The sequence below is a fragment of the Quercus lobata genome, chromosome 12, assembly GCF_001633185.2.
Source record: "Quercus lobata isolate SW786 chromosome 12, ValleyOak3.0 Primary Assembly, whole genome shotgun sequence".
Taxonomy (NCBI): domain Eukaryota; kingdom Viridiplantae; phylum Streptophyta; class Magnoliopsida; order Fagales; family Fagaceae; genus Quercus; species Quercus lobata.
The window spans coordinates 8,707,398-8,851,576 of NC_044915.1; the positions used below are offsets into that span (position 1 = coordinate 8,707,398).

Here is a 144,179-nt window from a genome sequence, read left to right on the forward strand (position 1 = left end):
CTCACTAAAAGCAAATCTTATTAAAAAACAAAAGGGGACACCCATGAACAATTTGCAAACTAATTTGTCACTTTGTCACTAGTTACAAGTTAGGCATTAACTTGATGGCAAGTGCCTTCCATACAAAAGATATGTTACATGTTCGAATTTAGATTCAATCTCTCCAAAATTAGGGGATAAAAACGCCTACCAACCACATCTTTTAGACATTTCAGAAATGAGAAACTTGTGTAGCCGCGCAAACTTTTCATAAGTAGCCAACCCTGCAAAAGGGGATAGTAAAAATCATGTTTATGATTTAATTGGACAATGCTCCATATCGTGCATGTGATCTCATATTGGCTTCAACAACCTAATCTCTAGACCATGACATTAATATTTAATATTGAAAAAAGAAAGAAATAGATTTGTATGATCTTTGGCCTAATAATATATATCCTTAACAGAAACCTATCAAACACAAAATTAGTACCGGATGACTTCACAAACAATTGTCTCTTCAACTTGCTTTAATTTTTGTCAATTAATTGCATCTTTTGCCGATAACAGTGCCCCCCATTATCTGCTCCATACACATCTTTAATCTTTCAAAAAGTCAGAATTATAGTTAACTATTTAGTTTTGAATTAAAATTTTGCATTATTGTGAGTTTCAATTGGTTCAATTAATAGTCGTTCGAATCTCGCCTACACCTAAAATCAATTGATATCTCTTAACTTGATAATAAGAACAATCATTATTGAATGACACTGCATTCTAAAAAAAAAAAAAATTATCAAATGACACTGTAAATTAAAATTCAATCATATATTATAAATAAAAATATAAATATAAAAAGACATTTTGCATCATTTATGGTATAAGGGACAGGTTAGAATGATAAAGAATGGGGTATTGTTGGTGCCATCAATAGGATTATTTAAACAATCACAAACAGTAGATAGCATATTCATGCTAATAAGAAAAGCATTTGTAGAGTGGAATTTTTGTTATGCCTCTCAATGTGATTGGTGAAATTGCACTCAAGAGGGTGTCTGGAAGCAGTGGAAGACTTTTGCTTTTGATTTTCTGAAGTGGGTCATCCAATTTTCCCTTGACCTCCATTCTCACCTCTCAGTGAGTGTTGCAAAGGAACCTTCATAGGTCATGTCATACAAGAAAAGTTCTTTTTTATTATTATTATCGGCGGCTTAATGTATTTCGGGGTGAAAATAAAAATTAATTATCTTATTTTAGATGCAAAATTAATACTAATTAACAAAAACTACGTAGAATTTTTTCTTTTTTTAGAAATTTTATAAATAGGAAAAATTTGACAAATTTTTTCATACTTGTTGATATGGTAGATTGATAATAGTAAGTAAAAAAATGGTATTAGATGAGAACTAGTAAAAGTTTGCTAATTAAACTCTTATTATTTTTATTTTTATTTTTAGAAGTACAACGTTCACAATATTTTTTTTACAACAAATCCTAGGTTTTAAGTTTTTTTTTTTTTTTTCTCTTTTTGAAAATATCACTATAATTATTTTTCTGCCATCAATAACAGGTTGTAACAACCTACTACTTAGCATAATTGTAAAAATGTTGTAAAAAATATTGTGGACGTTGCATTTTTCTCTATTTTTTATTTGTTTTTCATCTGGTAAAAAAATATTATTTTATTTATTGATTATAAATAACCTTATTGGTTAAAATTTGGAGACTTTTTTTACTTGGGTCTTAGGTGATCGCATTTCTTACTCACTGTTCAGCCGGCACAGATTATTATATAAAAATATACTAAAAGAAAAGTGAGGTAAAGAGAGTCACCTCCAGGCTCCAGCTCCAGGAGAAGAAAACGCCCTTTTGGGGAGGGGGAATCGAGGATGGATAATCCTAAATCACAAAGTGCCTAGTGGACTTTTCCTAGACTGATTAGTTTCTGGCTTTTAGTGGTTTATATCCCATGAATAGTGGTATATTACGCGAATCCTAGGATACGTTTATTAGGTAAAATACTAGTACACATCTTATTATACAATAAAATTACTTGCAACGTACATTTCCTGATAATTGTCTTGCATCATCAGACTAAGTAACTAATTTATTTTAAAATAAAAAATATTTAAACCTAAATGTCTTATCTATATCTATATATATTTAAAAGCTAAGACGTAAAATTTAATGTTGTTTTACTTCTATTGAGCCATCTTATCAGCCACGTCATATTTTTATTTTTAAATTTCCTTTATGATTTTTCTATTTTATTTTATATAAAATAATTAAATATATTTAATGGACAAACTTGTTAATGCACTCCATTACAATTCAACATGTTACTATTCATTTGTTTTAAATGCAAATATTTGACTATTCGGCTATCCAAATTGATTTCAACTTTTCATTTTCTTCTTTCTTATTTCAAGTAATTGTTAAAATTGAATAATTCATTATCATTTAAAGGATATATGCACATATTTACTATTCATTACAAATGTTACTATTCATTAGATGCAAATGTTTTACTATTTTCAACTATCCAAATTGATTTCAACTTTTCATTTTTTTTCTTTCTAATTTCAAGTAATTGTTAAAATTGAATATTTAAACTTTTTATCTTCCTATTCTTTAAATAAATAAATAAATTCTTCTTCTCTTCCTCCAACCTTTCCCCTCCCTCTTTGCCTCTTTATCTCCCTACTACTCTTTACTTTACCTCAAACTTCTTTCATCATTTCCTCTTTCTTATATTTTAACTCTTTTTCACTCCATCTTATTTTGTATAAATTTGATATCATTTATTCCATTCAATATTTTTTTTTTCCTCACAAAAACTGAGTACTCTCTCTCTTTCTCTCTTGCTTGATTTTTGTTCTTTCTTATAACTCTAATTTAGGTTAATGGTTTTTTTATTTAATTTTTTTGTAATGTATTTTTTAAATTTCCCATCACAAATCACTTTTATAGCTTTGGTTGAATTTTGGTTTGGGTTAATACGTGGTTTTTTTTTTAAATAGAAATTTGAATTTATATCAAAACAAAATATACATGGCTACGAATTTGAATTTTCCTATCAATGGACTTCCATTGAACAGAGATGTATTCACAATGTTTTTAACTTCATATACTTCTTTGGTAATGTGAATTTGAGAAAGAGAAAAGGGTATGCAAATGATGTATGGTCTTTCATAATCCTCTATGTCTTAAAGAAAGTGGAGGGCCTATTAGTCTCCCTTCTACAGAAATTTTGTATAGAAAGCCTTTTACTATAAGTTCCTTAACTTTTTGTTATTTTGTAATCGCTCTATAGTCTATATTGTGACAAAAAGTCAATAAAGTTTTTTTATTTGTAGAGTATCAAAAAAAGTCAAAAAATATTCAGCATAGTAATTTTGAATTGTTGCATCTCATGTGTTTCGTAAAATTTCTTTTAGAAATCTTATGTGTTGTTCTCAAATCTATATGTTATTTTTATTTTGGTCATTTTATTACAAATAATTAGCATCTCCACCACCAAATTTTTAGTTAATCTAAACTTTCTTGGTAAGCTTTTACTTTGCTTAGTTGATCATATTTACTGAAAATGCCAAAAAGAGAATAAGATAAAATATAATTTATTTTATAGCATCATTATGCTATTAACGTTTTTTATGTATAGATACTTAAGGAACCTTTTCTTTTTGCATTTTATTTTATTTTATATTTCCACTTTATAATATATGATTTATTGATAATGATATATTGCATAGTTATCGTTATTTATTACTTTTTCACTTAGTTTCAATTGTGAGGAAGAAAGAGACGTGGATCTATGTTTTGGAGTAAATCGCATACATCTGTATAGTAATAAACAAAGTATACATAGTTACAACTTGATCTAATAGTTCTCACACTATCAATTTTAAAAAATAAAATAAAATAAAATTATTGCATTATGTTTTCATACATATCTCACTATATATAATACCTAACTACAAAATATATTTTATTACACTACAAAAAACTTCTAATTTAAAACATAATTTCAAATAACACATATTGAATTTTTAAAAATATACAATCTAATATCTAATATATTAATACAATAATTATCTAATAAAAAATAATTATATCATATTTTCTCGCGTATTGCGCGGGTTTGCAACTAGTATAATGATAAAAACTTTATACACACACACACACACACACACACACACACACACACACACAAAATAGGTGATTGTGATGTATCATCAGATCAAGATATTGATTGGTTTTGGTGTAGACGAGATTCAAATCCAGATCTCTTATGTGAAGATAAAAATCTTTACCAATTAAGTTAACTAGATCCCAGTTAATAATAAGGTATCTTTTATATCTCAAATTGTGGTCATTATCCAGTTGAATATTATTATACCGATAAGCACACCTTTAAGTACTCATTTACTACAATTTTGGCTTAATACCCTACATTTTCTCATCTCATGTTTACTTACAAAACCTATACATGCATGACAAATAAATGCCCACATAAACACGTACATATATAAACGTAACGAAAAGAGGGGGAAGTATTCCACTTGTGTCCATGCCTCGTGTCATAATTTTTTGTTTATAGCTGGTTTTAAGCCCAAACAAAGGAGGAGGGGTTGCAGTAGATTAATGGCTACTGTAAAATTTAGTCACGTTTCTTGAATGAACCCTTATGAGATATAAGTTACAGCGTCCCTTGCTAATGATGCATTGCACTGGACCTTAGATGCAATGAAAAGTAGACAATGTTTAGCTAGAAAATATCCCATATAATAAGCTACTCACTACATCAGTGCCAAGTGTAGTAGGAAATGATTAAGGGATCCGGCACTTTGATCAACAAATGGGGGTAAAGAAGTTAGTCTAGGAAAATATCATTCTTATAGGCACTTGAAATATAGGATCTTTAACCAAAAAAAAGTAATCAAATGGTAGATATAATGATTAGGATGAGAAAGCATGCCTTCGATAAACTAAATTGGTAGGTGAGAAGTTTAGGGATATTAAACATATATAATATAAATTATGTTATACAGTAAAAGAAAAGAGAGAAACAAAAATGATATAGGGGTAATTAGGGGTGTGCATCAAACCCACCAACTCGACCAAATCAACCTAAGCCAGCACCTTAGGTTGGTTTTTGTGGATTTGATTGAAATTTTATTATGAGTCTTGGGTTAGTTCGTATTTGGGTTAATAATTTATTTAACCCATCTAACCCAACCCGATCCACCACGTATATAAGTTTATTTTATTATCCTTAGGGCATCCATCACTAGACCTCAGATGCAATGAAAAATAGACAATGTTTAGCTACGGCATCCATATAAGCAACTCACTATTGGAATACCTAAGTGTAGTTGGAAATGGTCAAGGATTCCTGCACTTTGATGGACAAATGTGGGAAAAGAAGTTAGTCTAGAAAAATAACATTCTTATAGGCACTTGAAATATAGGATCTTTAATAAGGAAAGTAATCAAATAGTAGATATAATAATTAAAATGGAAATAAATATAGTAGGTCTACAATAAACGATCTTGATAGGTGAGAAGTTTAGGAAAATTGAACATATGAGATATAAATTATGTTATACAAGAAAAGATGAAAAAGAAAAATAGAAGTGATATAGGGATAATTAGGATTGTGCATCAAACCTATTAACCTGAGAAACCCAATCCAACCTAATGTCTCAAGTTAGTTTTTGTGGGTTCGTGGGTTCAGTTGGAATTTTATTTTGAGCCTTGGATTAGTTTAGGTTCGATTGATAGTCTTTTCAACCCATTTAACCCAACCAATCTATAATATATATATATATATATATATAAGTTTATTTTATTATCCTTATTTCAGTTTTTTTTAGTTTGATTGACTTTGGTATTTTGAGAATTAGTTTTGATCAATTTGAAAAATAATTTAAGCATATTATATGAATTTTCATAATTTTATTGAAAAGTGTTTAAATAATTGATGAAAACTCAATTTTTTTCCGAGGTATAAAACATGTATACACAACTTACCAATCCAACCTGACTCATGTGAGTTGAGTTGGGTTGGTTTCTACACATGTAATGGATTGGGTTGAGTTAGGAATTTCTCGTCCCAACAAGGTCAAGTTACATTGAAAAAAAAAAAAAAAAAAAAACCTTTCAACCTAACCCATCAAACCCTAGTTTTGTTTGATAGAAAAATTATAAATTTTCCATGTCATTTTATTGGTTCCTTTTAAAACATCATAGAGTGAATAGTATGTTTGAATGTTAGAGATGACTCAAACTTTCACCATCGACAAATGCACTTTGCTTTGCATGATTGTACAACATGATTAACAATTTCTACTTTAAGTATATATCATAGCAACCACCCCTTTCTCACGTCCAAGCCACTCTTTAAAATCATGAACTAAGGGCAAAGCTTCATAGACTAGGTCTTCGCTTCAAGGATATATATCCTCCTTTCCTGACGCTACCAAAGATCTTGTTAGGCACCCATATGCATTCAAGCCAAACCCATTATGGCTTCCAGGCCCTCAGTCTTGTTGGGGGTATTAATACACCCCTCACATGACTCATGTTAGAATAGTATATTGAATCATTGATGAAATGAAAGCATTTGCCAGAAAATTATTATAGCTTTACCGACTCTCATTGGCGGCTTCAGATTTTTTTTCTAGGGGTCAGTAGTGTTGTAACTTTTGTGTGCTAAAAGTTGTGTAATTTTTTGCTAATAAAGAAGAAAAGTACTGAACAAATAATTTCATTTCGTGGCCAATGGCAAAATAAGACAGAGTCCAGAAAGAAGATTTATTTATTTATTTATTTTTAAAAATGAAACAGCAATTTTAAGAGGAGAGCTACTGACACAACACTTTCATAACAAAATTTAGATGGCAAGTTGTTAAAGATTTGTAAAAAAGTGATGTCATTTGTGGCTCTAGATTAAACCAATTAAAACTTGTCACTTAACCTTTATTGTGAAAATAGCACTAAAATGAAAAAATAAAAATAAAAATTATATATATATATATATATAATTTTTGCTTTTTAACCAGATCAGGGGTTCATTTGAACCCCTGGACTAGCTGTAGAGCCGCCTCTGACTCTTTATAATTTATAAGCAAAAGCCATAATTCTAGGTTGGATTGGATAAAGCTAAAAACCAAAGGCCTCACAACCAATTTTCAAATGACTTCTTTTGTTTATTAAATCAATATAATGATTCCAAATGAGTATGAAGGTCATGAGCTTTATTAGTGTTTTGTGACTAAAAGAAATATATAAGATGGACTGTGCGTTAGAATGTACAGATGATTCTTGTTCTTGTGGTCCATACTCTATTACACACTTACACTATTTGATTGGAATATAAGAAGGTAAAGTGGCTAATATTTCCTCAATCACTAACCCTATTGTTTGCAAAGTTACCTCAACTAAAGCTTTTGGGAAAATGCTAAATCTACAACCAATTTTATTATAAAAGACTTACAAACTATATAATAGTTTAACAATATAATAAATATATAAATTTTAATTATTTAATTACGACGGGTGATACATCATTTTATTAAGTTTATGTAGTAAAATCAATGACAGAGTCACATGTAAACTAGGGAAGCATGGCCCCCCAAACTTTTTAAAATTCCTGTAGCTCCCCATACTATATAATATATTTACTAGTATAAGAAAATATACTACTTGGCCCCCTCAAAAAAAAAAAAATATATATATATATAGTGTTTTTTTGTGTGTATAAAATGTAAGAATAACTCCCCAATTATTTCCTTCTTAATTTACCACTTAGTTTTTAATTATTTTAATCTTGTGTGTACAATTTTTAATTGATTTATTCACAATCTTGGTGCAATGTACTGTAAGCAAATTGTTAAAAAGAAAAGTACATGATCATGTGAGTTGAGAATATATACCCCAAACACACTTATATAATATTCTTTTACATCTAAAAAAAATTCTAATAAATACTTAAAATGTAAAAAGAAGTCCTTAAACCATTCTACACATAAATGATAGTGTTAATTTTTTTTAAGCTTTGTTTATGTGCTTTTTAGAGTTAGAGTAATTACCTACAATTTATTATTGACACACACATCTATAAGTATGGCCTGCAAAGAAGATCTTCTAGCTCTACCACTGAATAAAACGTTTCATATCCAATCTAATTCACATAATCCAAAATATGAATATCACTCTTGAGAACCTTATTTGCATGTACGACATTAATTTATTATTATATCTATCATACATTGAACTTATAAAGTTATGATTTACAACTATATTTTATGTTGGCTTTATTCCATGATAAAAAGTATTTTAATTGCTTTAATTTTGTTCCTTGTATTTTGTGGGAATTTATTGTATTGGGTTTAGTATTAAGTTGGTGAAGACTCAAGCTTAACTGAAGATCAAGTGAATTTCGCGAGAAACTCACGAGAAGCTAACTCGCAAAGTAGCCACATGAGAAGCACATGACTAGAAGCTGAAGAGTCATGCCAAATTGTCGTTTTCACGAGTGTCTCGCGGGTAAGGCCTTCTCGCGAGATACCCGCGAAACATTCTAGTTGGAGGATTTTTGAGTGTGACTTTCTTACCCTTCACTCATACTATATATACCCTCATTACCCACAAATGTAAAAGAGGTCATTCAGAGAGAAAAACCCTAGATAGGTTTTCTACAACACACACACCTATCTTTTAGAGAGAGAGCTACTCATCCTTAACGAAGAAATCAGTCTAGCCTCTTCTCCTTCCCTCTCCCATTGTTATACCTTGAGAAGAGATTTGTATCCAAACACAACTCACACCTTTTCAGAGTGTAAAAAGTGTTTTGGAACTTGGGAAGCTTTGGAGATTTGCCAAAAGAAGCTGATGAGGCTTGGTGGATGCAATCGGGCATATTGCGGGATGAAGAAAATTAGACAAGACACAGTTTCGAGAAACCTTGTTGGAGTAGAAACTTGGAGGGCTTAGGTACATTGGATAGATTAGGCTTGGAGGGTCTCTTGCTATTCGTGTAGCCCAACTTATTGTCTAGTGAATCGATTTACCACTTGGAGGGCGACGGAGAGGTTTTTCGCTGAATTCTTCGGTTTCCTCTTCGATAACACATCGGCGTGTTATCTTGTGTTTATATTCTCTCTTCCTTAACTCTTGTGCTTTACTTTTATTGTTTGTTGTTCATGTTTATGCACTAGAGTAGTATCGGTTGATTACGTTTCATTTACTCTTGTTTCACTTAGATAAGTTAGAGTAAAAGCAATCTAGCCGTAATCTTTTAATTGGGGGTCTAAACAGTTCTTGTGTTTTAACACAATTTCGAGCTTTCAACAAAGTTATCCAGAGCCTATTTGGTAAGATAGTTCAAAGTTCAAATAACAGTTTTTAGTGTTTAAAAACTGAAAAATTGTAGACCAAAAAAAAAAAAAAAAAACACGTTTGGTAAGGGATTTCATTTAGGAGTGTTTGAATTACGTTTCTCATTTTAAGGTGTTTAAACACTGAATTTTATTAGAGAACTCCTCCTACCAATTTTCAGTTTTTAAATAACATTACTCAATGGCACTTTTGTAAAAATTTAGAAAAATGTGGGACCCGCTTGATAAGAATTAACAAAATTACAACTCTCTCTCTCTCTCTCTCATGCACACCTCATCTTTTTCTTTTTTTATTCTCTCTCTTTTCCTCCCTTCTCTCTCACGTGTTCTCCTCTAATAAATATTAATAAAATAATAGTACTTGTTAGAAATTTACCACTTAAAAAAGAATACATACACGTACCAAACACATAATTATATTTTTTTTTTTTTCACATTTTAAAATATGTTGTTTGAAACATGGTACCAAACATATTTTTTGCTTTATGAGTACTTTAAACACGTATTTTCACAATACTTTTTAAATCACAGTTTTCACATCATTTGAACAACAATACTTGATTAAACACTGAAAATTGTGGTTCTAAAAAAAACAACGCGTTTGGTAAAGGTATTTTTTAAAGGAGTATTTGAGTTACGTTACTCATTTTAAGGTGTTTAAACATTGAATTTGAAAAACTCCTCTTACCAGTTTTCAGATTTCAAACAATATTACTCAATGGCACTTTTGTAAATATTTTGAAAAATATGGGACCTACTTGATTAGACAACACACATACCAAACCATGGGACCCACTTGTCAACTTTTTAAAAATAAAACACGCATATACCAAACACACAATTATATTTTTTCACATATTGAAACATGTTATTTAAAATACGATACCAAATACTTTTTTTGTTTTATGAATACTATAAACACGTGTTTCAACCAGACTTTTAAAATTATAGTTTTCACATCATTTTAAACAATGATATTAGAAATCTCAAACCAAAGGGTCCAATTTCTTAAAACCTACAAAGTCATGATCACCCACATCAACCACAGTGACAAAAGTCAGGCAGCACCACAGACGGTATAAGAGAGTTTAGGATAAAAATGGCATTAAAAAAATTAGAGAAATGTTAAATCTACAATATTAATATTTTACAATATTTTCATAACAAATTTTTAAGTAGCAAGTTGTTATTAGTTATTACGGACGGATAAAAAAATAATTTAAATTGTAAATTCAAATTATAACCAATAATAATTTATTACATATAATTTATTATAAAAGTGTTATAAAAATGTAAAAAAAATGTTATAAACGTTTCTCAAAAAAATTATGGTCTATTTATATTCTAACATATACCTTTTTAATGAATAGTGGTAAATGGTTGCTACTGATCTGTGAAGAGATAGAACCCTTTAGGAGAGTCGCACTTCAATAATTGCATGGAAAAATTTCACCGTTTCTATACAAAACAAAATAAGAAATTTGGTGTGAAATTTGTATTTGGGGGACAAATAACAAGTCGCATGATGTGCTTTCATCTCCCATCGTGTCTCAATGCTTCATAAGTCAATCGTGTCTTTTTATTTTACCCATTACTCAAAAGAAAACGTCAATCGTGTCACATCAATGAGTTAGTACTAGTTTGAAAATTTTAGTGTATTTGGATTTTACTTTTTTTTTCTTTTCTTTTTTTTGCTTTTTTTTGTCTTTTTATATGTTATAAATATTATGCATTTGAGTAGAGTTTAAAAATTAAAATTATTTTATTATTCAGTTTATTTTTATTATTATTTATGAGTCTTACTATATTTTTTGGTATTATTTATAGGTTTTACTGTACTATTTCAACTAACTTTTACATTTATCTACCATACTTTCAACAATAATTTTTCAATTTCAGCAAAATAAGCGATATCCAAATACATCCATAATTTTACTTTTAGTTTTTTAAAAATAAATTATAAATTCTTAATTTTTTAATTACATATTTAATATAAAAGTTATTAAAAATTATATATTTTGAAAAACACGAAGGATGTGCTTTGCTTATGTACGTCCAGTAAATGCAAATGCATGTTACTCTAAAGCATAGTATAACGCAGCCAACATTGAAGTTACCCTAGCACAGTGTTGATAGGTTGTCAATATGTAAGTGTGTGTACACACACACACACATATATATATATATATATGAAATCTAAAAGCCTAAAACAGACACCTTTTCGATGATCCAAACCTTAACCAAATCACTGTTTCGGAATCACTCGAGTGAAATGCAGCTGTCATAAATGTCTATCAGAGTAACGATAATTTGCATATAAATATGAACAATCCACTTCAAACACAACAAAAGTTTAACGGTGTTGATCTATGACTATATTGGATGGGACTCGAAAAGGTAACTGATAGATGTGTTATTCTATTCATTCTCATAATGCAAAAGTGGTTTTTTTTTTTTTTTTTTAAATCTAAATAATGATATATAATAAATTAAGGCTTAAAAAAAAAGGATATATAATAAAGATGCGAAGCAAAAATGATACAAAGGCACTGATAATAATTAATTATAAGTTTAATATTCAAATTAATTTCTGTAACACAGGAGATGGAGCTTCAAATTTCTGGAGGGCTCACAAACAGTAACAAAAGAACAGTTCTCCAAGCAACGAAAAAATTACGGATTTTTTTTCACACCCTCTTGCAAACATTCACTTCACCCATGTTTCACCACAACACAAAAGTAATGGAGTAGTGATTATCATAAGTTCAATGGTGTACACAACGCCCGTACACATTAACCCCATTCATATTTTATTGTGAAAATCATTTCATACGCACCCAATTCTAGATATAATGAATACGAAATGTATATTATTAAGTATGTAACAAAATTCTTTCAAGAGCATGATAAAATTAAGGGTAAATTTTTGGTGCCTATATATAACAATTTCCATAATGAAATGATCACAAAGTGGCACCATTATATTTAAATTTTAGTCAACCCTAAACTTAACTTAAACAACGGCTAAGACTTCACAATAATGTCAATTAATAAGGCTGAGTGCAGTTTGTTTCAAAATTAATGTTTGTACGTTGTCGTTGGGTGTCTTTTGAATTTTGATTCTCTAATTTTTTATGTCAAGGTCTAGTTGACAATTAAGGGTAATAAAATATATAGCCATTGGTTTCCATATATGTTGGGCATCCTTTGATTCCATTGGTTTACTTTCCATAAATATGTTATCCATTCTCCATATTCCATACCCTACTACCCTTTTACGCCAACACCAAAGGATGGAAAAATAGCAATTGCTCTCTCTCTCTCACACACAGTCTTTTTCTTATGACAGTTGCTTTCTCTTATGGTCCATTTGAATTGAAGGAGAGAGAGGGAGAGTAGAGTAAAATAGAGTAGAATTGGCCAAAAATTAACCTAATTTTAGCTAACTTTACTCTACTTCCCTCCACTCCCTCTCCCTCCCTCCTCAATCCAAACGTACCCTTAACTTCAAAACTTCCTTATACTTGTATAATTAATGAATGCATTATAGTTTTTTACGGCAGCTTTTTTTTTCTTTTTCTTTTTGGTGTAGGACAAAAACAATGAAAAGATTTTCAAAATTTTAATAACTTTCTACGTAGCTCTCACCAATGTCATCATTTCTCAACAAGTGAAGCATTGGGGTGAGTTTGTTCCGGCCAGGACTTCTACAAAAGAACTTAAACAATTTACTAATGCCCCAAGTGAAAGAAAAGAATGCATATATATTATCATCTTGATTGGCGGTGGACCTTTTTTTTCTTTTTAGAAAGCGGTCTACAACTAGCTAAAATAATAGTAACTCACATATCTTTTGCTTTTGTTGTTATATATCTCTCTAACTTAAAAATGTGTGTGTGTCTCTCTCTCTCTCTCAAAGATTCTCTTGACAACCTAGTACCATCAAATTAATCTCTCTCTTATACTCTAACTTATTTTCACGGATCACATTTAAAGTAAATAGATTTATTTTATATTACATTATTATGCTTAAAGTGTATATGTCTCTGTTTGTAAAGTTTGAAGCTATTGGATGATTTTATTGTCAAGTGAAGTTGCATTAGTGCCTTAATAAATCATGTTCATCCCGATTGGCGATTAACCTTTTTTTTTAGAAAGTGGTCTACAACTAGCTAAAAAAATTGAAACTCACATATCTTTTGTTGTTCTCTCTCTCTCTCTCTCTCTCTCTCTCTCTAAGATTCTCTTCCCAACCAAGCACCATCAAATTAATCTCTCTTTCTCTTACTCTAACTTATTCTCACAGGTCACGTTTAGTGAGTGTTTGGACTTATTTGCGAGTCTGCATTTTACATCACATTTCGTTCTTTTTTTTTTTCAAGCCGCAACTTTTGACTATTTTCCTGTGAACAGTGCACCCATGCACTGTTCACGAGTCCCACAAACTTCACTTTTCAGCTACTTTTTCATTAAAAATTGGTCTCACAGTACTATTCAGACATTTAAATTATTTTGTTTTAGTATTTTCAGTTTTCAGTTTTCAGCAAAAATAAATTGTATCCAAATAGACCCTTAAAGTAAATAGATTATATATATTATGCTTTAAAGAATATCCATCTTTGTTTGTAAATTTTGAAGCTACTAGATGATTTTATTGTTAAGTGAAGTTACACTAGTGTCTTAATAAATCATGTTTTGTATCAAAAAAAAAAAAATCATGTTTTATTATCCTATATTTTAAAATTAATTTTGTTCTAGTTATATATTATAATTATATATCAAATACGCATGGTGTTTCTTTGGTTTGTAAATATTTTTTAATTGTAAATGTCCTAGTTAAATTATAGATTTTGTTCTGAAACAAGTTTGAAGAAAAAAGAGAGAGAGGAAAATATAAAAAATAATTAAATCTCAAAAAGAATCTCTTAATAAAGTTTTTACTAGCAATAAACAAAATATATCAAAAACTTAATTAGTAATGTGGTTTAAAGAAACGCATTGTTTGAATTATTTGATTATTAAATTGTTTGAATTAAAATTGATTATATTAGGCTTTTATTATTTTGTTTTTAAATAATGAGTTTCTTAATTTAATAGATGTTTTGGATAGCATTAACCATGATGCAATTATGAAATACTTTCAAAATATGAAAATCTTGGGTCCGGCAATATATATGTGATATATATTTTGGGACTAGTTATATTACAATTGTGACACCTTATAATTACTTATATATCCAAGATCCTGAGACTTAACACACACCCACACAACACATATAAAATACTTAATCCAATCAAATCCACACAATTTGGGATATTTCAGTCTTCTCTACTTAAATTTCTGACATCCTCATCAAGACCTATGTTGTGTTAGAGTGCCCCTTGGAGCTACATAGAGTTACTTCTAATATCATTTGTCATGATATGAGAAAAGCACTAGCGACATTTACACTTATATCCCCAAGAAGACTAGTCAAATTATAATTGGAGCTCCTTAAAATCATTTATATACTTAGCATTCACCTAATAAATATTTAATAGTGCCCCTTCGAGCTACATAGAGTTACTTCTAATATCATTTGTCATGATCTGAGAAAAGCACTAGCGACATTTATACTTATGCCCCCAAGAAGATTAGTCAAATTATAATTGGAGTTCCTTAAAATCATTTATATACTTAGCATTCACCTAATAAACATTTAATAGTGAATTTCAGTTAGTTCAACTGGTAAAGTGTCTGATGGTTATATAAGAGATCTAGGGTTCAATCCCTACCTACACCAAAAACTGATTGGTATCTTGGTCTGATAATAAAGAGCTATTATCGGGTCCCGCACAACACACACTAATCATACAATCCAATCTAACCAAATCCACACAAGTTAACCAAAAGCCCATAAAATAAAGGATGTTAAGTGTTACCGACAACATAATGATATTAACCAAAACTCTCTTTTGTTAATATATGAATATAGAAAATCAAAATTTTTTTTTTTTTTAACATTATTTCTTTGGCATTTGAGTGGTACCACTTTAGTCAGAGTGCTAATCAAAAGGAATTCATTGGAAAGCCTTTAGAAAGGGAAAATTTGTGACATCTTATTGCCTAGTAAGTATGTCACTAATGATGCGATCAAAAAAAAAAAAAGTATGTCACTAATGATAACTTCAGAGAAAGTAGTTTATGAAAAAGGAAGACACTAACGGGATGCCCTAAAGACACTAATTTATGAAAAATTTAGAAATTTTTTATGAAAAAAAAAACAATTAACTAACTTTCTTTTCAATTTTTTATATTTTCCCTTAATCAGACCCAAAAAATGAAAAGATAAAAAATAATAAAATAATAAATAAAAACTATTTTTTTATTGTACAAAAGCAGAGTAATGTTTATCATAATATTCCGAATTGGGAAAGGCTGCCTTGGAGTGCTAGTGCAGAAAAATGGAGGAAAGGAGTGGTGAAGAAGAAAATGGGTCGGTAGTGGTGGTGTTGCTACTAGCTAGTGCTCTCTCTCATCACATTTTATTTGTGGGTCCAAATTTTATTTATTTATTCCAAGGTGATGCATCAAGTTCCAAGTGGAAATATACGGACCATAGGCTCTACAATCTATTCCCCCATGATATTGTCAGGGGCTACAAGGAAATTGGGGTGGAAAGTTTTTTTTTTAGAGGATAATCGTACATTTGATGATAATGTTGATAATTAAACTCAGATTGCGTCAAAGTGAGTCTAAACTTCTAATCTAGAATACAAGTGCAACATAAAATTGAGATAGTTTAGAGCTTATAGCATTCACGTGGGGAATGGGATATGCTATATTTTAGAAAAATTTAGCATAAAAGTCCAAAACCCCCCACACATCCGAACTTGTAAAAACCAACTATTGCAAAAAAAAAATTGCAATAATGCTACAGTGCAATTTTAAAGGTAAAATTGCATTGTAGCACAATTCTAAAAAAAAAAACTAATATTTAATTCACTTACTTTATCAATTCCTCTCTCTCTCTCACCTGGTTTTTGGATTTTGGGTTTTTGTTTTTATTTGGGTTTTGGGATATATTATTTTACTGTGTATAAATATTATTTTAATATATTGTATTGTAAAATAAAAGTTAGGATGCTGAGAGTATTGTAAAATAGTATGGTATGATTAATAAAGTAACTTTTTGAGATGGTAAAATAGAATGGGATAGAATTTTGGGATGTGAATGCTCTAAGGTATTTTAAACTTTATTTATTGATTGATAAACGGATGGTTTCATTTACAACAAAAATCAATAACTTAAATAAATGATAAAATAGTTTTAACAAATTCTTATTTAGATGATGATGTGCCAAATCTGAACGAATTTTTTGATAAATAATCAAGAATTTAAGTACTCTAAGTAAAGCTATAATCTTAGCTTTAAACAATCCTGATCCTTCAAAGTAAATTTGCAAAATTAATCTTCTTTTCCTCATATTTTTAATATGGGGACAACTATTATGAACAATTTGATCTCTGATTTTCTTTTATGATAATTTGATCATAGATTATAGAAACAAAACTGTTTGGATATTTGTTTTCTTGGTATCTTGAACTCAGAATTTCAACTTCCACCTTATATTTTTATTGAGAGAGGAATTATTATTTAAGCTAAAGCTCATTTGCAAACTGTTTTTAATTTTTTCCAAAATAACGTCTACATTCAAACTCAATCCCAAACTAGAATATTAATTCTTTCATATTTTTCTTCTCATCAGTTCTTGATTCTTTGAGTTATGTTAGATTGGATATAAATCGAATACATTCTCAACCTCCTAATTTATGTCCAATGCTAGACTGACTGACAGGCACACAAAATTAATGGTGAACCAAGATGGCTCCTTTTATGAGTTTCCCTCTAGTTCAGTCTCATACAAGTAGGTTTCTAGTTCTATATTATTTGTCACATGGAAGATTGAATGATGCACAGAGCCAATATTCGAAAAGAAACCCATTTTATAGGACCACATTGACATTGCATATATAGCTTCTCTTCTTTCTTTCTTTTTTTTAATTAGTTTTGCCATGTTTGCCGTCAAGAGAGCTCTTCTCTTACTAGAAGGGCAATTACATTGCCCAATTTAATTGTAGGATGAAAGATGTGTCACCGGACATTCTTCATGTTGTTTAGGCCAGTTTGGCCTCTTTCATTTAATGAAATTGATCTCTTTCTTCTTAAAAAAAATTGCAGCATTTTGACATAACAATGCATGGGCACAAAGAGATTATAGGCATAACAACAATGCCATCCATTGATGTCCTTTTTTCTCAAGCTTTACCTGATCAGAAGCTTGAAGTCATTGGAAACATTTTTTTTTTTTATTCCCTTTATGCTTCTCACTGTTTTTTGGAATATTAAAGTATACATAGGCTCGTAAAGTTGATCTGAAATCCTTGGTGACCTCTTTTAAGGATCAAAGTCCTTAAATGAAGGTTGCTTTTTTCATTTGGACTGCTACCATGCTAAAATTCTCAATAAATAGCCTTTGGAAGAACAAGTTACCGTTGTCAGTTCGTATTGTAGTGTACAAAGCAGATGGAGAGACTATTGATCATATTTTCCTTCATTGTTGGAGGGAATGTAATTGCAAATTGTTTGATAGGATTAAAGAAACCTTACTTCAAATTGAAATTCATGTTTCTTATATTTCTTTTCTATTTAGTTAGTTAAGAAACAATAGAGTAATAGGTTCAAGAGTTACCGAATACGTGCGTTAAGATACAAATATCAAATTAAAAAAATCATATAGAGTTGGTATCTTATATTCAAGTAAAATCAGTTATTTCCCATAATTTTATGCCATATTTATGGCAATTTCATTTTCCAGCGAACTTAAAAACTGGAGAAAATGGCATTCCTGCAGCAAATTACTAGAATTTCTGATAAATGGATGCATACATCACATTATGACGACAATTCAAAGTGATGTGCATAGCATGTGACAGCTACAGTTCACACATTATATAATAGGAGTTGTCAGATTCATACAGTTACATCTATGTGCTTATTTCTTGTTAAATATTATTACAATGGATCCCTATTTACATCTTTGTACAGAAGATATCGTGTCCGAGTTTTACCAAGTGCAGCGTACCTGAAAAGGTTGCGAAAGATGTCATTGTTGATTGATTTAGACCATATTGAAGGAAGATGCAAATCATTTCTACATATCATCATCACTTAATTCATCCAGGAATCACAGAATATATTTCTCACTTACCATTGAGGCACAAATGGAGCCATCCAAATGACATCACCAGCTTCAACTGGATACCTATTTACGAAAATAGAGGACGCAATTAGAAATGATTTAGCATGTGGCAGTAACTAGTAAAAACTGAAAAATAAAATAAAATAAAAATTTCAGAGAGAACGCAGACATAACTCATAACTGTAAACAAAACTTAAAACATTGCAATAAGCAAATTCATCAACTGTCACACAGACTGGCAAAGCCAAGCAACTTTTCTTATACATTTCAGAACTTGTTAAAAATAGGACAAACCAAAAGTACTTTAATTTTAATTGCTATGATTGATTCCACTTATAAAGTGTCATTGACTGTGTTGCTGATCTTACGGCCAGTTATTGTGGATCCAAATAGAATAGAAATGTGTTGAAATAGTGATCTCATAGAAAAGTGAGTAAGAACATAAAGGATGCCGGAAGGAGTTCATTCCGCTGCATAATTCATATAGTTACTACCAAATAAGAGCAATTATCACAATAAACTCACGGCAATTTTGGCATTAGAGTAAGCAAAAAAATAAAAATATAAACAAAAACAAAAAAAATGACAACAACAACCATGATTCCCAAGGAAGTTCAAAGCCAAATAAAACATAGCTGTAATTCTTTGGCATAATGCTCAAAGATCAAAATCCCTCTGAGGCCAAGAAGATAGTAATTTATGACATCTTAGCATCAATTCATGGACAAGTGTTTCATGGATAAAACTTATCAAAAAAAAAAAGTGTTTCATGAATAAGATATTCTATGAAGATTCTCTATGCCATCACCAGCACTGTGTAATTAATAAATACAATCAACAACCAAATTTAATCTCACCTCATAATAAAATCCCATTTGTAAGATAATTATCTAAAAAACCATACAATAGTTCACTCTAAGAAAAAAATAATTAAGTAGGGGCACATCAAACATAAGAGTTATAGTCTGCCAAAATTAAGAAGAATCAATATTAAGCCAGCGAGCATAATACTCCTTGCATGCACTGGCACCATTCAGTTTAATGCAACCATGGTCCAAGATAAGATGTAAAGCACAGGTAGGCATCTAGGCTTCCTACTGAATGCCAAAATCTTAGGTCATTGAGAGGTACAAGATAAATCAGGTAATCCTAAGTACACTCCATTTCCTACTAACTATTTTCACATTAGTCTACAATATCATCAAATAATTGTTCTCCATGTCAGATGACATCAGCAGGAAAAATATTCACATCATAACACACTCTCAGCTGTTAAAAACTCTTACCAGCTATCACCCAAGCGATAAACGCCCTGTCCCTCTAAAAGCAACAAACCATGCTGATTGTAATGCACCTCCTGTAAAAGCAAATAGACAAAAGATATAATTTACTGAGTCCCTCATAACATTGGGAGGAAAGCATCCTAGAGAAGCTGGAGACTAAAATAACTATCAAAACAATTAGGTACTTTAATAATTATTTAACATAACCTACACTAGGAAATCAATCAAATTTATTTTTTGAAAAAGAAATCATATTGTTCAGGATGTGAATTATACAAGGCTCTAAAAATTCATTAAATTAATTACTTTTTTAGGATCACCAATCTTTAGCTTAAATGTAAGTTAAGGGACTCAGATTAGAAATTACTTAGACTTTTTTTTTTTTGATGGGAGAAATTACTTAGTCTGATATTATGATTTAATATGTCACATATCCAAACCTACATCAAGGTTCAAGGAGCAGTTTCCAGAAACTCAATGAAAAGGGTTTAATCATCAAGAAAGAGAAGAATACCTTCACATTAAGAAACTCTCCAGGTTGAAAATCCATGATCTGCAGGCATGGTATATGGTAAATTACTGAAAAGAATGACATGGCCAAGAAAACGGGGAATGGCCTCAAACAAGTTGATTAAAGCTTACATGGATATTGAAGTCATATGGCAAAGATGTGGGGAGAAGCTTCCTAAGTTCAAAGATCTGATAACATGTAAAGAAAAAGTTAGAACACACAAAGCTAATAACAACTATTAAGCTTATCACCAAAATACAAACCCAATGGAAATAAAAAGAAATAGTTCCCAGAAATCACATATACAATGGCTATATACAATTGAGTATTTGTTGTGTGGATTCCAAGAGCCAGGAAAAATTAAAAATATATAAAGGAGGCTTGTTTCTCGTCAATACAAATCAAGGAATGTCTCCAATGCAACCAATGATGAATTTCCAACCAGTAATTTGGGTGGGTGTTTTTTTATTTTTATTTTGAATTAACAAAAAATATTAGTATACAAGAAAACAGGACTTTCAAGTTCCAACCTTTCTGAAATGTTAAGAACATAATAGCAAACAATCCACAACTTACTTCTCCTGGAGTTTCAAGGAGTGGCTGTTTTTCTGTTGAACTGACAATCTGCTCAGTGACATACTTTTCCAGAGAGGCATACCTAAAAGTAAACATGACAGTTTAATATAATATGTATTAAGGATTAGCTCATAGACCTAAATATCTTTGGTGTCAATAATGTTTCAATGTCAGAGTAATCCATAACTCATAAAACAAATTTTTCAGTAGCTTTAATGGCATGTCAGGGTAGCCTGAGTGAATTCTCATTCTAAGCATGCAATGAAAATGAAAGGTACGGAAGAGTTCACAACACATCCAATCAATTACAACACAATGGGACTCATACCTTCGCTCAAATACCACAAGAGTAGCAGATGCATCACACTTTAGTGAATGTTGAAAATTAGGAGGTAGATAAGCATATGAATCAACCTGCATTTTAAAGAGAAATGGCAATAGACTTACTTTTTTTTAGAAGTAGGTATTAGACTTTCTTTGTTTGATAAGTAAAAATGGCAATATACTTTCTCCCAACCTTTATCAATGATCCTTAATAGTCTCACTGTACACCTCATGCAAAACATCAACCAAATCACAAAAACATTTGCTGCTATTATACAAACAAAGCCAAATAATTCAAACAACTACTTTTACGTACATACATACTGATGCAAGACAAAACCAAAACTGATGCAACGCCAAAATTGAAGAACAGAAAAATAAAAATAACATAAGAATCAGCACCAAGCAAGAGAAACAAAACCAAGCAATCCACAACTACGATTAATAGGAATCAACACCAAGCTATTGAAGGAAAAACTCCAATAAATTTTATCATTCAAGCAAACTGTAAACTGCCTTCATTGGAGTATAATAGCAAACTATTTTTTATAGGTAATGCTAAATTCATTGAAAAAAGACTAATGTCTATTAGGGAACAGCTTATTTAACTTTTTACTGAAAGCGTGCTAAAGTATACTCGTACTTTGAAAATGTGAGAAAAAGTTAAGAAAAAGTGAGGGTTTTACATAGAACCTAAAAAGTAAAAAGCTAGCTTATAAGCTAGTCCCAAACACACACTAACAATGGACACAAAGAAGCCTAAAGAATTACCATGGGAAATTACATACAAAAATCGACAAATCTATAAACACGACGATAGAAGTACTATTAGTGAACCCCTATGTAATGTGCGAAACGCCGAAACCAATCACGTAAAGAACTAGTTAACATCGTTAATAATTGGGTCCCTATAGTTCACATCAAGCATAACGGATCTAAAGATTGATGACCTTTTCTAGTAACACCCACCGAATCCCAAAGGATCAAAAAGACAGCTTCACAACTCAAATGCAGTAGTACAATGTAACAATAGATGATCCAGCATCTTCTCACTATACTAGCACATGCAACACCAGCTTGCTAGTGTATAACCTGCTAAATGAGGTTCTCACAAGTAAGAATCTTCCCCCAAAACGCCATCCAGACAAAGAAGGAAATCTGTCATGGGGCCTTAACTCCACAGATGCCTTTCCAAGGAAGAGTACAACAAAAGAGCCACTAAAAGCAGTATAGAAATAACAAACATTGAATTCCCCACTCCTTTGTAACCTCCACCTCATTTTACCACAACCCTCTCTAAGAGGTATATTAGAGTCAATAATAAGATGAAATGAGGCTACCAACTCTAACTCCCGATCATTAAAGCCCCAAAGAAATGTGACAACCTAGCTCCTCCTCCTTGACCGTCTCACCAACAAAGACTCCAAAGACATGTCTCTGTCTGTTGCAGAGTCATACAAGACAAGAAAAACCACCCTCAAAGGTTGATCTCCACGCCAACATTTATGCTAAAATCAAATCAAACTACCAATTCCTGCATCAAAATGAGTGTAATGTAAAAACCTATCCCAACCCACCCTGATTCTCTTCCACAAACCACATCCGTGGGGTCCTCAAATAGGTTTCATAGTCCAACCGCCCCATTCGACACCATACTTCACCGCTACTACACACCTTCAAAAGCATGTTTCCCCTACCCCAAAGTGCCAAAGACACTTACCTAGCAGATTTTGATTACAAAAAGGCAAGCTTCCTAATACCCAAACCTCCATGAGCAACAAGAGAACAAACTGTATCCCATCCCTCTACATGATGTTTGGATTCATCTCACAAGCCATCCCACAAGAAATTCCACTGTAATCTCACAATCCAGTTTGCCACACTAGTTGGGATGGTAATTAATGATAAATAATAAGTGGTAAGCTCAACTAAGTACTCTTAAAAAGCATCATCCTCCCCCTTTTGACATGTAAAGTCTCTTCCAACCAAATAACCAACACTCCAACTTCTCTAGAATAGGGTTCCATATCTATTTCAATTTAAAATAAGCCCTAATGGCATACCAACCAAGGTAGGATTTATCCCCAAAAAAAAGGGCATACCAAGGTAGGGCAAACACCATATTTTATTGTATAGGATATTGGCAAGTTCAACTATGTTCTCAACCACACAAACCAGTACCATCTCACTCTTAATCGATTTCCTAAGTCATTGCTTCTGCACTCTTTCTGTTTGTCTTCCGTTCTGTTTCACAATTTCTCTTTTCGATCAACCCAACTTCCTAGGATTATGGTTTTCAAGAGCCTTGTAGCTCAACTAGTTGGCACCTTCTGGTGTTTCTAAGGGAGACATCTAGGATTTTGAACCCCCCATCCCCACCCCCCACCCCCATTTGTAACTTTTGAACTGTTATAAAAAATAAAAAAATAAAAAAAACCTTCATAGGATCATGTTTAAACTTTTGTTTTAAAAGGTAGGTTTCATTAGCCAAGAAGTAAAGCTTTTTTGCAAAAATAACATAGTTTAAATGTTTGAGAATGTTTGGAAACATAAAAGAATGATTAATCAAATGGATAAGCATAACCAAAACCATACAAGATTCTGAATGGCATATGAATTACATTACACGCCAATACAACAACAAAATTCTTTTTTATAAAATTTAAAATAAGAAATTAAGTTGTGAATGTTCATGAACATAAGTAAGGAAGTGAAGCAAGACATATTACACATATGCCATGTGGATAAAAGTTGAGGCATTTAATTTTCACAATAGAATTAGAATTAGATAGCAATAATATGTGTGATAATTTAATAATGAATAAAGCAAAAATAATAATTATCATAATAGGAATAGTTGAAAAAGTATATGATATATTTCATAATGAGTTACTTAACCTTGATGCTATCAAAACTAGTAATCTCATGCTGAGAAATATAATTAAAATTAAATATCAATAAACTTTCTTACTATCAGTTCATGGCTAACGCCAGAAACATTGGCGAGAGTCACAGCACCTTGAACCACAAATATGAACCTAGCGGGATAAACAATAAATGTTACAAAGTACATTAAATTTATAATTATAACCGGCTTGAATAATAGTCCATATGATATAGAAGGGGGAAGAAAAAGTAAATATGCATACCTCTCAACATCAGATGGCGGGAGCCCTGATTTTGAATTCCCTGCTCAGGATTGAGCAAATATCAGCAACCAAAAAAATACTCAGCAGACAATAAATTCAAACAACATATCTTTAAATGGGCATCACACAAATCTTGGATGATAGACATGGCATATAATGCACATCAGGAAATAATTTTCCATACACTTTTTGCTCAGTATATTGACTAATTAAAGGTACATATATAGCAGTGCCCTGGTCGCATCTCTGCAATAAGAGACCTCTGAGGTGAAAACAAAAATTTCAACCACTTTTTTTTTGCAATAAGAGAAATTTGAGGTAAAAACAACAATTTTAACTGAATCACATGATCATTTAACGGATGTAGTAAATAGGATATCTCTGATTTTAAGGCAAATGTAAAGACTGTAAGAAGCTGACTTGATCACACCATGCCATGCAAGAAAGTTGGTGTGGTCAGAGAACATCCCTAAGCTTGTCCTAGACTTCATGCACGTTAGTGCTAGACTTTGACCATTATGAGGCATTTCTTTTTAATCAAAACACACCTCCTATAATCAGGAAACATGAGCTCCTAATTCAAATGACCTTGGGATATTGGGAATCTTACTTGTACTCTTATATTAATTTTTAGATCTTTGTAGTTTTAGATGTTAATTATTTGGTGGGGCTCTTCTACACACCCCATGTACTAAGGTTTCACCTTTTTATTTTGATAAAATTTTATTCTTGCAAAAAAAAAAAAAAGGAAAGATGAGTAGACTAGAAGACATGACTTGAGTTGTAATTAAGAATTAATGAATATAATTGAAAATGGCCATCAGAGCAGAGCAGCACAACAGAATTCACAAAGCTAATCCCAACTACCTAGTTAAATCATCACAGGGCATTGTATCATCTTTCAGACACAAACTATAATAAAGGACTTTATGGGATACGTCACTCTTGTTAAAGACCACAGGGAAATTCATTTCTAGTTGAGAGAGAGAGAGAGAGAGAGAGAGAGAAAACCTCAATGTGCCAAATCATGTATGTCAAGTATTGATTTCTGTAATTTCACATCACATTTTTCTTGTCTGTGCATGATAAAAAAATTCACAAAATAACATGAAGAAATGCAGGCAAAGAATGTAGAGCATATGGGAAGTTAGTGAAATAGAACAAATTGGGGAAATCTGTCTACATGTTTTTGTGGTGTATTTAGATTTAGGGGAATTTGTGGATCTAGTGTTTAGAACTTTAGAAAGAAGAGCTTGGGTTCAAGAATGACTTAGACTTTAAATAGAGAGCGGAATAAGTTTGATTTAGGATTGCAGAGAGGTAGAGAAAAACTGAAATCAAATCTACCCACAATCTGTGAATAGTTCACATGAACAGTAAGAGAAAAAGAACAATAAGGCCAACATGTCTCTATACTCAAAACAGTTAATATTCGTATTAATCAACTCCCTTTTTTTCTTATAAGTAAAGGAAATTTTATTCAAGAACTTAATAATGAGTCACCTGAGTATACAGGAAGTATACAGCCGGGGATCAACATAATCAAATACATAAATTACAAGCATCCATCAAATCATAGACTAAAGAAATAGAATGACTTCCTATGATAGACATCCAATCCGATAGAATTTTAAAGAAGAAGTTTTAACTGGCTATAGTCCTTTCAAAATCTTCAAAATACCGATTGTTTCTCTCCCGCCAAATGCACCACATCAAACAATGAGGGACAGCCATCCAAATAACACTATTACAATGATGACCAAAATGTCCTTGCCAACAAGCAAGGAGCTCAACTACAGTCTTTGGCATCGCCCAGTGGATACCAAACAACGTGAACACCATAGACCACAACTCATAAACGATAGGACAATGTAGAAAAAGATGGTCTACCGATTCTCCATTACTTTTGCACATATAACACCAATCTAGAATCAACACCTTCTTCTTACATAAATTATCAATAGTCAAGAACGTTCCTAAAGCTACAGTCCAAACAAAAAATGCAACTCTGGAAGGAACCTTTTGCTTCCAAATACTTCTCCAAGGGAAGGATTGAGTACATACACCCAACAAAGCCTTAATAGTAACTGCTTACCTCAAAACCCTTGCTCATCTTATCCTCACCAATACCTCTCAATGAGGCTCCATATATAACATTCCAAAAAACAGACAAAGAATCTAATTCCCTATCATGAATTTCTCGCAGGAATTCTAAGTCCCAAAAAAGAACCCCGTTAGGAAACTGCATGAGATCGGCCACATAAGCCTTCTTATCATTACTGATTCTGAATAAATCAAGAAAACACATACTCAAAGGATTATCCCCACACCAAACATCATGCCAAAATTTCACTCTAGTCCCATCTCCAATCTGAAACTGAATGTAGCAAGAAAAAGTAAACTAACCACTACTGATAGTTTTCCATAAACTCACCCCATAGGAGCCTAGAACAGAATTAGAGCACCAATCTCCCTCCTTAGCTCCATATTTAGCCCTTATAACCCTTCTCCATAGCGCTTCTCTCTCATACCCAAATCTCCACAACCATTTTCCCAACAGTGCTTCGTTAAAGTATCTCAAGTTTCAAATTGCTAGACCCCCAAACTGGATAGGAGAGCATACCTTGGACCAATTCACCAAGTGACGTTTAGAATCATCTCCCAAACCACCCCAAAGAAAATTTCATTGAAGTTGTTTATATGATATGCTATATCTGCTGGAATTGTAAAAAGGGAAAGGAGATAAGTAGATAAATTGGATAAAGTACTTTTTATGAGAGTAAGTTCCCCCCATTTGGATAGATACAATCTTTTCCATCCTACTAACCTCCTTTCCACCTTCTCAATGATGGGATTCCAAATTGCTCTATCTTTCCATTTTGCACCCATTGGAAGGCCTAAATATTTCATATAGGAAGTGAGCCCTGCTTACAACCCAACGCATTTACTAGCATCTCAAAATTTGGAACCACTCCCACAGGAACTAGTTCAAACTTATCCAAATTAATTTTCAATCCCAATACAATCTCAAACCATGACAAAATCAAGCGTAAAAACAGCATCTGGTCGATATCAACTTTGCACATAACCAACGTATCATCTGCAAAGAGAAGTTGAGATATCTGTAAGTGATCACCTATGGAGGTACCCACACTAAATCCGGACAATCGACCTTCCGTCACCGCCTTATCCATCATTTTGCTAACTACCTCCATAACAACAACAAATAATAATGAAGACAAAGGATCCCCTTGTCGTAAGCCTCTATAATTCTCAAAGAAACAACATGGAGCTCCATTAATTAGAACTAAGAACTTGACCAAGGATATACAGTAAAAAATCCATTTTCTCCATTTTTCTGGGAACCCAAGCCACTCAAGCATATACATTAGGAAACCCCAGTTCACATGATCAAAAGCCTTCTCCACATCCAACTTGCATAACACCCCCGAAATTCCTGATCTCAACCTACTATCCAAACATTCATTTGCAATGAGACATGAGTCTAGAATTTACCTATTCTTAATGAAAGCATTTTGAGACTCCGAAATAACATCCCCGATCACCTCTTTCAACCTATTAACTAATACTTTAGCAATAATTTTGTAAACCCCTACTATTAGACTAATAGGCTGAAAATCTTTCACCTCTATTGCATCTAACTTTTTGGGAATCAAGGATATAAAGGTTGCATTTAAACTTTTCTCGAACTGACCTCTCTCAAAAAAACTTGAAAAATCTCCATGAGATTTGATTTGATAACATCCTTGGAAAAAAGCCATAGGAAAACCATCTAGGCCAGGAGCTTTATCCCCCTCAAAGTCTTTAACTACCCCAAAAACTTCTACATCATCAAAAGGCCTCACCAACCAGCCAGCCTTATCATCAGAGATTTTAGGAAAATTCAGCACATCCGGATGTGGGCAATAGACTTGTATTAATCAACTCCCTGTTTGAGTACAATGACACACTTTATATAGTCTCTAGATCTTGCTTTTTCTAATAGAACTAGGACTCCTATTTTGACTAGTAAACAAATTCCTCATTAGACTACCAAACTAAAAATCTAATATGGTAATAAAACTAACTTGGACTCAAAGGAAATATAAGATAATTCTAGACTCAACTAAACTACCAAACCCTTAATTTGCAAGAGTTGCAGAAATTATATTTCTAACCCTGAACACAAAAGTGGCCATAATTTGTAAAATAAAAACCCATATTAAATACTGTTTTAACCCTATAATTCTTATAATTGGACCTTTAAAACTATAAGACTCTTAATTAAATTGGAATTTAAATATTGAACCAATAAAATAAATCTTGAATAGAAGAATAACAAGTAATATATATTAACACTAACATTTTCCATCTGACACTAAAAGGTAAGGATTTAACAAGACTAGACACAAAACATGACAGTTCATTGCATTTCAACAATTGGTCATGTGTACTAAAATCTCTATAGTGTCATTAAAAATCATAAGCTGGATAATTTTCCTCTCAAAACAAACAAATTGATGCAGAGTTCAACTACATGCTTGTTATCTATAGTTTACAAGATGTATAATGAGTCAGTTATCTCTAAGGAACCAAGTTGAATCACACAAACTCCAGCCATTTTTCTTCAATAGCAAATTCTCCCAATTTATGGTGTAACAACTGCAATGTCTATACACCAATCTTAGATTGATCCTTTTTTTGCATGCAGATGTTTGGCAAAAAGCTCAAGTCTTTATAAAACATGCAAATTTGCCAACTTGTGCATGATGAATGATGATTTGCAATTAGTGTGACACATTAAAGTATGAACCAATCTAAAATTTTGAAGCGTTTATCTCTTAAGCTGAAGAGCCATCAAATACCACAAAATGCATGAAAACTATATGACCCATGCCAAAACTTGAAATCAAAGAAATTGACTGCCAATACAATTCTACAATCAAACCTTGCATTTTTGCTAGATACATTACAAAGTTTGAGCCAATTGCCGGTGTAATTAAGTACGCTCCCAATGTATTAGTCCTGTCAAAGAAATTCAAATTACTGCACCAGCAAAAAATAAATAACCATTTTAATAATAAATTGTAATGCAAAATCAAAAGTACCACTCAGGTAAAGGACTGAATACTTGGCTTTCTGGTGTTATTAAAGCATGATCTCTTTTATAAACACTGCGTGTGAAACCCGGCAAGTCTAGCAATAAGAACCCAAAAAGAATTCAAATGACTATAGGATCTCTCCAACACCTTTTAGATTTGTTTCAATTCAAAAATATAATAAAAAGGAAAAAAAAAATAAAGTTTAAAAAATTCTGATTGTAGCTTCAAAAGAAAATGTCAACAGCAAATAATTGCACAAGATGCAAGCACTGGTTGATAGCTAAGTATCAACTTTCCCAGAGTTATTCACTAGTTTCTTGGCATCCAAAAACTGCCATTGAGAAAGTCGCACAGTGATTCACTGTCACATGATGTATTCCAAAACATTATCCTCGAAATAACGCATGCATAAACAGAAAAAAATAAATTAAAAAAATTGTTTGAGCTTTGGTCAGCTATTAGATAAGTTTTCAGTTTTCTTCTTTTTTTGCTGAATTATAAGTTTTTAATTTTCATTCCCTGAAAATTTTCCTTTAATTTATCACCTTTATATCACTTTTCATCGTTTTTAAAGAAGACCTTTAAAGTTTCAACTAATCAAGTATGTTATTTGAATTGTTGAACTAACCAAATATGTTTTCTTATGATTTTTCCACTCTCACTAAAACTGGAGAAAATAAGGACACTTTCACTAACTAAACACAACCCAAAAAGTTATGTTTGATTAACCTTTTACTACTCAAGTAACTCAACCTTATTAAATAAAAATCTCACCCAACCAAACTGCTACTACTACATGGTTGCGTTGTGTTGTCCATCTTATTAATCTCGCATCACTAAAGCACAGAATTCTAAAGTTAAAGGCTTGCTTGGTTTAGAAAATTATAATTAAATTCTAAATAAAACAGTAAAAAAAATATTTCATAAATCATCATTTTCAATTTCCGTTGTCACAGAAATCAACTGTTTAACATTTTGATATGTTCTTTTAAGAAGAAGGAAAAAAAAAAAAAAAACCCTTCTTCAACAGCACCCTGTGAAACATATTTTTGCATTGTTTTCTACTTTTTCTTCTTCAATACAAAGGTAGAAACAAATCCCAAAATTTATACCTTTGGACCCTCCCATTTTTTGCTTTGTATCCTCAGCAACCAAACACAGTCAAAAAAGTTTAAAGTAATCAAACTCTATGCTTTGGATTTCTCTACAGACTAACACAAACCATTTCTACGAATGCCCAGATCAAGTTATGATAAGAAGACAAAATTATAATCACTTACCTTGAAGATGAGAAGGAGAAAGTGTAGGATTGGTGACCTTCCAGTACAGAGGCTTCGAGTCCGAATCAGAGTTAATAATAGAAGGGGGCATAGAGCAAATCCCTTCTTCACTCACTGCAACTTTGATCAAACCTGAGAAGGAAAAACAACAATAAAAATGATTAAGCAATCCCCCATGTGAGTTTTGGCTTCTGAGAAAACTGAGTAAGCAAATATAAAGATTTTCTGAGCAACCAAAATGGGTCATAGAATGTTGCTTACTGAAAATGGTGAGGAGGAAATGTGAAGGAGTGTGCATTGTGACTGTGTGTGGAGGACAGTGCTGGCTTGTTTGTTCCACTGATTTTGCTGTGTGTTTTTTATGTGTGTGTGTGTGTGAACTTTGAAGAAAAGGAAGAAGACAAATCCTGACTAAAGTGGCGTATGTGTTGTCGAGGAGCCAAAAGTTTTGAGCGTGAGGGATGTCTGTGTCTCGACTGCTTTGCACGTGCGCAGAAAGGTCGCTACTGACTAGCAATATTTGGAGTTTTTTTCTTTTTTAAGTACCTAAAATAAGAATGAATTGCCCTTAGGTTCCTCAAATTTTAATTTTGTAGATCGTCAATTAGGTATGATTGATCCCCTCAAAAAAATAATTTAGGTAATCTTGATTGAAAATTTGCGGTAAAAAATACCCTTTTTAGAGTTGAAAATGTTTTATGTCTTATTACCCATTTGAGTACCGATGAATTTCCCAGCGTCCAACATTTCCCTTTTTTTTCTTTTTTTGGGAGAAGCGTTTTGTGGCTGAGGTTTTTTTTTTCAGTGGGTCCCGTGAACCGTGCATAGAACCCACAAATCTCTTTTTTTAACAAAACTTTCATTAAAAATGGGTCCCACATAACTATTCACACATTTAAAAATTATTTTGCTATAGTGTTTTCAGTTTTCAACAAAATAAGCGATATCCAAATAGACCCTTAAAATAAGTATAAAACAAATTTCATCTCAAAAGATGTGACTAGTGTGAGCAAAGACAGTGGCTTAGTGCAATAAACAAACTTCTCTAGTAGACATAGGGTGGATGAAAAAATTTGGAGAGAAAATAGAAAATAAAAATTATTTTTAGTGTGTTTGGTTAGATAAGAAGGAAGGAAAATAAATGGTAAGAGCAAGATATTTTATTCCCGGGATCACCAAAATGTTTTCTCTCCAAAATGGAGAGAAAACTAAGTGGAAATAAATTTTTTCTTGATTAACAAAAATGCTCATGTGCACATATACATGGGCTTCTTCAAGTTGCCTTTATTTTTTATTTTTCTTTTCCTTTTTTTCTTTTGATTTTCTAGGCCTGGGCATGCCCTTTTTTTTTCTCTCTTCTGGTCAGTAACTTGCATCTTTTTTTTTTTTCTTTTGATTTTCTAAGACTTGAGCATGATAGTTTTTTTTTTTTTTTTAGGCATAATTTGTATTTTTTTTTTAATAAATTTGGGTGATTGTTCTTTTTTAGTTGTTGTTATTTGTCACTTTTTTTTGTTTTAATTGGTCATCATTCTTTAACAAGAGTATATAAGTAAATTTATTCAAACTCATTTTTTCCATCCTTTTACTTTTCCAATTCCAATTCCTCCACTTTTCCACTCCCAACCAAACAAAAAGGAGAGAAAATAAAATTTTTTATATCCTCCGACTTTTTCATCCTCCAACTTTTCTACCCTTTCAACCAAATGGACCTTAGAAAAAGGTTATAAAAAAAAAAAGGGAGAATTTTCGAAGTTTGGTTATGGACATATAATGTGTGTGTTGAGGTGGCTTAAATTATTTGGTGGGTAATTATATGGTACACACTATACATATGAAGTCTGAATGGTGAACGTAAAATATAGTTTGAGAGAACAATTTATCTTGTGACTATATGTCATTCTAGTGGAATCACAACATTGAGAAGGATTAAAGTAGATGTCACATCTTATCCCAAAAAAAAAAAAAAAGTGGATGTCACATGGTAGCTTAGGATTGGTGGGAGACATCCATCGATAGTTGGGTTTGTATTATTTAAGAAAAATACTATGTTCACAATATTTTCACAATAAATTTTATGTGACATATTGTTATGAGTTGTTATTGGTGTGGTAGAAAAATAATTTCAATGGTAGGCTCAAGAAACCTAAAAAATGTTTGTTACAAATTGTTATGTTGTAGAAATGTTGTGGACGTAACACCTCTTTTTAAACAAGTGACACGACTCAAGAAATTTGTAATTTCAAGATCTATATTAAATTCAAAACATTCAACTTTTGGTTAACTTCATAATATTGTGTCACATAAGCATTTAACATGTTAGCATTATAATATATTTTTAATCAATTCAAAATTTATTCTATATTTAGATCCTCAATTAGAACATTAGCACGTTATATTTTATTATTTTATTTAAATAGTAGATAATATAGTTTTATAACAAATACTATCACAATAAATGTCTAGTTTTTTTTATTTATTTTATTTATTTTTTTATAGAAATAAATGGCTAGTACTTTGAATGTATAATTTCATATATAAACACACTCATGATAAATACCTACTATATGATGCAATAAAATATATATATATATATATATTATTGAGAGTATTTTAGGAAGTAGAAAAAGTGATAACTAACTTTTCCTATCTATTAATAGTATATAATATAGTATATTATGTAGTATATTATTAATAACTATTATAATTATTGAATTTATTGTATCTAAAAAAATATATATTAAATTTCATATATTAAAAAATATTTGAATATATATATATATATTATATAATATTATGTTTTGTGCATAGTACGGTTATTGACTAGTGATTACTAAGGTTCTGTTTGGATATCGTTTATTTTGCTGAAAACTGAAAATACTGTAACAAAAATTTTTAAACGTATGAATAATGCCGTGAGACTCACTTTTAATAAAAGTTTTGGTGGTGAAAAAAAAGGTTTGTGGGTTCCGTGAACAGTTCACAGGACCCACAAACTTGACAGAAATGCACTTCTTTAAAAAATAAAAGATAAAAAGAAAAAAAGCAAATGCTAGACACACATCAACGTTATCCAAACGCTGCTTAAGTTATACGCTAAAAAATACACATAAAATAGTTTCATTCATGTAAGGGGAAATGTCTATTATACATTAAGTCATAAGATTAAAATTTTAAAATTACACATGAATACTTTTATTCACGTAAAGGAAAATGTCCATTGTGCACACAATCACACACACTTAACTATATACTAACCTCTGAGCACGCGCGTGATACTAGCCTCTGAGCACGCACGTGAGTGCGTGCTCAGAGGCTCTTCTATTTTTTGAGTAAAGATTAATAATTTGTATTTATTATAATTTGATATTTCTACTTTTTCTAATCACACAAAAAAAATAAATAAATAAATACGTGAGGTGAGTTTTGTAGATTGGAGGAGTTTTAAAACTAATAAAAGAGTAATTATATTTTGTAGAGAGTTAGAGAGTAGAAGTAATAATTTAAATTAACGTAAAAGTAGGAGTTTATTAGAAGCAGGAAGGTGTTTTAAAGTAGAAGTTGAAATTTATTATTTTTGTCAATTTACTATTATAACCCCATTTAAAAATTTTAGGTAGGGGTATTTTTGACAGTAAAAAAGGCAATAACTAACTTTTTTTTGCCAATTTACTATTTTAACCCAATTTTTAAGTTGTTGGTTAATTAATTTAGGGGTATTTTTGACAGGAAAAAAAACAATAACTAACTTTTTGAATCCTCTTAATATGTACAGATATATATATATATATATATATAACTCACACACACTCAATGTTTTGAACTAAAAATTGTACTTAGGTGATTTCCAAGACATTGTTAATCATGTAAGAAGCTCCAAACCGTTTTCTTTTTACAACAAAAATATGGGTTAAAATAGTCCAAAAATTTTCAGCAAAATACCACATTCTTGGAACTCGATTTTCTATATAGAACCTGGTTTCAAATATATTTTGAGTTCCAAAAATTTCAAGTTCCCCGTAACATTTTTTATTAAAAAAAAGACACATCAAGTAGCATTTTTTTCGCATGAAACTCGATATCAATGAAAATGTGGAACTCAATTTTTACAAAATCAAGTTCTAAAATGGTGGTATTCTACTATATAGTTGGCAAATAATGATATTTTGCTAAAAATTTTGAATTCGAAAATGTGGTATTTGGTGGCCCAAAAAAAATGTCATAAACTTAGCACAAATAATATTTTACTTTTACCACCACCGCAGACCCTTGGTGCGATGGTCACTCCACAGGTATAAGTGCTTGTGGGGTGTGGGGGGTAAGGGCCGGGGTTCAAATCTTCAGGAGGGAGTTTCACACACATATACACTTAGATTAGGCTATAGTAGAATTCTATCTTGTATAAAAAAAAAAAAAAAAAAAAAATTTACTTCTACCGTGTGTATATATATATATATATATATATTACTGAAAATTTCGAAATTCGAAAATATGTGGTATTTGACCGCCCAAAAATATGTCATAAACTTAGCCGGTGCAAATGCAAAACCCACTGTAGGGAACCAAAAGAAAAGAAAAGAAAAGAAAAACCCTACACTAGGGTTTTAGGGTTTTTCTCTTTCAACACCGTTTGAATTGAATTACACCGTTTCTTGTCAGAGACTCTGTACACGGACATGTCTACAACAGAGAGCGACTCCGTGGACCCTGTAATCGCTTCACTGTCCACGAGCTTCGGCCAAGTGCCTCCGGCGGCTATTCCGGCGATGTTGGATTGCATATTGGCTTCCACGGGCTTATCTCCGCCGTCTCTCTATGCGTCGCTTCTCGACGCTTTCCCTAATCTCATTAAGGTATCACCAATTTCATCAAACACCCAGTTCGTAAAACTTTCCAGTTCTGTGTTTGGTTGCTGAGAAAATGCAATCACAGTAAGATAAGTATTTGCATTTCGAAGGGTACTGGGTTAAGAATAGAGTAATAATGATATATTCTGCAAAGTAAATGGAAGAAAAGGGTTTAAAGCTTAATGGGGGTGATGGGTTTTCTTTGAATCACTAAGTAAACGTGTTTGCCACCTGGGTTTTATGTAGGCATTTTGAGTTGTTTATATGTTCTTTTTCTAATGGTGTTTGGTATAATTGTATATTTGAATCTTTTTGTTATTAGAAAATGTGGAAATGACATTGAAGTGTGAAAAGCAAAAGTGGAAATTTCTTTTATTTTCTGCACTTTTTTTTCTTCTAAAGAATTAAAAACAGGGTGATTGAATTTCAGTTGATGTTTAGTTGGGTTTGACTGTTGTGGATAGGACGTAATAAAGGAGGATGAGAAGTTGGGTTCTGATCGGTGTAACCATCTTACATCATTGGTGGGAGCACTTTGTCACCTTCTAAAGAAATTTGGTGAGTTATCATGTGAAGTACAAGCTTGGAAATCTTTTATTTGAAAACATTAGCGCATTTCCTCGTACTTTCATACTCTGTTAGGTTGCAGTTACTACCCTTTACATGGAGTTGTTTATGTTCTGTTTGGTCGCCACGACATCACAGGGAAAATTTTATTAAATTTTCACTTATAACTTCTGTAAATCTACTTTCTTCCCATGTCTTTTCTTTGATCAGGTTAGCATGTCTTGTCATGTAATCTTGAGCTATACTAATTTATCTTCTTTTGAGGAGAATCTCATGTACATCCGGTGTACATGAGGTGTCTCCATTCTAATAAAATCTCATTACTTAATTTCTCAGTAAATCTTAAAATTTGATTGAAATTAAAAAGGGTGAATCCCAAATAGGTGGGAAGTATACAAGAGCTACATAATATAAAGCCTTAAGTTATGGGAATCAAGGAACTCCAAAAAGGAAGAATAATTAACCTTTTCAATGTTCTTTGACTAAACAGAAAGAGATCTAAGTAAAATGAACTTCAATTGAATCATTGCTTATAACACACACACAGATATATATATAATTGGTAAGTTACATACTCACCATTGGATTTAACCCATGACCTCATCTTCCCATTTGAGCTGAAGCTCATTGGCGCTTTTGACTTTTGAGCTATTTGTGCTCTTACAATTTTGGTTTTCAACTATCTTAGTAATGTGTGGGGTTATACATACTATGCATTTAAGCCAGTGGTCTTCGAACCAAGTGACATATCCTTCCCCAATATGTAGGAGCCTAGGAGGTGGAGGGCTTAAACTTGTATGGGTGGGTGAGTTACATTTACCTATGTAAATAAAATAAACATTTAAAAGTTGAGTAAATTTCTATTGCAGGGGCCAATAATAATAATGCTTTGCAATCATTTATATGGAGAAGTTTTATTCCTTTGTTGAGGATGGTACATGCATCTGATCGTGAAATGCGAAACCAGGTAGAATGTCTATGCAGGGTGCTGTCATGTTTACTGGACTCTTAGATGTTTTACCCACCCCTAACTTTTCTTTAATGTGATCATTCTTGGCTTCATGTGATTTTTATATTCAGATTGCTGAATTATTCGTTGATGTTGTGGTTGAGACTAATTCCTGGGCTGTTGTGGAAGCTACCTTGGTGCCATTTTCTTTAAGATCTGTTGGTCTTTCTGTGGGTGTGCTTCAAAGAAAAGATTCAGATGTCTTGGAATGCTCAGTTTTCCAGGGTTTAACTGACCAGGTAAATGATTTGGGAATGGTAAAAGAACAAATGCTATCGCCAGGTGGATCCTTTCCATTATCAATATCATGTCATATACTAAACTTTATGCTGGATGCGGCCCTTCAAAGCCTGCAAGCAACTCCAACCTCAGAATTGATGGTGGCAAATGGGTGTTATGCTGAAAAGTTTGTGGGTAATTTGATATGGGATCTTTGTAATGTGACTGAAAAACTGCTTCTACAAAGTTTGGAACATCGTTCCTGCATGATTGGATTTTTTCTCCCAGTTATTTTCAAAGCATTAGTTTTCCATCGCTCTTTTGACATCTCAATTCATGGGCAAACATGTACACTTTCCAGGTGAAAACCTACAACTTTTTCTAACTATGCGAGTCTTACATCTTGATGTCCTGATTTCATATGCATTCTATCTTATTGATTTAGCTTTCTATAATGGATGTATTTGATTTTCATACAGGAAGTCTTTCCTTATGAAAATTTGGAATTGCTGCAGAGCACTGTTTTCTCTTGGACCTCTAGAGAGAAGAGATGCATATAATGTACTCTCTCTGTATTTGTCTTTTTTCCCTTGTACAGAAGAAAGTGAAGATGCTGAAGAATTTGACATAAGAGCTGAAAAGGAATTTTGGGATGAAATTAAAAGAGGATTGGTATTTGAGCTTTATTTTCTACATTTGTTAGACCACACTGATTTTCAACTGAACATCAAACTTCTAAATCATTTTAATTCTTATTTTCTATGTTTGGTACTTTTTTTTTTGGTGGGGCTTGTCAGGTTGATAAGGAGGGCTTAGTGAGGAAGCAATCTTTACAAATATTAAAAAATGCACTACACATAAATGTAGGAAGCCCATCCTCTTCTGGTGTTTCAGAGATAAAATTGTGTGAGAGAGAGTCAATCCCTCGAGGTATGACAAAGAGGGAACAGTGGGCTGACAAAGAAGCGAAGTCAATGGGTGTAGGGAAAATCTGCAACTCAGATGATCTCTATTTGAACAGCCACCAGCAATGGGAGGCATTCATACTTCTATATGAGATGCTTGAAGAGTATGGTACTCACTTAGTTGAAGCAGCTTGGAATCACCAGGTTTGGCATCGTGTTTATTTTATTCTTGATTTCAGTACTGAATCCTAAATTTGGTGTTGGAATGAGCCATTACTTCTTAATGGCTGTGTGAAGTGGCTATATGAGAATTCATTTGCTTCTGAAGCTACATAGGGTTTTTTTTTTTTTTAAATAATTTTTAACAAAAAAATTATATTTACAATCTTGCTATAGGAATTCTGAATTCTTTTTTGAAATCACTTTATATTTCTTTTTTAGTACAATGTGAAGAATATATTTAAAGAAAGAAGCAGATAACAAAAGGAGATCTCCAAGGGACAAAAAAGGGGTAGAAAGTCTGAGATCCAATCATACACATCATAGGACCCATGCATCTACAGGAATAGCTATCTACCACTCATCCCTTTTCACCATGCTGGTAAGTGTGCTAATAGATTGGAGAAAATACAATGTGCATAATTATAGGGTGAATGGGGGAGGATAAAAGGATTGACATGGTAGATTGGAGGATAATATATTTACCTATGAGCATAGGAGGATTGGGTATTAGAAAAATGAGCACTTTTAATTAAGCATTATAATTGAAATATGGGAGGTTGGTGGTAGTTAAGTATGGGGAGTACGAGGGGGGTTGGACTTTGAATTTAGTGAGATCAACAAATGGGATGGGAGTTTGGAAGGCAATCAGAATAGGATGGGATTCTTTCTTAAGTTATATCAAATTATGTGTTGATGATTGGAGAAGAGTGAGCTTTTGTATGATGTATGATGTGTTTACACAGGAAGCATGGACATGCCTAAAAGCCTAATGTGTTTGTGGCAGACATGTGTTAGACTTAGACATTGACATGGATGGGACATGGCCGCTTGTGTGTTTGCAGGGAGTTGGGAGAATTTTTTTTTTTTTTAAATTTATTTCTGGCATGGTTGCGACATGGTTGCAACACGGCAACATCAAAGTTGAAAAATAAAAATAAAGGGAACAGTGCTGCTTCTGCCTTTGATTGTACCTCTGGATCTTAGATCTCCCTCTCTCAATCTCTCATTTGTTGCTTGCTCTCTTCTTATTTCATTTGTTTTTTTTTTCTTTTTTGCCTTTGCTTTTCACTCTCGTTAATCTTCCATGATGCTTCTTGTCGTTCTCAATCTAACCCACATGCTGGCAGGGTGGGATGGGTTTTGTGTATTAATATTTGGTTAATGGCTAGTGGTGTGAGTTCTCTTTACAGTGGGTTAGTGGGTTAAAATGAAGCAGACATTAGCTTTTTTTAATTTATTTTCTTGGTTTTTTAGTATATTATTGCTTTTAAACATTTTATTATTATTGCATTTACATTAATTTTTGGTATTTTTTCAAACATTTTGATGGATTGTTAGTTATTTATAAAACCTAAAATAAATATAAATTATGTCTAAAAAATATATGGAACTTTCCTTCATCCCGCTATGTAGCGGGTAAGAGGATCATCCACTAGAACTTTTAGTCACGATTTTTATAATGAGTCACGTGACTTGTTAATACATGTGGATAGTCTTATGAATTGCCACATAATGAGTTGAAAGAGATTATTCCAAATTAGTTTGGAGGAAAACTTTTTCCAAAATATATATTAATTAATTAACTAACTGTTGTGTCCTAGTTTTTAAAGATTTGCTGTGTCGTTGTGTCATGTATCATGTCATGTTCATGCCGTGCTTCTTAGGAGCTAATGAAGCATTGTTGTCTTTATAACTTGTAATATTCTGGTTAGAGGTGGATAAACATGTTAAAGTTCATGGTTACATCAAGATTAGAGATGGAGCGGTGTATTGAAATCTAATTTTTTTCAAGACTTGCCCAATGCTAGGAGTTGGAGTCAATTAATGTCTTTTTTGAGCTGTTGTAATTATCTAAGATACATGGTACAATAGATAGATCTGTTTTCTTCTCTGGTCGTTCATCACTTCATCTAATAAGGCTTTTAGATGGAATATTAGAGTAGATTTTATTTAGAAAGCCATTTGGATAGTGAAAGCTCTTAAGGTCCTTTTGCTTTTGTTTCAATTGCAATGTTTGGGAGAAAACTAATGGTAAGATAATCATCTAAAAATGAAGAGGGTGATTATAGACTAGCATTGCATGTGCAAAAATAATAGGGGCAATGTGGATCACCTACTATTCATAGCTATGGAGTGGTGGACTTATGTTTTTATGGTTTTTGGAGTAGATGGTGATGCCAAAAACGGTGTATGACATACTTCGATGTTGGAGGAGAAACCAATCTCATTTAATAACAGGGTGTCAAATGTAGTTCCTTCATGCGTCATGTGGAACATTTGGAGGGAAAGAAATTGAAGAATGTTTAAGGGGCATGAATTCTCTGTGGAGAGAACAGAGTCTGGGTTTGCTAGTTCTTTATCTTGGATATCCTTAGATGACTGTAGATTCTCTAAGGTTTGTGATTTAGTGGATTCATTATATTGCTGGATTTTTTTCATAAAGGGTAGTTAATATATAGACTGTATATTTAAACTACTGTCCTGAATCATTGTACAATTATTTTTGATTAATACAGTTGTTCCTAGTTATAAAAAAAAGAAGAAGAAGAAATATGCAAAAAAATCCTAGTGCTTTGGATCAAAATCAAATTGACCCCCCTATTCCTTAAATTTGAAATTTGAAGCCCCTAACGTCATGGTAATGATCAAATTGGTCCTGTCGCACTTCCATTGGTTAAGCAATGAAAAATGCTATCACTTGATGGCATTTTAACAAATTAATTCTTTTTAAATAAAAATTGACTTTTCTCTTGTCTCTTCCTTTTCTTCTTTTTTATTTTTCCTTTCTTTTTTCTCTCCCCCCTCATATTTGGAATTTAGTTTAAAGTTGGTCACTACAAAGCTTGCCTTGGCGATGAGAACGACAATAATGAAGACTTCCACTGGTGTTGGTTGCCAAGAGTGTCGCTATAGAACTCGACCCATCTTGGCAATCTTGCATTGGCCCCACCACAAGTCAAAACGCACAAATAAAACCCCCACATGCTGGCAACTACCCTTTAACCAAAATGCTAATCAAACCCTAATAACCACATCATGTGAAACCGACACACCCAATCAACTACAAAGCACAAAGCCATCAATTGGTGGCTTGAGGGCCACCCTTGATGTAATCATGCATTGTGGAAGATAAAAGAACCCACTTTTAAAGTGAAAAATACATTGAACTACTCTCTCTCACAAAATTTCCTGTAAAATTTCAGGGAAGTTTGGGGTTTAGAGTGGTTAGAGATGCTTTCTCAAATCTATGTTTCTATCAGCTCCCTGGAGAGAACCTCTAATGACTCATGCTCTTATTGACTTGCCCTTAAATTGAACCAAACAGTTCGCATGAATTTTACCAACCAATTTGTTATGTTTTCTAATTGAAATTCAGTCATTTCTTGTAGAGCGTTATGACTAGCCAAATTTAAAAGTTATGTCATCTAGAGGGCGTCTTAGGAACAAATATGTCAGAAGGGTTTGATGGAGCAAGGGCAGTTGGCATTGTTGGACATTTGAGAGATTTGTTTGGAGCAAAATAGGAAAGGAAAATAAGGGAGAGAGAATTGGGTCAACCTAATGTTCCTTACTCACCTTGAGCACTGGTATTATGTGTGTGTAATATATTTATTTAAAATTTTTTGGAATGAGATATGGGTTTGGTTTTGGGGTTGGTGTGTTTCTTTATCTTGTTGAGAGAGAAGGTGGTTGAGGCTGGTGGTCATCTGCGATTTTGTGTACCAAAGAGGGGAAGAAAAATATTATTAAAAAAAAAAAGAAGAATTTTAAATTTTTTTATAAGAGATTTAAAAACAGAATTTTTTATTAAATTTAAATTTAAATATTTTTTAAATAAATTAAAAGCTATCATGTGTATCACATTGATAGCATTTTCTGTTACTAATCATTGGAAGTGTGACAGAAGGACTAATTTGGTCATTTTCTTAACATTACGGGCTTTTAGTTTCAAATAAGAAGAACATGGGGTCAATTTATTTAACTCAAAATTTAGGAGTATTTTTGCATTACCCCCACCCCCCACTTCCCCCCTTCCCACTCTCCAAAAAAAAAAAAAGAAAAAAAGAAAAACAGCACACCAAGTCAATAATAAAAACATTTGAATTTTCTATTAATCAACTCTCTTCTAATTTGAGTACCATGACACACTTATTTTTTTGATCAGTAAGTTGCACTGCACCCAAATATGCTCCTTCCATGCTTGGAACTAAATATGCTCTTTGATGAGCTCCTGGAAGGAATGATTCTTAATAGGATGTCTTACTTTGTCTCAATGGTGTAATGGTGCAGTTCATTTTAAAGCTAGCTGTTTACTACTTGTCACTGTCCAGCAAGTACAATCATTAGTTTCTTATGTTGTATGATAAGTTGTTTTTTTTACTTGTAATAGCTTTTATCACTTGTAACATAAAGTTAGTTAGCTGATAGGTGGTTGTTAGTGATTAGTGCAATAGCCTATCAGTTAATTAGAGAAGCTTGTTAGGCTTTGGCCAATCACATGGCAGCCACATGGTAGGTTCTTGGAACTAACTTCCTAGCCAATCAGTAGCTTGCTTATGTACTATAAATAAGCAAGGTTGCCTTCATTGTAACTAGTTGAATTTGAATCCAAAATCTATACTTGTGAGGTATTATTCCAAGAGTGTGTCTCTTGAAGAGCTAGTTCATTCTATATTTCCTATAAGCAACTCAGCTTTCTAAAACAGCCCTCATTTCCACCAATTTTCTCCATCATGTAAGGATCTCCTTGGATGGTTATTATTGCGGTATACAAATTTTGATATGTCCTCAATTTTATTCTGCCTATTTTGCTTGAAACTGTTGGTTCCTTGCAGGTATCATTGTTGCTACAATTCTCTATATCACATGTTAATTTTGCTAGCCTTGTCAATGGAGGAGTTCATCAAAACCAGATTCAAACTTCGAGTGAAATCTTTAATTGGCTGTCAATTCTTTGGGAACGGGGCTTTTGTCACGATAATCCTCAAGGTACCTGTGACTTCTTATTTAATTATTTATTAATTAGTTTACATTGCTGTAATTAGTTTACTGTAACCTTGTATTATAGTTTTTCACTGGATATTGCTGACATAATGCATTTTCCCCCTTTTATGTTATATGTAATGCAGTGAGGTGCTTGATTATGCAGTCATTTTTGGGAATTGAGTGGAAAAGTTATGGAAACTATGCAAAATCAGTGCCTGAAACTTTTGTCCTTGGTCCATTTATACAAGGGTTGAATGACCCTGTGCACCACAAAGATTTCGGTTTGTTCTCAATTTGATTGCTTACTGCACTAACTTCACTCTTCTACAATATTTGATACTATTGTATTCTATTATAGGCAATTACTTGTGATAATTTTAGGAAGTTATTGATAAAAAGAATGGGCTTGTAGTAGAAGATTGGAGTAATTTATTAAATTTGTTATTATGTACACTGTACTTGATGCTATGAGCATGGCACAGCACCGGCCTTGGCAACATGGCGGTGAAGGTCTAAGATTTCCATAGATGATGACTGATAACCATTTTCATGCTAAGTCTTATGGTGCCTTGATATTCTATCTTTTCTTTGGTATCTTATGGGGTATTCCAGCATGAGCTGGTGCATCAGAAGTGTAGATAATACAAAGTTGTCTTTTAACTTAAGTCTTCACCTGCAAGACCATTAGAAAATATGGTAATGTCCAAATGGTATTAATTTTTAACGTGGCAGTGATTAGAACCATCAGCTTTTAAACAATTCCCTATACAAGTTTTATTTGTCTAGTTCAGAAATTTCCCTTTTTTATTTAATTTATTTTAATAATTCATTATTTTTAAAGAATATTGACCTCATTTAATTGACATACTCTTCTGTACTCTCTTCCCTGTACAATGATCTGGCCTAGACAACAATGTTGAATACATATATCATTTCATGGTTTTTCTTTTCTCCCTTAGTCCATGCCCTAATTAAATAATTTACATCAACCTTTTTCTTTACTGTCATCGTTGGTCCTTGAAAACCATCTTTATTATCTTACGTGCCCAACTATATTTGTATATTGGAAACTTACAATTGCATCCAGTGGGTTTTGAACTAACTACCTCACCCATTTGTCAATTGGAGGAAGTGTCATTGGTGGGTTTTGAACTAACTACCTCGCCCTTTTGTCGATTGGAAGAAGTGCCATTTGAGCAAGAGCTCATTTGGCATATTTCATCCACAAATAGTTCTACCTCTAGTCTCTTATAGATTCATCAAGTTTAAATTCTTATATATTTATGTATGTATGTATGTATTCGAGTGATTGGCTGGTTTTTTAGTTGTCTGCTTTTATATTGAACTACTAGGTGCCCGTTTGGTTTGGACGATTTCCTGCGTTCAGCATTTGCGTTTTGGGCATGGGACCCACGCTACAGTAACCGCGTCCTTCTTCCTTTTTTTTTTTGTTTTGTTTTCACGCGTTTCAGAGTGATGCAGTTACTGTTCATGCACTGTTGCATGAACAGTAACCGCAAATGTTGACTTTCTACTGTGAACAGTGATCCGTGCACTGTTCACGGACCCACAAATTCCACTTTTCAGCAACTTTTTCATTAAAAATGGGTCTCACGGCACTATTCACACATTTAAAAAATATTTTGCTACAGTGTTTTCAGTTTCAGTTTTCAGTTTTAGCAAAAATAAGCTCAATTCAAACAGACCCTAGATATCTGGTTAAGATTGGAGACTTTTGTGATGTCTTTTTCATCCCATTTGTTTTGATGTTGTTACCAAACATGCTCTGCTTTCCCTTACACTCTGTTTGTTTTAACGATGATATTTTCTAGAAAATGAGTCATTTTCCAAAAAGTATTTTCTATAAAACTATTTTATTTTTCAATGTTTGGTAGCAATCTTAAATGAGTTGAAAAACAATTTTCTAACTTCCTTTATTTAGCTTGCTGTGAGATAAAGTTGTTTTCTAAAAAAATTTAGTGGAAAATAATCTCTAAAAATAAGCCATACTTTTTATGTTGACCAAAGATAGTTTTCCTTTGTCTCATTTTTTTATGCTACCAAACACCGGAAAATATGGAAAACCATCTTTACACAAGGTTTTCTATTGAAACAAACAGAGCATTAGTGAAACTTAGACAAAAAAAAAAAAAAAGATTTCTATTTGCCATCTTTCTGAAAAATAACTTGTTTTAGAATAATTTTAATAATGCTTACTTTCTTCATATTCAGTTAGTGTCCTGTTTCTTGCAAAATCTTATGGTATTTTGAAGCAACTTTCAGTCATTTGGTATTAATGATGCAAATTTAATTTATAATTAGTAGGGAATAGATTGAAACATAGTTTCTCAAGGAATATCAGTTTGAGTCTTCTACATCTTTTATCTCTTTTTCAATTCCGAGTTCCTTATTTTCCTCACCTTTCCTATACCTTTCACAAAGTTGTTGCCACTAAAGGCCCCAGGCCCGTAACAAGTATACACTAGATATCTACAACCAACAACTCTAGCGCCCCTGCCCCCCTCCATCATCCTCTCAATCTGCTAATCCTCCATCATCTACTGACTCCAATTTACTTTGTGTTGCTCTTCAAAAAAGGTACACATTCCTGTTAAGAATCTATAGTTGATCCCAAAGATTTTGAGACTAAGGCTTGGTTGTTGTTGTATGCTCCAACTTGAGGGTGTGTTAGAAAGAGAGAGAATTGTATCCTTCTAGAAATATACTGTTGGTGAGGTATCCCTACCAGCTGCCACTATCAGAATTTTCTTTATCATATTTTGTAAATGCTTCTCTAGAAAAGAATACATGTGGTTGACCTTGACTAGTCTATTAAGACTCTATAGCTGATCCCACTAAGGTTTGGTTGTTGTTGTTGAATATGCTCCAGCTTGAGGGGGAGTGTTAGAAAGAGAGAGATAGGTATCCTTCCATAAATGTACCATCGGTGAAGTGTCCCTATTCTAGTCTCTTCTATAAGATACTATTGGTGAGGTTCTCTAGTGAGTTGTCCCTACCAGCTGCCACTAGAATGGATTGGGTGAGGGCAATACGGAGAAAACAACTGCTCCCTTTCACAATTTCTTCATATTTACATCACCTTATGTGCAAAGAATCACTTTGATTATCATGTTACACTAAGTTGGCTTATTTTTTCCCTTTAACAGGTGTAAAAGGAATCTATTCATCGAGGACGATTGAAGGTGCATCACTGTTTTTTCAACAATATACAAGTTGTCTGAATGAGAGGTACATTATCATGTGCTTGATAAAATATAATTTGGATAAAAAGTACTAGCCTAGTGCCGCTAGAATGATTTCTTACAAGAAATCTGCAAATAAAACCTTACTAGGCTGATATGAATGCATCATTTAAAAATTATTTTTATAGATAAGAGAGGTTTACCTTCTCATATTTTCTCTCACAGTTCTCATATTTTCATTCACAGTCGATATAGACTACAAGCCACACCTAAGTTCTCTTATGCATTCTAGACAGAATTTAACTTCTTCAATAAGTTCTTAAATAAGTTAAGAGTCTACTAAGGCTAGATAGCCACATTATTGCATTTTCAGTTTCCAGGAATGATGAGACTGTCACTATTATAAGGCTGTGCCTTTAATCTCGAGACTGCCAATAGGAAATTAAACCACTTAGTCTTTTCCAAAAGCTCCTGGAAACTAGAATGACAGAAACACCATCATGAAATGAGTGTTACTAGATTTGCTCCCCTCCCCATAGCCATAATTTTGATCTAGTAGCAACCCAATTTGTGGTATGCTTGCAATCTGGGTCTTCAGTTTCGGCAATACCAATTTCTATTAAACTAATTTGATCATAATATAAAAAAGAATAAATCATTTAACTTGATTTAAAATTTTTTTTTTTCCATTCTAACATAATATAAATATTTGATTTGATCTCATGGGAAAATATTATTTTTCCTTTTTGAGGTAATAGATTTTTAGAATTATCAACTATTTAATATGGTCTGGAAATTCCAGGAAAAATGGAAGGGTTTATTTGAACTTGTCATTTGACTTTTTCTTTTTTGAATTTCAAGTATTAAAATAAGTATCTGAAATAAGGTAGTTGGATATCACAAATATCACCCCTTTCAAGAAAGAATTTTATTTCCTATTTTAAGAGCAGAATTGCAAAACTGTCTGTGTGTGGTACTTGTACATTACATCTAAATGACCCAAGAATGCATGGCACTATGAACCATGAACTAGGTAGCAAACCATGCCTACTTCTATCCTGTCACATACCAGGCATAGGAGTGTATTTACCATGATCCCTAAGGTACCACTTCTCTTGGAAGTGACTTCAAAAATGACTTTGCATTGTACAAAAGCTACTTTGATTAGTCTTAAATAAGAGGGCCACCAAATGAATTCAGACAGCTCAAACACCACTCCTGCCCAAAAAAAAAGTGAGAAAAGGAAAAAGAAAAATTAGAGGAATTTGTTAGAACTCTGTTTATCGAAAAGTTATTGTAGGAGCTAAGTGGTTGATATATCCTATTCATTCCTTATGGTTACAGGAAACGAATTGCATTTTTGAGTAATTTAGCGTCAGTTGCCAAGCAGCAATCTTTCTGTAGAGCTGGGTTGATGGGTCTTGCCGAATGCATTGCTTCAGCTGCCCGTAGACTTGACAGTGAAGCAGAATGGGGTGAAGATGCTTTTCTGGTCAAATTGGAAATTGCTTCGGAAAGTTTTCCTCAACATGATAAAACGACTTTACTGGATGTTTTGAGATTTGTTATTGAGAGCAGCAAACAACATTTCAATCCTAATTATCGTTTTCGAGGTCTCTAATCACTAATCTGGTTAGATTATGTTATTTTCTCTTCTACAGTTAATCTTCTTAGTGATATTATTAACAGGCCAGATCATAACTAACATGATTCCTTTTCTATGTCTACTAGTTTGTGAAAAAGTCCTTGAGGCTGCTGCTTCAGTGGTGTGTACATTTGAAGTGCCCTTGCAGATTCTTTTGCACTTCATTTCAACTCTGCCACGAGAATTTACTGATTATGGCGGTAAGTGAAATTACTGTGGCATACTGTATCTACTGCTAGCTTCCACCTTGCCTTTTTGATATCATCAGAAAGAATCAGAGAGGAGTTGTCTTCTGGGCTAGTAGTATGCCTACATTTTTCTAAGTTATTGCTTTCTGATTGGTGGTTGATGTGCTTGCGAACTCTTGCTTTTGCCATTTTGATTTCAAAATTGGAATTTTTTCCTAATTATGGGCACAGAAAGCTAAAATAAGCCTCAGAGTCAAGATTGATTTTTTTAAAAAAAAAATTTTCTGCCTTTTGCAGTAGATGAACGTTTCATTGGAAGAAAAAAGCCTCAGACTTCAGGCATTTGTTTTGGTGACCTAATGAATTGTCCATTTGCTATTCAGTTCTGTTTAGAACCATGATTAACTGCTTTAATGAGTTTTCCCTGGAATCAATATGCAATTGATGCTTAAGTCAGTTTCTTAGCCAAAAAGTGAGATAACAGGGTAAAACGCTTTGCTCAATCAAACTTAAAATGTATATCTAAGCAGCCTGTGTTTGGTTACATGAATAATGTTTAGAGCCAGGATTTTTTGCATACTTAAATATGTACAAATGTTGTATATATTTCTGCTATCTTTTTATAAGCCTAAAGTTGTGCTTTAGAAGGGGATGTAGAGCATGAGGTGGTATCTAGTGTTTCGGATGCATGCAACATTGCACTTACAACATATGGGGCCCACAGATAGTGACTGTGATGCTGTATGCATCTGAAACATTAGATACTTTTTTGTAGAACAGGGGCCACGTGCTTTGGATGAATACACAATCATTGCTGTAGTGAACGTGATAAAATGCTTGGCCAAATGCCAATGAGCTCTAGCTCAAATAGCGCTCTCTCCCATTGTAAAAGCAAGGTGGAGGGTTAGGTTATGGGTTCAAGACCCTCGGGTGCGTGTATAACTTACAATTAAAAAAAAAGGCTGAGCCAAACTGCTTGAAGTTGGGTTCATTATAACTTTTTATCTATTAACACCTATTTAGAGCCACTTCCCTTTTTGGATTCCTATTGACCAGATTTGACTATATGTTCACTGACCATCTAACTTCAAGAGTCCTTTTGCTGCTCTGGAACATTATCAAAACACAATATTGGTGGACTTAGAGATGTAAATAGCTACTAAGACTGGGAAATATATTGTTGTTTGTAATGGGAAGTTTGACTTCCTTAATATTTGTTTTATATTTTGTATAAGTTGAAAGTCTTACCTTTTTTTTGCGCTTGTGAAATTCTTCCTCTCTATATTTTTATTTAACTATTGGTTGTTGCATGGTTTAACCACTCACTAAATTAACCATCTTTAATTCTCTTTCACCCCGTCTCCTATCCTAGGTTTTTTAAGAGTAAAAGTACAAGAATGGCTTTCAGGGTGTGGTAAAAAGCATTGTTGTGCTAATTGCTGCAATACTGAGGAGAAGCTTTTAAAGAGTCTTCATGACTTCCCCAAAAGGTTTACAAGTTGTCATTATCAGGTTGATGCTGTTCTTACTTATGATGATGAAGATTTGGAAGCATGGGAATTTCAAGCAAAAAGATGGGCAAGAGTGCTTTTCCTTGCAAGCAAGGAGAAGCATCATTTTATATCTCTATTTACGGTTTGCCTTTACCATCTTATGCTCTAAACTAATTCTCATTTCCTTATTTTTATTTCTTGTTGTCCAGTATCTTATAATTAGGATAAATGGTATTAGCTGCTACAATTGTCAAGTTGAGAATGAACTTACTTTTGGATAAAATAATAATTAGAATATAACCTTTCTGATGCATGGGAAGAGAACTGAAACAAGTAGAAAAGATCTCAATGCGTCTATTCTACATAGCTTTCTATTTTTTCAAAAAATATCTTATAAGTTTTATTGATTAAGAAGAAATTCCTCAATTACACTTATCAAAAAGAAAAAAAAAGAACTTCCTCAATTGCACAAATGTATACATGAGGTAGTTCTAAAGAATTACAAAAGAATGACTACAATTGAAAAGAGATAATCAGTGACATTTACAACATAATGAATCCTGCTAGGACTCAAAACAGAGGACCACTCTATATAGCTTATAAATATGCTCAGCAAAAGTATGAACTGATGCATATGATGACGTAATGGTATGTAAAGGCATGGAGTTGCCTTAGTCTGCAGCTTTGGGAGAGTGATTAAACATAAGTTAAGACACAAAACAACAATATGGGAGAATCAATTTGGTTTTATGCTAGGATGATCTACCATGAAAGCTATTTCTTTACTTAGAAGTCTAATGGAAAAATATAGAGAGGCTTGTAAAGATCTTCATATGGTTTTTATTGACCTGGAGAAAACATATTATAGGGTGGCTAAAGAGTTGTGTGGTGGGTTTTGGAAACGAAAGGAGCTCCTCTAAAGTATATTAATTTGATTAAGGAATTGTAAACCCAGTAGTCTCTACTTTGACTCCTTGTTGAGGAATTTCGCGATTTACCCAATGTCTACTCAGTGGGATGTGTAGGCATCCAGGGTTTTACCCCTCAAGTGTGGACCCACTGGCCCATACCTTGAGGAGGTTCCTCGTCATAAAAAAAATAAATTAAGTCGATTATGGATATGTATGATGGAGGTGTAACTAGTGTGAGAACAAGTGGAGGCATCATAGGCAAGTTTCCTATCACTATAGGTTTGCATCATCAAAATTAAGTCCATATATATTTGCATTAGACATTAGTGATGGATGAATTCACTAAGTCGATTCAAGATGAAGTCCATTGGTGTAGGCTTTTTGCAGATGATATAGTTTTAGTGGATGCAACTAGAGGTGGAGTTCATGCGAGTTAGAAATTTGGTGAGACATTGTAGAATATAAAGGATTTTGATTAAGTATGACTAAAGCGGAGTATATGGAACATAAATTTAGACAAGGATGAAGCGGCAGTAAGGCTTGATGGTCAAGAGTTGTTAGAGAGCAAGAGCTTTTGATTACAGCCTTGATGGTCAAGAGTTATTAAAGAGAGAGAACCTTTGATATCTTGGATCAATAATTCTAAAGAGGGAAAACTTTAAGAGGACGTGAATTGTAGGATAAGAGCAGGTTGGATGAAATGGAGAAGCGTATTGTGAGTATTGTGTGATTGTGGAACACCTATTAAGTTAAAGGGAAAATTATATAAGATTACTATAAGATCGGCTATGCTTCTTATAGTCCTTCATGCTTCAAGCTTTTGGTGTGCATTGGGTTATGCCAAGAACGACGGTGGGTTTGTTATCTTGTTGGTATCAATGGCTTGGGAAGCACAACTCGAATATTTGGAATTTGATTCCAGGGTGCTTAATGTGGATTGTTTGGTTGGAACGTAACCGTCGCTCCTTTGAGAACATGGAGAAGACGTTGGATGAGTTAAAGATTTTATGCAAGCGTAGTCTTTTTGAGTGGGCTCGTTGTTGGGGCTTTACTGATTCTTCGTCTCTGTCAGAGTTTATGTTTTCCCTTAGTTTGTCTTTCTGATATCCTTAGCTTTGGTTTTTGTTGTTTGTTTTTTCTGTTTCTTGTTGTTCATCATCTTGAACTTCTTGTTCTTGTATTCTTCCTCATTTATATCATTTCTCTGATTACTTATCAAAAAAAAAATAAGTGGAAATACATGAAAATATTGGATTCAAAGTGATGAAATTCACTTAAAGATAATGGTGACTTCTATTGATGAAAAGATGAGGGAGAGTTGCTTGAGATTGTTTTGTCATGTTCAAAAGAGAGCGAATAATGCACACTTGTGAAAAAGAGTAAGTTGATTCAACTTGAGGGAACAAAAAATAGGTTGAGGAAGACCAAAAAATAACATTAGTAGAAATAGTAAAAAGGATATGTCAATTAAGGAAATAACAGAGAGTATGACTTTGGATGTAATAGAATGAAGGAAAAGAATAAATGTGGAAAACCTGACTAATTTGTTGAGGATCCATATCCATAGCTGACCCCAAAAAAAAAAAAGTGAGACCAGGACTTGATTGATATTGTATATTTTTCTTGTTTGCTAGATAAATTTATAGTCATGCTCTTTAATTTTTTTTTTTTTTCATAATTCTTATTCCATTGGATATTAGTTTTACTATTGTTCAAATTTTTTTTTTTTTTTTTTTTTTGTTCATAGGTTGCTAGTGGAATATTATAAACTTTATAAATAATAGTCATGTTGAATATGAAAATGAACAGCAGAAATGCAATATGAAGCTAATGGAGAAAAACCTTTAGATTCATTTTGTGTCTTATTGATATATCTTTTCGACATTCTTGATTTCTTATTTATTTATTTATTTGAGAAGTAATGATTTCTTATTTATTGATAAGTATAAATATATTGAAGCCACCAAAGGGGGTGACTTAGTTAATTGGGCGTATACAAAAGGGTAGCCCCTGGAAAGAACAGAAGGAAATGGAAGAGTACATATCAAATTTCAAAGTTTACAACATCAAATTGATCTTCTAATCCATTTTGAATTAATTTTCTTACTAAACTCCCCTCAAGACAAGTTTATTGGTGCTCTAAAATTAATAATATAACTCTTACGACACATATATCCATCATAATATAGAAGCATAAACATTAGATTGACTTAAAACACCGAGCCACACAAATCCCCCAAATTTTTAATCTCTGAGCTATGAATTTCTAAATATTTAAAAAGTTTGGATGTGCTCTATGTCAATGGCTCAATAAGTTGAATACTAAATTTGAAAATTTGATCTTCAATCGTAGTCCCTTTGTGAATGTACATCATATTGGCAACTGTATTATCTGATGGAAGAAAGTTATTAGCCTGCTTTTTCTAAAAATCCCCTCCAAACTAAGAGAAATATACTAACAACCCCATAGTAAAATAACAAAGTTACCCAATCAAAGCATTTTTTCTTCTTCTTGTGAGTGGATATTATAGTGTATGAACAATTATCACTTTATAGGGGCATCAAGTCTATCAACATATCAATGGTTATTTTCTTGAATCATGAATATTTAATGATTTAAAATTTTTTAAGTCTCACTCTCTATCCTTGTGCAGTTCATTTTGGCGTCTATATACTCTGCATGATGTCTACTGGATTTTGTCCAGCTTAAGTGCATTGTTGTCCTAATTTGCTGTAGTTAGGTTTTGTTGTCAAGCTTCTGATGGTTTACCTATTTGTGCAGTTTATTCAAAATTATGGAACTAATATTTGCAAACAAAAGAAAGATATGGAGTGGATACCTGTGAAGTTTCTCATCATAACTTTGAGCTTGGTTCTGGAGCTTCAAATAATGCAGGAAAGAGCAGCTGAATGTGGTACCAAAGTTCGAAGCAAATCAGAATTTAGCATGCTTGAGACAGTGGTTCGATTGAATAATGGAGAAGTGGCTATTTTATTTGAGAAGTTTGCCAAGACTTTTCTTCATATATTGGTATTTAGAACTAACTGCATCAAGCCTGTAAACGTTTCTGCAGTATGTTATGTGCTTGTCATTGATGTTACTGTAATACTGAAATTATATCTGTCTTGCAGGAGGAACTGATTTCATTTGCAAACATGTCTTGTTCCATATTTTCATCTAGCATTATGATGGAGGACGTGACTCTGCCTAGTTCTGTGAGAGGAAAACTTGGAGGCCCAAGTCAACGGCGGTTGTCATCTTCAACCACCACTGCTGTTCTGCAAGCTGTATTAATCTTTCTGCACTTTACTTATCTTGGGTTTATATAATTGATCTAGTATGGAAAAGAATGTACAGTTACATTTAGACATGCCACATGCATGGTAACTTGATATTTCTTTTTTAGCCATTTTATATATTATTTATGTAGTAATTAATCTTGTCAAGTTTCTATATTTAGGTGTCATATGTTGGTAGCTCTAGTGTTTTTTTTTTTTTAAATATAGATTTTCAACTTATACGTATTATGAGTCCTATCTTTTTTAATAATGATCTCAGCAACATTGGTCATTGTATTATGGGAAAAAAAAAATCCTTAAATGAATATATTTGTTCAATTTTATCTGACATATCTGCTAATACTTCTTTTCTATTTTGCTCTATGAAGGGTAAGTTAAGAAGCTATATAGAAATTGGTTTGTTTTCAGTTTTGTATGTGCCTGTGTCATTATGTAAATTTTTTTTTATTTTTTTTAATTTAAATTAACTGTCGAATCCATTGCCTCTTACATTAATGTAACTTGCTTTTATTGAGTGCTCCTTGTTGGTCATTTATTTTTTGTTTTTGTCTTCCTTCTGTATGCATAAACAGGTAACAGCCATGAAGTCCGTTGCAGCTATCTCATCATGGTGTGCAAAGTTTAAGAGTGATGTTGTACTAAATTTTGCTTTCAGCTTTTTGTGGGAGTTCTTCTTAAAGACTATTTCATCTCCATCTTGTGATTTGGAGGTATTGTGCAATTTTTATAGATTTTCTAATCTAAAGCATATTTTATGTCATAAAGATTTAGTACATTTATTATGGGTGATAATTTGTAAGCTCCAAAGCAGACTGGAGCAGAAATCTGTCTTGCAGCATATGAAGGATTAGCTCCAGTTCTCAAAGCACTAGTGTCCATGTTTTCTCCTCAACTTTTGGATACCATCAGGGAAAACGATAAATTCCTGCTACCTAAAGTAGAAGGCACACCTCTATTAGATTCCTTGGTTCTTTCTTTTCTTCAAAACATCAATAATTTTCTTACCATTGGAGTTTTGGCAAGGACGCGTCGGGCAGTTCTAATGAATTGGAAGGTATGGATCTGTCTTCTGTTAAACTTTTGTTGCTGATTATTGCCTTTGTTTTTTATTTCTCTTTGCATTCCCTAAACTGTTTGTCATAGGATCTCAAAAATTTGAATTGTAATAAAGGGGGTTATATGGCCATATTGTTCTAGTTTGTTTTAGACTTGCATTATTGGTTCATTATTATTATTTTTTGCTGTAATTGTGATCAACTTGTGCACTCCCTTTCATTGTTAATGTTCTTTTCCACTTTTCAGTGTCATGCATATATTATGAATTTCTACGGGTATTGTTAATTTGTTTTAGGTTAATTAGTTTGCACACAAGGAGACTACATTTTTCCATGTGGATATGGTGTGATAGAATGATAAAAAGTTGTTAACTTATCCATTGTGACTTATTCAGTGGCTTTGCCTAGAATCTCTTTTGAAAATTCCAAGCTATGCTTATGAGGACGGGTTTAATGTGGAGGACAGTATCAGCTTTTTCTCAGATGCTACTCTCAGATTGATTTTCACTGACCTTGTTGAGAGGTGAGAAATGAGACAAAGGTTACTTGCACAAATTTTTATTTTTATTTTTTATCTTCCTTTAAATATTTGTGCTTGTTGTTTTGTCGTAAGGGGGTTGGGGGTGGTGGGTGTAGTTATTTGGGCAATCATCATTTCTAGTTTCATTATTTATGCAAATTCTTTGTTTATTATATATTTTTTCAAAGAAAAAAAAATTAGCTCATTAGATTATCCTTGCTTTATTCTTACAAAATATCTACATGGCTTGCAGAGAATTGGTCTGCATCTGCTGTTAATTAATTTCCAAATTTGGCTTCTAGATGAAATTTTTTGTTACAATCATGGCGCTATTCTGTGAGGTTTTGTTTTGTTATGTTTTCCCCTTTGTTTTTAACTCTTCACCCCCAAATAAATTTGCAGCCTTGAGAATGCTGGAGAAGTGTCTGTTTTACCCATGCTGAGATCAGTCAGACTGGCTTTGGGGCTTTTTTCTAGAGGAAAGTTTGGTTCAGTTGTTTCCTCATGCAATGGTGTGGATGTCCAGGTTCACTCACAACTTCCATGCTGAATATGGGATTATGTGCATGTTCTTCTATTATTGATGCTTTGATGTGCATGGACATGGTTTGTGCTTTGATTGTCGATCATGCAAGTTGTCTTATGTTTGTGATTGCCCTGATGCAGCAAGGGTGATTTCCGGTAACAAATTGTAGAGTCTGGATGTCATTTATGAGTAGATTGATTAACCTGTATGAACCAATCTTGACGTCCATTAACCACAAGCATCTCCCTCTTTTGATGATTCAATGGTTGGGGGAAGGGGTTTTCGAACCTTGGACGTCTCTATTAGAAATGCCAGAAAATGTCAATTGAGCTAGAAAGCTCTTGGTTCATTTCTCAATTTTACACCAATACCATGTCTCCAAAAGTGACCCCTTCTCAACATAACATTACTATTTTCCTGACAATGCATGGTTGAAAGCACTTAGATTTCTCTTATATTATGAGGAATTTCATAAATTTAGATGGGGTCTTTTGATGAGAAAATAACTGAAAAACATAGAGAGGCCTGTTAAGATTTTTATATGGTTTTTATTGGCCTAGAGAAAGTACATCCCTAGAGAGGTTATGAGGTGGGTTTTGAAAAAGAAAGGAGTACCTCGTAAAGTATATGAAGTTGATGGTACTATAACTAGTGTAAGAACAAGTGGAGGCATCACAAGTGAGTTTCCTATCACTATAGGTTTGCATCAAGGATCAACACTAAGTCCTATGCCTTTGCACTAGTGATGGATGAGCTCATTAAATCGATTCGAGAAGAAGTCCCTCAATGAATGCCTTTTGTAGAATATATAATTTTAGTGGATGAAACTAGAAGTGGAGTTATGCCAAGCTAGCAATTTGGCGAGACACCCTAGAGTCTAAAAGCTTTTGATTAAGTAGGACTAAAACAGAGTACATGGAATCTAACTTTAGTAAAAGTAGAGACAGATATGAAGGGGTAGTAAGGCTCAATGGTCAAGAGATACTAAAGAGCAAGAGCTTTTGATATCTTAGATTAATAATTCATAAAGATGGAGAGATTGAAGATGATTTGAATCATAGGATAAGAGCAAGGTAAATGAAGTGGAGATTTGCACTTGGGGTATTGTGTGATTGTAGAATACCTATTAAGTTGAAGGGAAAATTTTATAAGACTGTTATAAGACCAGTTTTGCTCTATGGAATCAAATGTTGGGCTGTTAAGAGGAAAAATATTCAGAAAATGAGTGTAGTTGAAATGATAATGTTAAGATGTATAAGTAGAAATAGACGGAAAGTGAATATTTGAAATGAGGAAAGATCCTCGTAAAGTATACTTGGAGGGAAGATCCCTGGCAGTGTCTCATCTCCTTTTTGCGGATAACACTCTAATTTTTTGTAATGCTGACCTAGAACAGATTTTGATTCTCCGTATGATTCTTATTTGGTTTGAGGCGATGTCGGGTCTAAAGTTAAATCTGAGCAAGTTAGAATTGGTTCCGGTTGGAGTAGTGCATAATATTGACTTATTGCTGAATGTCCTTGGCTGCAAGCAAGGTACTCTTCCAATGAAATATTTGGGTCTTCCTTTGGGTGCTAAATTCAAGGATAAGACCATATGAGACCCAATTCTGGAAAAAATGGAGAGGAGATTAGCGAGTTGGAAACGCTTGTACTTATCCAAGGGAGGTAGAGTCACTTTTATCAAAAGCACCCTATCTAATTTACCCACTTATTTTCTATCTTTATTTCCTATACTTGCTAGTGTGGCTAACCGAATTGAGAAACTTCGCCGGAATTTCTTATGAGGCAGCTTTGGTGATGAACCTAACTTTCATTTGGTTAAATGGGCTACTGTTTGTGCTTCCATATCTTCGGGTGGCTTAGGGATAAGGAAGATAAGACTTTTCAATGAAGCTTTGCTTGGGAAGTGGCTATGGAGATTTGGGATTGAGAAGGTTGCCCTTTGGAGACAAGTGATAGAGATGAAATATGGATGTGTATGTGGGGGGGGGGGGGTGGTGTACCGGATCTGGTAATGGTCCATATGGTGTAGGTTTATGGAAAAGTATTAGTCAAGGAAGGCCTTCTTTTTCACGCCATATTCTGTATGATATTGGTGATGGGTCTAGGGTGAAATTTTGGCAAGACCGTTGGTGTGGAGAGACATCTCTTGCTGTCAACTATCCTAACTTGTTCGGATTTTGCAGGAATAAGGATGCTAGCGTGGTTGAGCTTATGAAGTTCTCCAATGGAGTCCTCTTTTGGGATGTGAGCTTCTTTAGGGGGGTGCATGCTCGGGAATTAGAGGCTTTGTTAGGCTTCATGGAAACCATATATGATTCTTCAATAAGGGGTTTGGTGAGGATAAGATGTGTTGAATACCTGGTAAAGATAAGGGGTTCATGGTTAATGATTACTATAGAATTTTAGTGGGCCTTACTATCTACGGTTTTCTTTGGAGAAGTTTTTGGAAGCAGAAGATTCCTTCTCAAGTGACTTTCTTTCTTTGGACTGTTGCTTTAGGGAAATGCTTGATGACTGATAATTTACAAAAAAGGAAGGTGTGGATTTTGAATTTGTGCTACATGTGCAAGAGTAATGGTGAATCAGTTGACCATCTCTTCCTTCATTGTCCCATTGCTATGGATTTGTGGTCTATGGTTTTGGGTTTATTTGGAGTAACTTGGGTTATGCTGCATATTGTTTTGGGGCTGCTAGGGTGTTGGCAAGGCAGGTTTGGTCATCATCGAAATGGTATATATGGTCAATTGTTCCCCATTGCTTAATGTGGTGTGTTTGGAGGGAGAGAAATAATAGATGTTTTGAAGATATTGAGAGATCCATTCCAAACCTCAAGCTATTTTTTTTAGAACTTTATTGGATTGGTTGTTTGCTTTGCAAAAACAATCATTCCCTTCTTTCATTGATTTCCCAGATTCTTGCCATTTTTGTATTTGATTTGTTGACCCCTTGTACACTCCCTGCGTACTAGGGTGTTTTTTTTTTATATCAATAAAACTTATTACTTATCAAAAAAAAAAAAAAAAATCTGCTTATATATTAATGAAAAGATGAGGGAGAGTCAAGAAGGGTGGTAGATCTTCTATTTGGATGGAGGAATTGGTTGGGGAAGCACTTGTCTTATATTTGAAATTTGACATCGTTGTGTTTAATGTGGTGCATTTGGAGGGAGCTTAATAACTGCACATTTAAGGATGCGGAGAGCTTGGGAATCAGCTTCTTGCCTCGTTTATGGGCTCTTTGTTTGATTGGTCTTGGGCTTGGGGCCTCACATCTATTGATTCCCTTCCGATGTTTATAGACTCGGTTCTTTCTTTTATATAGTTTTTGTTATTTCCTTTGTACTTTTTGGCTGCTTTGTGATCTTTCAAATGAAGTAGTTTTTTTTTTTTTTTTTTAAATAAAATTTTTGTTCTTTAAAAAGGAAAAAAAAGGGTAGTGGAAGACCAAAAATAATGTCAGCAGAAGTAGCAAAAAATGACATGTCAATTAAGGAAGAAAAAAGGTATGAATTCAAATAAAATAGAATGGAGAAAAAGAATACATGTGGCTGACCTTGACTAATTTGATGAGGATCTATAGTGGACCCCAAAAATTTGGGGCTAAGGCTTTGTTGTTGTTGTTGCATAGAATTTATACTACATGCTATATTTATTAATATGGTAGAACAATGCGGATGCCCCCGCTCAACTTAAAATTTTAAACTTTATTTAGGTTGAACTGAGTCCAGCTATCATGGTGGGGACTTAATTTTGCTGTGAGGGTTGTTGGTGGTGGTAGATGAAGCTTCTTGGGTTAAGATTTCAACCTTTATTTGTTTGGGTATTTTCAGTTTGAGTGATTTGATGGACAAAAGTAGGTTCTCAAGCCCATGGCATATGCTTCTCTTTGATTGTAAAAGTTTTGCTTCTAATGGTGTCAAAGGTGGATTAACGTCTATGGACTTTAGAGGATGCTCCCATTGATGGTGTGTATTGTTATTTCGTTGACAGCTTTTCCCCTGTTCATGGCTTAGATCACTTGTGTCTGGAGACTTGGTCCATTGGCGTCTTTCTCTCTTCCAATAAAGTTGTAGCATCTCATCAACAAAAGAAAATTAATAGAATATCACCTTGTGTCCAGTGTCCATCTATAATTATCACTTCAATCTTTGTTGCAAATTATTTTTCTTCATTTATATGCAGACCTTGTTCATAAATCATTTTACAATTCTCAATAAAATATGATTCAGATGATGTGGCATTTGGTTCGTGCCTCCTGGATATTGCATGTCAGCTGCAACAAGCGGAGGGTTGCACCTATTGCTGCACTTCTGTCTTCTATTTTGCATTCTTCTGTGTTTAGTGATGAGAACATGCATGTAGCCGAAAATGCACCTGGTCCTCTGAAGTGGGTGTGTGGTCTCTCTCTCTCTCTCATTTGTGGGTGTGCTAATTACCTACAGGATTTTTACGACTGTTATCTTTTCTTTGTTGCAGTTTGTTGAAAAAGTTCTTGAGGAAGGTAAAAAAAGTCCTCGTACAATTCGCCTTGCAGCATTACACTTGACAGGGCTTTGGTTCTTGAATCCCAAGACTATTAAGTACTACATGAAAGAGCTGAAATTGCTGTCACTGTATGGTTCTGGTGTGTTCAATGCTTATCTTTTCCATGTCTTATGTCCATAGTTTTATAGTTATCCTTGCTTTGTAACATAAAATGTGAAATTTCTTTTACAGTTGCATTTGATGAGGATTTTGAAGCTGAATTAGCAGACAATTTTGATGCGAGGACTGAAGTATCATTATTGGCAAAAAACCCTGACTCTGAGCTGACTGAAGTAAGCTATCCAATATGTAAAGTTATCTGATACATTTTATTACATGTTATGCATCATTCTACATTTGAAGTGAACTACAATTGATCATGACATTACTCTGTAGGTGCTTTTGGGACAACTTGGAAATGTTTTCAGTAAATTAGGTTTTCACCTAAGAGAGACTTCTGGATAGGGATAACAAAAAGAAAAAAAGAAAACAGAGACTTACCCTTAAAAATAAAAAATTACTGGGCCACTTATGTGGAGTTATTGGAGACCTTAGTGTTTTATCTAGAAAGAAAATGATAAATTTTCTGCCATTGTTGTCTTAACTAATGGATCACATTGAAACAGTCATAAGACTATAAGCTGTGGGTTATTCAAATTCAAAACTGAAAGGTGTGTTGTATGGTTGGGTTGGTTGGGTGGAGGTAATTAACTTCTTGTAACACAAATATTTAAGTAAGGCAAGTTGAATGGTTTATGGATGCTGGTGGTTACTTACAAATACATAATGATCCAACTTAGATTTCTTTGAAGAACTTCTCAAATTTGCAATATGACTTGGTAGCGTCTCTTGTCAGGCATTTATCAACACAGAGTTGTATGGACGTGTGTCTGTTGCTGTTCTGTTTCACAAGCTAGCTGACTTGGCTGATATGATGGGATCTGCAAATGAAACTGAAGATTGCCTTTCTGCTTTGGAGTCTGGAAAATTATTTCTGTTGGAGCTTCTTGATTCTGCGGTAGCTTCTAATTTTGCATTTTCTAATTGCTAATGATATTTTGTTTTGTCTAACGTTCTTTAATTCTATAATTCATGCACTCTTCCCAGTCTCTTATAAATATTATTTACAAAGCTAAATTGTATTTTTAAAATTTGTTTGATTAGACTCTAGCTTTGCAATGTTTTTCTTGTTCTTCTCTTTTAGATATGTTTGATTGTCGTTACCTGAGAGGTTGATTATCTTGTACCCATATTATACCCCTTGTGTGCTTGGGTTTATTTTTACTTTAATAAAATTCGTTACTTATCAAAGAAAAACTATTTTTGAAATTTGTGTCTATGCTTATGGTGGTCAATGTTTGACACTTTGATGGATCCTTGTAATCAAAGGAGTGGATGATCTTTCTAGCATTGCCACTTCAGTGTCTTTGTGTTTCTTCCCTTCTTTTATGCGAATTCATGTAGCTTAGGAGGTGCATCATTTGACATAAGGCTTAGCTGGTTTTGTTCATTTTAATTAGTCAACAACTCTGAATTTTGATTTGCATTATTGGCGGTCTTTAATTTCTTCTTTAGGTTATCGTCACATTCCTTGATGTAGTAAATCCAAATTACATTTCAAATATGCACCCTGGAGATAATATACTTATTGTTTGTCATATCTGAGTTTAGGGACAGTGTTGTTGCCTCTTATTGAGGTTGTTGAGTGGATTGAGTTTGACACTAGTATACCAGTTTGATGCAGTCATTTCCAGAGTGGGAGTTAGGCATGTTTGATTTTTGATACTAGTAACTCAAGTCGAGGTAGGGATGAATTGTGTTGGAGGCTAACAAAGGAATAAAAGGTTTGTGGATCATTCCTTCTACAAAGCATGATAATAGGGACTATAGGTGTGAGGAATCCTAATAGAGTATATTGAGTTAAAAGGTCCCAAAAGCTTTTTATTGTTTATTTATTTATTTTTGTGTGGACATTTGCTTGGTAAAATTTTGATGGTTGAGAATCTGAGGGAAGAGAAATTATTGTAGTCTGGTGTTGACGTGCTGCCTATGCAAGGGTGGTGATGCGACAGTAACTCATCTCCTACAATATTGTGGGAGACTTTTGGTCACTATCGTTATCCTTGTTTGGCATGCATTGGTGATGCCTAGAATGGTGGTGTTCATACTTGTGTTGGAAGTTTGGCTATCATGAGAGTTGTAAGGTCTAGAAAATTGTTCTCCTGTTTTATGTTAGAGAGAAATGCTCAAACTTTTGATGATGAACTAAATCTGAACTCTAGCTCTAATAGTTCTTCTTGCTCTCATAAAAAGGGGGTAGAGAGTGAGCAAGTTTAACACCCACTGAGTGTCTGCGTAGTGTACCAATAAAATGAAAAAAATTCTACTCTACTACACTGGTTTAAGTTGAAGGTCTAAGTATGACAAAGACATATACCTACATACATTAATGTAAAGAGGTATTTAAAATAGATATTTCATCTTTTGCAATATAGATTCAGAATATATAAACTGCTGCATTAATAATGATTTGTTAAGCATCCAAAATAGTTTGAAGAATGCATTGTTGAGCAGTAAGGTTCTATTTCTGTGCATTCTAAGTATATCTTCAATGATTATGGATTTATGTAAACTTAAAAGGCTTATTTCCTAATGTAGTTACTCAAATCCTTGTTTGCCATTGCCTTCATTATATCATCTGCACTACACCATTTCTCACTGCCTCACTTAGCTTCCTCCACCCCCCCCCCCCCATGGTTTTTTTTTTGTCTTTGTAGCTCCTCTGTCTTTAATCTTGAACTTCTTAATGTTGCAATTGTTTGTGCCCGCAGTTGATGATCTTCTAGCTTATTGTGAATGCATTCATTTCTTCTTCCATCTTTCGTTATGTTGCTACTTATCTACTCAGTGTCACCATTGATCAATTTTATTTAATGTTGCTTCTTAACCATGTGTATACTACCCTTCTATCCTTTGAAAATGAATTTAATTGCTTGTACCAGTTAGAATTTTATACTTGATCTCACTTAGGCCTCGTCAATGGGCCGGGCCGGGCCGGCCCGATCTGTTTTTACTTGGCCCATGGGTCTAATGGGCTGGGCTTAACGGGCTGTTGACTAGTCAATGGGCTGGGTCGGGCCGGGTTAGATGGAAAAACCTTAGCCCATGGCCCTACCCATGGGCAATGCCCATTTGGGCTTTAGCAGGCTGGGCTAGTGAGGTGGGTTTAATGGACTACCCATGAGCATTTTTAACAGGTCTTCAATGGGGTTATAAAAATTTAACCAAAAAAATTATAATTATATATTATTACAAACTATCAAATTGAACAATTAAATCTACTAAAAAGATTCTATTAAAAAAAATACTAAGACATACCTCTTAAAAAGGTAATAAAATAAGATTAATTAACTTTTATTGATAAGAATAAATAAGTACATTGAATTAAATATCAACTCTTAAAGGAAATATTTGAAGAATAAAATATCAATTCTTAAAGGAAATATATAAAGAATCAAATATCAACTCATTAAGGAAAGAATTTCTTCCAACCAACGGTAAGCTTTTTTTTTTTTTTTTTTTTTTTTTTTTTTTTTTTTTTTTTTAAGGAATTTCTTCTATAATTGTAACTTGTAAGGAAAGAATTGGAATTTATCAAAGGAAAGAATGACTTTCTTTCCAGAGGCACAGAGGTAGGGCAACAGTCATTTTAGTAACTTTGTTTTAAAAATCAAAGCTACTAGACTAATACCAAAATATATATTTATTATGCATATTATATTACAATCATTCCAAGTATTTAGTGGTTAGGTGTGTGGTCTTAAAGTTTTTATAATGTCTAAAGTTCAATCCCTCACCCACCTAACCTCCAAATTATTTTGTTATAAATTTTGGGCAATGAGTCAGGCTAACGGGTCGGGCTACTGGGCTGGGCTAACGGGCCGGCCCACCGGGCACCCATGGGTAAAGAAACCAACCCATAGCCTGTCCCATTGGGCTACTGGGCTGCCCACGGGCTTCAATATTACCGGGCTGGGCTGCCCATTAGCCTGGTGGGCTAGCGGCCTACTGGGCCAGCCCATGGGTCATGGGCTATTTGATGACCCTTAATCTCACTTGGAGTTAGAATCCTTGGTATATATGTTGTTGGTGATCATAAGTTGAATTAGGCAGCTTCAAGGAGTTTTGAGTTGAAGTTAAAACTTGCTACATGGTTTTGAGAGATATTGGGAGTGGATCTTTCCTTTGAGGAGCATTTAGTAGTTTAGAACTCCATGAAGAGTGGCTTTTTTCAATTGGACAGCTGCATTGTGAAGATTTTAACAATGGAAAACCTTAGAAAAAGGAGAATTGTTATGATTAGTGTTGCATGTGCAAAAATGGTGGGGAGACAATGGATCATATTTGTCTTCACTGCAATATAGCTAGAGCTCTTTGTTTTCTGTTTTGTTTGTTCAGGGTTAGGCAGGCTATGCCTAGATCAGTGGCTAGGCTTGCTGACTGGGACAGTGTGATAGGAACCCTAGTGGTATGATTTTAAAGGTTGTTCTCCAGTGTATCATGGGATACATTTGGATAAGGGAGAAATGCTCGGACTTTTGAGGGTTGTGAGATATCAATGTTGAAGTTGAAGCATCTTCTCTTTCATGCTCTTCATGGTTGGGTGACTACTTACAATTTTTTTCTTTAATTTGCTACAGTTCCTTGAACTTTTTCTTCAGGAGCTAGGAATTTTCTCTTTGGTTGTTCCCCTTTGCATACTGCCTATTTGGTAGGTTCACTCTCCACCCCACCCCCCCCCCCCCCCCCCCCACCCCCGGCGGCGGGCCACTTTATCTAATATTAGTCAATCTTGTTGGCTATGCAAGCGAGAGATTCCTGGGGAAGTCTTTCAAAAAGGAATGAGCGTTTTGCCCTAGCAAAGATGCACAGGAGAAATTTGGCTAACTAGGGACATATTCCAGATGACAGCTCAACCGTTTAAAGAAATGGTCCATTTCCATGTAGAATATTCAGCCATGTCATCATCCCATGTGGAAAAGTTGGCCAACTCATCAGGCCCATGTACATTATCCGGCCATGTCAGCATGCATGTGTTTTGTGGAGTAGTCATGTTGAAATTCCCTACATCAGAGAATTTCATTGGTGTTGGTCACTGCTTTTATGAAATACTTTTTTTAATTTTCTCTAATAGCATATCTGTTTTAGACTGAATTACAATTGTATGCTCAATGTTCAGCATACAATAAAGTAAGCGTAGAGTGATAAACTTGCTATGGATTATTATTGTTACTTTTAGTTCATTTTTCATGTCAAGTTGCCTGCATGCCAGTATCCTTTTGCAGAATAGCACATTTCTTTCAATGGTATTATAGTGTTGATTTATTGATTGATGTAGGTAAATGACAAGGACCTTTCAAAGGAGTTGTATAAAAAGTACAGTGCGGTGAGCAATCCTTTTCCTTTTAATCCTTTAAAGTGGGGAGTTGAGATTATTCAGAGCTTGAATAATAAAACTTGCTTAATCCTTCAAGATCATATGCAAAATAAAGGGAGGCTTACTTTAACACAAAATCAAAATATTTTAGGAGAATATGAAAATATAAGTGCAATTTTGCTTTAGATAGAAGATGCTTCAATTAATAAATTGAAAATTACTAAAATTGAGTTGTATTCAGATAAAAGTTTGGAAAAGTGACCTAATTGTAATGAAATGAGTTCCCCATACCATTAATTATAAGTTCTCCTTATGTACATTTTTCCTTATACTGATCTTTGCTATATTTTGAGATAATCATTTGTACTTCTACTATTAACAGATTCACAGGCGCAAAATACGTGCTTGGCAGATGATATGTGTCTTATCACGATTTGCTCGTCAAGATTCACTTGGGCAAGTTGCACAAAGCTTGCACACATCCCTTTATGTGCGTAAATTTTGCTTCAGAACAATTCTAGTTCTCTCCATTAAATATTTTGTACAAATTTAATTTGTTTCAGGAATTTGGTCTTGCTCTTGGAATAACTGTTTCAATTATTTTTATTATATTTTCTGTATTGTTTTTATGATTTGTTAAATAAGTTTCATTTTTGCTAAAAACTTTCATGGGAGCCCTATTCAGACGTATTTTCCATATATCTGCTAAGAGTTAATATCTTGTGGCCATATGTATATGTCATGAGCTCCACTTTTGTGTAATTCATTTTCTGTCTTTTCTAGGTTGGAGTCTATTAGCTTGCTATAGAGGCAAAATGCTTGAAGATTTAATTTGTATTTGCCATTCCCTATAATTATGCTAGTTTTTTACCAAGTGTTAAATTACTAATTGTCCCAAAAGCTCAAGCTGTTAGAAAATGTTGAATTTAATCATTTGACCATAATTCTAACACTTTCCTTCACATGTGGACCTGAACTCCCCCTTAATAAGTGGGGTCCAACACGTGGGATTTTTAACATTTTAAATGGGAGTTAGCATGGAGACAAAAGTTTAAGTTGTTAGGAAATGGTGAATTTAATTATTTAACCATAATTCTAACAGCAATCATGCTTTCAATTTGGCTTTCCTCCCCCCCCCCCCATATGCACATTTGCCGATTTAAACAGCTTTATCATATCCTTTCTAAGGCTTCTCATATCCATGATTTTCTCCTCAAGGAATGGGAAAATGGGTTATAAACTTTCATAGGTGGTGTTTGACTATTTATGTGATGCTTCTCATACACTGCTCATCTTTTATATATATATATATATATTTGAAAAAAAGATTTAAAAAAAAAAAAAGCAAGCAATGTAAATAATATTTTTTCATTGTTTTCCAATGGCAGCTGGTCATTATCAATCCTAGAATGATGTACAGCTTGCACTACATGCAGTGACTAATCTTTGTCAATTCCAAAATTTATTTTTTGGTTTAGACACAGTTTAACCTTTGTGAGCAAGGATGTGATTTTAAGAGTTGGGGAATTAAGGGTTGTTTGACTGCAAAATATTCATCTCTCTCTCTCTCTCTCTCTCTCTCTCTCTCTCCCCCTCCTTTTTTATCAATAATGTGGTTGCCTAGAATATCATTACCTTGGATTAAAGAAGAGCCAACCTGATTGATAATGTTAAGCTTGATGTGTGTTATATATCTGCCTTTGATGGGAGTTAAAATGCTCATGCATGATTGAAGCTGCTGAATCTGTACTCTATTATGCTGCAACTATCGTCAGTATTGTTGTTGAAGAATTTTAACAATTTTCCTTTGTTATTTGGCTTCTTCTTGCAGAGAAACAATTTACCTGCTGTCCGGCAATACTTAGAGACATTTGCAATAAATATTTACTTGAAGTTTCCTCCATTGGTAAGGAATTTTCTATTGCATTGATAAGGCAAATACACCCAGCCGTTTTCATGGGTATTGTGAAAGACGGGAAGGGAAATCAGCTACCTTTTTTTTATGAAGGCCTGTCAACTTTTGAAGCTTTAGTTTAGCAAAGTTTTTTTTGTGCATGTATCAAAAAACTAAAAACCAAATTTATATTAACTATTTGCTTATTTTGTCTGCACTTAACTTGTTCTTCAGTTTTGTCTTAAAATATTTTTGCTTGGTAAATTGACTCACACCCTGCAGGATAGAACCCATGACCTCTCACCCACCCCGTTGGTCAGTTTTGACAAAAAATATTAAGAAAGAGTACTTTCTTTAATGTTTTTTGTTGACTTATAGGGTTGGCTATTTCTTTTGCACCATACTATCCATCCAAAATCAAGCCTTAGTCTCAAAACTTAGGGGTCGGTTATGGATCCTCTACAACTAATTAGGGTCGGCTATTTCATTTACACCATTCTATCCTACCCAAAATCATACTCACAATCACCTTCTTAATTGACATTTCCTTTATTATTACTCTACTAACAGTATTTAGGTCTTTCTCTATAATTCCTTCAACTTGAATCAACTCACTCTTCCTCATTGGTGCATTAATCACTCTACTCTACACATGACCAAACCATCTAAAACGACTCTCTCTCATCTTTTAATCAATAGGGGCCACCTCTATCTTTAAGAAAAAAAATTTCATTCCAAATCCAACCTTTCCGTATATTTCTACTTATCCATCTTAACATTTTCATTTCATTTTATGAATATGTTGCTTCTTAATAGCCCATCATTGGCTTAAAAAGAAAATAAAGAACATTATTTATTTTATGTTAAGCAGGTTGTGGCTTGTGTTAAAGCTAGCTTCACTGATAGAAAACTGTGAAGCTATTGAAGTGGCTTGTGTTAAAGCAGGTTTTTAATCCATCCCACATCTTATGTGATAGAAAGAAAAAAAAGAAAGATTTTTAATTCTTTTTATGTTATTACCAAAATATTGTGAATGTCATGTTTGTAGAGTTTGTGTCAATGAGTTATTTTAAGGATGTAACTCTCACGCCTGCTTAGATTTTTAATTTTTGTCCTTACATGGTTTTATGGACGATGTTTTGGCACCTTTAGTTATTGTTTCATCACTGCCTTTATAAGATGTAGGCTTCTCTTATTAATTCTTGCATTGTTATTTAATTGACAGGTTGGAGAGAATTTAGTTCCTAAACTACGAGATTATGACATGAGGCCCCAGGTAAATATTGTGTTGGGACATTATGGGATCATAAACTAAAATTTCCTTTGCAGTTTATATGGTTGGATGGCAGAATCTACTACTTTGCACTTTCATACCTTTTGGATTAATAAAGTTTTTAGCGTAATTTATTTTTATCTTTTTCTTTTTATAAAGTTGACTCTCTCTTGTATACTTCTTATGTGCTTTGGTTGCATCCCTGGGTTTTTCTTTATAATATTTACTTGTTAAAATTTTTTTTTATTACAAAGATAATAAAATGGCAAGTATAATGACAATAAGAGTGATGAGCCCTTTGGCAAGGGCCGCAAGGCATCTGTCTTTCTCTTACTCTTGTTTGGCTATGAAAGAGTGTAGAATTTATTCCTTAAAAAGTACAATGCCATCATGATGTCATGAACAGCGAAGTGCTTCCATATGACTATGTGCAGTACGAACACTTGATGCCTTTCCTTAATTTTTCCAGTTTCATTGTCTTGACTTAATTCAAGGATGTCAGTGATGATCTTAAACTGTACTCTGTGATAATGTATGTGATATTAATCATATTACTACGATGGGCTCTAGATATGACCTAAACTCAACTTAATGAAGCCTTAACCCCAACATTTTGGAGTTAGCCAGATACTATGTAATGAATAAACTATAAAGTATCTCCCCCCCCCCAACATTTTGGAGCCAGCCAGATACTTCGTAATGAATAAAGTATCTTCCTTTTGTTTTTCCTTTGATTCCATGCATTACTGGTTACTTCATTTTTTCTAAAATTATATAATTGAAGAAAATGATGCTGTAGAAGTGCTGGTTTTCAGAATGATACCTAGTAGGCTCCCTGTATTCAATATGATTTTCTGCTCTGTGGTTTAGAGCAAATTTTAATCCTGACTAACTTCATATATATATTGTTGGCTGAAATGGTACTGTCATTGCTCAGAGTTATTAATTGCTTGAATTTTAGTAGTCAACACTAATTGTGGTACTCAACATTATCATCCTTGTTGGACATCAAATGCAGGCACTCTCTTCTTATGTATTTATAGCAGCTAATGTCATCCTCCATGCATCTGAAGCAGTTCAATATAGGCATTTGGATGAATTACTTCCTCCTATAGTTCCATTATTGACATCACATCACCACAGCTTACGTGGTTTCACCCAGGTCAGTTTTTGTGAAGCTGGTGAATCTTCTGTTATACAACTTTAGGAGGGTGGGGGGTGGAGTTCTTATTTATGATGAGTCTTTTTTGTTCTTGCAGTTACTAGTATACCAAGTTCTTTGCAAACTGTTTCCTACTTTGGGTTCTAGAGCCTCTCAAACAATGCCTTTAGAGAAAAGATGCTTTGAGGATTTGAAATTATACCTGGCAAATAACTCTGATTGCAGGCGGTATGATATTTACTGATAGTTTTTGGACCTTATGTTTCTGAAAAGAATATAATTTGTTAGACCATGAACTTTGTGTGTTAGCATGCGTTTGTTAAGTAACTTATGACAAAACAAAAATCTTTCATACTACATTTTTTGTATGATAGCATTTCATTTGATCAATTAACACCTACCTATTTTTGTCAACAGTCCAACACCTGCTTAATTTTTGTGTTTTTGTCTTTTTAAATCACTATCCTTGGCATGACAACTTTATTCATTTGTTGTACTTTGAATGACATTGGTTTCATGGGTTGTGCTAAGGATGGTGATTCAGATGTTGGACCTTTGGCAAGGAAGTATCATTGTCAGGTGAACTAAGATTTGGAAAACTATTCCCTTGTGTGTAACGTGGAAAATTTGGCATCAATGGACTAGCTAAACTTGGTTGGTGTTGAATGTCCTAATCATGTCATCAAACAATCAGTGTTGAGAAGTTTATATGACTGGATGGCTGCCGTGGGTGGGCAGAATGCATTCGAGTTCTTTAATTTAAATTTTTAGATTTATGGAATTTGAGATCCTAAGCTTTTAGGAGTGGTTTGATCTGTTTGTTGTATATTGACCTATCTCCTCTTCTAAATAACATTTTTTTTTTTAATCCTATTAACAAAAACCTCGATAGACACATGACAGAACCTCATGCCTAATAAAAAGCCCACTCAACCTGAGGTTTCTGTTATCATTTTATATAATTAGATTTCCATCATGGGAAATTTGAGTTATTACTTTTTATGTTAAAATTTTAGGTATGGTCATGATTCTGGTTTATATTGGGGGAAATGTGCATAGATATATAATTGTTAAGCAATATTAATTCAAAATATTTATTAACGAAATTATTGTTGAGAACTAGGGGTAATGCAATTGGGTGGGTGACCACATCTCATAAAGCGGATGTCACCAGTTTGAATCCCTCCCCTTTGTCCTCCCTTGGGGTTAAGACTTGATTATTAAAAATAAAATAAAAAATTATTGTTGAGCCTGGTTGGTGTTTTTGGTGGTAGTGGTTAGAAGTTGGCTGTGATTTTCCAAATGGTAGTATTGCTTAATAAGCAACAATCTGATAAATCCGATAAATCCGGATGATGCATATTTTGGAATCTAACAATTGTTTTAAACGTTTGATTCAATGGAGATGCTGCTTCTAGAACTACTTAATTCCCATTCTGATGTAGTAGAGCAGTCAGATAAAGTGACTAGGAATCCTGGAGCAAAATTTTTATATTATTCATGGAAATTCATGTGATATCATACCAATAATCCAGAAAACTTAAGCTCATAGGAAATTCACTTAATAACTATTCTAAGCTCCAACTTTTATATGGGCCCAAACTCCCCCTCAATAATGATCCCCAACACATGGAAATTTTTAATTTTTAGAAGAGTGGTTGGGTGGAGACAAGTTTTGAATAGAAGACCATGTGGCACCTACTCTGATAACATGATATAAAATATCACTAATCCCAAAAGTTAAAGTTGATTGAAAATTATGAATTTAATCACCTGACCATTGTTCTAAAAGTATAAATGGTTCCATATCAACAACAGAGAAAGGAGCCTAGTAGAATGACCCAAATTTGTATTTCAATATGTATTAGCTTGTTTTGTGTAGTTCCATTTTGGTATGTGATGTGGATTTGATGCAGTCTATTGAGGGTCAGTGAGAATGATGTCTGAAAGTTTGTAAATGGAAGTATAGCCATTACATATCCAGCAGAACTGCAGTTCAATTGTATGTGCTATGAATGCAACCTCAATTCCAAAGTCTTCATTTTTCTTTTTGGGAGGTCTTCTTGTTTTTCAAAATTATATATTTTCCTCTTTCATAACCCCAAGGGTTAGCACAATCGACTGGGCACCATGTCTCATGAAACTGGGGTCACAGGTTCCAATCTCCCCTTCCTCCTCCCTGGGGCCAAAACTTACTTATAAAGAAAAATACTTTTCTTTTTTGTTTTAAGTGCTATAGAATATAATGTCAGTTTATAAAACATGGTGTACCTATGTCGATTGCAATTTTTAAAACACCAGGGTATTCATATATTTTGAAGAACTCTGAGCAAGGCCATCTTTACTGTCAGGCATTAAATACATGGCAAAAACCAAGTGCCTTGTCCATTTTTTGTAGTTCCCAAATTATGATTCTTTTGCATTTTTCAATGTAGACTTTGACTTTGGTGGGTTCTTCAGATAGATTTCTAGGTAGTCACAGCCTATAAGAGAGATTTTGGTATTTGCTTGTCCCAAAAATATAGTTGAATTACCTAATGATGTTATTGGTTATATATACCAGAGTTATATTGGCACACTTTACTTATAGTTATGTTTAAACTGATTGGCTTCTTTAGTTTACTCTTAAAAAAATGGGAAGAGAACTAGTTGTTCTTCTATATCTGATAAATTGACAGAAAAACTGATGTGTAAGCACGTCTAGCAAACAGTGTGAACATGTTTGTAATTGCTAGTAGGAAGAAAAGCATAACTTGAGCCAATAAAAGCATAGCTGATAGGCTCTTTTGATTTCATGCCTCTAGTTATACATATGCTTTGTAGAAAGCTATTGACATAGTAGCTTTGTTTGATCCTATTTCAGCTTACGAGCATCAATGGAAGGATATCTTGACGCCTATGATCCCAAAATCTCCGTCACTCCAGCAGGAATTTTCATCAATCGGGTTGAGGTACGGGATTTCTTTGTTTAAGTTTGCAATTCTATCCTTTTATAAAAGAAGCATAAATAGGAGGTATGGGGAGATTATAAACCCTTTTATGATCCTGTAGGCCAATACTGTTAAAGAAAAAAAAAAAACCCTGTCAACACTGTAGGCAAACATGAAGCAAAAAGAAGTATAGCAAATAGTCTCTATGGTCGTAGTAATAGGAGAACTTAGAACACAGTTGCATGAGTTTGAATTACCATGCAAGCAGTAATGGAATATTCTTTCCTCCTTGTAATTAGTAATGATGGTTCTGGAACTTAAAACTATATCAGGTAAAATATCTGAACCCCTAAGGAAGATATATGCACCAAAATATGTTTTAAAAAATCCAATAAAGAAGGCTTCCATCCTAGATTTTAACTTTTGACATGTTTTTCACTTATATGATTTGTTTCATGAGGACATGGTACCCAATGATACAAATGTACTTTTCTGTTCTATTAATTTAAATATCTAAGGTACTTTAAATTTGAAGGATATTTTACCTTCAAAAAAGCAATAGATCTTTTTTTTGTCATTATTATTTCTTTTAGAACTGTAAAACTGCTGAGAGGGGCAGTTTTATTTTTTTCCTTGAAGTACAAATCTGGGTATATACTTTATTTTCATATTGCTGAACTATATGAATTTTTTTTTTCAGGGGTTTTCTATAATCAGTTCATGTCATACAAATTTATTGTTCTTTCAGAAAATTCAAGTTATAAGTTTAACGTTCAGAAAGAAACATTTGATTAACCTGGTACATGTAGGGACATGGCATCATTTGTACAAACACTTCCATTTCCATGTTAATTTTTCAAGATTGTATGATGATGTCCTCTGATACCTAATTCCTAATTTTCTGAAGCCAGTCAGTAAAAATTGATTGAAATGTGTCAATATTAGGCATCTATCAAACATTGCAAGTGAGTTCAGCATTTTTTTCTCTACATTCTGTCTTGATAAATTCACTAAATGGAATCCATTATTTTTACTAGTGCTGCTTCATGGCTTTTGAGATATTCTCTACATTTTGTAAATAATAATTTCCAGGACCCTACTAAGTGGGACCAGCATTTGATAATATCCCTTTTAATACTTTGTCTCTAAATTCTTTTTTTTTTTTTTTCCCTCTCTTTTGGGTCTGTGTTGAAGGAACTCGAGTTCGAATGCGTCCCAATATCCCTTTTGGAGCAAGTACTCACCTTCCTAAATGTAAGAGCTTGATCACTTTTTACTGCCATCTTTTATGGGGTTTGTATCTCATTTACAGTGTTGCAGGATGTCAGGGAAGATCTTAGATGTTCAATGGCAAGGGATGTGGTGACTATCAAGAATGAGAGCTTAGATCCTCACCGCATGGATCTATCATCTAATGCCAAAGGAGAAAATTTGCTTATCCAGCAGCCTAAAGATACTTGTTTGGATTTTCAAAAGAAGGTTACTCTCTCCAAACATGAGAAGAATGAAACCAGTGTTAGTTCCTTCTTCGGCAACAAAGAAATTTATGAACAACTTGTCGGTATGTATAATTTCATGTAGTTAATTAGAGGGATGAAGAGGACGCAGATAGTTGTACTATTCTATTGTTTGTTAATACTCAATTCATTCAAGCAGAAGCACATCACCTATCCTACTTCGTTATGGACATCACCCTGCATTAGATAATATTACTATACCATTCTAGCTGTCCTGAACTAAACTGCTTAATATATTTTCCTCAATAAGATCTAGATAAAGATCTTAATCATCAAAGGTGGGCCTTGTTATTGCTTAATCTTCATTATCTTCTGGTGTGCTAACTCTTTGCTTCCCTTTGTGGAGAAGAATGAAGAATTCTGGTGAAACCCAGCATGAAATGGGTACGAGTATCCTGCCTAGATATACTCCCACACGAGATACTGTTTCCCATTCCTTGTCATCCACTGTTTGTTCTGTGTTAGTGGAAGCTTTGAGACCAAATTGTTTTTAAAAAAACGCAAAACAATAAAATAACAAGCAACACTTGACAGAAAATTCAACATGGTTCGATAAACTCTATGCCTATATCCACGGGCAACGCCAACAAAAATCCACTATCAATAACTTAAGCTCTCATTAACCTCACAAACATAAACTAACTCAAATCCCCAATACACCCACAGGTTCTCTCACACTAACAAACTCTCTATTTATAGGGACTACCATGTTTCCCTACTTATCATTTTAGGACTATCACTTTTAATAGGATCACTGCACCTCTTTATTATTCTTTTAGCCTACGTGGAATTCCAAAACCAATAATGAAATCTCTAGACTTCTGTCATTGGCTGGACTTGATGAATTTCCACCTCCATTCCTTGAGGTGTCTTCACTGGTACTGGCGCTCTCTTTGAACCCCTTTTGTGGGTAGAGGAGCTTGCCGTGCTTCACCATGTCCTCAACAAGAAATTCAACAAATCTTTTTGGCAGTCTAGAAGTTTTAAGTGTTGCATAGCTGTATTGCTAATGAAAATTGTTATCTTTCTCTTCTAACGAAGTTCACAACTGCACTATGTGAAGCAGAAATGGAAAAGGATGATCAGCTTCTAGATCAGCTGTTGCAGTCTAGAAGTCTGGCTATGGAAAGAGTAAAAGCTAGTCAGCAAACTTTTATCCTGGTAGCATCACTACTTGATCGTATACCTAACCTTGCTGGATTGGCACGAACATGTGAGGTATGTTATGGTGCTCATAATACTAGGTTTTTTTCTCTACCCCCAGCACCCCCTTTTTCTCCTCTCTTGAGTTGTTTTAGAATATTTCCTAACAGTTTAAGCTTTTGGGATAATCGGTAATTTAATATATAATTAAAACAGGTGATAATGAGTTCAAAACTTGCGTTCATTCTCCCTTCCTTTTTCAATGTCAAAAACCCATATCCTGGGCCCCACTTATTAAGGGGGAGTTTGGGCCCACATGTGAGGGGGATTGTTAGAATATTGGTTAAACGATTAAATTCGCTATTTCCTAATAGCTTAAGCTTTTGGGACAGTTGGTAGTTTATCAACTTATACTTCTGCCATTTCATGTTTTGGCAGTATTATTATCTCACTCTTCTTTTTTATGCCAATTGTTGTTCTTTGCAGGTATTTAAGGCATCAGGATTGGCCATTGCAGATGCAAATATATTAAGTGATAAACAGTTCCAACTCATCAGGTTTGATGATAATCCAATACCCTACATTTGAAGCTCTTTATATTCTATACCTACATTGGATCTTAGTTGGATCTGGAATATAATCTCTACATCATGTTTGATAAATGGCAACTCTCTCATAGAGAATCTTTCTCATTTCTTTCCTATAAAACTTATTTGAAATTTAAGGGTTGAGTACCTTTGGAATTTGAATTCATGTCAACTAGCATGGGGTTTATCATAATGAAGTGATTTAAACTTAATAAGGTATAATAAAGCAGCAGGATAGCAGTTTCAGATGTGGGAGAATCACTTAAGATTGAAGATTCATGTGATTTGGTCTGTTCTGTTGAATATTTATGTTTTTTTTAGGGATAGATACCTCTTCTGTTGAATATTTAAGTTATAAATCAGATACTTGCATCACCTCTCAGTAGTCTCAGGTACAAGCTAACTCGCTAGATATAGTCTTATTCTAATCTGCTATATTGTTCAAAAACCCATACAAAATCCACACATTTGGTGTGTTCTCCCCTCTCACATCAAGGTTTCTATATATTATTTCATATTCATAGCTTTTGAAGTAAATATTCTTACAATTTTTTGGCCAGTCATTTAAGCCCATTGTTTTGTTTTCTAGTGTGACAGCAGAGAAGTGGGTTCCTATCATAGAAGTCCCTGTGAATAGTGTGAAAGTTTTCTTGGAGAAAAAGAAACGAGAAGGCTTCTCTATATTGGGGTTAGAGCAAACTGCAAATAGTATACCTCTTGACCAGTATGTCTTTCCCACAAAGACAGTAAGTTGTTCTGCGAACTCAGACCTTCCAGTTCATTTAATATTGAAAAAGTCAGTGGAACTTGATGAAATACATTACGTACATCTCTATTCGTCTTACATTCTTATTGTAATGGTAGTAAAAGTAGGTTCACCTAATCTGTGCTCATAAAAGAGGGTAAAAAAAAAGCTTACTTGGGTTCTGTTGGTCAAGAGGACAAGGGAGTAAACTTTGCAAATTTCTTCTCTTCCCCTTTTCAATTTTCCAGTTTCAATTTTACATTGGTGGAAGTGCTTCCATTTAATTTGTTATAAAATTGAAAATTTCATTCAATTCTCTGTATATTTATTGTTCTGGTCATTTCATCATTTTGTCAGGTCCTTGTCCTTGGGCGTGAAAAGGAGGGTATACCTGTGGATATAATACATATTTTAGATGCTTGCATTGAGATTCCACAATTGGGAGTTGTTAGATCTCTCAATGTTCATGTCAGTGGTGCCATTGCTCTCTGGGAGTATACTCGGCAGCAAAGGTCCCAATAGATCTTCGTTAAACACAATGCTGTCTTTCAATTATAGTTAGGGATTTTCTGGATGTAATGTCTCAGCAGCAAATGATTTTACAAACCACATGCTTCCTTGTCTTTGTATCTGATTCATATATTGATCCATTTGTGAATATTTTTTAATGGCGCTGTTGTCATTGTTGGCCTTTTTGACAATAATATGTGGATTAAACAATGATAGAATGATGGAGATCTAACAATTAGATTCCATTCTTTGGCTTTGTTTAATAAAATTCCTGTTTACTCATCAAAATATATAATGCCAAAACCAATTCAGGTGACTAATTGGTGTCACATTTGTTTTGATATGATGTATTGATGTTGCTTCATGATATTATCAATAACATGGTCCAAATTATTATTGTTGTTGTTGGCCTTTTTGACAAATAATATGTGGATCAAACAATGGTAGAATGATGGAAATGTAACAATTAGATTCCATTCTTTGGCTTTGTTTAATAAAATTCCTGTTTACTCATCAAAATATATAATGCCGAAACCAATTCAAATGACCAATTGGTGTCACATTTGTTTTGATATGATGTTGCTTCATGATACTGTCAATAATATGGTCCAAATTATTGGATAAATTTTATTTTTTAAAGGACAGAATTTTCCTTCAAACCAGTTTGGATTAAAGTTTCTTCTACTCATTACATGGCAATTGGAAAGACTATACTTTTAGTCAAATGACTGACTTAAAAGTCATGTGATTTGTTTAAATGATTTAATGAATCATAAGATTTGATACATGTAAATGGTCTTATAACCATCAAATAAAAAGCCTGTTTAGAAAGACCATCTAATTCTCGGGAAAGGATCAATTTAAACATAATGTTTTGGAGAAGATTCCACCAACATAATATAGAGAACAACTTTGTCCGTGTCCTCAGGTTTTCTGCTACAATATCCATCACAATGTCAGATACCTATGAACGCATGTTTGTTTGTTTTCATCAGCATATGTGAGAGTATAATTGCGATGGTCAGTGAATCCCTTCTCTGCGTTGATTTCTAAAAGTTTATTGCACTTCTGTGGGCACTGAAATTTTTGTACCTAACTTTCTTTAGCATGGAATAGAACAAAATTCATAAGACAAGGAAAAAAAAAAGAAAAAGAAGTGGTTTTATTGTATATTATGGATCACATAATCTATAAACATAATGAAAAATTCGATTCTGACAATTTTTTTTTTTACTTCCATTCTATTAGTTGCATAATACACCCTGTAGATTCGTATTCATATAAATGATGCTTCACCTATTCTTTTGTAATGTTGAAGACAGTTTTGAAATAAATCCCTGCTTCTTTTGCCCCTGAAAGAAAGAATTCATTTGTCAGACCAAAAGATTATGAGATTTACACTACATGAAATTCACTACTTATCTCACCGCTAAATCTTTCATGACATCTTTAAGCGTATTGGTTTTTGATCCACGGTGTTTCTTCTTCTTTCTTTCTTTCCTAGCTTTGGAACTTATCAAAGATCTGAAGAAGTTTGGAAGCAGGATTTTCCAAATGCCAAGGCAAGCTGGTGCTCTATCTTGTTTTCGCTTTCTCTGAAAAGCGACAATCTAACAAATCAAAATTGAAAATAAATACTCAATTACATCCAATGTTAGCATCTTCCTAAACAAGAAAGCTTATAGAAAGTAGAAACAAATAGATATTGAAGGGTATCAAAATGGTTAAGTTGACATTCTTCCTTCTCTGTATGAAATATTACAAAATTCTACATGCAAAATTGGCCTAAGGGCCTTATAATATAATTGGCACCTCCTAGTATTTCTAATTGACATGTTCAAGATTCAAATTCCCCCTTGGTGTCAAATGATTTATAAATAATAAAAAAATAATAATAAAATAAAAACCTTTCCTTTCTGTAATGATGCATCAACCAAATATTTGTAATTAAAGGAAAATGGTAAATGATGCAATCAAGGATTTAAATGCAGCCTGGACCAAAGATTAGGTATTGTAAGCAATAATTATGATGCCAAAAGGCTTGTCCTAGCTATCACAATATATAGTAAATGATTTAGGATTTGTGGTGGGGGTTGAAAACTTTAAATTAGTTTAACTGATAAATTGTAACAGTACGTTGTGTGCACAAATAAAATTGACAAAAGAAAACACACACAAAAAGAAGCTTTGATAAGAACGCTAGGCTAAGTATATAGAATAAATATAAGATACAAGGTTGTACTTGGGTTGAAGGTTGCTGGTTGTGGTTGCTGGATGAAGTTGGCTTTAATGGTAAGGGTGTGATTGTTGCTGATCGAGAAGACTCCCGTAGATGTTTAGAGTACTGAAGCAGCTGGGCTCTCCTATCATAACCTTTACCAGGTCCAGGAGCACCATGGTTGACTTGGGTTACCTCTCTTTTGGTGGTGTGATGAAGATAATGATGATGGTGGTGATGGTGATGATGATGATGATTTGTTGGCACCTTCTTCTTTCTTGGACGCTCCACATACACTGTTACTAACACTGCCTTTTCTTTGCTACATGTTGCCTGAAATTTAATACCATGTCAAACATATGCTATTAGAGAGAGAGACAGAGAGAGATGATTTACCATTTTTGTTGGAATGTTGGAGAGGGTGAGAGAGGGCTTAATGGATTGAACAAGTATATTATATATATGTTTTGAGTGTGTTTGTATATAATGTATGCATATATGGATGTTTTAAAAAAATAAAAAAGGTATATATATATATGTGTGTGTGGATGTATAGTTGCATGTATTATAATGCAGGCAGGATTGCAGGTGCTTGGCTACCCGTATTCCCCAGAAGAGGTTTAGACATATCTATAGGGAGGCTAACAAGTGTGCTGACTGCTTGGCTAGTATAGGCTCTTTGCTTGATAGTGACTTTGCTGTATTTTCTAGTCCGCCGGTGGACTTACTTAGTTTTTTGGAGGCTGATGCCACTGGTCTGTTTGTTCATAGGCTTTGTACTGAATCTCTGTTGGTTGTTTAGTGTTTAATGTTAATTCCTTTTTACCAAAAAAAAAAAAATACAGGCACAGGAAATATTATATCCGGATTGAAATACTAGGCCAAACAGAGAAGGTCAACATGACACCATTGATCCAATCGAAACCAAACACATTACTAAATGTAAAGGAGCTTTCAAATAGGCAATTCCACACTGATGCAATCTACATTCTTTTTATTTTTATTTTTTGGGGTTAGAATCTCTCTAGTCAAGAGCCAAAGAATCAAGGCCACTACGAAACAAAACCTACGAGGCCACTTTGCAATATGCCTTTTCGCTTTACATGGCAATCACGAATTAACAGCCACTGTTATACCCCATTCGAACGACAAATTAATCTATATATTAAAGCATAGAGCTCGTGTGAGAAAATATGAGATTCTGTCGAGTGACAAGTTTCTTAAAACTCTCTCATTTAAGTTTCTACTGCATCAAAATTTGTATTTATGTAAAATTTTTAGTTCATTGAATATGACAATGAAGTAAATACACATTAATTATCTATAGGTGTGTACTAATTATATATAAAAATATAAATAAGTATTTTATATGTTTTATTAAAAAAACATTATATAAGAAAGCAAAAATCTCATGTGGGAAATTATGCAGTTCTACTGTGTGGCACTTTGTAGTAATTTTTTATATAACTTTTCACCTCACATTCTTTACATATTACTATTTTCACTTAATGTTTAATCTATTATTATCATACTTCAATAATATAAACGTGACATAAATTTTCTATGACATTTTCATAAGTCAAGTACACATCAACATGATATTACAAAAAATCAATAACATAAACGTGACATCATAAATTTTCTATGATATTTTCGTAAGTCAACTAAACATCAACATGATATGACAAAAAATTTATACTAACTCCAATGCATTGAAGAAACAAAAATTATGATTAAACAAACAATTAACTTATTAGTTACATCACATCATAACTAATTTCTAATTTATATGACATTTACTCTATAGTCTAAATTCTTCATCTCCTTAATTTTGTATTAGATCAATAATTTAACAAAAACCTCTTCATATTATTGTAACATTATTTCATGTTATTACTTTAAAATATTTTGAATATTCTATATAATCCTTTCACACAGCAACTTACAGCATTATTCACGCATTGCACGGACCCATTGCTAGTTTTATTAAGAACAAAATTTAGCTACAAAATTGGTTGTATTCTAAAACTACAACCTTACTCAATATCTTTTTATTGGAGGTGAATTTTGACAAATCCACCATTGGATTACATTTTTTTCTTATATTCTTCGTACTTGTAAAATTTCTAGAAAATTAAAGATTAATAGTTGTATCATCAATAAATTATTTAAATTGCAAGTTTTTGTAGTTTAAAATTCTGCATAAAATATAATCTTATAGATTATATAGTAAATAATATCTGATTGGCACAAAATTTGATATGTGTATTAAGAACGTAAAGAACAAGCAATCTAATGGTTAGATTTTTGAAACATGTAATAATGTTAATAATATTGAGTAAAGTTGTAACATTAGACTACAACCAATTTTGTAACTAAAATTTGTCATTTTTTTTTTTAATGAGTAGTGTTTATTACACACCACTTCTTCTTCTTTTTTTATGAAATTTTACACACCACTTAACGCATATAATTGTACACATATTATTTTTCTTCTCACACTAAGAAAATACCTTTTTTATAATTTTTTTTTTTTTTGCTCGAAGCTTTCCTGGGAAACAAATCATATTAAAATTATATTTTTCAAAAGAAAATCATTATGGAATAGATGGAGAAAAAAAAATACTTTGAAACAGATCTAAAATCCAAAACTAATTAATGTTAGAATAATTATAAAATTATATTTTTCAAAAGAAACAGATCTAAAAATTAATGTTAGAATAATTATATACTTTGAAACAGATCTAAAATCCAAAACTAATTAATGTTAGAATAATTATAAAATTATACCATTAATATTAGGCTTTATTATATAATTAATTATACAAAATTACCAAAAATTAAGGATAAAATTTTCTCCAAACTAATTAGGAGGAAAGTTCTTCAAACTCACTACATGGCAACTCAAAAGACTATTCATGTGTACTTTTAGTCAAATGATCTACTTAATAGTTATCTAGCTTGTTTAAATTATTCCATAAATCATGTGATATAACATATGTGACTAATCTTCTGACGTATCACAAAATGAGTTGGAAGGATCTTCTAACCCAATTTATAGTAAAACTTTGTCCAAAATATAATATCAATATATGTATAGTTTTTAACTATGAAACTACATGTTTAATTATAATAATTTAGTATTCCTTTGTCTCTCCTTTCAAATACTTTTATTTGATTATTCAGCTACAATAATTTAAAGAAAGAACTTAATTTTTTTTATTTAAATTTGTTCAAATATGGATCAAGCATGTATGAATTTTTAAAAGAACTAAAATTTTAATGGAGTTTTGTCTAGATTATCAAATTACGATTTTGGAAATGGACTGAAATAAAGACTATATAGCTTCTGAAGAATTAATTGAACATTCTAACTATGATTTAGACCCATCCATTGCGTTATACATTGGCACAAAAACTAGTTCCTTATGGGGCGTATTACTTGCTTATCATGGTTTTGGGGCATACCATGGGCCTAGTCATGGGGATATAATGTGACCCATTGGCAAAAAAGAATAAGATTTTTGAAGAATATAAAATTGGACTGCATATGATGTTTTCTTTCAAGCCCAATGAAAATACGAGAAAACATATTCGAGAATCGAGACAAGACGGGAGTTGAGCGCAAGCAAAATTTATCCCATTCCTATCACCTTTTTAGAGAGAGAGAGGAAAAAAAAAAAACAACCTTGCTAGAACAGAATAGATCATGTGGGATGAGAAATTTTTGTCATCCTAAATTCTTTAATCAAATTTGAACCTTTAAAAGTTTTGGTATCACAAAATCTTATCAATGCCTTTTGTATACAAGGCTTAACTAACAATGAACTTTTTGAAAGTTTGTACTTTTTATCTCTCAAGTTTGAATCGTTATGCCCAAGAGTTTTTAGTTCAATTAATACTTCTTGATATCATCAAATTCTCCTTCACCTCTATTATAATTATCAAATTAAGTGAGTTTCAATTGCTTTAAGGACAAAGTTTAGTTATAAAATTAGTTACAGCCTTAGGCTACAAACTTATTTAATATCTTTTTATTGGAGGTGAATTTTGGCAAATTCAACATTGGATTACATCTTTTTCTTATATCCTCAATGTTTGCAAAATTTTAAGAAAATTAAAGATTAATAGTTATGTCATAAATAATTTTTTTAAATTACTAATTTTTGTAATTTAAAATTATGCACAAAATATAAACTTATAGATCATATAGCAAATAATATCTGATTGACACAAAATTTAATATTTGTATTAAAACGTAAAGAACATGTAATTCAACGGTAAGATTTTCAAAATATGTTATAATATTTATTTTATTGAGTGAGTTTGTAGCCTTAAGCTAAACTTTGTCCTTAACTTAATTGGTAAAGTTTTTTGTCGTAGAATAAAAATTCAATGATAATAAAGAACAATTATTATGAACTGAAAGTATAAGTTAAAATTTATTTTCTTTAAAAATAAATAAATAAAGTTACACCAAATTCTCTATGGAGTGCCATCTCACTACATATAGTATGAAACTTGCATAGTGGAGTAGGATTAATTAATGTTAATTGGCATTTGATTTGGATTCTTTACCTTAATTAGTCTTAGGTACAGCTGCTGAACATCTTTTTATATTAGTATCTGATAATGTCACTGAGTTCCATGCGGAATAGCTGCAACGGAAAATTCAATGGTAATAAATAAATGCCTTATTTTTCAAAGCACTTCTTCTATCGGATACAATTTTTTCAAACTAATGCACAATTTTTTTTTTTTTTAATAAACCAATTTAGCAAGTTGACAAAAAGTTTTGTCCCTAATAAGCTTTCTCTGTGCAAATACATTCCTGAATCTTGATTTTCTTTTGGCCTTTGGGCGGTAGATAATCGAGTTTGGACTTATATAGTGTTTGTTTTATTTGTTTAAACACCAAAAAGTACTTAGAAATTAGTACGAAATTTGATTTGCATATAGAAAATATAAAGGAGTCAATTATCTTTTGAATTCTGTTTAGTGCTCGTGTGTATACTGAATTGATATGTGGCTGTTTTAGGACTTGTATGCATCTTCTCCGATGCACAAGAACATCAAAAGTAAGCCACACCCAATATAAAAATATATAAATAAATAGTGAACCTTTTTTTTTTTTTTTTGAGAAACAAATAAACATGAACTAAGCAAAGCAAAGCGAAGGTTTTATAAAATTAATTCAATAAAAAAAAAAATAGGTAGTATAAAATACTGAGTATAACTAAAACTCAATTATTATTATTATTGAAGAGTAAATAATTTTTTTTTAAAACAAGAGTACATAATTTAAATTGGAAGTTTTTTTTTTTTTTCAACAAGTGGGAAGGGAAATTAAATTCAAACTCTCTTTAATACTCTATCCATCCCAAATTGTTTGGCCTATATTCCTGTAAGGACACAATTCCTTTGCGGCCCAATAATGATGTTGGGCTCGCATATGAAAGATCCCTCACAATATGATTTGTAGAGAATGGGCTTGAAAAGCTAGCCGTTGGTCACGGAGCGATGCCCGGTCTTGGTTTTAGAGGAATTCGTGTAGAAAAAGGATTTGGGCTTGAACATTTAAGCCCTCCGGCGTCGCATCCTATGGGATGGGTCTCCTCGGACTTGATCCGAGGACCATTAAGGTCTTACCCCGGTTACCCGACGATGGGTTTTTTTTCTGTGATCTCAGGTGTTGTTGGGGTGTTCTCACCCATGTAATCTCTCTTTTTTGGAGGTGGGATCGGAGTCCCCTACCAGATTCACTTACTTCTTCTTTTATACCAGCCTGCGTTCGCTATCCTTCGTCCACGTGTAGGGTCAACCTTTACAGGACTGACATTTGTCCCATCAGTCCAATCCCAGAATTGTTGGGGATGGTTGATAAAGCTGAAGAATACGGCTCTGTCAGGTGCAGAGTCTTATCTAGGAAGGGTAGTAAGGATAACTTCCCCCAAGATATTTTAGATCTCCTTACAAATTTGTTCCTATATCTCTTTTTTACCCCTCTTCTCGATGGAGCTTTGGGTCTGCCGAGGACTAGACTGTCCTCGGTTGCGTCTCCGGGCCATTTTTGCCTTATATTTTTGAACTCGGGCCATCATCTTTTTCGGCTTGGGCCTTTGGACTCCCCATGAGCAAGTGGGCCTGGCCCATAGATTACTGGACCCCACAATTCCATTTTGGGATATCTCAAAATAAAATTTTCTTTCTAAAATTAACATATAAAATTCCTAATATGTCCCTTACTTTATTTAAAAATTTAATGAGGATAGTTTTGAAAATTTGTATCTTTTTATACCAAAAAAACAAAAAAACAATGCATTGAATGATGCTTCTTTAAAAAATTCAAATTTTGAAATAGGTCTAACAAATTGGGAAGGAAAAAATAGATTCAATAGAATAATTAGACCATACCACATAAATATAAAGCTTTTTTTTTTTTTTTTTTTTTGAGAAAAGGGTATGATTATGAACTTTATATCATTAATCAATAATCGGTATATCTCTACACCAAAAGCTTTATATTTTCTTTCTCAAAAAAAAAAAAAAAAGCCCTTCCGCACCCCCCCCCCCCCAAAAAAAAAAAAAAAAATCCAACTCATAATAGACTAACATAATTTTTCACTATTTTTTTTTAAATTGTTATTAGATTACGAGACCATCATTCTAATATTTCTAACATAGATGAGACATTATTTCCTTTTTTTTTTTTTTTAAGAAGGGTGTTATTAGACCCCTTGTTTTTTCTTTTTGTTTTTTGGTACATATAACTCAACTAAAGCATTAGGGTCATCAAACAAAGTAATTTTTTTTTATGGATAGAGTTTAGTTACAAATTAATTTAGTTGTTATAGTCTTAAGTTACAACTAACAATAGAAAAATGATACGTGTTCTCATCACGTGCAATGCACAAAACTCTCTTAAAATAATTTGTGTACGATTATTTGAGCATTCTTTAGCAAAGAACACATATGACATATCCTTTTTTTTTTTTTTTTTTTTTTTTTTGAGAATTATATGACATATCTTCGGTTACAGACAAGTTTTGTAGCCAATTTTTATTTTTCTTTTACAGCTATAAACTCTTGAGCAAAATCACGAGGATTTCGGCCTTTCTATTGAAATCTAGCTTTTCAAGGAGGATGGAGGCCTTTACAACATCTCAAGATGAAAAAGGTAAATCATTTTTTTCCTGCCCAAATGTTTGTCCGTAGAGAAGGAATTGTGTCTGGCACAGGTACATTGATTTAATTATCAATTAGAATCAGACTACGCAATTAAAAAAAAAAAGAACAAAAAGAAACTTATCATATCTTTTAACGATGTCTTGTGCAAAAGTTAGAACTCATCAAATCAATAAGAATCTTTCTTTGTTATCAAAAAAAAATCTTATTTATTTATTTATTATTTATGGATAAAGAATCTTTCTTTGTTCGCTGAATCAATCAGAATCTGGCTATTTCTATATGAAGTACCCTTTTGCGTTGAGTAGTAACATACCGACCATAATTATAGCTATAAACTCTTTGTTATAATAGGATTAAAGAATTAAAGTATTAGGCTTTTTCCCCTCCCATAAATTGAGAAAACAAAAACCCACTTCTTTCATTCACAAATATTATTATTATTGGGTTAAAAATTAAAAATAACCATAAAGTTATTGGTTATACAATTTATTTTATTTATTCTAGAATAAATAAAATAATTGTATAACCAATAACTTTTTTTGTTTATTCTATGCCCTGGACCTGGAGTTCACAATGCCATATAAAGACCAAAACATGAGCTAGGAAACAATTGTCAAGAAAACAATTAGCACCTTCTCAAAAAAAAAAAAAAAAAAAAAAAACAACAACAACAACAACAATTAGCAAAACTATGTTAAGTTTGACAATAAATTCTAACTCAAACATATCAAATAAAAATAATGTTAAGAGCTTTGTGGATCAAATGTTTAATTAATTTTTTGGCACTTCATAGTGTATTCATTGGAGACGTTTGAATTATTAAAAAAGTTGTGTAAATATGTGTGTAATACATGCCTTCAAGTATTGTATTATAGGTCTTATTAATGGGTGCTCTTCGGCAGGGATAGAGGGTGGGGCCAAGGCCTTGACTTTTCTATAAATTCCCTCCCCTTTTATCTTTATGTCAAAAATTCAAAAATTTGATTAAATTTTAGGTAATGATTTTTTAAAAAGTATAAATACTCTTTAATTTATTTTTGTCTCATTTTTTTTTTTTTTAGGGTGTGGTTTACCTCCAGTACTTTTTTAATTAGAATCTCTTTTTCTTTTAATGAGAGACTGCCACGTCACTCACTAACTAAATAAAAAGTGGAGATTAAAACGCATTATCACTTGCTATTGTATATTTAAAATAAAAGGACATGTCTAGTTTAAAAAATACTGGAGGTAAGTTAAACCCTTCCTTTTAACATTGATCTTTTGTCCTATAGTATAAGTCATTAATTTTAAGAGCATTTAAAGTAAAATTTTATAAAAAAATATATAAGTAAATCTCTTTAACCAATTTTTTTTTCCAAAAATAAAGGGTCCGTTTGGATTGAGCTTATTGTTGCTGAAACTGAAAACTGAAAACACTGTAGCAAAATAATTTTTAAATGTGTAAATAGTGTCGTGGGACCCATGAATAGTGTATAAACAGTGCATAAACAGTGCATGAATAGTATTTTTTGTCCCCTGCACAGTGCTTTTACTGTTCACGTGCAGAGGAAAAAAAAAAAAAAAAAAAAAAAGGTAGGAAAACGTAGAGCTGAAACGCAAGTTTCAGCTCTACCCAAACGGGCACAAAGTCATAAACATTTATATTTATATAATTAAGGATACTAGAATTTAATGATAGATTTAACTTGGCCCCTTCCAGAAAAATTTATGACTTTGCCCTTAGAGAAGTTTCGTGGCACTTTTATTAATAAACAATTTTAGAAAAATTTTGGCACAATTTTCATGGAAATTATAAAAAATATTATTTTTTTTTCTTTTTTTATAAAAAAATTTTAAAAATATTTTCTAAACCAATTCTTGTAGGACATCCGTTTATGGTTTATACATCCGTTATCTTTTGCCCTGTATTATTCAAATATTCGTGATACATGCACCACGTATTTGTAGTTTGAACAACAACGTGAGGGCTTGATGTTATGGATAAATTTCCCAAAACATCCCCCAATCCACGGGAGTTATATGAGTCATTTCAAATTGAATATCTTCTTCCACAAATGGAAATTGAGTCAGATGAGACTGATTAGTGTCGGCGTCAATGTTCCAACCTCCAAAGTCCACTTTGTCATTTTGCATGCATTAAGCACTGCCAGAATTTTTTATTTGAAAAATCAATTCTATATAAGCTATTCTCCATTAATATCTGTGCCTACATATCAAAAAAAAAAAAATCTGGCCTCAGATTCACCTACCCATATCAGTAACACCCAGTTTTGTTTTCTTTACATTTGGTTTTTGGGATTTAGATGCCATTTCAGTTTCTGGGTCCTCACTGTTTCATTGGGTTTACTACTTTGCTTTGTTAGGTGAGGCAGCCATGAACGCCCTTGCAGCCACCAACCGCAACTTTCGCCATGCAGCTCGCATTCTTGGCCTGGATCCCAAGCTTGAAAAGAGCCTTCTCATACCCTTCAGAGAAATCAAAGTAACAATCAACTATTTCTACACTGTTACTGTTAGTGTTTGACTGTGTGTGTGCTTTGTTATTGTTTGAAGTGTTTGATCTTTGCAGGTTGAATGTACGATTCCAAAGGATGATGGGACTCTGGCTTCCTATGTTGGATTTAGAGTGCAACATGACAATGCTCGTGGCCCAATGAAAGGCGGAATCCGTTACCATCCTGAGGTTATCTTCATTTTTTGTGTTCTTTTTCATTATTGAGATGATTATGCATGTTGAAGCTATTTTGATTTGGGATTTTGGGTTTTGGGTTTCGGTCAAGTTCAATTCTTTTATCTGTTTAAGATAAATGTACGGCTGCAGGTTGTTGTTTGGACCATTTGCTTTGTGATGTGGAATCTTTATTTTTGGGGTAATATTATGTGGAATCTGGATTCTTACTGTTTGAGTTTATGCATGGTCAAACAAAAATGGATTATGAAACTCAGATTTGTGGTCTTTTGAAACACATCAGGTTAAAAATAACAGGGTTTAAATTTAGTTTCAGTTAGATCAACCTTAATGACTAGAATTTTGATGATCATATCTGAATTTAGTTTCAACTTTTCTAACTTAATCAAGTAATTAACCTTGATTTACACAGTTATTATACCAATCGCTTGCTTGATTGAAATATTTCAGTAATTTATCTCCATATTCTGTCCCAGACTTGATGTAATGAAGAGGATTTTTTTTTTTATCTGTCATGATTGACAAACATAAAACTGGAAAATTGAAGTTCATAACTTCTTAATGTAACAATTTAATGTGAACAAAAGACTTACTGGTAACTTAAAAAGTAAATTAGGATCTCCAAAGCTAATGGTTTGTTTGTGCAGATGATTCAAATCACATTGTAGCACCTGATTGTTTGATTACATTAGACAGTATTCATATGCTGTGGCACTGGCTTGTTCACTGAGGACGAAGAAGATTTCATTCTTATATGCACTTCTATAATGATATTAATAGTGTTTACATGATATGGTAGCTAAATTTTATTGTAAATTTGTGCGTGCTTGTAAGTTTGGTAAATCAAGTGTTATTTTGCTGTTTCGTGGTTTTATTATGTACAACTGTAGTTTTTTTCTTTGTTTTTCCTATTCTAGTAATTGTCTGTATCAATGCAGATTAGATTGAGCAATAACCCAAACTAAAAGCGTATTAAAAATTTCTGAGTTTTCATTTGAGGACATGACTTATAAATATTTTATATTAGTGGTCAAGTATATCCTGAATTTATGGATATGAACAGGATAGCATTTGTGGGTTCCAGTAAGGAGGACCAGAGAAGCAATCTGGGTGACATTGAAAGTGTTACAAGAAGTCATGAGGTTGTTGAGAAATAAATGTTACACAAGGTGGATAAAAACAACATATGATCAACTATATTATGAACAAATCATATTACCCTAGAAGCCTAGATACTATACATTCTGATATGGTTGATTTCTGGAAAAAAAAATTTTGATTGGTATAGAGTGGGTTGGGGGAGGTGGGGTTCAAAGCTTTCTAATAATTTTAGGGCTATATGAAAATGTACCTTGTAAATTTTTTCCTTCATATGCTTTTTCCATTATTATTTGTTTGTCTTCAATTCGTTTGAATGATCTTGCGATTTATTATAAACTTAGATTAATGCTTATAAAAGATTATAAAACTAGAGCATTCATTTATAGTTGTTTGGTTCTATTTTAGGTTGGTCATGGCAATAAGTTATATCTGTAGAAAAATCTTGGTATTAACCTGTAATCTCTGTTTTGTAGTTGTGAAGTGTAGACAGGGAGCCCAAATTTAAGTTTTAGTGTGCAACATTTCCTTGTTCCATTTCATTGTTTTTCAGCGCTAAAAATGATATATATAAGCTGTCTAAAATCTTGATGTATGAGAGACAGCATCAATTGTCTCTTCTTTGCTTACCAAATGAAACCATGAAGAATAGAATTGATACACCTGAAATTTCAGAGGAAGATGCAGGACAAATGGTTATCAATAACTGGCATGGGGCCATCAAGGAAGGGATCAAAGGGATTTCCAAACATTCCCTCAACTGTTTGAACAAGCTGCCTGATGCTTATAAATTACAAATAAATATGTCAGATGTTGTTTTTCATCTAAATTATTACATGTTTCAGATTTCATATATTATTCTCTGTTTTTGTTAAGAGGAAATAAAAAATAATAATCTTAATAAGCACGTAGAGTCCTCTAATTTATTGTACAACCAACTATGAAACTGATGCTTAGTATAACTAAGACCCATCATGGTTTCCTTTAGAAAACTCTTCATTATGGCTTGAATTTAAGATTATTGCCTGGGACTATACTTATAGGTTGGCATAAAATAGCTCCCTTATCTTGCAAGTTTTTATAAGCTCTACTGAGTACTGAACTTTCAAATTCTCCTGTGTAAGGTTGACCCAGATGAAGTGAATGCTCTGGCTCAACTAATGACATGGAAGACAGCTGTAGCAGACATTCCATATGGTGGAGCAAAGGGTGGGATTGGATGTGACCCGAGGGACTTGAGTGTTAGTGAATTAGAACGTTTGACTCGTGTGTTCACTCAGAAGATCCATGATCTTATTGGAATTCACAGGGATGTTCCTGCCCCTGACATGGGAACTAATGCACAGGTATCTTGTTTCCAGTCCCGTGACTAAATGAGTTTTGATTATCATAAAATGCTTACTAATTTTCAAATTGTACAGACAATGGCATGGATTCTTGATGAGTACTCAAAGTTTCATGGGCATTCGCCCGCAGTTGTGACAGGAAAACCTATTGTAAGTAAAAGAGAATTATAAAAAATGTGGCCAATTTAAATTGACATACGGAATTGATTTTTTTTTTTTTTGGGTCCTTTTTACCATTTAAGGATCTTGGAGGTTCACTAGGAAGGGAGGCTGCAACAGGACTTGGAGTGGTTTTTGCAACAGAGGCTTTACTCACTGAAAATGGGAAATCAATCTCTGATATGAAGTTTGCTCTACAGGTAGCATGAATGTCACAAGTAAACCTGCCTTTTTGGGGGCTAGGCAGATTACATGAATGACCATTCTGTTTTAGTCCATTTAATGTAGTTTTTTGTAATTTTTTTTACTGAAAACTACTTGCAGGGTTTTGGAAATGTGGGCTCATGGGCAGCAAAGTTTATTCATGAGAGAGGAGGCAAGGTAGTTGCTGTTAGTGACATCACAGGTGCACTTAAAAACCCAAATGGAATCGATATCCCAGCTCTGCTGAAATACAAAGATGACAATGGAACTTTAAAGGATTTTAAGGGAGGAGATTCTATGGACCCAAATGACTTGCTTGTATGCGAATGTGATGTCCTAATCCCGTGTGCCTTAGGTGGAGTTCTCAACAAGTATGTAATCTGCTTTTTTATTACAATCAGGCTGCTGATCAACATTAATTCTATCTCTTGTATCATACAACCTAGGAGGAATTGTTTGTCAAATTTTCAGAGAAATTGCAATTTTAGATAACTACCTTAGGACATGAAGAATCAAACATTTTATGACTTTCCATTTCTGTATTTCGACCATCCTGATTATTTCAAACAAATACAATCTAAGTCATTTACGGTTTACTTGTATCTCTCATTTCAAGGGAAAATGCTGCTGATGTTAAGGCAAAATTCATAATAGAAGGTGCAAATCATCCCACTGACCCTGAGGCAGATGAGGTAACAATGTAGATGTGTTTTTACCAATTTGGTAAGGGAAAATATTTACTTATATCACAAAATATATCTTCTCTGCAGATCTTATCTAGGAAAGGAGTTCTTATCCTCCCTGACATATATGCAAATTCTGGCGGTGTGACTGTGAGCTACTTTGAGTGGGTACAGGTGAATTTAACAGCCAGAAAACCCGCCTCCCTCTGCATAATTATTTTTCTTCTTGGTGCTGTCCTCCATATAATGATAAAATATTTTTTGTTATTTAAGTCTTAATCCTATACGGATTTATGATATTTTGGTATGTACTCATATTAAGCTGATTTTTTACTGGTGCTTAAATATCTCTATCTTGCTTGGCTGCAGAATATTCAAGGATTCATGTGGGATGAAGAGAAGGTGAACTTTGAGCTTAGCAGGTACATGAGAAGGGCTTTCCATGAAATCAAGGCAATGTGTAAAATTCATGACTGCAACCTGAGAATGGGGGCATTCACTTTGGGGGTGAACCGGGTTGCACGTGCTACCCTCTTGAGGGGCTGGGAAGCCTGAGGCAAGCTCTTATTTTCCTTACTTTGTCCATCAGATGCATCCAGAGGTTATCATCCAAGAAGTGAAAACAGAAGTTACAAGCCTTGCTATTTTTTCTTCTTTTCTTTTCTTTTTTCCTGTTTTCTTTGAATCTCACTGTTTCAGTAATGGAATTTGGCTATGAAATGAGTGTCGTTTTTGAGGAGTGGTATTTCTAGGTGGGGCACATGAGGAAAAAATTGAAGATGAATTAATAGCTGTTTAAAGAAATGAAGAATTAACTTGAAGATTGTTTCTTTGCCTACAATATTGTGTGCTTCCTGCGACTCATTCATAAATATCAACATCAATTTGATACTTGTCATACTTGTCTAGTGTCATTTAGGGGACAATTGGGTAGCTCAATGCTTTGACTCAGGAAGGGAGCAAATCACTTCACATTAATTGTAATGGGAGGTTGTTGGAGCACAATAAATGTGGAGAAGACTGTTATTTTATACGAGCGACGCTTCTTCCTAGATGAGGGATCTAATGGTGTGGTGAGACCGGCATAACGATCCCCTTAATCTTGCCTTATCGAAATGATGGCGAAATGATGGTGACTTTCCGTTATAAGCAACTTTGGCTAGGCTTGCTCTTTGCGCTAGTGTTGCATGGCTTGACCCTCTACAGGTGTAATGCCAGGTTTTGGATATAAATTTGTGTGTTGATTGTCTGCTTCAGGCGACTGAACGATAGATGTAATTGATGCAACTGCCTAAGGCCTTCACTTGTAAAAAAAAAAAAATATATATATATATAATATTTATTTATATATTTTAATTACAAAAAATTATTTTAAGTATTTTTATATCAATAAAATGCATTAAAAATGTCCCGTTGTATCCTAAAATGCAGAACATTGCACAATGACAATGTAGACAGCTTGATAGGACAAGACTGCACAGTCTTGTCCACAGGCCACGGCAAATCAAGCTAAGCCCATAGTTCACACTCCTCAGTCCTGACTTCATAGCTGGCTCCCACACACCACATGGCCACACACTAATTAATAAGTTATCACGTATTTTTTTTTTTAATACAAACTCTTACTTTATCAATTATTATAAATTATCACACCAATTAATAATTTGATGTATATTATATCAACTCATTTGTATTATAGCGATTATATCAACTCATTTGTATTATAGCTATGGGGTGCAAAAATTGAAATAAGGTAATAGTGCCACGTGTCATACCCATAACCGAGAAAGCCATTATCGTGCTAAGGAGTCCATGCACTTGGATGGTAAAACCAGAAGGGGGCCACATTGGAGAGGAAGAGTTTCAGAGAGTGGGTTAGCCTTGACGTGATTGGAGAGATGAAGCTGCCATCACATTTATTGCACCTCACCAAACCCTCTGACCGCATTTATGTGGAGAAGACTCCTGAACAGTACTGTCTTGATTGCCGCAACTTACAAAAGACTGGGAAATGTGTCTGATGGGACAAGCATTCGAGTAGTGGCCTGCATAATCAACAAATAGAGGGCCAGGATCAACCAAAAGAGGATATATAATGTGAGGGATCCTCTAGGGATGAGGGATCGGGAAATCTATAGAGAAAACACTGTAGCGACAAGAACTGAAATTGTAAATATACTTAAGGACCACTCTCCTCAGATTTTGCCGAGGAAGGTTTTCTTTGCATAGAGTTTGATTTTCTTTACTTTCTTACTATCTTTAATCCACTATGCGTGTTGTTCGATCCATTGAAACCTAGTCTTTAAGCCCACTCTCTACAAATTCATTGTGTTGAGCTCTTTGGATCTGAATTCTTCTACCTTTTGGGCTCAAGATCCAAACCCAGCCCCTACAATAGCAATATTAATTTATTGAACCATGTAACAAATTAATTTTTATTTATGTAGGTTTAGACTTTAAAGTTTAAAAAATGATCTACTTAAAATTTTCACCTAAGACCCCCAAAATTGTTGAGCCGGCCCTGGCCTGCTTCTAGATGGATATGTTGTGTTCAGGTTTTGTCAATTTTAAGAATCACGCACCTAACAATAAGACCGCAAGAATAACGGTTGAACACTGAGTTTCAAATGGCATCAGGGAGGCATGGCAAGAAACTAACTGTAGTTTGAAAGTTGTCAAATAGTCTACAGCAGAGAAAACAGAAATGTGACTCTTTTTTCCTCTTTTGGTTGGGGATCAAGTAGCTAAATTATTTGATGGAAAATAGAATGCAATCTAGCTAGCTGGAGTAGCAAACATATTGACTAGTGAAATGGGCACATTTGATAAAGCTAACTTGAGAGTTGAAAGAATGGATTTTTGAACCAAAATAACACAATCATCAATTTCTAGAACATTTTATGACTTATGAGACAGGCTAAAAGTATACAATGGATTGGAATTGACTTCTCCATTTCAAAGGCCACCTTCAATGGAGTTTTTCATAAATCTTTTTTGAGAATTAGCAGAAAGGGAGATTTGATAGTAACCTCGTGAGAGACCTACAAATCTATTACTCTCTTTTTTTTCCCCCCTTTAGATTGAAAAGACATTTTAGGGTATTTCTTCTATAATGCTTAGTTGCCATCAATTCTAACTTGACTCATTCTCTAATACCATCCATAAGGGGTTAGTTCATAAGTAATTTTGTAGACCATTACTTATGAGCCAGGTTAAGACCAATGTTGCATTTGTTGTTAGGGATAAAACATGGCTTTGGAGCTCTTGCCAAATTTGATCAGCCTTTGGAGATTCAAAGCAGACTTCATCTACTCAACTTGAAAGAGGACAATAGAGCTTTATGATCTTCATCCTAGCATTGTGTGTGCTCACACTTTCAATAAAATTGGAGAAAAGGGTGGCGTTGTGGATTCCAACCAAAGCTAAATAGAATCCCAACCGAAGCTAAAATGATCCAATGGGCTTGGTTGTGGGTAATCTATATATATTCTTTGGGTCCAACACTGAAGATAGAGCCCATTTCTTCACCTTAAGGAAAAAGGTATTGTGCAAGCTAGGGGTGTACATAGGTCGGGTCGGTTTGGTTTTGGACTCAACTTGAATGCGACCCACTTACAATGGGTGGCAGGTGGAGAGACCTGCCATCGATTGCCAACACTAACAAGTCGAGTCAATTTTGAGCTCAGGTGAACGTTTGTTGGTAGGTAAGGTCGCCAGATTCTGTTTGAACTAGTCGGATTAGGGCAAAAATCATCGAATATGGTAGGGATTTGGCTAGATCTTGTTGGATTTGGTTAAGATTTCACTAAATCTAGTCAATATCTCACTGAATTTAATTGACTAGACCAAATTTTGATCTCACCGAATTTGACAAAGTTTATGTTTATCATTGGTTGAGTTGGGTGGCTTAGGTTTTGGAGAAGAAAACCCACCACTTTACCCACCAGCATGGGTTTTGTAGGCAGAGACCTATGGGAGCTTTAGATCAAGCAGAATATGAGTAAGATTTGGTCAGTTCCACAATTTCTGGTTGGGTCTAGAGTCTAGACACCCCTAGTTTAAGGTAGCTTGGTGGGCATATTAAGATGGTACAAATGCTAGAAAAGTAGTAGAAATGAAGTTGAAGAAGTGTTGAAGTCACCATTTGTCTAAGCTACAATTAGATTTTCTGACCTACAAATAATGTGGAAGTTAGTTGGTTTGTTATGCAAGTGTACAGGTGTGGAAGTTAGTTGGTCTGTTATCCAAGTGTACAAGTTTTAGCTATTAATTTTTCTTTCTCACCTCTCTAATTCTGTCAGTATACAAATGACATAGTTATGTATTTTTGCACTAAGTTAATCACGATCACAATTAGTTATATTTAATTTCTTTTTTCTCTCTGGTTTTTCCTTTTCTCCAAATATTGTAATGATATGACATCAGAGCATTTTTCACATTTATGAGATAGCTATTCTTTTTGAATTTTCTTTCTTTGCTTTATTTGTTGCATTTACTTTCTTTTCAAGCTTTAATTCTTGATTTTGAGGGATTTCCACGGTGACAGGTGAGAATTCTTAGCCACCTATTCCAACTAGATCTTCTTATTATTCCTCAATTGCAGATTAACCTTTTAGTCCCTATTTTCTTTACAATGGAGAAAGCTCTATTTTCTTCACAACGAAGAAAATTCTGGAACTATTTTGATCTCACAATTGCTTTCAACAATAAATCAACTAACATGGAGTAGATTAATGACCAAGAACAAATTAGGCTTTGTTGATGAATCCAATGCAAAACCGTCAGATCCTAATTCTCCTTTGTTCCAAGTTTGGTGGAATGAGATCTATTCAAATTGAGCTCATGACATTTGGATGGGTTTGAAGGTGCAATATATTCAAAGAAATGGTCCAAGAATTTTTGAATTGAAGAAAGATTTAGGTTGTAACACTCCAAGTTCACTTATTGTTGGAGAGTACTTCACTACGCTGGAGCATTTGTAGGAAGAATTGGTTAGTTATAAAATTTTGCATGCTTGTCCATGTGGTGCTATGTAGAAGGATGCATGATATATTTCAAGAATAGTATGTTCTTTAATTCCTCATGGGTTTGAATGAGAGTAATTCCAATGTCAGAGGGCAAATTCTTTTACATGGCCCTATGCCTGTTCAACAAAAGCACAAAAGGAAAAACAAAAATCTGTAGGCATGAAAAAAAATTTGGTTGAATCTATTGTGCTAGCTACTAGAACTGGAAGCTCTTATGGTAAGGGTTCTAGTTCCAAGAATAATCGACTAGTGGTTCCAATTCCAAGAATAAGGATTGGCCAATTTGCTCTCATTGTGGTCTGAATGGTCACATAATTAAAGGGGAGGTCAAATGCATCAAGCTGCTACAATTGTTATGGTTCCTAACCAAACACTTGCATCTAAGACTCTAAACTCACTCTTTCATAGCTACAATCACAAAGTGTTAAGAGTTGATGAAACATGTATCTATTTCAAGTTCTCAGCTTGTTGAAATGGGAACTACAAGAGTTAGTTAGTCTGATATCCACGTGTACAAGTCGTTAGCTGTTAGTTTTTATTTCCCTCCTCTCTGATTCTGTATATAAAGAACATGGCAATGAATTTATGTACTAAGTTAATCACAATCACAGTTAGTTACATTCCTTCTTTCTCTCTAACTTTTCATTTCCTCCAAACATTGTGATTCTTGAAAGGGCAATTGTTTGCATTTTGACATATTTTATGATAATCAAGTCACTAACTTGTTATTAATTTCCTCCAATATTTCAATAATTTTATCTGTGAAAATTTGTAATATTTCTTATTTTATTTCATAGACAAAATAGAAAGATAATAGGAGTAGTGTAATGATTTGATCATACTATATGTATATACAAATTTAAAAGTTTCATGATATAATGACTTACATAGACGGGCATGTTTCATGCCTATTCAAGAATGCAATTATCATTTTGATAAAAAAAAAAAAAAAAAAATACAAATATCCTTCAATTGTTTGTTTTTTCTTTTCCTTTTTTTATTTATTTTTATTTTTATTTTTTTTTCTACCTTCTTGATTGTGTATCATTAAATTTTTTTTTTCTTTTGTTGGACTGTGTTTCAATTGTTGCAAAACCAACTAAATTTGAGCAAGAATACCATATTTCAAATCAATTGTTTCACATATAAATCTTAGAAAAAATTACTTCAAAATTTAATTATATTTATATAATTAAGGCATCTCTTAAAATAATTCATATAACAAAATAAATGTAATTATCCTATTGTATGCTTTTTAATTACATAAAATAAATACTTTAATGTTGATTCAACACACACATATCACTATAAGAAGTTAGGAAATCTAAATGATTAAGATTAAGTTTAGTGAATTCACAAATATATAATTTTTTTTATAACTTTTGTGTTAATTGTTGTCAAAACTACTAAACAGGAAAATTTTTATATTCTTAATCTATTATTATTATTATTAAAGATAAAATTAGTTTCTTATATAAATAATGAGTAATGCTACAGACACAAACTATTTTACAACATTTTGACAAATTGTGGATGTGGCAAATTTTTACTAATTCTAATATGGGCTCATCATTAACATCACATTTTTACTTGCAATAACCATTTGGAAAATACTAAAGCCACATAGCAATTTGTAAAAATGTTATAAAATAGTTTGTGTCTGTAACATTACTCATAAATAATTATATAAATTCATTTAATATAAATAATTAATGCATAACGACAGATAGTTAGTATGAATAATACTATAGACATAAACTATTTTACAAATTTTTTTATAAACTACTGATGTGGTGAGTGATTATAAAGTGGGCTTAGATGAAACCAATAAGAGATTGGTCCTATCAACGTTTTATAAAAATATTGGGCCTGTTTGGATAAGCTGTTTGAAAATGAGCGTTTTTAAAAATAGCGTTTTTAAAATGTGCGTTTGGAAAACACAATTTTAAAAATTATATTAAAACGTTTGGTAAAATTTGTGTATAGTATTAGTCTAAAATTATTGTTTTGGTACAAATTACCTAAAAGGACTGAAAAAGACTTCATTCTAACGATATTATCCTATCATATTTGAAGTAGCTCATGAAAATAATAATAATAATAATAATATTCACTTCCCCTCTAACCTTTTCTTTAAATAAAAAAAGTATTATTATTAAAAGCAAAAACTAAATTAAAATAATCCCAAAGCTAATATCAACCACAAACCTGTCAATATATATATATATATATATCAACCACAAATAATGAAAGTAAAAAAGAGAGAGCAGAGAAAGGGAAACCAGATATTTCCTTCACAGTTCACACGGACAGCTTTTTCTTGCAAACATGGAAAAAAGGAGCTAGTGGACCTGTTGTTCCTGCGAGTGGTGATTTCTAATTTTCATTTTCAATACTGCAATGATTGAGCTCTTTTTTGTTGTGTCAACATTCTCCACTCCCGTACCATCATTCGCCTGAGACCTTGAGCACAGTGTAGTCGTTGGAAAGTCAGGGAGGTGAGGTTATTTGCTGGCCGGTGATTTTGTCATTTAGCAGATGCGTGAGGGTATATCAGGTATTCAAGCCTTAAAAAGTATTACAAGATCTGCGTTTTAAGTGCCGTTCACAAAAAGTTGGCTGGAACTTCAGTTTCAAAATGTGATATTTTGCGTTTGAAAGGACGCAATTTCTAGTAAAATTACAGTGCCAAACGCACGCGTATTTGCGTTTTTAATAAAAACGCGCGTTAAGGCTTTTAAAACAGCCTATCCAAACAGGCTCATTATAACTATAGCATTACTCTATTAGTATATGCATTTATTGAATTTTTTTTTGAGAAGAGTGCATTTATTGATTTAGTTCATTGGCTAATTCAATAAACTAATATTTTGATATAAATGTAAAATTTTGTTGACCTTAAATAAATAAAATCCGAAGGAATGCATCGCATGGCAAAATCTCGTACTCCCTCATGTGAAGTTTCTACTTTATATATATATATATATATATATATATATTCGCATTATTCCAATCTATAGTCGAGATGATCCTACCAAAGTACTCTATCACAAGTTATTCATAGTCCGATTCATTTCATGCACAGATTGGGGGTCTCATCCATCTCTTCTTAAAGACCTCCCAGGTCACCCAGTTCAATTTTGCTACTATGATTATATATTTATATAGAAGCATGGTTTAGAGTAATCCTTCACCAGAATGGGACCACTCTCATTCCTGGTTCTTTAATTTTGACAAGAAGTACAGAAGCCAAATTCCTTCATGGTTCCTCAGATGAGTCAGATGGTGGACCATGCATGGCTCCATCCCAAAACGCCTTTCAAAAGCCTTGTTAGACCAAATGAGGTATTTCTCGTCAGAATACCAAGTAAACCAGCATAATGCCCAATTCCCGACATTGCTCCATTTCTACAGTAAATACAAAGTGAACTTGGCAGGAAAATAATGCTTCAAGTCACCCAAAAGGGAGATGATCAAGAAAATGCTTCTCCGGCTTCTTTAGAAGCATCCTCCTCCAGTCAACAAGCCAGGAGAATTGAGCCCAACCCGTATCTCAATTCACCATACCAAGATTCCTAATATGCCTATGATCTTGTAGAAGATTGAAAAATTCCTCTCACTAAAGTTAAAGACGAACAACACCACCAATAAGTCAAGACAAAAACATTGCCACTATTCGAAACGGTACTCAACAAGTTACTATCTATGGACAGTTAGTCGTCAACATCAAATCTAGTCTCAGTATAAATAGTAAAGATTTGCAATCAGTTAAAAATATTTCTCTACAATTAAAAGAATCCACTTTGCACAATAGTAAAGATTTGCAGTTAGTTAAAGTATTTCTCTACCGTTAAAAGAATCCACTTTCGGTGCAAAGCAGTTCAGTAATCAGGAATCCCTGCCACCCAAAAGCAAAGCAATTCAACAAGAATCCCAAGCACCCCGAGACAAAACAATCTAGAAGTCAAGAATCCCTGGCACCATGAAACATGAAAAGTCTATATAAATTAGCATTTCAACAGAAGAAGTCATCACTCATTCCACAACCTCATTCCATTACCTGATTTCCCATCTAAGTTGATAACCTTCTTAGCAAAATTATATTATATTTTCTAATTAAGCAAAATTATATTTTAGTTACCTTGCACTTGTAAGTATTTTGAGTTATTTTAGTTATTTCAAGTTTGCATTTAAAGACATTTCAAGTTATATTCCAATTTTAATTTAGTCAAGTTATATTCAGTTTATTTTTGCATTCAAAGTTACAGTATTTTGTTTATATTCAGTTTATTACGCTTGCGCCCACACACACCTATATTTATTTTTTTGATGATATGTGGAGTCAAAGAAATGCTAGCATCCATGCAAGGAAGATCTACACCGGAGAACAACTTATAACAGTCATCAAGAAAGATGTTTAATGACGAATTGAATGCCAAATGTTATTCAAAGGCTCAATCTTGAACCGTGTACAGTGTTGTAGATGGGGAATCAATGCTTCCCTGTTATGCAGTCTTGGTAATTGATTGTCTATAGCTCGTGTTGTAATTAGCTCACTGGTGCTTGTTTTGGTTTTGTTCATGTAGAGATCGGTGCTGCGGGTAGTTTCTGCAGTAGTGTGGTGCTGTTTTGTTTCCTGTTGGTCTGTAATGACTGGGTGTTGGTGTTTTGTAGTCACTTCTGCAAGTGTTCTGTATTCTATTCTTTGTTCAATGAAATTACTGATTCTTGCAAATAAAAACAAGCTATATGCCCTCAATGGGAGAAAGTACATGTAATAATCCTAAAATTGTATCTGCAGACGTGCAGCTGTGAATAATTATCAATTTATCACTGAATCTAGAATTAGGTCCACCATGATTTTTTCAAAGACTCAATTCAAAAGAAAACATGTTCAGAGAAATTCAGAAAAGAAAGAACCTTGCAACTGGAAAGGCACAAGAACTAATAAATCAAAAGACTAAATTACAATGATGGGAATTTAAATTCATCATCCTTCACTAAAACAGAGTAATTACAATAACATGAAATGGACAAGAAGATGCTAATAATTTTTCGATAAGTAAAGGAGGTTGCTGATTGAATTTGAAGGGGCAAACTCAGGAATAGCAATGTCACTACTCAATTCTTGGAACTGCCAGGCTTCTCGTCCTGCCAGGTTGCTTGCCATTGCTTGTCATAAAAGGTTGTCTCATCCAGCAGTTTCTTTAAATTCTCTAAATCTTCATTCTTCCGGATCAGCAGGACTCCAACAACAGCTATAAACAGTAGAGTTTTACAAAAGAAGTTGCCCATTTGGTCAACCAAACCCACCCCAGTCAAGCTATCAACCAGATAAGCCATGAAGAAGCCTATCATTGCAGCGCGGCCTGCACAAAACACAATGTACAGCATAGACAGATTAGCAAGATATAGCATCTTACATAAATACACACACATTTCATTTAAGAGAAAACAAATGCACCGAACAAACCATTAAGTAGTTCTGCTTCAGGTAGATGGAACCGTTTCATCCATGCCCACCAAGGTATGATAGATGTGTCAAAAACTATGGGGGCATCATTACTGGATGTTTCCGGGTTACCCTCAAGCCATTTTCTTCTCCTAGCCTCTGAAATGAGTAATAAGGAGGTCCATTAGAAATCAAGTAATCACTAAGGTATATGGTAAGCGAAGCACAAATTACAAATATCTTTACCCCCATGGTTCATTCAGAAAGCTTATGTGAATATATTGGGTTTAATATTTTGAAAAATAGCACCATTCAATTCTTTTTCAGACCGAAATTTTATATGCAAGTGGTCTGTGCGAAACTTAACCAACAAAGAATAGCACATCCATGATAATAAAATAAAACAAGAAATGTGATTGCCATCCTTATGCAAAAAGAGGGGGGGGGGGGGACTGACATATACACACATTGTTCTGTAAAGCAATATAAAACTAGAAAAATGCGGACACATAGGATGATTACACCTCATCAAAAACACACAATATTTGACAGGAGTCACATGACATCTCCTTGGAACTCAAAAACAGCAAGAAAGGGGAGATTGAATCTGCAAGAATGCCTAAGATAGGAACCATAAGCCTTACAGATTCTCTCTCCTTATTTACGAAGTCCAGACTAAGCCTTAAGTATTCATTACAGATTCCTTGCCTTGGTTCTTTCCAAGATAAAGGCTGGTTTTACGCTTTACTACATTGTGGAAAACAAGGGAGGGAGCGCTAGATGTCCTAATATTGTCCCATGAGTAGTTGAACAAATTTGTCCAACTACAAAAATTCAGTAATAAGATAGAAGTATGGTAGAGTGACATTTATTTTTGGGTTTGGGATAGAAAGTAGGATGTTCTTCCGTAATTGTTGATTTCAGTTTAAGCTATTGAATCTCCTTGTGCTGTGGAAGATGAAAGACTCCCTCTGCACCCTAAGTTAGCGGATGAACCAAATGATTTCAATTCCAGTCACATCAATGAGGTGACATGGCTTGAAATTATGGTCACCAGACAGTTCTGTGTTCCAAGTATAGACACATCCACTTCTGAAATCTCTGAAAGCATAATCACACCTTGAGCTCCAAATTCAGAGTGCAAAAAATAAACAATCACAAGTGCCAGTCAATATTAGTTTGAAATTTCCAATGCTTCTGACCACAAGTCAAGACTAGACAATGAACACAAACGTGAGGTACTAAGAAACGTCTAGTATAGCAAGAAATGAAGGGAATCTTCCTAGCAGATGCCACTTACTGCTCGAGCTTGCCAACTATGGTAATTGGTTGTGACCAATTAAAGCAAGACAAATATTTCAATGATCTGAGATTACAGAAACGGAGTTGCTCAACAAATCCACTATATTTCAGTTAAGAAAACCTTCTTTGTTTAGCAGACTTGCAATCTCACACTGGTTAAATCTCATTTTGTTTCTGTAGCTACCTTGCTATGGTTCCATCATATATTGAATGCAATTGCCAACTTCAATTTCAACTAGTTTCCCAACCCCGTGATGGTCATATAATATTTTTTTTTTTCAGGATTTTTCATTCTGTTCCTCCTAATTGCCAAGCAAACAGATGAATAGGGATAAAGATCACTGAAATTTTTAATTTTTGAGTTGCAAGTTATCTTAGTTTCCAAGAGAAACTGGAAATAAAAACAAAAAAAAAATACTCTCACCCCAAGTCAAATTACACAATTAGGGAAAGTTAAGTAAAGATTATTGGCCAATTTCTATGACCCAAAAAATCTGACCACATTTCTTATCTTTCTCACCACACAAGCAAAGAATTTTATGAGTGGAAGAAACAAAACTCAAAGTCATATCCAAAATAAAGGAAATCCTATATCATAAAGAAAATCGAAAGAAAAAACTATGAACCCAAAACCTCACCAGCATCAATAACAGCATCCCAGTCAGTATTTCCATCTTTCCGAAACTGGCTCAAGTCCCAAGTCCCACCAACCCATTTGGGGTCCACAAACTGACTCAAAACCTTATCTTCTTCTGTTTCCACTGCCCCCGCAGACCCATTGGCTCCAACAGAGCTCTCATCTTTCTGAACTACCTGCTGGGGAGTTTCAGCTACCTTCTGGTCTGGTTGTATTTCAAGTGCAGTCGCTGCTGAGGGTGAAGTACCAGCACCATTTTCAGCTGAGGCCTTGGTGGTGGTGAGGAACTTGGACGGTCTGAGAGAGAGGTGGGGCTTAAGAGTTAGGTAGGGTTTGGAAGGGGAAGAGGGAAAAAGGAGTGGGGGTTGGGTTGGAGGAGAAAACAAGACCAAGGAAATGGACATGATGGTTTGTTTGGTTGCAATTTGCAAGGAGCTGTGTCTCTTAGAACATGGGTGCTTCTTCTCCTCTGGGCTATCCTTTCCTCAGCCTCAGAAATGGCCAAACACAACACTGGGTTTGGACTTTGGTTTACTCTGTCTCAACTCTCAAGCTTGATGATACGTGGGGTGGTAAAGACTGTAAGGTACACTGAGAAGTGGAGTGATCTGGTAAGCCTGTTAGCATGATCAATCCATGCACCTTCATGGAATATATATATATATATATATATATATATATATATATATGTGTGTGTGTGTGTTAAATGAAGAGATTTTTTTTTTTTTCGGAGAAACAATTAAATGAAGAGTTGATGGTGGTTGGAGTGGCAGTGAAAGTCGTGGTGAGGAAAGAATTCAAAACCATGAAAACCGCTCAATTAAATTTTGATTTGTACATCATTGGGCATTTTGATGTGATATTTATTAATGTTTATTACTTTTTGGACAAAGTTTAGTTACAAAATTGATTGTAGCCTTAGGCTACAAACTCACTCAATATCTTTTTATTGGAGGTGAATTTTGACAAATCCACCATTGGATTATATCTTCTTCTTATATCTTCCATGTTTGCAAAATTTCAAGAAAATTAAAGATCAATAGCTATGTCATCAATAAATTTTTAAATTGCAAGTTTTTGTAATTTAAAATTATACATGAAATATAAGATTATAGATTATATAGTAAATAATATCTGATTAACATAAAAATTGACATGTATATTAAAAGCGTAAAGAACATGTAATTCAACGGTTAGATTTTCAAAATATGTAGTAATATTTATTTTATTGAGTGAGTTTGTAGCCTAAGGCTACAACCAATTTTGTAGCTAAACTTTGTCCTTACTTTTTTATGTGATATTTATTACTACCATTTATGGTCTATTTAGATACCGTTTATTTGCTGAAAACTGAAAACTTATTACTGAAAATATTATAGTACAATAATTTTTAAATATAAATAGTATCGTATGGAACCTAACAAAATATATAATTTGCATTTAAAGTGGAGTTAGCTGACAAGTGCATAGTTACTGTGGGACCTATCTTTTAAACGTGAAACGCAGATACATTGAGGAAACGCTTTCCAAAGAGTCACTTAGCCTACTTTATCTTTGTCTTTCAATTCGTTTTTTACTTTTAAACTCCTTTTGTTTTGAAGTAAAATATTTTCAAATGAAAAATATTTTATACTAAAAAATTTTTCTGAAAATATTTTTATTTTACAATGTTTGATGGTGTACTATAAATTACTCAAGTTCTAGTGTTTCTACATTATAAAATGAAAAAAAAAAAAAAATCTTCAATAAGAAACAACTTAAACTCAAAATTCTCACCAACTTAAACTAAAATTCTTAAATTTTAATAAAAAAACACAACCATGAATCAAACCCAAACTCAAATTAGCTTCAAAAAAACCAGATTTGCCTAAGCACAGATTTGCAAGAAAAAAACCCAAATATGCCAATAAACCCAAATCTGCCCAAAAACTCAGATCACGGAAGAACCTTCAAATTAGAGATCAAATGGTATTTTTTTGTGGCATACAATTAATTGAGCTGTTGAAGTATTGAACGTTGAATGGTTTCTATGTTGGTAAAGCCTTAGAAGATCACAAAATGATGCTGAGTTTCTACCATCTTCTTCTATTTTGGAGAAACTACCCAGTGTTGCTAAAGAAGGTGGAGCCATTAATGGGTGGGACTGTGGGAGAGAGGGATCAAAGGGGACTAGGTTGTGGAGAGAAAATTGTGAGGGAGAGAGAGAGTGAGAGGGAGAGAGTGTGAGAGGGGTATCGAGACTGAGAGGGAGCAGTAAATGTAACATATTTTACCAAAATTTCAAGTGTAAAATACAAATTTGCCTAAGTTGATTTGATTGACTGAAAATATTTTACTTTTGACCAAATATTTTACTGCAACACAAATACCGCAAAATATGAAAATATTTTATTTAAAATATTTTACGTTGAAACAAATGTTGTGATAATTTAAGTATAATTCTACAATATCCTCACTTTTTTTTTAATAACCTACATCTGCTTTGTTATTGCCTTATTTAGAACATTTTTTTGTTCATATTTTCATGATGGAATGTGATAAGGTCCCAAAAGATTGTATGTGACAAATACAACGATGAACTCCACCATATTACAAATAGCTTATTTCTTTTGTTTTTATCTCAAATTTTCTAGTTACTTTGGCCAAACAATAACATGGTCACCAATAATAGTAATTTTGTCCACGTCCCAATGCCGGCTCAATGCCAAAAGCAATTAATGCGGTGACCTAAGGTCTCAAGTAAAAAAAAGGCCCTCAAATTTCAACATATAGGGTTTTTTCTATCAATGCAATGGTAATAATTAAGCTCAAATATTAGCCAACAAATAAAATGATATTTTTTTATCAAATAAAATACAAACAAAAAAGAGAGAAAAATGTTACGTCCACAACATTTTTCACAACACTTTTACAACAAATTTTAAGTAGCAAGTTGTTATTGATGGCAAAAAAGTAATTTTAGTGTTGAGTTCAAATTAAAACCAGTAACAACTTAATATCTAGGATTTGTTGTGAAAAATATTGTGAATGTAACACTTCTAAAAAAAAAAAAGAGCAATACACAAAAAAATTCACAACATTTTTCACAATAATTAAGTTGGCAAATTTTTACTAGTTTTTATCTAGGTCTACCATTAACATCACTCTTTTACTTATTGCTATCAATCTGTAACATCAATAGGTGTAAAAAATTTTGTCAAATTTTTGTGTCTATAGACTTAAAAAAAAAAAAAAATACATAGTTCATGTTAATTAATAGTAATTTTGCATCTAAAACAAGATAATCAATTTTCATTTTAAACCCCCAAATACAACAAGCCGCCCCTATGTCCACAGCTAATAGTAACTTGTCACAAGATGACAACTACATCTAATTTAAAGTTAGGCTCAATCATGTGGCATGCTAACTTATTTCTTATATTTTAATTTTCTAAAGATCACCTTTTTTTTTAATGGAAGTTCTAAATATCACTTTGAGAAGCAATAAAAAAATAATAGATGATAGTAACTTTGTCACATCAAATGATTACTCATGTTACATTGAGCAATAACTTCATGGCTACATTTATAAATTTTTAATTGCTTTTAGGTATGGTAGATTGTGATACGGTGATAGCAATTGTTTGTCTCAAATACAACAATGAACTCTACCACGACACACACTAACCTGTTTTTTTTTTTTTTTTGGTCACTTTTGAACGATAACTTTATGATATATATATATATATATATATATATATATCTCTAATAGTAACTTGTAACAATATGACAACTACATCTAATTTAAAGTTAGGCTCAATCATGTGGCATGCTAACTTATTTCTTATATTTTATTTTTCTAAAGATCTTTTATTTTTTTATTTTATGGAAGTTCTAAATATCACTTTGAGAAGCAATAAAAAAATAATAAATGATAGTAACTTTGTCACATCAAATGATAACTCATGTTACATTGAGCAATAACTTCATGGCTACATTTATAAAATTTTAATTGTTTTTAGGTATGGTAGACTGTGATATGCCACTGGGCCTTGTAGCCTAGTGGCACCCAATTTTGTTGTAAACCGTTAGCTCCAGGGTTTTATTCCCCGTAATTACCAAGCAAAAAAAAAAGCTAGATTGTTATACGGTCACAAAAATTGTTTGTCTCAAATACAACAATGAACTCTACCACGACATACACTAACTTTTTTTTTTTTTTTTTTTTATAATTTCAATTTTTTTTTGGGTCACTTTTGTACAATAACTTTATGATATATATACATACACACATACACACTAGCTTCATCACATGCACTTTGTGTGTGCAATGAGATTTTTTTTTTTTGTTGGTCTAGTGTCATAATTTTCCTTTTTTTTTTTTTTTTTTTTGATATGTTTGTTTTGAAGACATAGATTAGTAGGAGAATGCCATTTTGTAGGCATTTTAAGTGGAGTTTGAGACATTTTTTTACTGGGCTATCCTTAAATTTTTTTCCCTGTTAAACGTAAGGTTTAAGGGTATTTCTGGATCACATAAAAGTCCAGTCCAAAGATAGAAATCCTTTTATAAATAGTACTAGCCTCTGAGCACGCGCTCACATGCATGCTTAGAGGCTTTTCTATTTTTTTGGGTAAATATTAATAATTTGTATCTATTATAATTTTAATTTTTTTTTCAAACAAATAAAAATGATAAACTTTAGAGATAAATGGTAAATGTAATTTCTTTTTTGAATGGAAAAAAAATTATAAATTTTAAGAATTCTCTTTTTGAATTCAAACTAAGATTTGTTATTTGACATTTATGACCCTATTTCTAAATGAAGTTATCCTTCATTATTGAGGGTATTTTTGAACCATATAAAAGTCCAATTGAAAAAATGGAATCATCTTATATATATAGTGTGTGTATATATATATATATATTATTTTTTTTTCTTTTCAAAACAAGGTAACAATAGAATTGTTCCCTGAAATTCAAAATTAGGTTTGTCGTGTCTCATGCTAACCTATTTCTTATAACTTCTAAAGCATACTACAAATTTTACAATATAAGCCTTTCAAATTGATGTATTGTCAATCATATTTATTGTCACTTTAGTTTGTAACTGTAAGGACTCAAAAAGAAAGGCCCAAGCTCACCTAGAATAGTGGCCCCTAGTCCTTCAAGCCAAGCCCAACACAATGAATTTTTGAGAGAGTAGGCTTCTGAGTCAATTGCAATACTAATAAAATTACAAGCTTAGGACCAATAGAACCAAAGCGGTTAGTATGAGTGAAAAGAACGACAATTCAGTATAAGCTCCTCCTCAGGCAAGTCCGAGGATGGGTTTCTCATTAATAAATAAGAGTGACGTGTTTATAGAATGGTGCTATGCTCTCTCTCTCTCTCTCTTGTAAGATGTTTATCCCCTCTTTCTGTGGGGTTCCTTTCTTTATATAGTCCATTCCATTGCATCTTAGCCCTCCATCTGTACGTCTCAAGGGAACCATTTGGATGCTTGTCCCATTAGGACCCTTCTGGAGGTGGTAGAAAGGGCTGTGGGCTATGAAATCATTGTTCAAGTGTCTTTTCCTCATAAATGCAGCCAGTTCAATTGTTGCAGTGCATTAAATGTGGAGGTGGTAGTCACATTTCCAGATATCTCCTCCTTTTGTTGCTTGCACGACTCTGTTATCTTCCTTAAAACTTTACTTTCTAGTGTAGGGAGTTACATAAAGTACTCTCGAGGTGCCTTTGCTCCTTAGGATCCTCGGTCGGCAGACCAGTTTGCTTTCTTTCCTCGGAACTCTCATTCACAGTTTTCGCTTGTTTCAAAATGATCTTGATGTCTTCCCTCCTCAGACTTGGTCAACGTGTCAGACTTTGGTTAACATATATGTGAATCTTTGATCATCCTTAGATAGGGCCCATGGACTAAAAATGTGTTCGGATCATTTTGTTAGGTTCTAATGAATTAGGAACTAATGTATTAGAACTTTATTATGTATATGTTGGCAAACTATGATCAAAACATTCAGTCTAGATTTAGGCTGCTCAAAGTGTGTTTATGTGTAAAGTTGGAATCGAGTGTACTGCAGGATTTAATGTGTAAATCTGCAAAGCTTGATCAATCGAAGCTAATGCAGATTTTTTTTTTTTTGTGCAAGATTTTCCAACTCAAGCCCAAACCCATATGATGTGTAGGGTTTTATGTTTTGCTTCTAGTAAAAAAAAAAAAAAAAAAACCTAGCCACGTTTTAAAGGTTGTTGATATGCTGTGTGTATGAATCTCTAGTGAGATCTAGAGGTGATTGCCTTCATACATACTTAGGGTTATCAAGATTAAGATTGATGTCGAGAGCTTGGTGATCGCTACAGTTGCTGCGTAAAGAGCTTAAAGAAAACACAAGTGGGAGTGCTTGTGGTTGTTATGAATCCAAGAAAGAAGTAGTCCGTGGACTTGGAGCTGTCACGTGATCGTGGTAGTAAGTTTTCTACTCGAGGTAGCAATATGATGTTAGTGGTCTAAGTCGCTATTATAAAACTTCAATTCTTTCATAGCGGATCTGTTTTACCTTGAGCATAGCTAGATTAAATCCTCCTTAGGTTTTTTACCGGTTTGGTTTTCGTGGGTTATCATATCGTTATATTTTTTTTATTTTTCGCATTATTTACATGATATGATATACTTGTGTTAACCTAGTTTTTGAATAATTTACCTAAGTAATCACTTGACTAAATATCTAAGTTAATCAACTTGTGTTTTAAGGGGTCTAAAAACATACACATTTACTCCCACAGTAACATTTTCTTAACTTCCTTTTTAAAATTACCGGTTCATCATATCTTGTAACATGTTATGTCCTTGCACATATATATTATTAGATGGGAATCCTCTGTACTCTTACCATTGCATTGGAGAAGACATTACACATCTTTCCACTTATAGCAATAGTATATGGATTATACTCTATAACAAAACTTTCACGTAGTAAAATGGTAGATGCATAAGATAATTATTAAGAACGCAATTAAAGGATCTCAATCTTTTGTATCATAAGTTCATAACTCTAACTTATCAGTATCTTTAGGACCTTCTTCCTCTTTCCTCTGTGTGTTAAAAAAATACTTAATATTCTTAAAAAAAAACTGTCAATATTTATAAATAAAAGAGAAAAAATAGTGAATCCACATAAGCGTTACAAACAATCAGTTAGATTGATAAAAGGACATAGTCCTACAATTGCTCCACAAGTCACATTCCTCAAGGGTCAAACCTTATTCACCAGCCCACAACAAGTGAGTAGATGTGGCCTAAGTACAAAGTAACCTCACTTAACAATTTGGGTTTGGTTCCCCTAAAATTAGAACCCAAAGCCAGCCCACTAGGTTCTTCATTTCTCTAATCTTCTCCTATTCCTTTCACTCTCAGTACTCTCTCTCTCTTACCCTGCAAGCTATGGAGGTGGCAACCGCAGCTTCGAGCTTAGCGCTCCACCGGCACACGCTAGTAGCACCCCCCAGAACTTCGCGAAACGTAAATCTTAAACGCAGCTTCTCTCCCAGAGCCTCTCTCTCCACCAACTTCGTCGCTCCCTTCGTCGGAGGCAGCGTCTCCTCCGACTTCTCAGGCCACAAGCTCCGTCCCTCCTCTCTCAATCCGGCGTCGTTCCCTAGCTCCAAGCCCAAGCGAGGCGTCGTCACCATGGTATACCTCTCTCTCTCTTTCTTCAATTTTCATATTGTTTGCCAATTTTTCCATCTTGCAATTAGGGGAAATACTTGTGATTTTATTATCAACGATCTTAGGAATTGATAGGATTTATCTTTTTTCATAATGTACGAGAGAGAGAGAGAGAGAGAGAGAGAGAGAGAGAGAGAGAGAGCTTACACTTCAAAGTTGCAAGCCGGAAAGAAGAAAGAAAATTCTAGTGTACTAATAAACAATTAGAAAACAGCAAGTAGCAATGGAGGACTTCATGTGTACTCTATGGTAAATGTCACGGTTGTTTGTTTGGGGTATGAACAATTTTTGGATTTTTAACATTGATGCCTGAGGGGAAAAACTTGGAAAAACCGAAAAAATTCAAAATGGTTGGTGTTGAAATGAAATCTGAGTGAAGATGAAGCGGAGTGGAAACGGCTAAATATTCAACCGAGGGTCATATCAATACCTAGAGTTTGATTCATTGCCCAGAAATGAGTGTGATGTAGTTAAATGATGAAAGCCTGAGGACATATTTCAAGTCCCTTTAGTCCTTCTTTGATATTATCTTGAGACTTGCTCTCTTATGGGGAATGAATGAGTTGAAAAACGAATTGAGTGTGAAGATTCACTCCTTGAGATTAGATTGCTCCCCAAAAGGCTTCCTTTCGATGGAATGCAGAGACCAACACCAGAATGATTTTTCATCTCCCTCTTTTCCTCTTTGATGAACGAAAAAGTTACTTGCAAGGTTATAATCTTACCAGCCATACAAAGTGGGATTTATAAAACTTCGTTTTTTCCTCGCTGCTAAGTGATTTCATTGTTAGGTGTCAGAAACTCAATGGCCAACTGCTGTCACTGAAAGGAGACTAAGGTACTTAAGAGCTAGACTCACAAACAACATAAACATCCAGGGCAGCAGATTTATTTATTTATTTTTATAATTAATAAGTTTTATTGATATCAAAAAGAGGACACCCTAGTACACAGGGAGTGTACAGAGGGGTCAACAAATCAAGTACACAAATTACAAGAATCAAGAAAATTAAGAAAAGAAGAGAATGATTGGTTTCGCAAAGGAGACAACCAATCCAATAAAGTTCTAAAGAAAACTTGAGTTTTGGTATGGATCTCTCATTATCTTCATAACACTTGCTATTTCTTTCCCTCTAAAGACACCACATTAAAAAATGGGGGACAATTATCTATATATGACCATTTTGATGACGACCAAACTGGCCTTGCCAGCAAGCTTGGAGCCCCACAACTGACTGTGGCATAACCCAACTTACTCCAAATAAACCCAAAACCATAGACCACAAATCCATGGCAACCGGACAATGAAGGAAGAGATGACCAACCTATTTATTTATTTTGTCACATGGTACATGGACAGGTCATAATTTTGAAATTTATTCAGATTGCATAGTTTATAAATGAGAAGGCAGAGTTTAATTATTTCCTTTTGAGATGGAAAAACAAAAGTTGCCTCAATCGAGTAAGAATCATTGGAGTTACATAATTTCTTGACCCCATCACACTGCACCCATCTAACTGTTTTAAACAGGGATCTGTGTGATATTCCTTGTAATTGTATGAATAGAAACTTAATCGCCATCACTTCTTTGAATATATCCTAGCTAAAATGCACTTGTAATGGTAGTTGTTGTTGATTGGGTTTTATTTAAGAAATATGTGGTCTTTCTCTCTCTCTCTCTCTCTCTCTACAAGTAAAATATGTGGTCTTTCAATAAAATAAAACAGTCTAGATTCCCTTAATCTAATTTTCTTGTGAGAAGTATTAAGTTGTTTTATTTCACATATGACATAGGAAAACTGGGCTCTAATACCAATCACGCATGTTAGTCATTTGTGGGCTTAACGGATATTTTCTTGAAAGGCCTTCAACGACCAATGGCAATATATGCAGTGCTGGGTCTTATGGCTGCAAAGATTGATATAGGCTTGAAATGAATCAATGAATGAATCATGAAGATTAACTGGTGATGGTAGTTTTGTTTGCAGGAATTGTCCCCGGCAGCAGGTATATGAGGGGAATTGGGGTTGTTTGGGTTTGGGGTGGAAGGGGCTGGAAAAAGAAGTTGGGTTAAGGCTTGTTTATGGTTGTTAAAACGATTGGTATGTTTGGAGCTCAAAACAGATGAGAAAAGGAAGAAACAAAATCAGATCAGGTTTGTAGTTGTGAATCGGAATTGTAGCAGATCCAATTTTGTGGGTTTGGAGGCTAATAGTATGTAACTTCTGTTGGGTTTCTATTGTAGGGATTTTAGAGTTATAAGGGTGAGAAATCAAGGATGGGTTGTAGTTTTTGAAGCCTGGATAAATTTCTGGAAATTAGAGAGAGAAAGAAGATAGATCTATGACTCGCTTTTAGTTTCCCTAAGCTTTATATTTAGGATTTCCTTGTTATCACACTTATTTATATTAGTATACATCTTGGAGAAGGATTACATCACACAACATCAACAGCATAATTGTTGGCAAATCTCATATGACTTGTTCCCCCTTGAATTTTAAAATTAGTATTTATAGAAAACCAAAGCTAACCTAATGTAGGACAACCCCAAGCTTCACCACCCAGAGTAGCTTGAAACCTTAGGCTTGACCATCTAAGGGTGCTTGGAATCATCACCAAGCAAATAATTAGACTTCTCACTAGAATAAATTATTATTTCAATGATAATATAATTAAAATACCTCATGGAGCCTTTTATAGAGCTTCTAGGGATACTTTTGATGAATCCCATAAAATCCTCAACAGAATTATCCTGAAGAATTTGAAGTACTCCCTAACTGAAAATGATAATGATAAATCTGAAATAATGTCATAAAATATTATGAGAGCCTAAGCTGTAAAGGTGAGAGCCTAAGCTGTAAATGATGCCTCAGTGGTAAGGGTGAGATCCTAAGCTGTTGCATTTGAGTTGCAATTACCTGATGTGCAAGCTTAAGGGGGGACCCACATCCCGAGTTTTCTCTGGTCACCACGAGTCCAAAGGGCACGTGTTGGGCACTTGGGCAGGTCTTGGTTATCCAAAAAAAAAAAAAAAAAAACTCATAAAATATCATTTTGTCTGCGCCATAAGCCTTATAGGACTTAATCTCAAGTTTGGGCTTAAAAAATAACCTACATATAAAAGTCAGTAACATAATAAAACCCATAGTATGACCCATGGACTACAAATAGTCAAATACAACTTGTGCCTGAAAATATTGAAATTGCAGAAATGCCCCTAGCAGGCTAGCACTTAAAACTGAAGAGAATAAAACAATTCTAAACCAAAAGCTTCCTAACATAAAGGAACCTAGAATTTGACTCAATAGCAGGTAATTGAGCCTATGGAGGTTGCCAATGAGCTTTAGCTCAACTGGCACCTCCTCCCCTTATTAGTACTAGGTGGAGGGTGAGGTATTGGGGTCAAGATCCAATGGGTGCGGCTAACTTACCAATCAAAAAGGAAATATAGCCTATGGAGGGCATCAATTAGGCCCCAGATCAAAATTATACTGTAATCTTGAATAGTATTGGCCTTTAAGCTTGCCTTTTCCAGGAGCTTCTAGTAACCTGTACCAATCTAGTTCTCTATAATTCACACTAAGATGTCATCTGTGTTGCCAAATTCTATGAATACATTCCTCTTATTTATTTGTGAACAGGTCATTCCATTTGTAAGGGGAAGTGCAAGGGAGCAGCCTCCTCCAGACTTAGCATCGTACTTGTACAAAAACCGAATTGTTTACTTGGGCATGTCTCTTGTTCCTTCTGTCACAGAGTTGATACTAGCGGAATTTCTGTACCTTCAATATGAAGATGAAGAGAAGCCTATCTACCTATATATAAACTCCACTGGAACAACCAAGGTTAAGACCTTTCCTTCTTCTCCTCAACTTGCTTCTGAAACTCTCTTTATATTCTTTGTGCATGTCTATTATAGAAATACAGGAGTGTGTTTGTGTTTGACAAGTTCCTTGGTGGTTTCATTGACATTGTTTTTTTGCTAATGAAATGTTTGCACTATCTTATATAAATAAATTATAACAAGGTCTGCGGTTCAGAGGGTTCTTCATTTTTGTTAAAGATAAATCCGATGCTGGTTTTGTTTAGACAGCTCTTGATATAGAGGTTGACAAAAACAAATTTTTTTCCCTAGCTCAACAATCATAGACTCAACCTTGGCAACATTTACATGTGTTTTGATTTTAATTAGAGAAAGGTAGGTGACTATAAAAAGACTGATGAGAAGAGAGTTAAGTTTGTAGTACATTCTTTTGTTTGGTAATAGAAAGAAAAACAAGTGTCCACTGAGGTTGTAAAATATGCTTTGTATGTTGTACATGAACACTTCCCTTGACTTCTCAGCAAATCCAACCATTATTGCCTGAGAATATTATGGGTTCCAATTTCCTTTCATCTCTCAACACTTGTCAATAAAATCCAAACATGAGAAGTTATTAAAATTTTATCTGCTTCACTACTCTTTTCCACTTCTCTCAATCCAAACACATGGTTACTCTTTCGTATTAGGCTTCCCTCTCCCCCCGCCCCCTTCTCCAAATGTAGTCAAAACAATTTATTCAAATAAAAAAAGATTATAGAACATTATGAAAATATTTGAAATATGCGATGCATCGATGTTTAGATGATTATAATTTGCTCCAAAGCATGAGCATAAATTGCTTAGCCCGTTAAGATTGAATGCCCCTGGATTACTCAACAACTAGTTCTAACTGGTGGAGTTAGTTGCTATGGGTTATACCAGTGTTAGAAAAAGCCTAGGCCGCAGTTAAGCGCAACGGCCTCTTGGAGCCTAGGCGCAATGCACAAGCGCGCCCCTTGATTGAAGTGAAACGCACATTTTTAAAAATTAATTAAAAAATTTTGAGAATAATTATTAATGGGCAATACAACAATAAAGTGATCAAATAATCATATAAATTGAAATAAAACATTTTATATAATTCATATCACACTTATATTAAAATTGCAAGTCAAGTCATTTTTTTTTTTTTTTGGATTAGCTAGATATGAGTACTTCCATGCAATATACTTTATTGAATCTCAGGTAGCCACTAGCCATGATGCCCTATGACTAATGGCTAATATTTCTTAATAATTTAATTGCTATTTTCAACATCAACTACTAAAGTAATTAAAAAATTACCACAATTAAATGATATCATACTTTTTCTTCTTCATGAATGAACTAAGAATTTCAGGACATAGCAATTTGATAATTAGTACCAAGCAGAAAATCAGAGGGAAAAAATAAAATAAGTAGAAAATGAACATGGGTAGCATACTGTTTTGGGGAGAAAAAACCCAAGAAATAAAGAAAGAGAAAAGTTAATAGATGCCCTAAGGGTATTGATTTAAGAAATATTTTTAGAAACTTTTTATGGTAAAAGAAAAAAGTAACTGATTTTTTTCTTAGTTTTTTATATTTCTCATAAAAGTTATATCAAAACTTTCTTAAAGTAGTCCATTAACAAATGCCTAAGGGCACTAGTTAACTGTACCCATAAAAAACCCTAAAAACTAAAAAAGGAATAAGGATTAGGGGTCTGGGTTTCAGGACAAGTTACAATAAACCCCCACCCCAAAATAAAAGAGAAGAGAAGAGGGTGTACGTTTGTACAAGAGAAGAAAGGGAGGGGGTGTTAGTGGTTCCAGGTTGCACAGTAAAATATTGAGAGAGAGAGAGAGAGAGAGAGAGAGAGAAGAAGAGGTAATAGTAGTAAGATATTCAAAAAGTTCCAGGTTTGTGGGTTTTGGAATGAGGAAAAGTTTCAATGGAAGAAGATAAAGAGAGAGAAACATACCTGGTAAAGACAAAAGAAGAGATTTGTCAATTCTTCCTGGTGAGAACATGAGAACTGTGGTGGACTGCAATCCCAAATGTGTTTCATAGAATTTGCAAAGTTGGAGGGGTTGGGTTTAAGTGCATAACAGCGTACCATAACATTAAATTTTATATGCCAAATCAATGGTTTATATCAATAGTGTTAAAATCCTATGGTTACAATTCAGGTTTTTTTTTTTTTTTTTTTTTGAAAATATAAAATAATGCACTTCATGCTTATTGAAAAAGCACTTAAGGCTTCTTTGAATGCGCCTTGCTGGAGCCTTTGCACTTTGCGCATAAATGCGCTTTTACCCACACTAAGTTTTACTAGTTAGAGGTGAGTTCAAATGGCTCTTCTTTAGAAAGGTTGCCTGCTTTAAAAAAGAAATGATTATAATTAAACTTAGAGCTTAATTTATGTACATACACCAAGCAACATAAAGTGCAAGGTATGATGAAGAAAAATGTATATGCTCATTGGCAAAGGCTGATGTGATTGCGTTTACTGGCAAGTGGCTTTGCCCTTGAAGGTAGTGAGATTAAGTGTAGTGGTTGTACTTTAGTGAGAAAGAGTGAGTTGATTCAAGTTGAGGGAAAGAAAAAAAGTAGAGGAAGACCATAAGTAGTTAAAAAGGACATGTCAAAGAAGTAACAGAGGCTATGACTTTGGATAGAATAGAATGGAGAAAAAGAATACATGCGACCAACTCTTGTAGCTCAATTGGCACCTCCTAGTGTTTCCAACAAAGGTGTCTAGGGTTCAAATCCTCCCTACACATTGTAACTATCAAAAGAAAATATATGCGGCTGACCTGGCTAATCTTGTTAAGGATCTATTGCCCACTAAAAAAATATTGGGACTAAGTTTTTATTATTGTTGTTGTTGGTTGCATTTTAGGGACAATGACATCAGACAAACCTTGAAAAATTAACAATTAAAGGCAATCTTGATTCTTGTGAGGGAAAGACAGCAGGATGGCTGTAGATTGCTTTAAGCTGAGGGGAAATTTGTAGAATGGGTGTTGTGATGAGCGGCTTCTCTCAAAACAGCTAACAGAGAGCTATTGCTTTGTGAGCAGAAAAGTATTGGGACTATGTTTTTGTTATTGTTGTTGTTGGTTGCATTTTAGGGACAATGACATCAGACAACCTTGAAAAATTAACAATTAAAGGCAATCTTGATTCTTGTGAGGGAAAGACAGCAGGATGGCTGTAGATTGCTTTAAGCTGATGGGAAATTTGTAGAATAGGGTGTTGTGATGAGCGGCTTCTCTCAAAACAGCTAACATAGAGCTATTGCTTTGTGAGCAGAAAATTAGAGAGCAGAAGTGAAAACTAAACACCTTTACAAAAACAATCAATTTATCATTAATCAAAACAATCAAAACTATCATTAATCAAAACAATCAATTTATCATTAATCAAAACAATCAAAAATATCATTAATCAAAACAATCAATTTATCATTGATCAAAACAATTTATCATTAATCAAAACTTAATTAGGACTCCACCTTAAAGAGAAGGTAGAGATATAGAATCAAATTCAAAATTCGTGGCAATAAAGTTTAAGGTAGAAAAACAAATAAAGGATTTACCAAAAGGAAAGAGAAAGGAGCTGTGAGGAGATACATAGGGTGAGCATGGGTTGGGTTGGGTTGGGTTTGGGGTATTTTCAACATAACCTGACTTCCTTGGGTTGAGAAATCTCTAATCTAACCCAACCAATGGTAGCTCTAAAAACACTTTGTTTTTGTTTTCTTCAAGTGCATTGTTCATTCACGGTTTTTTATTAAATAATACTTTTAATGAAAAAGAGAAGAAAATTATATACAAAATTCTTCTAAATAATAATACAAAAAATTTATAATCTAAATGAAAGAGAATCCATAGAATCTACAAATGAATGCCAATTACACTATCACTAACTCCCATGCAACAAGACTACTTGAATAGAGATCTCACAAACAAAGATTTCATATTTATAAATGAAACCTCCATCCCATTAAAATTCAATTGTTCCTTCACTTTGAGAGAACACCCCCACCAAAATCCTTTCTCTTTTTACTTTTAGATGCTCAGCATAAAACAAGAATGGAACACTTCCAAGCCAAATTACCTCCTCACCTCTTAGGCAGCAAAAAAAGGGGGAAAAAGAAGGAAAAAACTGCATGCTAAGTGCCACACATAGAGGCCTAATAACTAACTAGTCTCACTATTACCAAATAAATATGTGTTGTTGAGCAACTGCAAAAACTATCAAATACCAAGCTTCATTACTTAAATAAAAGTCAACTTTAAAACTAAAATAAGATATTAATAACTCAATGAATAATCCTAGGCATTCATACATGAAGCCTGAACTTTTAGATTATGAGGGCCCATAGCTTTAGCCTTATGCATCCAAATTGGATATTTCCAACAATAAGAATTACTCCATCATATGGTTGTGACAATGTTCTATGGATACAATTGCGTCTCTACTTTAAATAAAATGTAGAGGTTGAGTTCATGGCAATCCCATATTATTGCCTGTATTGTGTCAAATTAATGTCATTGGTGTGAAAAGTAGAGAAGATTTTGCTTGCATGAGAATAGTCTTCTTCTTCAAATAATAAGCCCCCCCACCCCTCCCCCCCCCCTCCCCCCCCCCCCAAAAAAAAAAAAAAATCCACCCCCAGGGCTGCTGCCCCCATATTTGCTTTGCCTCTTTTTAAAAAAAATGAAAAATTGCTTGGCCTTTTTTTTAGCATATCTAAGTTTTTTTTATCAAATATAAATTATTTGGCTTTTATCCTTTTGTTTTTTTTTTCCCCCATTTGTTTGAAGAAAAAGGGGGTGGGGGAGATCTTAGACAAGCAACCAAAATTCTCTTATGATGGTATGAAGGTATTTTCATATAATGAATCATACTTTGATAAAAAATTTCCACTTTTTTTCAGGGTGGCGAGAAGTTGAGTTACGAGACTGAGGCTTTTGCAATTTATGATGTTATGAGGTCATCATTTTTTTCATAGTTCTCTCTCTCTCTCTCTCTTTATATATATATATATATATGTATATATTTTAAGTAATTTCATTAAAAATCACATAGTTATGTCACTTACTCCCCTTGCAATTGCTAGGTGGAGGGTTAGGTTTTGAGTTCAAGACCCACTTGGTGTGTGTGTAACTTACCAATAAAAAATAAAGCTATGTAATTTATTTTGAACTGTTTAGATATGTTGTGCACTATATTTTCATTTGTAAATTTTAGCGATTATTTTTGTATTTACTTTCTTCTCAGCACTCTGTTGTCAACATTTTGATTGGTAAGGTACATATGCAACCAATGACCCAACTGGGAGGAAATTCCACTTCAGCTGGAGCTCGTTGGCTCTCTCATGCAAATTTTGAATTTAGACTTATTATCAAGAATGTTTCAACCGATTCAGATGGTACCTATTATGTGCTTTGTGAATCATGCTGAGGCCTTATAGTAACTTGCAGAGTTTTCTATGCAATGAATGTTACTTTGCCTTTAATTACCGGCCACAAGATCTGGCTGATGTGATGAATCTCCCCAAGTTTCATGTTCCAGTGTTTTATTTATTTATTTTTAAATATGAGCTTTGTTGCATGTATCTTGGGAAACAAAGCTGATTCTGCACTAAATGATAAATCATGACTTCTAAGCATTCTTACATTTATAATTTCTATTTGATTTTCTTGTAATTGCTTTAAGTACTTTGTGTTCATCATCATGAACATAGAACTTTTTCTTTATCAATAAAATTTATATTACATATCAAAAATAAAATCAGATATATCCCAAATCTGGTTGGCCAGGGAAAGACAGATGTTAGACAAAAGTACTGCCACTGAGAATGTCATTGCATCCTAGCATAAAATGTATCATAAATGGTTTCAACTTTGCCCTTGATTTTATTTATACAATGTTCTCGCACTGTAACAACCCTGGCTTATCAATGTACTTAGTTTTAGAAATACACATATTTACACAGATCCTTATCTCATTTGCTAATTTTTTGCGTATTTGGTGGAATTCGTACCTTCAGTTTTAAAGGTTAGCTTCTTCTAAATGATGTAAAATAAGCTTTGCAAAAAATTTTATGTTTGTAAATTGGGTTTCGGTCCTTTATTTGTCTATTCAACTGGATGAGTTTATGGGCTGGTTGTTACGTGTATGACTGAGGTATTTTCTTCCACTGCAGGTACGTCAAGCCACCTATATTCACTCTCTGTGTTGGTAATGCTTGGGGAGAAGCAGCCTTACTTTTGGCCGCTGGAGCAAAGGGAAACCGTTCAGCCTTGCCATCATCCACAATAATGATAAAGCAGGTTATTTGTGACCAGTGATATCTAATACTCTTTAAGGGTTTTTTATTTTATTTTATTTATATTTTTAAAAATTTTTTATTTTAAAGTAATAGATTTTGTCAAAGAAGGGAAAAAAAGGTGTGCCACCCTGAGAGATGGGAAGTATACGATATCTAATACTTTAACATATTTGTTCTTTCCCAATGTCTTTGCCTTCTGTGTCAGTCTTGCTTAGCCTTTGCATGCTTGGGATGTCAATAGTTATTTAATTTAATGGTGCATATACATTGATTAAACTCTTACAAACTTGTGGTCTTATTTCTCAATGAATCTGCAGCCAATTGCCAGGTTTCAAGGTCAGGCAAGTGATATTGAGCTAGCAAGAAAAGAAATAAAGAATGTGAAAGCAGAGTTGGTAAGTTTAGTGGTCAATCTATATATATAAGCTAGAACCAAGATGCTGTCATGTGGCTCATTTTTTGAGTAGGAAATAGAATTTTCTTCATTTATCCTTCCACCTCATCAAATCTTTGCATTTATGTTAAAGTATCAATTCATTATCATGTGTTAATGAATAGATACATTTATTTCTATGTATTAATTATTAGAGGTCGGGTCTTGGTACAATGGCTAGTGCCTTCCACCAAAATCTATAGGTTGCGAGTGGAATCAGCCATTTCAAAACAAATTGGGGATAAGGCTACCTCCCATAACTTCTCCCAAACCCTCAAAAGTGGGAGTTTTATGCACTGGGCATGACATTTATTATTAATTATCTATAGACTCTATCTATCTATAAATCTATCTATACTGTAGGAATCAATAGGTGATACACTAATTATTTATTTACAAGGAATTTATATGGTTCTCTCTCTCTCTCTCTCTCTCTCAAGTTACACATGTTGTAGCTTTTTGTTAATATTAATATTACTAAATAACTTTTAATTGGTCTAGCACCATTGAATCACACATTTTCATTGTTCTAACACGTCAAATTTTGTGTTAATTGGATGCTATTTACTGTTTGATATATAAAATTGATATTTTCTTTATGATTTAAAATGCAAAAAACTTAAAATGTATTCAAAATCACGTGTATCCTTTCTTTTCAATGACTTTTAATATAATTAAAATTAATTCCCCAAACATTTTGACATATTATGAGTATTATAAATTAGTCATAGAAATAATTTCTTATTAAAATTTATAAAATAAACCTATTTAAATTTGCATCGCAAGATATTGGCTAGTTATATTACAAATATTCTCCCCTTGTATGCTTCATGATCAGGCGGCACTATAAAAAAATAATTTAAAAAAGAAGAAATGATGCCAAACACAGTTGGAAAATAGAGATAAAAAGAGGAACAAAAGTAACAACAGAACAAACCCTAGGATTCACCACCTAGAATCAGCTTGCAAACCCTAGGCATCACCACCTAGGGGCGTTTGGCATCACCACCAAATAGAATAAACAAAGGGGGAGACATTTTCTCAACTCATAGTAATTAATCTTAGTCAAATTCATCTGTCTTTTTCAGGATTACAAGAGCACTATTTTAATAGGGTTTAGGGAGTACATTGATATGGAAAATGCCTAGTCAAATCCCTTAAAACCCTAAAATTAAAAACTAATTTCAAATTTCAAATTTAGAATCCAAATCTTAAATGAATTTGGTTTTAATGCTTCCTGCATCAAGAAGAATTAAATAAAAACAATGGTATGAAAAAAATATTATCTACCTGTTAAAAAATCTGGGAAAGAAGAAAGAGAAGAAAAGAGCAATAGCCAATATTGAAGATTGTTGATTTAGATCTGCATTTAGATGTGCATTTAAGCATGACCTGATATACTGCTTGACATGGTTATTGAATTTACATTCAAGGTTAATCTCCTCGCAAAGCATGTTGGAAAATCACCTGAGCAGGTTGATGCGGACATCAGGCGCCCAAAATATTTTAGTCCCAGTGAAGCTGTTGAATACGGCATCATTGACAAGGTGCCTCCAGTAGATGGAGTTGATTTAGTTTTTGGTCTAATTCTATACAACACTAAATTATAATTTCCATAATTTTCTCAGGTACTATACAATGAAAGAAGTCCTGAAGACCGGGGAGTTGTCTCTGACCTGAAAAAAGCGAAACTTATTTGACTGTAGGAATACATGGATTAATTATTGTAAGGAATATTCAGGTAAAGTGCGACCACAAGTCATTGCCCCATTTTAAATTCTGTTATGATTAAAATGCTTTCAATAAATTTTGTGTTATATAATAGCTCAGGGATAACAATAAGTTTCTCTCTTTTCACTGTCACTCTGTCAAAGATTGTTCTTCTTATCCTTTATGGCGCTTGTGATTTGTTATGCACTTCTGTTTTTGCTGTTTAACAATTTTAACATAAACTCTGGTAGTTTGATGGTCATATGGGACCTCAAGGTGTAACGGGCATCTTAACATATCAAGACATAGATAGGATGATTTCTCAGCTTTCTTAAATGTAATGTTTCACCACTTCATAATTATTATTAAAAAAAAAAAAAAAAAGATTTCACCACTTCATATGTATTGATGCCAACGCTGTTATTGGTAAATGAATGAAGAGGCTATTACAGAACAAGTCAAGCATCATTTAGAAATGCTTTTATGAACCTTGCACCCACTAGAGTCTTGTCTCAAATCATGTGCCTCTGAATTTTGGCGCCTAGGATCTCACCAGTTTCTATCCTGAAGCAATCTGTTGCTTTAGTGAGGAGGATAAGTTGGTTCTGGAATTGTAAAGTAATTGCTTGTTCTTTTCATTACCATGTCATCTCCACCAAAAACTGGAGTAATGTGACTCCTGGCAGTGGGTATTAGCTAAAGTTTCTCATTGTGACTGTTGGTTAACTCTTGCTTGACACCTTTCATTTGTTTTTTGATTGTTTTGTTATGATTGCTCAAATTGAGACTGAAAGTACTTTAGAATTAAAAATTGATATTGAAAGTGACTCTGGAGAGGCATTGGTGGTTGGTGGTATGCCTTGTTGCTTTGTAGTTTTAGTTTCATCTCGCACCAAATGACCTTTTGTCCCTACTTTCTCATTCCAAATTACAAGTGTAGGAGAGGGATGGGAGGAATTACAGATCTGGAAATGTGAACCATACACGCAGTCTGGTCTGTAGTCTCAACGTTGTCTCTTCCATTATTTATTGGTATGACCTGTTTATGGATAGAGTTGTCATTGTCCAAGCCCATTATAGTGATTCACTTTCTTTTAGTTGAAGCTCTCTCTCTCTCTCTCTTGAAACAATCATTTCGCAGGTCTGAACAGATTAATAATATGTTTTTAAAGGTCATCTTTCATAGGTCAATCTTTCTTGCTTTGTGAATTTGTTGATTGCTATAGCAATGTAAATCAAAATGAATGGAGGATCTAGAGACTTAAGCACACAAATTGTGCTTTTGATGAGTTCACATCAGCACCGTAGTGTCCGGTGAGGAGCAAGGCAGAAATCCCAATTCTTCAATATTAGTGTACAATGTGTGTGCAAGTTATATGTGTTGGTAAATTGGATGTATACATCAGCTAGTTGTACTCCATTATACTATCCACCTTCATTTTCTTTTCCTACTTCAAGCAGATCGAAGATTATATCAAGATTAGCTTCTAGAGAACTGGAACAAGAGTTGCACCAAATTCCGTTATCAAGTGTTTAGTGGTAATTGGTAACAGTATCACTAGTGAGAATTTAATCACAGTTGAGGAACTCATAAACAATTGACAGACTGCGTCTATTTCAACCTCCAAAGGATTACCAATGGTTTTCTGGTCTGATGGTATCCTTGTTGATGTCTTGTTCAAGTGTGTGTAAAAACAAATTCTAAATGTCGTGTCAGTTCATGTATTAGACTCGTTGATATGAAACACCCTCTCTTTCTCTCTCTCTCAAGTAAACTTATTCATGCAATATAGGATTTGAATCTAAATTGTGCCAAAGATTATTGACACATGGAATTGCATTCTAAACATGTTCAATATTTTAAATGAATTATAGAATCCAACACGATATTTTGTGTAAGAAAGAATAAATACTGGTAAGGAATATTTCTAAACAAGTACTTGACACCTATGAGGAATATTTTCATCGGCCAGCCTTCACCAATCAGCCTTCACTAGTCAACTTTTTGGAACTGAAGCCACAAGCTACACCCATTATAGGCGAGATTATCCCTTCCGAATTGGTTAAATCGTCCGCTTGGTCTACTTTAGTTAATTCCATCTAATTGAGTAGCCCGACTTCAATACTCTTCTGTTATCCCTAAAAAGGGAAGAGTAAGGCATTTATTTGTGATGGAGAACTTTTTTAGCTAACTTAAAACTACAAGAGCTACTCGTCCGAAGAAGACCCACTCGTTTGAATTGATAGGACTCATCTGTCATTACATGGCAAATGGTCCGGTCGGGTTGGGTTCGGGTCGGGTCATTTAGGTTATGGGTCAGATTGGGTTGGGTTGATCCATATTTTTACATTTAAAATAAATAAATGTCAACTTTTTAGAGAGAATAAATCAAATCAAAAAAAAAAAATTACTATTATACATGACATGTGATGTGATGTGAAGGGAAAAAAACAGACAAATAAAAAAACATAAAGATTTCCATATCTTTGCAATTCAAACAGTTTTGACTTTTGAGCATGATTAAAATTCTTTATATACTTCAAATTCAAAGTTCACTAATGATATCATTTCCACAAAAGAACCCAAAAAAAAAAAATAATAATAATAATTACAAAATTAAATGTTATGGGCTATGTCAAGTTATCAACCTTCTTAAGTGCACAAATCCTTATTGCATTTAAAATAATAATAACGTTAGACTATATAGAAATATAAACTAAATATAAAATAAAACCTTTAAAAATGAACATAACAATTTAAGTAAAGAAGAACAAATAAATATTTTATAAGAATTATACCTCAATCTACTCAATGATGGTAGTAAATTTAGCATTACAAACATTCATATCTGTGAATTGTAGCTCAAGTTGGCCAATTTCATCAATATCTTTATCTACAATACAATATTTTAATATAACGTAGGTGTATCATGAAAGCAAATTAAAGCTTATCAATAAAGAGTTAAAAATGTATAATTTATATCACTCTATTAATAAATTAAAATACCTTCAAATCCATATAACCAACTTTTAGTGCACAACATAGCTTCCACGTTCTCAAGCAAAAGATGTGATCGATACGGATTAATATTTTTTTTTCCTATGCTAAAACTTGATTCAGATGCATTTTTTTTCCTGCGCTCATGAGATCTTGTGCCATTAAAAAGAGCTCTGGAAACCGGTTGTAATGTTCTTTCCACCAAGGGAAAACTTCTAACTTTGGATTTTGCTTTTTGTTAAGTTTAGGCTCTTTTAAATACAAGTCCAATTGAGATTATTTATTTGTTTATTTTGGCACTATGATAACTTTCATAATGCTCAAATTCCTAATTATTCAAAAAATTGCAATTATTTTGTTTGAGTCACTATTGAGTTATTTTGTTTTGTTTACTGTTTGTCACTTTGTCAATTGTCACTGACTCATTGTGGCCGAGTTTGTGGCTTTGTGCTAGATATATACTTAGATTAGATAGATATTAGTATATTACATTATTACTATTAATACTATATTAAAATTAAATAGACAAACTTGGATTAAAAAAAAAAAAACTTGGACATGTTAGATACTTAGATAGATATTAGTATATTACTATTCATTTTGTATATTATTTTTCCTTTCATTTAACTTTTTATTTTTTTTAGTAAATAGGGGGCAAGACTACCATAACACACAATTAATTGTGCATTTTATAATAATGTTATGTACTTAGGAGTAGTCTAGCACACCTTGCCATAATGCCATAAAGTTTTTAAAAATTTTTTAGGGGAAAAAATAAAGTTGAAAAAATGGGTGGGCCATGGGTCGGGTCGGGTTGGCCCACAAAAAAAAGGGCGGTTTGTGGGTTGGCCCATATTTAATTCAAAACAAAATGGACGGGTTCGAGCCGGTTGAAAACGGGTGGGTTCAGGTCGAGCCAACAAATTTCAGCCCGTTTTGCCATGTCTCACCCCTAAAAGACGGATGAGTGAAGGTAGTTGTGTGAAGACCAACCCTTCTAAATAGATTGACTCATCCCAAAATGGTCAGGCTTGTTCGTCCTATGTAGGACTTGTCCTTCACTCCCAGTGTGGCTTTCCTCAAATGAATGTGCTATCCATTAAGCTTGATGTCCATCTGTCATCTTTGCCAACGGACAAGTGAGACACATACAAGTCCGGCTTAGGCACTCGTCCATCACCTTTCAAGACTGATGGGCGAAGACAATCGTTCAAAGCCAATTACCTCACAGTGAATGCATAAAAGCCATTACACAAGATCCTCTAAAATTCTCGCAACCACAAGCAAAGGGATAACTCTCATCTCCTATAATTCTGATGAGGGATAGCTCGCATCTGTTACAATTTAGGGAAGGTGGTTGTGCCACACTTGTTGTAAAATAGCGAAAGCTTAAATTACCAAGATTGACTGTGAAAATATTTTAGACTTGAGAAAGATCTCCAAACTAACAATAGGAATGAAGAAAATTAATCCAAAAGAAAATAGAAACAAAATACCAAGAATTACGTGATTCGGCAATAGCCTACATCCACGAGTGACGACGAACAAATTTCACTATAACAAATTTGGGATAATACAAATTGATGTAGAGGCACTCTCACAAATCCAAATCCCAAATACACCCAAATAACTCTCTCTCACAAATACAAAACCAAAGAACCAAATGTTTACAAATACCAAATACGAATACCAAATACCAAATACCAATTGCGCACAAACCAAAGAAAGAGCCACAAAACAAATCCAAACTTGCAACGCACCAAGAGAGAGCAAATCACCAAACTGCAAAACTAAAACCAAGCAGTAACAAACCTCGCTCACTATTTCAAATTGCAACCGACAAATATCAAAAAACCAAACAAGAGAGAGCCTATTTTTCCTACACCACTCTCATCTCTTTCTCTCTAATTTTCTGTAGCAGCACTATGCTTATATAGGAGACTTGAGTCGGCTAGCATATCCAAAACCAAGAAGAACTAGACTTCTTTTCCACACACAAAAGGAGAATCACTCCTATTCCAAAAGGAATTTCAAATTAAGTAGTAGACAAGACTTCTAATAGAACTTGATAACTTCAAACAATAGTAAGCCAAAAGGAATAAAATTCCTTCCTTTTCCAAATCCAACAAGGAGTCGAACTCCTAATTCAAGCCATATTCTACAACACCTTTATCTCTTCGCAACATTGATCACTAAAAAAGTGCCTACATTCTCGACAAAGAGATAAGCTCTAAGCTATTATATAAAGAGCTATGACCCCTCCTTCTAAAAGGGTACATAAAAATCACAATTCTATCGAAGGGTCGTAAGGGTTGTCGGCCAATAAGTCGACCCCAAACGGGTGCTCTCCAAGAGCGTGTTTATCTTTGCTGGCCTTTTGATGCTATCCGTTTGGACTATCGACTTATCGACGATTTTTTTTATGCATCATAAAATTCCGAAATATATGAATAAAATTTAACATTAAAGTAGTGATAGATAATTACCGAGATGATCATGATAATTTTGTGTGTAGTTTATCAAGGTAAGTGGACCAAAATGGACGTTTGTGATCAAGATTCACCTACTACCGCAATTGTGAGACTACATAACTTTGGTTTTGAGCACTTCCTCTCCCATGCGTAATTTACACTTGGCTGGTATTTGTCCTCCACGAATGCCGACATCAAATGAACCAAAAAAAATTAAAAAAAAAAAATTCTAATAGGTGTGTTTGGATGGGACTGGGTGCGTCAAAAGTTCAAATCCAATTGAAGCTCCAAAAGTTATTGTCCAAGTTGTTTTCGAAATCCTAGGAACGGAGCTATGAGCCTATGACTTAATATTATGAGTGCTACTACCCCAAATCCACTAACCCAAACTGTGACACGAGTCCTATTAAAAAAAAAAAAAACTGTGACACGGGGAAACGTACCTATGAGTTATATAATTATATATAGGTATAACCAGACCATCTAAATTGAACCGAATGATGGCTCCGGTGCCTGTGGGTTGATCCAGTTGTTTAAAGCCAATAGCTTTTGCATTTTAGTTTCACAAATAAATAGAAAATTTTCAGATTTCTATAATATCATAAATTATTATAGGATTTAATTTCTGCTGATTGATGATGCATTTATTTGTAATAAAATTTGTTATATTTGTAACATTATTCATGAATAAACTATGAATGGAGATGTCTTTCAAAAGAGTAATTAATTGTAATTACCTCATTTCTTTCTGGATTTGACTTAAAAATATATCAAAAGTAAATCCTAATTAATGGAAAAGGATAGTGAAACAACAGATTATCAAAATAACATGCAACTGTTGGTAATGCAGAGCAAGTTATAAATCCAAACACACACACCCCACTGATGTAGGACATGAATTTTTTTTAAAGGAAGAATTCAAAATATCTATGAAGTGGCATGTTTGATTACAAATGACAAAAAAAGAAGAATAAATATTTATATGGTTGTGACTAGGGCACACATATACTTCATTTTTACTTTAATACCCTTATTTGATATGTATTGTACCAAATACCTTGCATGTATGTACCATTCGTTTCTGTTTTTGTTTTGTTTTGTTTTTTGTTTTTTTTTTTTTTTTATAAGAATGAAAAAAGTGGCGACACATCTAGGATAAGCATGTGATATGACTTGGATACGATTGTAACCCAACCTCATAATAGTGAAAAATAGACCAAACTTGTAAGAATTTTAATTTGTATTTTTTATATATTGTTTTTAATGTTGAACTTGAACATTTATCTAGTTATCTTTTTATTTACTTTTGAAATTTTTTTATTTTTATTTTTATTTTTTATTCTAAGCATCATGACCATTGATTAACTTTATTATCCCCCTCAAAAAAAAAAAAAAACTTTATTATCCATTATTACTCTTAAATTGGTATATACTTAACAATATATAAAAACATATATTTAATAAGTAATTAGTTAGGGATGGACCTAGGTGGGGGCCAAGGGGATTAGGCCCCCTGGGTCCAATTTTTTTAAATTTATTATTATTTTTTTTATAGTTATAATATATTTTATTTTTGTAGTTGAGCCTCCTTTCTAAAACCTTAAGCTACTTTCTCCTCAATAAGTTTAACTAACCTCTCCCAAATAGTAACTATCCAACTAAAAAACTTACTGAAAATAAGGAGAAAGTTTAACTACAAAATTGATTGTAGTCTAAAGTTACAACTTTACTCAATATTTTTTTATTGGAGGTGACTTTTGACAAATCCACCATTGGATTACATCTTCGTCTTGTATTTTTCATACTTGCAAAATTTCTAGAAAATTAAAGATCAATAGCTATGTCTTCAATAAATTGTTTAAATTGCAAGTTTTTGTAATTTAAAATTATGTATAAAATATAAGCTTATAGATCATATAGTAAACGGTATCCGATTGATACAAAATTTGACATGTGTATTAAAAGCATAAATAACATGTAATTTAACGGTTAAATTTTCAATGGTAATATTTATTTTATTGAGTAAGGTTGTAATTTTAGGCTACAACCAATTTTGTAGCTAAACTTTGTCCTAAAAACAATAAAAACATTCACAATGGTGATTGTATTTTAGCAAAAAAAAAAAAAAAAAAAAAAAAAAACTATTTTACCAACAAAGAACTAAAAAAATCATGTGTTATTGGAGAAGCTAAAACTAAATTTTTTGCAACTATAATAAACTGGTACAAATACCAGTTGATTGTAGCAAGTTGTTGAAAATAAAATACAATATTTTATTAAGATTATATATCTTTCTTTAATTAAAAAACTCAAATTTTCTTGCTTCCTTTATTATTTTAAAGTAACTTTTTGAAGTGTTAAAAGCTAAAATTTTTAGCACTACCACTGTGAATGCTCTAACTTCAAAAAAAAAAAAAAAAACTTAGCCAGTTTAGTATTAAAAAAAAGATAATATTTTTTTATTTTATTTTTTGTCTTTGTTGATAAATAATTGCATCTTAATATATTTAGAAATAACAATTTTGAGTATTTATAATTTTTTAATACTATATGGATGCATATATAAAGTTTTTTGTTTCTTTATATTCCGGCTCTTATTAAAATTCTGGATTTGTCCTATAATTAGTACACATATTTCCTCAGTATAGTATCCTATTTTTTCAGAAACTACCATATCGCCATATCCTATTTCATATCCTACCCGTACCCATACTTTTGCATCTTAGGTTGTGAATCAGATAACTTGCTTTTGTCACTACTTCAGTCCTCACAGTCACAAGCGGTTGCTTGAGTTTTCTCTCAATATGAAGATGTTTCAACTCTTTTACGCTGAAATATATGTATCTTTCAAAAATTAATAAAGGACAAGAATGTTGCCAAACGCCCAACCTATTGTCAAATAATTAATGGGGGTGGGAGTAGATTCCTCCACATGCCCGAAACTTCTCATTAGCTTCTTCCACATCCTGCAAAAAAAGTGCAGAGCAATCTCTTGTTTGATCTCATTGTTTGCACTTAATTGGATTTTCTTAATTAGTTTTGGTCAGAACCATTTAATCTGGATGAACTTTTTTTTCACACCCATACATGTAACAAATGAAAGAGAGAACGGAAAATGTTACCGAAAACAATAAGAATTAGCAAATAATTAAAAATTAAGGTTTTAGATATAAAGGAAACTGCAGGTGCAGGCAGCCTAGCCAAAAAGTAAAACAGGGAAAACGTCAGTAAGATTTCTTCTAAATCATTTTAGATACAATCAAGTCCTTTATAGAATGGTCTTAAGAGGGTGTACCGTGAATATGTAAAATCATTAAAATCTAATCTTGAGCCCCACTTCACATTCCCTATTCCTAAGTGGAAGAAAGTAGCCATCGCTGCCTCTTATCTCAACACATTCCCTCAGGACCCCAACTATAAATATGGGATTGTTATTTCTTGGCTTCCCATATCACAGCCTACCTCATTCTCATATGTATTCTTCTTCTTCTTATTACTGAAGTCCCATTTTCATAGTATCATCCTAGTGTTAGGAAACTTGGTCCCTTAAGACATGGGATTTGCACTCAAAAACCAAGTCTTTCTTCTTTGTGTCATGGTACTCTTGCTTGCAGTACTGTGTTACTCTCAAGACACTTTTACCCACTCAAGAGCAACCTATTATGGTAGCCCTGATTGCTATGGGACCGCAAGTACGTGCATTAATTTGTTACTTCTAGATGTTACGTAAATGTGTGTGTTGGACTTTTATTCTTTTTCTCAACAGATTTCTATTGATTTTTGCTCGTGAGAGAGAGAGAAAGCAAGAAATTAAAAACTGCTAACGAAGCAATGCGTAGAAATTTAGCTTATCATGTTATTGTTGAACTCATAATATATATGGTGATATAGGTGGAGCTTGTGGCTTTCGCGAGTTTGGAAGGACTGTCAATGATGGCAACGTGGCTGGAGTGTCAAAGCTGTTTAGGAATGGAACTGGTTGTGGTACATGCTATCAGGTAAAATTGAAGCCGCTTAATTACCTTATAAAATACAGTTAAAATAATTACTTATAGATAAGATAGAATTTTAACTTATGAAAATATAATTACTTTTTGTCTATTATTTAACTACAAGTGACAGTAGATAACTGAACTATCTAACATTCCCCGTATGAATATTATATGAAGTTCAATGGCAATGTGTTAGGCACTAATAAGAAAGTGACTCCTTTGCTGTAGTATCCATAATCATACTCGTAATTGTTTGTGAATGAATCATCAGGTTAGGTGCACAACACCAGAAGTTTGCGCTGATGAAGGGGTGAACATAGTGGTGACTGACCATGGTGAAGGAGACAGAACTGACTTCATCCTCAGCCCAAGAGCCTATTCAAAGTTGGCACGTCCCAACGATGTTTCGAAGTTGTTTTCTTACGGTGTGGTTGAAATAGAATACCGAAGAATCTCATGCAAATACTCTGGTTACAACCTCATGTTTAAGGTCCATGAGAATAGCAAGTATCCTCACTACCTATCTATAGTTTTACTATACGTTGCTGGACAAAACGACATCACCGCCGTTGAATTGTGGCATGTACGTGTACTTCAAAAAGAGTGATGTTAAGAATATTGCGAATTTTATTTGTTTATTCAATTAATTAACTTCATGTAACAGTTTATTGGTTCATTAATTGAAAGTTGATAAAAGTACAGTTTTATCTAAAATAAAAAAGGAACCTTTTCAAAAACTATACACATGTAAGTAAACTAAAAATCTAATCCTTTGAGATTTTAATAAATTAGTTTTATATTAATCCTTTTTAAGTGCTATTAATATATTATTATTTGGTTGTTAGCATTCAAAAGGTAATAATGAAACTATGAAATGATAGCTAAAATGGTGTACATATATAAAATTATTAAAAGGCTAATACTTGTGCAAATAGTGCACGACTTAAAATAACTGAAATAATGACTTTAAGTCGTGATTTCAATTATTTTGGATAGTATGTGTATGCACACATTATATGTAATAAATACTGCCATTATTAAAATGATGGATCTTGTTGGTTTATGGTGCAGGATAATTGGCAGCAATGGAGGGCCATGCGCAGGGCCTATGGGGCAGTGTGGGATATGGTTAACATGCCAAGAGGTTCAGTCAAATTGAGGTTCCAAGTGAGTTGCAACTATGGTACAACGTGGGTTCAGTCGAAAAATGTTCTGCCTAGTAATTGGAAGGCTGGGGTTGCTTATGACTCGCTCATTCAGCTCTATTGAAGCTCTCTTTTTTTAATTCCAAAGTGTGATAAGTAATGGAGCAGTTTGATAATGACTTCTTTTTAGTAACTATGGTACGGTATTGTACGCTTTCTCAGCACAAGTGCTAGCTCTTAATTTGCGTTGCTCAATAAATAATAGGATGGTTGTTCATTAGATTCCAACATTAGTATATGTTTGGAACAGTTTGTTAATCATTTCCTTTTAGTTACAAGTCTAGGGATTGTACTATATGCTTTGTCAGCACAAGTGCTCTATGTATTGCTATGGACTAGTCATAAAATAAAAATGAAGCTTCACTTTGGAAATACTTTGGCTATTCCATATATGTACAAATCAGGAGTGGAACTACAAATTAAAAAATTATGCAACTTGATGGAGGTGTGTGATTTCATTCATACTACGTCGTAGTGATTCAGTACTAAAATGTGACTTCTACGATTTCTCTACTATATATACCATTTGGTGCTGCCATCAAGAATGACATTTCGTTTCAACTTTCAATGAACATGCTTTGATCAATTATTTGGTCACTCAACACTCTTTAAATGCTTTGCAGCCCGGGTAGATTTTCCTTATCCGAAATCATTCATATACAATTCCTTTTCCAAGTCCAAACATTCCAACATCAATGCTTGCATGAATGCATGATACATCCAAAACCTTCAAGGTCAAAAGTTTTAATTAGCCCAACACTACATCACAATTCGACAACATATAGACTAGTCCTAAACCTATCAACATCAAATTTACCATGACAATGTTAACCATTTTGGCAAAGTTCTCAGATAAGTGAAAATGGTAGATTTCATGAAGACCAAGGAGTTTTTCGTTCCATGTTTGAGTTTCTAGAATAACTATTATTGCCATTAGAAAGAATTTGGGTTTGCTAGCTTTGACACGTAAAATGATAAAATATTTAGAACCATAACACACAAAACTTAACGTGGTTGGCAAAGTTGCCCTCTCATTAACACACTAGAGGCTTAGTCTCTTTATAATGTAGCGGAATACCTATGAGAAATAGAACACGACTATTTCAAGATGCAAGAAACAAACACATTTATTTTTGAGAGATTTATTTTTGAGAGATAACTTCGAATCCACGAGTCTTTGAATTCACAAAGAGAAAGAGGTCTAGAATCCACCGTAACATTAAACTGAAATTGAAATTGAAAAAACGTTCATAGATTTAGAGACCTAATAAAAGGCTTTGTAAAACTTAACATGCAAGAAAATATGTTATAAAATAAATCCTAATTAATATCTAACCATAATTTGATCTAAAAAGCATTAAAAATACATTACAACAAAATGTATTTTTGGTGACTGAAAATTTATGTCACCAAAAGTCCTAATTTTTGTCGCCAATGACTTTTGGCTACAAAATTGGTTTCATAGCGTATACCGTATCACCAAAAGTCCTGGTGGCGAAAAATTTCATCGCCAAAAGGCCCAACCAATTTTAGGAAAAAACTTTTGACAACGAAATTATTTCATCGTCAAATGTACACCTAAAATCAAGCAAATAAAAACCCTAAACTTAAAATTCCAAAAATTACAATTAAAAATCAAAATTAATAAATAGAAAAAATCAAATTACAAATTTTATCCTACATCAGACCCTTCCACTTGAGAAAAAAGAAAAAGAAAAAAAAAAAAAAAAACTCATCTTCGTGTTAATAGTTGTGATATGAAATCTTTCATACCTACCAAATAAATACTCTGAGTACTTCATCTTCTTAGTCTTCTTCAAAACCTAAAAGTTATCAATTGAGCAACTTGAACTTCAAACCAAATAAAGAGTTAACAATTGCATCAAACCTTTCAAATCCAATAAAATCAATAAACTTCGGTTCGATACCTTCCACCAAAATAATAGAAGCTCAACTCATGCAATCAACTAGTTTGACTACATTGAGATCTTTAACAATTTTAACTTTAATTTCTTCCTTAATAGTCTCTTCCTTCTCGACTTCAAGATCTTTTTTTATAATAAGATCTTCATTAATCTCCTCCACAATCTCAATATCCTTATCTTTTTCTATAATGAGATCTTTACGAGCTTCCTCATAAACTTATATATTTTCTTTAGAAATTGCCTGCATCTTGTCAACCCTCAAACCCTTTTCTTTTCTTGACACATGGAATTGGATGTCATAATTTTGGTTTTGTGGTTGGCCTTTCATGTTTTGAACATATTCCTCTTCATATGAATATATATAGATCTATAATTCACACTTGTATAATCTAGTATATCATAATAATATATTGTGAAAACCATAAATCAATTAACACTTTTTCATTCTTTGCTAAGAGTGAATTGGATGTTTACCTCAACACTTTCTATCAATTTGAATGTCTTTCTACCATTCCTCTACTTCACCATCTAATTTATTAAATGCAAGTTGTGCTCTTTCTTCATTACAAATCTTCCAAAAATTAACATACCCTTCCAAATCAAAAAGTAAATCAATAAATTCCAACTTACTCATCATCCCATCAAAAAATAGAATGTTCTTATATTTAGGAGTACAAGTCTTCGATTTTATTGATTGGTGTTGTCATGGGAGGATTTCCTAGTAAGAGGGTTAGCGACTAGTGGGTATAGTTTGTGTAATACTTGTTAGACATCTTACTAAAGTTGAAGGAATTCATTTCTAAGAACTTATGCTTAAACCTAAAATTCCAAAAATTACAATTAAAAATCAAATTTAATAAATAACAAAAACTAATTGCACATTCTGACCTAAATCACTCTCTCACTAGACAAATTAAGTTTTATCTTCCATCCCTTAAACAAAACAAAGTTACTCCTTGCGTTGTACATGCTAATATATATGGCTCCAAAGCTTATCCTTTGGTGATTAAGAAAAACATTTCTTTATATACATAGAGAAGGAACACCTTTCTTTTGACAAGGAATAAACACTTCTTATACACATGGAAAACTCAAATAATTAATCAAGTTAAATTAAATTCTAAACTACTAATGAGCTGGACTTCCAGCTCATGAGGTTTCTTCACTTGTGCCTCTTTAGATATTCTTTTTGCCGACTTCGTGGGTAGAGCCGTAGAGGTCCCCCACACCTCGTCCTCAACAAAACATAGGCTCAATAATGGAGTTCAAGCAATGCTTTAACTTCTTACTCGATCGAGCTTAGCTCCACAATCTTGTAAGTGACATTTTCCACAAATGTAACTTTCTTTTACTCATGATTACCTTTCATTTGTCATTTGTGGCGTTCTAACCAGAGATTTCTTGTCGTCTTTGCTCCATCATTTGTTTCACTTCAGCTCTCACACCAACCAACTAGTACGGATTTTGAAACTTTTCTCTCATTCCATCACCACCTACAGCACAATATTGCATGCGCTGATGAAGTGGTGAACAAAGTGGTGACTGACAATGGTGACGGTGACAAAACTGGCGACATCCTCAGCCCTAGTGCCTATGCAAGGTTGGCACGTCACAATGTGGCTTTGGAGTTTTTTTCTTGCGGTGTGATTGATGTTGAATAAAGAAGGATTGCATGCAAATAGTCTAATTATAACTTAGAACCTAACCTACTGTACTAGTCCATGAGAATAGCAATTATCCTCACTACCTATAGCTAGCTAGCTATAGTGGTTATATATATGTTGCTGGACAAAAAGACATCAGAGCAGTAATACTAGAAATTCCACTCATTTTATTACATAAATCTTATAAATATGTGTCACCAATCACAAAAAAAAATATTTCAAATATTCATTTATTAGACTATTAAAGTCCACAAATTAATCATTTTATAGTCGCTCTAAGCCTCTTAACACTTTCTATGATTTTATATGGCTGTCCTATATGCAATTAGCTCACTTGTGTTTTGATTAGTTAACTTCTTGTGCTTTTGTATTTAAACCTCATTCTCTCTCATTTGTAAATGTGTGTTTCTAATTAAAAAAAGGGGGTTAAATTCTTTTAAATTTTAACAGTTTATATTTATTTATTTGTTTGAAAATTGAAAAATGTACAGTTTTATCTAAAGAAAAAGTGAACCTTTAAAAAACTATACACATGCAAATGAACTAAAAAATTAATCCAACTCACACTTAAACCAATAACTTCATGAATCACACTAGACTAAAAACTACTAAACTGGTCCTTTGGGATTTTAACATATTAGTTATATATTAATCCTTTCAAGTGATACTACTAGGTATTATTTTGTATAGTAGTATTCTTTTTCTTTTCTGGTTAATAGTATTCAAAAGGTAGTAATTGGAACTACGAAATGCTAGCCAAAATGGTGTACTATGTACATATGAACTCTGGTGTGAAGATCTAGTGGTCAAGCACCTAATCCACCCTGCTATAACGCTTGGGTTTGAGTAGGGTGGGACTCATTAGCACCAGTGCCGCAAGCCAATAAGGGCATCTCATGGTATATCTTGCTTTGTAGAATGTGATTTACCTCCATGATCCTACCTTTTTTTTATTCAGACAAAAAAAAAAAAAAAAATGGTGTACACATGGAAGTATTAAAATGATAGATGGATCTTGTTGTTTTATGGTACCGAAGGATTGTCAGCAATGGAGGGCCATGCGTAGGGCCTACGTGGAAGTGTGGGAAATGGCTAACCAGTTACTACTAGTCTAGAGATTGTATTGTATATGCTTTATCAGCACAAGTGCTCTATGTACTGCTATGGATTAATTAAAAAAAAAATTGTCTGTTTTGATGAAAACTTATGTAAAGATAATTCTATTTGTTTTATTGTGTTTGGTAGTATCAAGAAAAAAAAATTGAATTGAATGAAAGGAAAATTATCTCTTAATTTTCTGTATTTAGCTTAACATGAAATAAAGTTGTTTTCGGTAAAATTTTATAAAAAACAACTCTATCTCACACCAAGCTAAATAAGGAAAATCAAGAAATAGTTTTCTAACTCATTTTAATGTCACTACTAAACATTGGAAAATAAGATAATTTTCTAAAAAATAGTTCATTTTCTAAAAAGTATTAGTGTCAAAACAAACATAGCAAAAGTTTCACTTTGGCCATTCCTTTAATTTACAAATCAAGAGTGGAATCGCAAATTAATAATTATGACCTCAGGGTGGGAGTTTAGTGGTCAAGTACCTCGTCCACCTCGCCTTAACGCTTGAGTTTGAGTTGTGAGGAATGCCTTAGTATCGAGGTTGGCAAGACCATCTAACATAGGAGTTTAACTCATCATGGTAAAAAGTAACTTGCTCCCAAAATTTCACCTTTTTTTTTTATTTAGCCAAAAAAAAACTACCAAAAAAAAAAAAAAAATAATAATTATGAAACTGGTTAGAGAAGAGTATGACATCATTCATACGTCATAGTGACTCAGTAATATTAAAATGTGACTTCTACAATTTCTCTGATATATATATACCATTTGGTCAATTACTTGGCCAATCAACACTCTTTAAATGCTATACGAATCTAAATCACAATTTGACACCACATAGATGAGTTTTAACCCTATCAACATCAAATTTTCCATGACAATGTTTGCATTCAAGAAATGTCTATCAAATTTCCCATAAACCATTTTGTCTAGCTTCCCCGATAGATAGCCTACAAATCACTCAGACAACAAAGAACTTCAGATATTCTAACAACCAAAGTAGCAAAGTTATCAGATATTGCAACCTGCATGAAATGTAAGTGGCCCGATAACTCTCCAAGAATAAGGAATTAAAGGATATGGTTCGTAGAATGTAGTCAATTTCTGTATTGTTGAAATTCAAGTGAAAATAGTAGATTTCATGAAGATCAAGGAATTTTTAGTTCCTTGTTGGAGTTTCTAGAATAACCATAATTGCTGAGTTAGAAAGAATTCTAGTTGCTGCTTATATCCATGGGTACCATTAACCAAAATCCACTATTAACTAATAATACTTATTACAACCACACTCACAAGTCTCACTAATTCTCACAAACAAATCCTCCAAAAAAAATTCTCACAAACAAAAATTAACACAAAACCCCAATGCATTTTGATAAATTATCTATTGTATGAATTTAATCATCTAATCTAATACTCTCCCTTCACGTGATATCTTACTCTGATATTATGATAAATTATCAATTGTCTAAAAAGCTTTAAGTTATTAGGAAATTAAGAATTTAATCATTTAATGCAAGACACCCAAAGGTGCTCTCTCATTAACACACCAAACGAGGCTTAGTCTTTCTCACTAGACAAATCATTGTTCTCTAACTCTTCCACAAAAAAAAATTATTCCTTGTGTTGTACATGTGTAACATGTCTAAATAAGGCTTCAATACATATTCTTTAATGGATAAGGAACACATTTCTTTTCTTGATAGACAATGAACACTTTTCTTAGTAAGACAAGGAATATAATTTACCATGGATTGGACAAGGAATACCTTTCTTTTGAGAAGAAATAAACTATTCTTCTATACAAAGAAAACTCAAATAATTAATTAATTTAAATTAGGAATTCTTAAACTATTCCTTTTATGGGCTAGACTTAACAAATCTTTGCCTCTAGCCCATGCTCCCCTTTTGGAGGTGTGAAATCAAAGTGCTGATTTGACTTTTCAAATTGCCGTTCAAGAAATAGAAGGGCCTAGTTTGTTTTGTTTTATTTTGTTTTATTTTTATTTTTTGGAGAAATAATTACAACATGCTGTTAACCTCGCAGCTTGAACCTTTTTCCCCCTAGACCCCCAAGCACTTTGTGCATGGAAAGGGCCTAGTTGGTACTCCGAAACTTGGTCAAAGTGTTAATCAACACTTTAATCCTAGTTTTCCAAAATTTTTATTTATTTTTGTACCCAATACGAATTTATTCTATTTTTTTTTTTTTTACTATTTAAAGGATAAGTCCTTTAAAAAAAAAAAAAAATCAAAATAGACTCTTCTTTGAATGAAATGATTCCAATTGGATTGGCCCTTCCAAATTATAAATCTAATTATTATTTTTGACAAATGAATAAATAATTTTTATCATAAGAAATTTCACAATTAACACCCCATTTGGTTGTGGTGATTTTGCGGGATAAAAAAGGGGGAGAGAAAAATAGAGACAATAATTTTTTGAGTGTATGATTAGAGTGATTTTAGAAGAGAAAATTAGTGGGGTTTGAGTATTTTCTTCATGTGCCCAACAAAATGTTTTCTTCCCAAATCAGGGAGAAAACTAGAGAGATCATTGAAAAGCCCATGTGCAAAGTTCTTGCCCATGTAGACCGAAAAGCCCATGTGCAATGT

At 33.2% G+C, this 144,179-nt stretch overlaps 6 protein-coding genes across 10 annotated transcripts; 4 read left to right on the forward strand and 2 right to left on the reverse strand.

Moving 5' to 3' along the window:
* Positions 1-18,241: 18,241 nt before the first annotated feature.
* LOC115971243 ((S)-ureidoglycine aminohydrolase) lies at positions 18,242-31,205 on the reverse strand. Its single transcript, XM_031091029.1, has 13 exons — positions 31,110-31,205; positions 30,849-30,980; positions 29,575-29,662; positions 29,415-29,491; positions 24,467-24,506; positions 24,289-24,355; positions 21,322-21,407; positions 20,994-21,075; positions 20,549-20,605; positions 20,421-20,459; positions 19,910-19,980; positions 18,633-18,686; positions 18,242-18,506 (listed from the first exon to the last, which is right to left on the reverse strand). The coding sequence occupies exons 1-13, from the start codon at positions 31,144-31,146 to the stop codon at positions 18,437-18,439; spliced, it is 900 nt and encodes a 299-aa protein (XP_030946889.1). The 5' UTR covers positions 31,147-31,205; the 3' UTR covers positions 18,242-18,436.
* A 4,158-nt stretch (positions 31,206-35,363) lies between these two features.
* LOC115971001 lies at positions 35,364-78,490 on the forward strand. Of its 2 annotated transcripts, XM_031090666.1 has the most exons (35): positions 35,365-35,701; positions 36,160-36,253; positions 37,132-37,229; positions 37,343-37,851; positions 37,970-38,162; positions 38,288-38,599; positions 43,453-43,606; positions 43,747-43,884; positions 46,771-46,852; positions 48,151-48,419; positions 48,538-48,651; positions 50,012-50,274; positions 53,826-54,074; positions 54,176-54,331; positions 54,916-55,053; positions 55,155-55,397; positions 55,794-55,921; positions 56,321-56,444; positions 60,678-60,839; positions 60,925-61,072; positions 61,165-61,265; positions 61,829-61,990; positions 66,371-66,418; positions 66,792-66,899; positions 68,241-68,315; positions 69,529-69,579; positions 70,595-70,738; positions 70,836-70,966; positions 73,602-73,689; positions 74,863-74,922; positions 74,989-75,229; positions 76,252-76,403; positions 76,815-76,885; positions 77,505-77,661; positions 78,018-78,490. In XM_031090666.1, exons 1-35 carry the CDS (start codon positions 35,525-35,527, stop codon positions 78,180-78,182), a joined length of 5,505 nt encoding a protein of 1,834 aa, XP_030946526.1. In that variant the 5' UTR covers positions 35,365-35,524; the 3' UTR covers positions 78,183-78,490. The 2 variants fall into 2 exon arrangements, 1 of the variants encoding a protein (XP_030946526.1); XR_004087191.1 differs by lacking the exons at positions 76,252-76,403; positions 78,018-78,490 and having other exon boundaries at positions 35,364-35,701; positions 77,505-77,533.
* Positions 78,491-89,628: 11,138 nt separating this feature from the next.
* LOC115972521 (glutamate dehydrogenase 2-like) lies at positions 89,629-94,646 on the forward strand. 2 transcript variants are annotated; one of them, XM_031092838.1, is made up of 10 exons: positions 89,629-89,843; positions 89,940-90,058; positions 90,146-90,259; positions 92,488-92,709; positions 92,785-92,859; positions 92,952-93,068; positions 93,193-93,443; positions 93,689-93,764; positions 93,843-93,929; positions 94,125-94,646. In XM_031092838.1, exons 2-10 carry the CDS (start codon positions 89,951-89,953, stop codon positions 94,308-94,310), a joined length of 1,236 nt encoding a protein of 411 aa, XP_030948698.1. In that variant the 5' UTR covers positions 89,629-89,843; positions 89,940-89,950; the 3' UTR covers positions 94,311-94,646. The 2 variants fall into 2 exon arrangements, with proteins under 2 accessions (XP_030948698.1, XP_030948697.1); XM_031092837.1 differs by having other exon boundaries at positions 89,629-89,833.
* Positions 94,647-103,694: 9,048 nt separating this feature from the next.
* LOC115972166 (light-harvesting complex-like protein 3 isotype 1, chloroplastic) lies at positions 103,695-106,822 on the reverse strand. Its single transcript, XM_031092348.1, has 3 exons — positions 106,175-106,822; positions 104,256-104,393; positions 103,695-104,151 (listed from the first exon to the last, which is right to left on the reverse strand). The coding sequence occupies exons 1-3, from the start codon at positions 106,575-106,577 to the stop codon at positions 103,904-103,906; spliced, it is 789 nt and encodes a 262-aa protein (XP_030948208.1). The 5' UTR covers positions 106,578-106,822; the 3' UTR covers positions 103,695-103,903.
* A 6,653-nt stretch (positions 106,823-113,475) lies between these two features.
* On the forward strand, positions 113,476-127,954 carry LOC115971380 (ATP-dependent Clp protease proteolytic subunit-related protein 4, chloroplastic). Of its 2 annotated transcripts, XM_031091267.1 has the most exons (8): positions 113,476-113,846; positions 117,525-117,728; positions 122,652-122,707; positions 123,924-124,050; positions 124,367-124,444; positions 125,916-126,029; positions 126,111-126,223; positions 127,654-127,954. In XM_031091267.1, exons 1-7 carry the CDS (start codon positions 113,598-113,600, stop codon positions 126,180-126,182), a joined length of 900 nt encoding a protein of 299 aa, XP_030947127.1. In that variant the 5' UTR covers positions 113,476-113,597; the 3' UTR covers positions 126,183-126,223; positions 127,654-127,954. The 2 variants fall into 2 exon arrangements, with proteins under 2 accessions (XP_030947127.1, XP_030947126.1); XM_031091266.1 differs by lacking the exon at positions 127,654-127,954 and having other exon boundaries at positions 113,477-113,846; positions 126,111-126,395.
* A 7,155-nt stretch (positions 127,955-135,109) lies between these two features.
* On the forward strand, positions 135,110-137,219 carry LOC115972423 (expansin-like B1). 2 transcript variants are annotated; one of them, XM_031092708.1, is made up of 4 exons: positions 135,110-135,353; positions 135,553-135,659; positions 135,925-136,236; positions 136,725-137,219. In XM_031092708.1, the coding sequence occupies exons 1-4, from the start codon at positions 135,215-135,217 to the stop codon at positions 136,920-136,922; spliced, it is 756 nt and encodes a 251-aa protein (XP_030948568.1). In that variant the 5' UTR covers positions 135,110-135,214; the 3' UTR covers positions 136,923-137,219. The 2 variants fall into 2 exon arrangements, with proteins under 2 accessions (XP_030948568.1, XP_030948569.1); XM_031092709.1 differs by having other exon boundaries at positions 135,130-135,353; positions 135,925-136,143.
* Positions 137,220-144,179: the final 6,960 nt, after the last annotated feature.

Coding starts and splice junctions, on each gene's coding strand:
- LOC115971001 (XM_031090666.1), top strand. CDS start 35,525: ATGTCTACAACAGAGAGCGACTCCGTGGACCCTGTAATCGCTTCACTG. Junction 48,652..50,011: donor AGAATTTACTGATTATGGCG/GTAAGTGAAATT, acceptor CTCCTATCCTAG/GTTTTTTAAGAGTAAAAGTA. Junction 55,398..55,793: donor CAGTTCTAATGAATTGGAAG/GTATGGATCTGT, acceptor TGACTTATTCAG/TGGCTTTGCCTAGAATCTCT.
- LOC115972423 (XM_031092708.1), top strand. CDS start 135,215: ATGGGATTTGCACTCAAAAACCAAGTCTTTCTTCTTTGTGTCATGGTA. Junction 135,354..135,552: donor TGATTGCTATGGGACCGCAA/GTACGTGCATTA, acceptor ATGGTGATATAG/GTGGAGCTTGTGGCTTTCGC. Junction 135,660..135,924: donor GTTGTGGTACATGCTATCAG/GTAAAATTGAAG, acceptor ATGAATCATCAG/GTTAGGTGCACAACACCAGA.
- LOC115972166 (XM_031092348.1), bottom strand. CDS start 106,577: ATGTCCATTTCCTTGGTCTTGTTTTCTCCTCCAACCCAACCCCCACTC. Junction 104,394..106,174: donor GGATGCTGTTATTGATGCTG/GTGAGGTTTTGG, acceptor TACTCATTTCAG/AGGCTAGGAGAAGAAAATGG. Junction 104,152..104,255: donor TGAAGCAGAACTACTTAATG/GTTTGTTCGGTG, acceptor TGTTTTGTGCAG/GCCGCGCTGCAATGATAGGC.
- LOC115971243 (XM_031091029.1), bottom strand. CDS start 31,146: ATGCACACTCCTTCACATTTCCTCCTCACCATTTTCA. Junction 19,981..20,420: donor GAGAGTTTCTTAATGTGAAG/GTATTCTTCTCT, acceptor TTGCTTTTACAG/GAGGTGCATTACAATCAGCA. Junction 18,507..18,632: donor GCTCCATTTGTGCCTCAATG/GTAAGTGAGAAA, acceptor CAACCTTTTCAG/GTACGCTGCACTTGGTAAAA.
- LOC115971380 (XM_031091267.1), top strand. CDS start 113,598: ATGGAGGTGGCAACCGCAGCTTCGAGCTTAGCGCTCCACCGGCACACG. Junction 124,445..125,915: donor AGAATGTGAAAGCAGAGTTG/GTAAGTTTAGTG, acceptor TTTACATTCAAG/GTTAATCTCCTCGCAAAGCA. Junction 126,030..126,110: donor AATACGGCATCATTGACAAG/GTGCCTCCAGTA, acceptor TAATTTTCTCAG/GTACTATACAATGAAAGAAG.
- LOC115972521 (XM_031092837.1), top strand. CDS start 89,647: ATGAGACTGATTAGTGTCGGCGTCAATGTTCCAACCTCCAAAGTCCAC. Junction 90,059..90,145: donor TACCCTTCAGAGAAATCAAA/GTAACAATCAAC, acceptor TGATCTTTGCAG/GTTGAATGTACGATTCCAAA. Junction 93,930..94,124: donor GCTACTTTGAGTGGGTACAG/GTGAATTTAACA, acceptor GCTTGGCTGCAG/AATATTCAAGGATTCATGTG.